General features: G+C 41.4%; 3 protein-coding genes across 7 annotated transcripts; 2 read left to right on the top strand and 1 right to left on the bottom strand.

The window, feature by feature from the left end:
• Window positions 1-13,920: 13,920 nt before the first annotated feature.
• IFT74 (intraflagellar transport 74) lies at window positions 13,921-75,485 on the bottom strand. Of its 5 annotated transcripts, none has more exons than XM_065549667.1 (20): window positions 75,373-75,485; window positions 73,710-73,853; window positions 71,378-71,513; window positions 68,048-68,096; window positions 65,894-65,992; window positions 65,641-65,701; window positions 61,136-61,195; window positions 59,641-59,702; window positions 47,828-47,966; window positions 46,853-46,915; window positions 44,931-45,074; window positions 44,144-44,184; window positions 38,196-38,275; window positions 33,028-33,081; window positions 29,861-29,958; window positions 27,286-27,412; window positions 23,139-23,302; window positions 21,970-22,095; window positions 17,833-17,893; window positions 13,921-14,773 (listed from the first exon to the last, which is right to left on the bottom strand). In XM_065549667.1, exons 2-20 carry the CDS (start codon window positions 73,827-73,829, stop codon window positions 14,658-14,660), a joined length of 1,800 nt encoding a protein of 599 aa, XP_065405739.1. In that variant the 5' UTR covers window positions 73,830-73,853; window positions 75,373-75,485; the 3' UTR covers window positions 13,921-14,657. The 5 variants fall into 5 exon arrangements, with proteins under 5 accessions (XP_065405739.1, XP_005294804.2, XP_065405738.1 ...); XM_005294747.5 differs by lacking the exon at window positions 75,373-75,485 and adding an exon at window positions 75,009-75,137; XM_065549666.1 differs by lacking the exon at window positions 75,373-75,485 and adding an exon at window positions 74,953-75,091.
• On the top strand, window positions 48,760-59,456 carry LRRC19 (leucine rich repeat containing 19). The gene is made up of 5 exons (XM_005294744.5): window positions 48,760-48,884; window positions 52,098-52,190; window positions 53,993-54,497; window positions 54,762-54,977; window positions 56,424-59,456. Exons 2-5 carry the CDS (start codon window positions 52,107-52,109, stop codon window positions 56,750-56,752), a joined length of 1,134 nt encoding a protein of 377 aa, XP_005294801.3. The 5' UTR covers window positions 48,760-48,884; window positions 52,098-52,106; the 3' UTR covers window positions 56,753-59,456.
• Window position 75,486: 1 nt separating the features above from the next.
• Window positions 75,487-103,651, top strand: PLAA (phospholipase A2 activating protein). Its single transcript, XM_005294743.4, has 14 exons — window positions 75,487-75,833; window positions 81,162-81,355; window positions 84,260-84,360; window positions 84,460-84,580; window positions 84,920-85,087; window positions 86,327-86,462; window positions 86,962-87,131; window positions 87,891-88,048; window positions 89,011-89,230; window positions 90,841-90,909; window positions 91,695-91,769; window positions 92,821-92,922; window positions 96,535-96,699; window positions 102,908-103,651. The coding sequence occupies exons 1-14, from the start codon at window positions 75,487-75,489 to the stop codon at window positions 103,471-103,473; spliced, it is 2,592 nt and encodes an 863-aa protein (XP_005294800.3). The 3' UTR covers window positions 103,474-103,651.
• The last annotated feature ends 10,506 nt before the right edge of the window (window positions 103,652-114,157 follow it).

Raw genomic sequence — 114,157 nt, 5'->3', positions numbered from 1 at the left:
GCAAATAAAGGGCAATCCTATTTACAACCTCTTGACTAAAAATAAACCCAGACTATTGTATTAGAAGACACTGTAGTCTTGCTAAGATGCCAACACCCAGAATGACACTTCAAGGAGAACAGAGAAATCAGTTCTCAGTCTCCTCTGGAAACTGAGTTATGTGGCTGACTGTCTGGCTATGGTGAAAGAATGACAGGAGACATTAAGTTTAATCAGGCCACAACTTTATTATTAGATAGATGTCTGGGACTAACCTGGCGGATAAAATGTGCAGTGCAGATGCAAAATTTATGTCCCTCCAGCAGATCCACTGCCAGGACCCTCCAATTCCAGCCAATTTTTTTGGGGGGGGGGGGGGGGGGGAGCTTCCACAGCTGCCCCCCCCCATTTATCCAGGTCCCTCCAGCAATTATCTGGCTGGGAATTTACTGACCACGCCCCCTGGTAGGAGGGGTTAAGGTGGACTATAATGATGGGGGGGGGAGGTTGGCTTCTTGCTGTACCAATCATAGGAGTCCTCAACTGTCCCCAGCTCGCTCAGTTACCAAGCACCTCTCCTTAATTCCTTTTCCAAGCCATTTTTTCGTTCTTTTGTGCCTTAATTTATGGAGTACCTGCACGGAACATCCGCCACAAGGAGGCACCAGCCATTAGCTTGGCTGCCTCCTCCCCACACCCAGCCGGGTTCTCAAACATCTCCCAATGCCCTCTTTTATATCAGCCAAAAATATGGCAGCACCTGAGTCTGACAGGTGCATGCCATCCTCCTGAAATAACTCCGGTGTCCCATAGAATATGCTAGGATGTGAAATTACTGTCCTCCCCAAGGGCAACAAGAATTTGGCAATTTCCCTGTTCACATACTTCCTGGTTTTGTCCACCCTAGCCGGGTTCATGGCTCCCCACCAGACCCTGCCTGAAGCATATCCGACCACACAATGTTAACGCCCGGAAAAATTGCCAGGATCTCCATCAGGTCCCTCCTAGTTCGAAGCATTAACTCCATCCCTTTAAGTGTTCCCAGATCATTTTCTTCCAGGTGTATCAACAATATATCCGGTGGCTGCTGACGGGCCCACACAGCATACAACAGCGGTATCAGTTGATCCCGTAACATGCCCCTCCGTGCGTGCCAACTGAGTAATGCTTTGCCACCGAATCCCAGCTGGGAGCCCTCGGGCAACCTGGATGCGTGCCTATGCACCCAAAACACAATACTGTGCCCACAGATCCACACCCTCATGTGTATAGCCGGCTGTCCCATATCTGAAATGAGAACACAACCAATTAACGTTGATTTTCCACCTGTGGTCTCACATACGTTCGGTATGCATTAGACTGCCAGCACCCGATTGCCTGAATAGCCTCTTCTTCCATACCTATCTGCACTGCTGCCATAGCCGCTCCTATTCTGAATGAGTGGGAACCAAATTCATGGGCTGGCAGCCCCAACCTCGTTAGCCCCCATCTCAACATGGTAATCAATTGATATGCCGTGAGGGTCCTCCAGTCTCCATGAACAAAAAGGGGGGCTTCTCCCTTCCACCATATTGCCATGTAGGCCCTCAACGCCCAAACGGGGCAGCCCCCAGGCTTGCCACCCTCCCATAGGGTAATGAATGCACCCTGGCCGACTTGATCAGTCTTTGACCTTCGCAAGTGTAATATCACTGCATGCTTGTGGCAGCTTATGAAATTCCAAAGCCTTTCCCGAAGAATCCCTGATGGACCCAGGCACTAGCTCAGTGATCCTGAAAGCACCAAAAAATGCTGTCAAGAATCCTACCCTGAATAGGGACACCTCCTGTGCGCTATGACACATGACACCGAGGATGCGAAGGAGGTCCCTAAGCGCGGAAACCCTGATGGGACGACGGGAATCCTCCCTGGGTCCAGAGCTACATGACCATCCCGCCAAAAAACTTCCAACTAAGAAACCTCTGCACGGATCTGGGTAGCCATTGAGCCTACTGACAAATGTAATGGCCGAAAGGTGATTGGAGATTGTGGAGGACGCCAGTTGGTGGGTTGCCAATGACAGCATTTACTGCAGCACCTGTTCCTCTGTAATGGGCCACATTGCCGACTGGCCTTCCTGCTCCTGAACTTGTATGAATTCATGAAAACTTTTCTCATAGCTGTGCCACATGCGTGGTGCCACTGATCTCTGGACCACACTGACTACGCCAAGGTTCCCTACCATGAACAGAATTTGTCTGGGTTCGTGGATGGCGATCCCTGCCCCGTGCGTCTACCGTTGCTTCTGAAATCACCTGAGATCTGCATGACCTGTTCCGCGTTGTACAGCCTGTAGCGCTGTGGAAACAACCTCATATGCAATACATTTAATTAATCGTATCAGCTCTGTGCTAACCGGCCCCCCATCAGACGCCACTAGCTCAGTTGGGTGAGTGAGAGCTGCACCCAGAGCCCCCACTTCTCCGAGCCTGATAGGCTGTCTGTGACAATCCAATGCACTCGCACACTGTAGTCTTGCCAAGATGCCAACACCCAGAATGACACTTCAAGGAGAACAGAGAAATCAGTTCTCAGTCTCCTCTGGGAAGTTAGTTATGGGGCTGATTCTGCTTCCATCTGAAGACATTAGGAAAATTCCCATTGATTTCAATGGGAGAAGGATTGGGTCCCAGGATGTGCGCTGCAAAAGGTTCCCAGATGTTTAGCAATGTAGGCAGAATTTGCACACGTCACAGGTTTAGCTCGCAGCGGGCTGGCTCAGCCGTTGTTCCCCTAGAATCATTTACGTTCCCGCATCAAAACAATAAATACAGACCTAGGTGCAACTCCCTGTGTGCAGCGACCCAGAACGAGGCTTGTGTGCCATGAAAGTCCATCTTTGAGGGTCCTTCAGTGCTGCATGGGCACAGAGGTACATTGCATCATTCCCTTTACTCTCAAACCTGAAGCGCATCCCTTTTGTTCACACACAGACTCCAATTGTTTGTCAGACTTTGCGGAAGTACCAAGTAGCCAGCAAACACTCCCCAATTTTTAAAAAAAAGAACAGGAGGACTTGTGGCACCTTAGAGACTAACAAATTTATTAGAGCATAAGCTTTCGTGGACTACAGCCCACTTCTTCGGATGCATATATATATGCATCCGAAGAAGTGGGCTGTAGTCCACGAAAGCTTATGCTCTAATAAATTTGTTAGTCTCTAAGGTGCCACAAGTCCTCCTGTTCTTCTTTTTGCGGATACAGACTAACACGGCTGCTACTCTGAAACTCCCCAATCTTTGAATTCCTGGTTTCAATATCCTCAGTATAAGGAAGTTATTTGTTTAATTATTTATTTTCTTTTGATTTAGAATAATAAAAAGTGCACAGGCCAGGCTCTGAGCACCTGCCGATTATTTAACATTACAAAATGCAATAGAATCAGCTCACTTCCTTCACCCACCGGTAGTTCGTAAGCTAATACTAACAGCCCCTTACACTGGCCTATACCTCAGTCCCCAAATCCCTTATACAGCTGATTATGTTTGGCTCACGCTGCATTAAAATTCATTCTGCTCTCTCAGCATAAAGTTCCTTATTAAAGAGGAAAAAATCAAAGATGGGCTCGCACCAAAACCCAAACCTACCAAACTCTGTGAATGTCTGAAGTCCGAATCCAGATCCACTATTTACGAAAGGCCTTTCTGTTTATAATAAGCTGAACCAAAATCCCAACTCTAAACACCCTCAAACTCTAGGGTTTTTGAAGTCTGGCTGCAAGTCAAAATGTTGTGCATTGAACTCATCACTAGCAGGAACTCTGCCTAATTTATTGTCTCACTGTTTCCTTGTATTCCCCTGTCTGTCATTTGTTATCTGTTGGCTCATACTTACATTGTAAACTCTTTGGGGCATGGACCATGTTTTGTTCTTTGTATGTACAGCATCTAGCACAGCGGAGTCATGGTCCATAACTATGGCTACAAGGAGATATGGTAATATGGTAATGATATAAAAATAATAATATATGGAGATTTACCTATCTCATAGAGCTGGAAGGGACCCTGAAAAGTCATTGAGTCCAGCCCCCTGCCTTCACTAGCAGGACCAAGTACTGATTTTGCCCCAGATCCCTAAGTGGCCCCCTCAAGGATTGAACTCACAACCCTGGGTTTAGCAGGCCAATGTGCATCAATTATGCTCAGTGTTTTAACCCATGTCCTGACTGAAGTTACCATTGGTCTGTAGCTTATTTCAAGGTAAAATAACCAAATCTCATTCTTTAGGGCATAAACTGATCACTGGAGAGATCAGGAGGGAATTCCATCCTCTCCCCATTTGTAAGGCACTTAGTAGATATAAAGTACTACATAAAGGCTAAGTATGATGATCATGATTATAATACAGCATGCATAATTGGATAGGTCCATTATGAGGGTAATTCACTTTCCTCTGAAGCATTAGGTAATGCCCACTGATCATTCTGTCACTGAAATGTAACTATCTCTGGGGTGAAGCATGTCAATTACTTAACAGCATACAGCAACACTATGCGGTAGTTTAGAACAGCAAGTGAAGAATATTGCATCCAACAGAAACTGCCAGGAAAGAATGTAACTAGCCAAGTTAGAATCTAACCAACATACTGGTGCTAACATTCTGAGCTGTAAATCTGGTATATTTCAGTTTAAGTTTTTTAAATACAAGAACAGTTATTCTTTGAAATAACTGCAGATATCAGTCCTGATTCAGCAGAGTACTTATGCACATGCTTGAGTTCATGTTTAAGTCCATCCCTATTCAGAGAAGCACTAAACATCCTGTCTGTTGATGTGCTTAAGTTCCACTGAAATCAAAGTTAAGCAAGTGCTTAAGTGCTTTGCTGAATCAGGGCATTAACGACATTGCATTATACATGTCGCCTCATTGTTTATCGCCATGGATGCATCAAAATAACTTTTGCATGTTTTTTTATCCCCAAATTTCATTTAGTACTCACATTAGCTTTCAAAAATGTCTACATAGGTAAAAGTAGGTTACCTCGTCCCTCGTTTTTAACTGACGTAACAAAGATCTCAGTCTGAGTGGGATGACTATGTCCTTCCAGTTGAAAGCTGTTTTCACTAAGCAGTCTTCCACCTAAAACCTAAAAGAAATTGCTTTGGTGCTAGTCGGTACTTTCCCCCTTATACCAGCATAACATATAGGGTCAGATCCTGAGCTGGTGCAAGTCAAGGTAGTTCTGTTGGCTTCAAGATCTGGCTTATATGGCCTATGGATTGTTTCCCAGTCCAGATGGAGTAAAATCCTTCTCTCTCTTCTGTGGTGTGACAAGCTATCTTGCAGCAGAATCAGTGTGGCTTGTCTGTGCAGGGGCAGCAGGGTGTGTGGGGGGGTGAAGTTTCTATAGGATTCTCTGTCTGCTGATGTGCTGGGGGTGGACATTGTTTACTGACAAGATCGGAGATCTGCCACTATGTGAATATGCTTGTCCTTACTGTGACGGTGTACTCCATAAGGCTTCATGGGGATATGCTTATGAATGTATATCTGATATAACTGGAATATATTTTATGCTACATATGCCATGTAACATATCTCTGTAAAGGTTATGATCTACTGAATCTATTAATCCTATTTGTGTGCATGTATCATTTTTGTATTCGACATTATGAATATTGGCTGGGCACTGGCTTGATTTTTAAGTAGCCTTTGTAAACCATTTGGCTTCTTGAGAAAGGAATGTGCAAATTAAGTGCCCAGTCAAGAAGCACTTAAGGAACAATGGATCTTGGGAGGCTCCAATCAACATAAGACGTCTACATGAGGATGTTCAAGGTAGCAGGTAAGCCATGGCTGCTGCTGTAAAAACTGAGTCATGCATGGACATGTGACTTGCCCATGTGGCTCCAAAACTCCATCTTGGAGTTGGACTTTGCATAGGAGAGAGGAGGGGATCTCCACCCACAAGAGAAAGACTATCTAAGCCTATGGGAGACCCCTCCATTTTGTCTTCAGCTGGCTCAGGAGATAGCCTCTCCACCCCCAAGGATACCTGAAAGAAACTGGAACAAAGGACAGTAACTACAGGGGGTGTGAGTGATTGCTGGACCCAGACTAGAAGGAGACTAGTCTGTAAAAGGAAGCTTACTAGAACTGGTGAGGTTTTATCTGTTTTCAGTTTTCTTAGACATAGACTGGCGTGTTCTATTTTATTTTACTTGGTAATTCACTTTGTTCTGTCTGCTGTTACTTGGAACCACTTAAATCCTACTTTCTGTATTTACTTATTACTTATTATTTTACTTATTTATTTATTAATTAAACGAGAGTATGTATTAATACCTGGGGGGGGGCAAACTGCTGTGCATATCTCTCTATCAATGTTATAGAGAGCGAACAATTTATGAGTTTATCCTGTATAAGCTTTATACAGGGTAAAACAGATTTATTTGGGGTTTGGACCCCATTGGGAGTTGGGCATCAGAGTGTTAAAGACAGAAACACTTCTGTAAGCTGCTCTCAGCTAAGTCTGCAGCTTTGGGGCACGTGGTTCAGACCTGGGGTCTGTGTTGGAGCAGACTGGCGTGTCTGGCTCAACAAGACGGGGTGCTGGAGTCTCAAGCTGGCAGGGAAAGCAGGAGCAGAAGTCGTCTTGGCACATCAGTTAGCACTTCCCAAGGGGGTTTCTGTGCTCCAACCCGTCACACTTACCCATTGCAAAGGGCAGCTTAGGGGCCATTGGGCTGCGGTAGTAACCATTGCCCAGCTATGCTGCCAGGGCTGGAACACCGACGAAAAAAATTAGCTGGTGTTTAGTATCCACCAGCAGCCAAGCTCCCTCCTCTCCCCCCAGCACCTCTTGCTCACCGGTGACCCCGCTGATCAACTCGCCAGGAGCGGCACCAGGGGGTTTGCCGCCCTAGGCGGCAGCGCTCCTCCTCAGAGCATTTGGCGCCGGGGAGTCCTTCTGCTCTGCATCTTCGGGGCGCTTCAGCGGCGGGTCCCGGAGCGAGTGAAGGACTCGCCGCCGAAGCGCCCCGAAGATGCGGAGTGGAAGGATCCCCGCCGCTGAATTGCTGCCGTGGACGGCAAAATGCCGCCCCCCCTCAAATCCTGCTGCCCTAGGCGACTCCCTCGGGTCACCTAGTGGAAGTGCCGGCCCTGCAACTCGCCCTCCCTCCCAGCACCTCCCGCATGCTGCAATCAGCTGTTCTACTGCAAGGGGGGGAGGGATAGCTCAGTGGTTTGAGCATTGGCCTACTAAACCCAGGGTTGTGAGTTCAATTCTTGAGGGGGCCACATAGGGATCTGGGGCAAAATCAGTACTTGGTCCTGCTAGTGAAGGCAGGGGCTGGACTTGATGACCTTTCAGGGTCCCTTCCAGTTCTATGAGATAGGTATATCTCCATATATTATATTATATTATTATTATGCAGGAGGTGCTGGGAGGAAGGGGGAAGGGGCAGGAAGAGGTGGGGTCGGGATGGTGGCTTGGGTGGAGTGGGTGTGGGGCCTGGCATGGAGGGCAGGGTCGAGCACCCCCTGGGTAGAGAGGAAGTCGGTGCCTATGCTGGGGAGTAGGGAGAAGATTCTGCCCTACTCCTCAGCCTGAGGAGGGAACACTTTCTTTTAAAATGGGGTTACAACCAACTGCTTACTTGTTTTGAGACTTTACAAAGCTTTCTTCTGCCCCAAATTGTCTGTCTGCTCCCAAACATTTCACAGGTAAAACTGCCACCTTAGTAAAAGAAGAATTCTGCTTCTCTAATTTATCCATGAATGGTGTCTAGTGCCTTGAAATTAGAGCCCCATTCCTCAATGTACAGATGTGATATGTTTGTTAACAAGAGAACGAAAACCCAACGGTTAAGAACTGATGTAAAGAGCAACCAGAGGAAGTCATTTGCACTGCACCCGTTTTATTGGCCCCCTGCAACCCAGGAACATATTCTTTAGTACCATCTACTGGCACTTTAGCTATTAAGTATTTACGTATTTACATGGAGCACTCGTGTAACACCAACTACATAAATAGTGCATTTGCCCTTGAAATGGTTGAATTATGTAAGACACACGTAAGCCCCAAAATTGGCCCCTCTCTAATTTTGCGTCCTTTTGTTTTGGTTAGTGAACCTTAGAAAAGGGTGTCAAGTTAGGGACAATTTTTCACCTAGCTTTAACCAAGCTTCCAGTTTTGCATCCACAGTTAATTGAATCTAAGTAATTTAGACATCTATGGCAATCACCTGGTTCACAGCCAGAAGAACTCTGTACTGTATTTTGAACCTAGATAAACACAATCCTGGCACAGTGCAGAAGGGAACAAAGACTATGGGAAAAACATATTGCCGAGTCCACATGTTCAAGAGTCAGGAGTCAGGCCTGAAAAAATATGAGATAGTTTAAAAATCTCACGATTTTTAAATTTAATAAATGTAGGGTTCTTTCAATTTGCCTAATGATTTTCCAGCCTTTAGGGGTCACGTTTTTAATCTTTTCTCCACATAGCTGGGCAATGGCTGGAACAGCGACCCCTATACTGCCCTTTGCAATGGGTAAGGACAGGCATATTCATATAGTGGCAGATCTCTGATTTTGCCTGTAAAAAAATCTCCAGCACATCATCAGACAGAGAATCTTACAGAAGCTTCACCCTGCCCCTTGCACAGACAAGGGCTAGAAACTTATTTTAAACCCCCACACCCCTACCCCCACATACTAAGATTCACATTTACTCACAAGATTCCAAGAGTTGTGACTTTAAGAAAACACCACAAATATTGTAAGACTCATGATAAAATCCTGAAATTTGGCAACACTGAGAATGGTACATGACATTTCCCCAACTAGCAGCCTCCTCAGTCCATGGCCAAGCTGCTATGTATTGCAAACAGAGAAGAGAGGTCCATCTATGCTGTTGGCTGAGCTCCAGGAGATTAGGACTTTTGGTTTCTCCAGGCCTTCTGTTACTTTTCTTGGACCATCCTTCTGCTCCTCCACCCCAGTAGTCCAGCAGATCAGGGGAAGAATGTGTCTGAATCACATTTTTGTATTATTTTTTCTCCTGCACATGTTTTTATGACAGAGGAATATCTAGGATTCAGAATCCTTCCCCACCTTCTAAAACCTGTGTATTTAACAAATGTCTGACTAACTTTTGTGCCCTTGTGTTTTTGGAGGGATGTTTTGAAGGACAGAAGTATGAGCTTTGAACTCAGATTCAAACCTGAAATTGCTGTTTTGATTTGGGGCATTTTTTTATTTGGTATTTTCTCTTACTTTTAAAAAAATTTCCAGACATCACTTTCCTGTATAAACTCTAACATCTAGAGTCAGTGATATGTTCTAGTGCTGCAGAGAAGCCATAAACCTATCTAGCGAGGTAGTTAAACTGACTTACAGATGCTGTGTGTCACTAGAGTGGCACAAAGCAGCAAGAATGTTTCAGTGAATCTGGTCTTGAGTGTGCAAACTGGTGGACTTGGAGGGAACAGAGCCAAACTGAATAGTGCACTGATCTATGCTACAGCTGTTGCACATGCTGATAGATTTCAGTTGGTCTCAGGACCTGTAAAGATCAAGAGAGAATGAAATAAAGTAAAATAACTCTGTTACTGGTGTAAGATTATTTCATCTTCGATAGCACCGTCTCACCTTACATGATAAATAGGTATTTCTTCACTACAGTTGAGTGACTGGCACCCGAGTTAGTTTAGCCTGAGCGTGAGCAACCAAACTGCAAAGACTTACCTGAACTGCCAAGTCCTCACTGTTGTTGCCACACTTCTCCATGTGGGTCAATAGGACTTCTGGGGCTATGTCCCATGGCCCTTTGTGCTGCAGTAAGGTGAGCTGCTCTATGACTCTTTTCTATTGTATTCTGGTAGAACTTGTCTGTCCTTCTGGGCACATGGGAGAATTGTGGGAAGGCACTGGAGGACTATCAGCACTAGAGTTATTTGACCTGTGTCCTGATTTCAAAGTGGGCAGGTTACCAGCCCGAATGAAGGCGGCACCTACGTATTAACCTATAACCCCCATTCAGGCTAGCTAGCTTGGGTAGCAAGCACTACCAAACTTGGGTGAGCAGCTTTTGTGTGTGGACAGAAGGAGGGGATTGGGGTAAGAGAGCAAGTTAACTCTGCACTAACGACATACCCTGTGTTAAACAGATCATTAGGTCTGGCTGATAAAAGGGATTGGGAGGGAGGGATCACATTTTTCCCCACAATTCCTTTGAAATTTTTAATTTCAAAATATTGACAAAATTTCTAAACATGAAAATTGTAAACCAGGCTCTACTGGGGATTGCTATTGATTTACATGTAATTTGTGTCTAATTTATTAACCAGCAAGCACCATACATGTGTGTGTAAAGTGAGGCTGTAAAATTAGTTTAAAATCAGTGAACAACTTAATCTTTCATGACGTGTGTTAATACAACCCTCATATGAACAGGTGTTGACATAACACTACTCATTGAAGGCCTGATCTGGCACTGTGCTGAGTACCTTGTACACCTGTCACTGCACCTGTTCTCTGGATAACACAACACTTGTCTCTAGGACAGTCCTTTCATAAGTCCCAAATCCACATACAAACCTAAATGGGGACAGAAAGAGAAAGGAAGCTATTTCAGAGAACGTACATCTCTGTATCTAGGGAGAAGTGCCTGCAGAAGGCTAGTATCGTCTTTAGACTGTATTGTATTAAGTCCATTCTGATTTGTTGATTTCTGAATCCAACTTTTTCTACCCATTGCAACATCCACCCTCCTACTGATAGCTTATCAGCGAGAAGCAGACATATTTCCAAGGAATCCACTCACAGCAGATTCTTATAAAGGGATTTCCAATTATGTGTGTGTGGTTTTGTTGTTGTTGTTGCTAGTTTGTTGTTTTAAAGTGGCCACCTTGATGTCCTCCCCACACGAACTACTAAGGGCTGGTCCATACTAACCCCCCAGTTTGAACTAAGATACGCAACTTCAGCTACGTGAATAACGTAGCTGAAATCGAAGTATCTTAGTTCGAACTACAAGGTACTTACCGCGGGTCCACACGCGGCAGGCAGGTTCCCCCGTTGACTCCGCGTACTCCTCTTGCGGAGCAGGAGTACCAGTGTCGACGGCGAGCACTTCCGGGATCGATTTATCGCGTCTAGACAAGACATGATAAATCGATCCCAGAAGATCGACTGCTTACCGCCGAACCCAGAGGTAAGTATAGACGTACCCTAAGAGATTATTTTTCTTTCTCCGTCTCCCTCATCTAGACCTCTCTCTTAAAATTAAGATCTAATTACTTGGACTTTTTTATTCTTAGGCATCTTACCACAGAAATTTACCCTAGAAATTAACCATCTCATTGACCTTAAAACAAAGCATGCCAACATTAAAAAACATGAGTTGAGAAGCTATTAGATTATTTAATAATCACTGACAGGTAGAATAGGGAGAAATGAGAAGGAATCCGTATTCTGACCAGAATGATTGTTACACATGACTAGAACTAAACAAAAGACTCACACAAAGATAGCATCCTGTTGGGGCAGATGGGTAACAGTATGGGGCCTTTTAGGTCTTTGCCACTCGTCCAAATCCAGACAGACTGGGTAAGTAGGGAGGAAAATATATTCCTGAACAATGTGCAACTTTTAGCATGCATTTTGATTCAGCCCTGTTTGCACCCTTTTTTGTTCACTGCTCTGCAAACATTTGTATGAGCAGTTTTTGTTTGCAGGAACGTTCAGAGAGGAACTCGTTTTGTGCAGATGTACTTGGTGTCCCAAGATGACATGTTTATGTTGGTAGTGCTCATCAGGCCAACATGTATTGTCTTCCTGAGCTTGGGAAAGCCAGGAGAGAAAGTAGCTGATTTAAAACAAAACCATGTGCTCACCGTGAGCAGCAGCGAGGGGGAGCAGGCCAATAAGACCTTACTCCAGCAGCAGAAATATTGCTTCCCTGGAGACAGTATTACAGCCCAAGACCAAGGGGCATGCAGCATTGGACAGACACTGAGGAATGAACAGGGCAAGACCTTTTGGACCCATCTCTATGCATGGTACAGGCACAGAATAGTTGTCAAAGGGAGGACCATCAGCTTCACTGCTAAGCAGCGTCAATCAGGAGGGGAACAGGCCAGAATCACAGCTATAGTACCACAGCAGTGGTGAAGTCTTCAAAGCCCATGTTGCCTTTAAGCAGCCAGTATTTTTACATCTGAGATACCCATACTTCTCCAGAATGTAATGGCCTGTCTTTTGGAAAAGCAGAAAAGGTTTAAAATATCAATTCCATTGCCTGGTTATCTGCTGCTTCCTAATGTGCTCTCACTGTGAAAGCCATGCATGAAGGTAGATTTGAATTTAGTACCAGACCTTTCCGGACAGGCCCAGTGAGAGCCCTGTCCTGCTGAAATTACATGTTGATGGTTTAAACGGGATTGTTTTGGTGTGCTGTTTGCTCACTGCTTCTGCATTTGATACTTTATCTAAAAATCTCACTTGGGAAAAATAAAAAGAATTGAGAAGTCGTAACCTAATGGTTAGTGCTCTGCCCCTGCATGCGGGAGCCAACAGGTTCAATTCTTTTCTTCTTCAGTCATCAGGGGTTAGTTATGGAAACAATATGCCAAAAATAAGGAGGCCAGGGCCTTGAGGATAAAGTGTTAAAAGAAGGCATGAAGGGGCGGTCCTCAGGAGATGACAATTAATCAGAAGAGCTTCATGGAAAACAAAGTAAGAATATAGTGCTAGAGCCAGCGTTTGTTTTTGATAGAAGTCATGTGAAGGACAAAACAAAGGCCTGGGAACTTTCCCACCCTATTTAACAAAATAAGTGCCATGGTATAACAAGGATCCCCGGGCACAGAGTGAAAGGGAATGTCAGGGCGTATGTTTATTCCGTTTGTGGCTTCTTTCCATTGTTAATTAAAATGTGTTGTAGCCTGAGAGGAATTCAGCAGGCAATGTGACTGGCTAAGGAAGATCTGACCTGGGAGGATATTTGACTCCAACTTTATCTCAGCAAATAATGGACTCTCACTGGAATAGCTGAAACTCTGAGAGGAAGGAAGAGACATTAGTGGAAATTTCCCCTAGATAACAGATTTTGGTTTATAGAAATCCTGTTCCGTCATGTTGTCTAAATATTATATATAATAAATACAGAGAGTGGGAGGATTTACTGAGCTGAGTTTGGAAACCATGGTCCTTCCAAGAATCTTTTCATGTAACTTTCCTTCGTGCTAGATGACATGCTTAGTCACAGATTCAGAGACATTAAGAAATGGAAAAGACCTAATTAGGTCATGCCATGCCCCTAGCATATTTCCTAATTCTCTGTCCAGGCTAGTTTTATAAGGTGCAAGTGACAGGGTCTTTATCTCTTCCTTTGTAAGACTATTTTGTGATAGTAGAATAACTACCAACCCCGCCTCTGCTGTTTTTGATAAAATATCAGCCGAGTCTGGCTGGGAGCCCTGTCTACATTTAGCTGTCTGCAAGCTACAGTACCTGCTTTTGGCTGCCCAGGAAATGGCATTACTAACTTGACCTCCCAGGTGGAGGAAAGGTAATAGGAAGTAGATAATTACACTGTAGGTAGGAAAGGAAGACAATGACTAAGGGGAAGTAACAACAGCAATTTAGCTGTTATTTTAAGGGATCCTGGAATGCCTTTGGTCCCAACCATACAGAATAAATAATTTAACAGTAAAAATAAGATTCAGAAAGTACTGACAGATCTAGCCACGTAGAATTCTCTATTTCACACATTCTTCTGATCACATTGGAGCTGCTTGTTGCTGTGACATGACACGGGGGCATGAAACCTGAGACAGAGAATCCTACAAGACGATATCTTCAAAAAAAGAAGAATTATGAATTACTTTTTTAAATTTCTTTATTGGTGAAAAACATAAAACGACACAAAGTCAGCATGGAGAAAAAAAAAACTTTCCTTAGCTAAATTTTTATTAGAATGTCCACTGTACATTTCTCCTTATATAATAACCTTACCAAATATCACATTTAATAATGAGATGCTCCAGTAATTATTATATTGTCCTTTACAGAAATGAAAATACAATGAAAGAGCCTTAAAATGCATTAGTCCTACACTTTGTTTCCTTCTGTGAACGTTTATATATAAAGAGCTTCTGATCAGAAGGGAGACGGGGCTGTATCCTCTGCTGGTATGAGAGAGCTATGCTGATTCACACCAGCTGAGGACCTGGTTTGATATCTTAATAAGGTTTAAGACAATTGTTTACCAACAACAAAGGGCCAGATGTTGAGTCCTGACTGAGACAAAGTTCCCATTCTCTTCTATGTGTGGTTTGCCTGAGTAAGGATTACAGTACTGATCCCCAATGGTTTTGCTTGAGTAAGGATTGCAGGGTTGGGCCCCAAATAGTTAACTATGTAGAGCAAACTATATTTTCATATCCAGAGTGTGTATCCAGTGGGCTCACTTTAAATGTCTTCTCTGGCTTCAAAGCTTTCAGAGATAGTCGCTATATTTAAAATGAAGAAAACTGCTGAAACCACGAATCTCTCAGGAACTTGAAGGCATTTTTTGAATGCACCTACTGTGCTGCTGTTGAGTTTTCAGCTCAGCAGTTCAGAGTCCTACAGTGCTTGTGGACATCTCCTATTGTTGGTCCACTGGAGCAGGAAGGAAGCGCCTGGGTTCAGTTCCTGGTGTTCTGTAAAGCCTCTATGAGAGTTTTGTTATACTCTGCAATCTGCTTACTCACATTCTTCATTACTGGCTGGTAGTCACTCTCCTGACTTTTTGTTGCTATGACTGATTAAAAGAGTTAAGGACAGTAACTGGCAAGAAGAATACTAACCTAATTAGAGATCATAAGGGAATTATACTACAAGAAGTCTCCTTCTAGAAAAATTGTCAAGGCTTGCAGATAATGGAAAAGCACTAATTGTATCTAAAGAACTACACCACTTTAACAGGTTAGCCATTGTATTACACTAAGGGCTTGTCTATGAAGTGTGTTGGCCCACGCCAGAGGAGTATAAATTCTAGTGCCCACTAGTGTATTGAGCATTAAGGGTACATTACACAGTGAGCAGCAGCCTCTAGGCTCTAGTGTTCCAAACGGTACTTCATTAATGCGCACTAGGGAACTTTCAGTGTATGCCAGCGGGGTCCAAACAACCCACTTAGGGTGCATCTACACAGTGAGTGGCAGCAAGTCTCAGAGGCCAGGCCAACAGACTTGGGCTCATGCTATGGTGCTAAAAACAGCTGTGTAGATATTGCAGCTCAGGTTGAAGCTCAGGCTCTGAAGCCCATCTCCCTCCATCCTGGACATCTACATAGCTTTTTGAGCACTGTTTAGACAAATCCGAAATGTGCTGGAAAAGTTACTGATGTATCTTTTGTTCTCTATATGTATTGCTTCTGCAGGTCCACTTGGGAGACCGTACTCACTGCCACATGGCGAATGAATCCGTTTCAAAGGAGTTACCTGTTGTGGGAGGGTGTGCATGTCCCCGCGTTCCAGCATTCTAGAACCAAGGATATAAAAGCCCCTATCCTGACAACTGTTCCTTCTCTTTCTGCCAGGCCAAGCAGACGTGAAACTCAACCCCTCTTTGTTTTGGGATCTGTGCTTGGACACTTGGTATACTGTCCGACTTAGAAGTAGTTTCTAGCGTAAGGTTATAGTTAGAGATTTGGGTGTGTTTTTTTTAATTTTGTGTTTGGACTTTTCCTGATAGTTAGCTTCTTTCTTCCATGGCAGATGGTTAAAGATGTCAGGGTCTAAGATTTCTTGTCTTGACAAAATATCCCTGTGGAGGAAAGGATCCCAAACCCTATCATGTAATGCCAGGAGGCTCTTCTGGATCTTAGCCAAAGAAGTCCCAGGATCTGATCAGGGAATGACCAGTCATGTGGTGCTGGGAGGCTCTTCTGGGTCTAAGCCCACCAGAAGAAGTTCTCTCACCTGTCAGTACAGGAGGTCATAAGATCCTTTGCCCAGGAGCAGAGCAGACACTCCGCTATGAGTTTGGGGGTTTCTTGGTTATAACTGATTCTACTCCTAAGAATAACAGGAAGCACAGGGGCAAACAAAAATAGGACCCATTGCCACGTGGTAGGGTACTGAATCTCACAGTAGGCATCTGCAGCGGTAATACATCTTATATATGAAAGAGAATCAGATTTTATTTTAAACTAATCCTTCATCGATTGTATTCAAGCACAGAAAGCAAGCACATGGTTCACTGAGGTATCATATTTTACTGCATGTCAGGTTTTAAAAAAATAATTGAGTTTAATGGTAATCACAATTTTTCTCCGCACAATAATTTGAAACTGATAGCAAGGACTTTTAAAAAAATAAAACACGACAATCAGTTTGTGGAATTCATTGCCCCCAAGTATAATTGTGATCAAGGAGGAGGTTAAAAGGACTAGACACTTAGCTGACTAAAGAGAACTATTACAATAGATAGGATATTTTTTTTTTTAAATGGAATATAAACTTTCATGAAATGGGGCATAAGTCAACTACAAAGGACTGGTCTACTCTACAAAGTTAGGTTGACTTAAATTAACTATGTTGTTCAGGACTGTGAAAAATTTCATGCCTTGTGCAATGTAATTAAGCTAGCCTAAGTGTAGACACCATTAGGTCGACAGAAGAATTCTTTGTGGAGCTACTACCACCTCTCGGAGAGGAGAATTTACTACAACAATGGAAACCCCCCTTCCATCGCTGTAGTATTAAGTGTCTACGGTACAGCGCTACAGCAGCGCAGCCTCAGCTGTAGCATTTCTAGTGTAGACATGTCCTAACTGACATGGGTTAGGGAGGAATTTCTCCTGTGGGCAGGTTATTACATAATTGTCCATTACAGGTTTTCTGGTACTTTCTTCTGAAACATCTAGTGTTGTCCACCATCTGAGACAGGACAATGGACTAGACCACTGGTCTGATCGGGTATTGAAGTTTCTATGTACCTACAATATTTTGAGCTGTAATGGTATAACAGTGATCTCACTGTGTCTCTAATTCTTCAAGGCTACTGTTTTTAGGTCATTTTGTAAGAAGGGAATTTACTTTAGTAACTTTTTAGTCCCTGGATAATAAAATTAATATACGATTATGCACTATTCATCTCTCTGCAATAACTAGGGACAGTAATGCAAGTTAAGGACAAAATGTCCGCTCTCATTTAGAATGGCTATGCTTTTGTTAGTTTAAAAACCCATTTAAAACTATTTTATGGCAGTCCTTTGCAATGAATGTTCTTTGAAAGTGTCATTACCACTAGCTTTTGGAAAGTTTTATCTCAATATGTGTGGGTCTAATTCTGCTGTCACATAAGCAACTCTCATTGCATTTCATGAGAAAAAACACCTGAAAGCAGTATTTGGCCCTTTGTGGGTTTTGTTTGCTGTATTTTACATACTGTAAAATGTCATGCATAGTTATGGAGCTATGTACATTTAAAAAAATCATTGCCTTTGCTGGAAAGCTAAGTATAAGAATCGGCTAGCGTAAGAATAATCACTGAAGAAAACCAATGGGTGATAAACGCAAGAGCACAGGAGAAAGCATATGCAGTGTACAGCTGGTCTTTTAGTGATCAAAGAAAAATACTGGAAGCTTGGAATACTATAAGGAGTCATTTAATGCTGGAGGTTGCCTAATGAGTTTCAGGTTTCATTGTATATAAAGGTCTATCCATCAAACAAACATTTGCAAGACCCATTATCCCCCTTCTTCACCCTGCTGTAAAACTGTCCTGATTGACTTTGCTTTTGGGAGGAAAAGGCTCTCTCAGTCAATTACTATATTGTATTAATTGTCAGCATTTTTTTAAAAAAAAGGATACATTCTTTCATCACAAAGTTATTTTGCTCGTGGTGCTGCCACTTCCTTTCCAAATTTGTAAGCTGAAAACACAAAAAGAAAATGTTAAGAACCGCCACAAATGAAAACAGACGCACAACCATTTCTAAGAAAAAAGCCCCCCAACTTGTCTTATTGATACCTCACATTCTATCAAAACTGTAAGACCATGGTTACAACACAAGAAAACTAGAAGATAAACAATTGGGAAGGATTTTTTAAATATCCCATAATATATATGTATGTAAATGTAGCCCTCACATAGCTACTGCTCTGCTGTTTGCACAAAAATGAAAATACTGAATATAACTGGTATGGAACATGAAAAACTGGATGATTATTTGAGATTTCTGTCATCTCTGAACAATCATAACAGCATCACAGAAAAGATGAACATGGGAGGAAGATATAAATTCTTATCTTTTCATATCACTGAAAGATGATCTGTTTGCAAAATCACCACTGATACAATATATCCTGACACTGTCTTGGACCCAACAGCAGTACAGAAAAAACTTCCTTATTTCCATAGCTGAATTTCCTGTCTGATGCCAGAAACTGTGATAAGAGCAGAGCTGTAGTGAGAAGATTGTAAGACTGTGGGTTATATGTTGGCACTTCTTCAATTCTTTCAGCATCAACAGGAAGCTAATGTGGATATTATATTATATTTCTCACAATACATTTTATAATATTAAATTGTTTTTCTGATGCTACTATTCAAGGTTTTTTATTTCGAGGTATGTAGACCCCTTTAAAGGTATTTTTTAAAAATAAAGGTTGAAAATCATCATTCTAAAACCAAATGGTAAAGGAAAGCCACCAATATTGATACGTTTGAGGATGAAAATCAGTTCTTAAGTTGAATGATTGAGAATAGATGCTGTGTTACAGCTTTCCCTACCCTGTACCAAAATTATCTTTATAATGAAAAATCTGTCCATATACCCCCATCCTTTTTTTTATCCCTAGTTCAAAGCAAACATGAATTCTGCTGTTTGTGTAAGTTATAAAACAAGATATTTGTGATCAATTACATACTACATCCACTATGGGTGCTGCCAAATGCAATACACATAGTAAAGGCAACTGAATTTGAAATATTGTATAGAATATAATATAATTATAATAGAGATTGAAGAAAATGATCAGCACTTTTTTATATAGCTTCTTGTATGATGCACTCTACATAGTAAAATACTTTTAAGGCCACTGTTTTCAATCTTATCAAGGGTAAACTCTCAAATCATATAAAGCCTGTCTACATTTCCGTATGATTGATATATAAAAAGGATGTACGCTGTACATCAATAGCTACGCAGACTGGCAAAATGGCTAATCAGTCATCTTGGGATCTTACTTTCCTTCAAGCTAAGTTCTTTTTAGAATATATATAATATTATATAGAATATATAATAGAATAATTACGTTGAAGGAGAAATTCTTATTTATGGAAGAGAACATAAGCATTCTTATATACAGTGCTGAAACAGAAGAGTTGCAACTAATCAAAGTGAAGGGATGCTGTACAGTTACTGATGGCTGCACATTTTTATCCCAGTTAAACAGCTGTCTGAACCCTGACTGGCTGTCAGTGGGCAAATTACATAATCAATATGGACAAGATCTGATAGCCTTACTCAACAGCACCCAGGAGTAGTCCTATTAAAGTGGCTCAGTTTGAATACTGCTCAGTGCTGATTAGTTGGCAGACACTACTCAGAGTTTGTAGATTTGCATAATCACTGGTTATTTCTACTTTATATATTCAACCATCTCTGTTCTGATTAGTTCATGTATTCAGAATTTAAATTGTTTCCCAACAATAAAGATGACACATCAGCTTCTTACTCCCTGAAGCTGAAGTAGAAAAAAATCCAAAATTTACATGAAAGTGGAAAAAAAAACAAAAAACCAACAACCCCAAAACACAATAAGAATGTGGCTGGAAGAGAAATCAGTTCCCATCCTCTCTCTGTCTGTCTCTCTTTTTCTTAAAGCCAATCTGTTTTCCTCCTTCCTCCCATCTCTACAGTCAGTAAAGCTCTTGTTGCCAAAATGATAGTAATCTATTTGTATATAATAAGTATATTGGAAGACTCCAAGGTGGTGGAGAGTTTAAAAGCCTCTTCCCTTCTGATTCACTTTTGAAACACAGTGTAAATAAAAATGTATATGAAAGTTAATGTGGGGGAAAGAAGCCTTGCTGGCCTGTAGGAAGGGGAATGAAAAGCAAAAAGAGAAAGAAAAGTGTTAGGGGAGGAGGGGAAGGAAGGGCTTATAAACTGCATTTAAAAGCAAAAAATTACCTTTTGCCAGTTTGGTTTCTGTAGTTTCTCCACTTTCATTTAAAAAACATTGTTTCATAAAAAAATTCTGAATGGTTATGCTGATGATTGTTTAAAAGGTCCTTCTGAACATAGTAATCACCTTATTCTATTCTCAACATCTGAGCTCATTCAGCCTAGGATACAACTATTAAATGGGAACGACCCTCTAGTGATAATGTTATGCCTGTGTTTATTAGGCTTTAAATCAACTAGATAGCTACAGATACAATATTGCACTGAAATACAGTCAGAAGAATCACAGGACTTTAAATAAACTAACATTGTATGTCTCTATTCTTCAGATTCCTCTGAAAAGGCAGGTCAAGCCAAATAATACAAGAACACACTCCAAAAAGAAAAAGATGGGAAAATTTAAGAAATGCAAACTATTTTAATGCACTACTTTTTTGTGTTTATAATCCTGGGTTCAAATTTGGTTTTAATTACAATATTTTTAATCCTAAAATCTTTACTCGGGCAAGACTATAATCTGAGTAAGAACCATAGGATTTGACCCAATATTTGTGCCAAATAAAAATTTCTCTTTGGAATGCAGGTGGAGAGGAATCTAGATCATTCTGCCATATCTGTGTTGGCTCTACAATGCTAACAGAAGAAAAAAGTAATAACAAACTGGGAGTCTGACTACAGGTGAGGAGAACATCTTTTGAGTAAAAAAGGTGCTTTTTTTTTTAAACATAATTATGTTTCTGATTATCAGCACATTTTAAATGTTGCCAACATACAACACATAGAAAACATGTTCTCTGCCCCAAGAGCTTACATTCTAATTAGGCAGCCCACACAGTACAAATACATAAATGCAAAAGATGACTGGATGACGGTCTAGACTGTCCAAAGTACAGTTGTTTTATAGTATGAAGTACATGCTTCTTTCTCTGACGGTTTATCAATGAAAGACTACACAGGAGTAGTTAGTCGTAAGAGGGATTTTACTAAAGAAAGGCAGGAGTTTCAATTCAGGTCCAAACACAAGCTACGTACTCATTACAAAATCAAAAATTCATCCTTCCTGGAGTCTATTTTTATTAACTAAAAGATACTACATAAAACTGAGCCTTTGCCCTCTCCCTAGGCTTGAATGCTCCTAGGATACTTGCTCTCAGAAACAGCATGTCCCATGATGTCTGATGGAGTTCATCCTTGGTACTGCTAAACAATTACAGTGTTTATCCTAGGATCCTAAAAACATTTCTTAAGTGTGATTTAGTGTTTTTGCCTTTGGAGTGCAATAAATTGTTCCAAAAGGTTGGTTATTTTCTATAAGTTAAATAGGGGACGATGCCCCTTATAAGAACTTTTATTGCCCCTCTCCAAATTGCTCAGTATTTTATAGGCTGGAGAAAACATATTGCCATGGCCTCTTTGCACCTGCCAGTCAGCCCTGAGAAAAGCCAAGCCTGATCCCAAGCTCCTGCAGCAGCAGCAGCACCAGCACGGCTGGAGAGGAAAAATGAGGACTTTGAACAAAACTAAAATGAGTATTTAACAAGGGACTTGCAAATTTTTGACATAAGACTGGTCTCAACAAGCTTGAAATCGTTGGCTTTCAATACATTGATCAGGGAACGGGGGGTTTGTTAACATTCAGTTGAACAAACTAGAGGATTTGGGCATGGAATTCCGATACACAGCTTTGAAAACTTACTCCAGAGTCTATGCATTCCTCTAAAAAACCCTAACTGATTCATTCAAATATAGTTTCAAGTACTTGAGAAACACAAGACCTGGAATGAAACAACCGAAGAAACACCTATTTTGAACTATACCTGGGAATGTGTCTCATTTTCCTCAAGTTGTGTCTTTAGTGTTTCATACTCTGTGTTCAGTTGTTCCATTATTTTCTTGAAGGCATCTCTATGTTTTATCAACCTTTCTTTCTCCTCATGGAGTTTCTAGAGGAAGAAAAGCAAAATGGATCAAACTGGCCTTTAGGTACTGCGCTTCCATTAAACTTGCCAATTCCTTTGAATCTAAGAATTTCTAATATACTTGTCACCATAGTGATCTCCTACTCTCCCACAGGAATTCATTCAAATTTACTATGGACTGGTGGTCCCAACTGTTCGATTGTTTTCAATTTAACTTTCCAGGAGCTACTTTCTTTTTCCACCCCCTAAACAAGAAGGTATACAGAAAGAATTCAGAACTCGTTCTACAAATATCACAAAAACTACACCAATACTTAGCGTGAGAAGTTGCATTTAATATCTGTGAACAAGATGTAGCCGTTAAAATGCACACTTGGTGATGTGAAATGAGGCACAAATGTCCACAGTCTTTTTCATGTCATGACAGCATGCAATTATACTGGACAGAGCACTGAAGCTCAGGAGACCTGGGCTCTATTCTTGATTCTGCCAATGGCCTGTTAAATGAGTTTGGACTAGTCACTTCAACTCTCTGTGCCACAATTTCCCCATCTGTAAATTGGGGATAACGATACTAACCTCTTTGATAAAGCAATTTGAGATCTATTGATGAAAAGAGCTACGTAAAAGCTAGGTGTTGTTATTGTTATTACTATGTCAAATATAACGGAGGTGAATTTGGTGTCATTTGCTTCAAGCTTCAAACAAATTACTTCCCAACATTGTTTTGAAAACAAAGATATAAACCAGACTCTGTCTGAACATAGCATGACAAATATCAGTCTCAAATATTAATGGCTGAGCTCACAGGCAATGTTGTTGTTATTTGTATTGTATTGAGCCTCAGGCATGACCTAGGGTCCCATTGTGCTAGGTGCTGTACAAACACGGAACAGAAAGGTGTTCTCTGCCCAAAGAACTTACAATGTAAGTATTATATGGAGATATACCTATCTCATAGAACTGGAAGGGGCCTTGAAAGGTCATCAAGTCCAGTCCCCTGCCTTCACAGCAGGACCAAGTACTGTTCCTATCTAGGTAGTGCTAACAGATACTGCTGTTATTACCTTTTTCTTCTCTTCTCCTGATGCTTTCAGAGCTGGCAAATTATTGTACATCTCCAAGTCCTTTGTCATCTGTTCAATTTTTTCTTTGAGAGAAGCCTGTTCATCGACCATCTTACCCTCCAACAATTCCATTTTCTGCAGGTCCATTCGCAGTCTTTGACTATCTGGAACACAGGGAACAAATGTTATAAGCAACAGTAACTTTTCTTCATGATAGTATTAGCCAATGCACAAAGATTTAACTCCCAATTTTCCACTACACAATGCACCAGCCAAATCCTGCTTGCCTTATTCACATTGACACCAATGGGACTATTCATGAGAATAACGTAAGCAGGATTTGGCCCAAAGTACAGTGCCATTTGTCAAAAGATATTATACAATTATTACAGATACTGAAGACTAGAGAGTCTAAGGAAATGCAGTGGTGATCTGAGATACTACAGGGTGGTAATACCATTCTGCTATTGTTAATATTTACTTCCTTGTCCATTTCAGGTTTTACTGTACCAGCACATTAGTACAAAATGTTGGTTGCAAACTATACAGGTGCCTATCTGTTCATTTTTAAACTGTTTCCATTCAATTTTTTAAATCATATAAATATTTATGTTTTCACTTTTAAAAGAGTCTTGTTTTTATACTACTAAATTTAGGGTCAAATTTGCCCTGGACACTGGCTTTATAAATGAGGAACCATTCCAAAGTCTTAGATTAATAAGAATTGGTATAAGTCACAACTGAAAAGATCATAATGCACTGGAATACTGTGTTCAATTCTGATCACCACACCTCAAAAACAATAAAACAGAATTAGAGGGGATTCAAATATGGATGATCAGAAGGATCAAAGCCATGGAAAAAGTCTTAAATTAAGAGAGATGTAAGGGACTGTTTACTTTAGAGAGGAGATGAATAAGAGAGGACATGACAATGGTATACAAAATAATGAATGGCGTAGAGAAGGTAGATTGGGAACTTGCTTGATCACATACTTAGCACTAAATGCTATAAATGATGATAAAAAACCTTTAAAATGTGAACTGCCTACAATAATTAGATGAAAATATCTGTAGAAGTAGTTTTGCATTTTCTCAAAATTGAAATGCAAATGTCAGATTTTTGCTTTTAATTAAAAATAAAACAGATACAGGACCAACTAAAATTCATTTTTGGTGGATAAAAGTAATCAAAAAATCCTAAAAATGTTAGAAAAAGATTCCAGTAATGCAATATCAGTATGCTGATAATGCTGGAGTAGACAGCTAAGGAATATTCCTATCCAAGCACACTTTCTAGAGAAAAAGGAAGAAGCTGTTTGGAGAAGGTAAAATTTATGCTCATATATATATAAAATATATATAAAAGAAACTAAAAACTTCTCTAGGGGAAAAGACAGGAAGAGGATGCAGCCCAGTTCCTTCTGATATGCCATTAAGTTGCAGAGTTTAGCAGGCAGTGTGTACACAGTAGCAAAGTCTGAGACCAAACTGCTTTGACCCAGGAAAATGTTTCTGGGAAACTATGCCATCAGCACATTTGTTTACTCTCTGCAGTTTCCTTTTTTGTTTTTAAAAAAAGGACTCTGCTGATGGCCTTTTATATCTTTGAGGTGGCAAGAAAATCTGGAAATCCACGTTTTAATCCCAATGGAAGAATTTTGCAGATTAGTGTACTATAATTCAAGGTTTGGGAAGCACTCCAACTGGGAGGGAATTGTACAATCATTTTACTTTAAAAGAGACCCTATTTTGTTTATTATGGAACCTTTATTGTGGTTCCCAGTTCCAGGAATTTTCTTTATAAATGGTTTAAATTATCTGATTAAATTGTAGACTCTAAACTTTTTCAAGAAAGAAACTTTGTTTTCATACAATGTCCCTACAACATCTAGCACTGTTAGGGGATTACTGTAATGTAAAATAAAAATAATAAATATGCTTACTTAAAATGCTCATAAGAAAGATAGATTTCATATCTTGCCCTATAGTGCAAGGGTTAATTTTTCAAAATAGACCCCTATGTTGTGACTGCAAAATATGTATTTGCAAATAAATTTGTTACAAAATATCCAGAGGCACATGGAAAACAGGCAATTAATATCATATTTTGTGCACAGCAATTACTTCTTTGCAGATACATATTTTGCAGTCACAACACAGAAGCCTATTTTGAAAACTGGTAGCAAGTACAGGCTGTGGTAGTCACCAAACAAAATGATTTATGATTATTGCAGCTTCCTTTCAGTAAGCAAACAAGGAAAACTTTGCTCAATCAGTAATGATACTGGCAAAGGTTTAGATTATGACAATAACAATGCCATAAACAGCACAAATAAAGAATTAAATAGAGATCTCTATCACTAAACCACAAGAAAAAAAAAATCTCTGCTTTTAGAAAATATAGGCCTGATTCCCAAACTTTTACTCACATATCTAATGTGAATGCAGTCTTAACTTTATGCATATGAGTAGTCCCACTGATGTCAACAGGAATATTTTTGTGTTTTAAGTTAAGAATGTGCATGCCTGAGAATTTGATCTTGACGATTTACAAGGCAAGGTTGGGCCATCCACATTATAGCTGCCAGGAATCCTCTTTGGGATATGGCTACACAGCAGCTAGAGCAGGGATCGGCAGCCTTTGGCCCGCAGCCCACCAGGGTAAGCCCCCTGGCGGGCTGGGCTGGTTTGTTTACCTGCTGCATCCGCAGGTTCAGCCGATTCGCTGCTCCAGGCCAATGGGGGTGGGGGGAGCGGCAGCCAGCACATCCCTCGGCCTGCGCCACGTCCCGCCGCCCCCATTGGCCTGGGATGGTGAACCGCAGCCAGCGGGAGCCACGATCGGCCGAACCTGCGGATGTGGCAGGTAAACAAGCCGGCCCGGCCTGCCAGGGTGCTTACCCTGGTGGGCCGCGGGCCAGAGGTTGCCCATCCCTGAGCTAGAGCCTGAGCCCCGCGAGTCCCTGGGGCTGCTTCATTGCTGTGTAGACTTTTGTGCTTGGGTGGCAGCCTGGGCTCTAGGACCCTTGCAGGGTATGAGGGTCCCAGAGCTCAGGTTCCAGCCCAAGCCTGAAATCCACACAGCAATGAAACATCCCCATGAGCCCGAGTCGGCTAGCACAGGCCAGCCGCAGGTTTTTCTTTGCTGCATAGACGTACCCTTAGAAAAGCACTAACAAAACAGAAGTATAAGCAACATTATGGGGTCCATTTTCAAACTGATACATGGTTATTTCACTGCACGGCTCTCTACTACTTTCTATTAAATGTTATTTTAAAATTTATGAAGAGCCTAGAGTTTGAGTCAGTTGCTAATACATCAAAATAAATAAATAAAGCAAACGCCTACTCATGAAATGGGAAGTGCAATACACGATATTAAAATGCACTCTTAATATGTCCTAAACCAAGTACGCAAGAAAATCAGTTATTGCTAATAGTCAGAGAAATAGTCTTCTTATGATGAATTATAAATCATTTGTGTTAGCACTAATAGGAGTTATATAAAGGCACCAAAAGAAGATACATCCCTCAGTATTTGCATTGCCTCACACCCTAGCTCAGGGGTGGGCAAACTTTTTGGCCCGAGGGCCATGAGGGGTTCGGGGTGTGGGCTCTGGCCTGGTGCCGCTTCCCTGGAGCAGCTCCAGGGTGGCAGCGGCGCGCACCAGGGCCAGGGCAGGCTCCCTGCCTGCCCTAGCCCCGCGCTGCTCTGACACCACGTCCCTGCAGCCTCTGGGGGATGGGGGGCAGAGGGCTCCATGCGCTGCAATCCCCTGTGGGTACCTCCTCTAAAGCTTCCATTGGCCGTGGTTCCCTGCTCCCAGCCAATGGGAGCTGCGGGGGGAGGTATCCGCAGGTGAGGGCAGCCCTCTATCCCTCCTCCCCCAGGGGCCGCAGGGACGTGGTGCTGGCCGCTTCCAGCAGCGGCGCGAGGCCCGTGGCGCCACAGGGGTGGCAATCCCATGGGCCAGATCCAAAGCCCTGATGGGCCGTAGTTTGCCCACCCCTGCCCTAGCTACAGTGTTTTAGCATACATGGTATGCAAGATCACCAACCCTGTACTCTGTCGTGTATTCTATGACTCTCATGTTATTTTTTTTAAAAAGGAAGGAATTTGCAAATTCATACATTATATGCCTCACCTGTACTCAAATTTTTAGCGGTGCTCTGTGATTTTTGCATTTCATTTGATTTGAAAGTGAGGTCTTCCTGCATGATCTTCAGCTCTTGATTGGTAACAGAGGAGATTTGTTTCATACGATTGACATTCTGTTCATTTACAGAAATAAGAACAGTAAATTAGAACATTTGATATCTTTGCAGCTATGAGTGTTCACCGGAAAGCAAGAAAAAAGCTCTGCTAATACATCACTTATGACTTAACTCTTTTACAACACTCTTGGACAAAATATTTTTAAATAGTTTGAGACCATTTAAATATAATGATTTTCTATTTCAGGTCTGCCAGCCTGAACTGTGTCCCTTTTATAACTGATGTAGTGATATACCATTGAGGATGAAGTAGGGATGTTTAAATGACATTGCCTTAGATATTCCACTTGTGGTAGAGTCATTGTACTATAAAGTAAAGCCCTACTTCATTTGTGATATTGCAGAAATTGTGGATCACGCAATACTAGGCTTCCCCCACAATTTTGATTTTAATTAGCTTACTTTAATTAGCAGTCCACAGTTTTACATACATTCTGAGTATGCAATTAGTACCGCACTAACATTCAATGCCTGTAAAATGTAAAAGGCTAAAATGACTTAACTCGATTTCTACAGCAGTTGTGTTAGGACTTTTAGCCTTCTGAATTTTATATTGTACCGGTCACTTTTTTTTAAGGGAATGTAATATAGTTGCAGCAAAATGTCTGGTTATCAAAAAAATTAGCAGGCATAACATAATATTGTTCCAGCAAATTTTTCTTAAACAAATACCTTTACTCTGCTTTTCCAAATTACGGCTATTAATAAAGGTCAATTATTACTTTTCTGCTATTTTCCAGCCATAATTATTTGACGATCATCCCGTGATTCAAGTAGGGTCTTAACTATGTTGGGGGGGAAATGGTCAGGGCCTAAACTTTGGTTAAGCAGTCTGTATAGTATGGCCTGAACGCAGAAAAGGGGGGGGAGGAAGGTAGAAAAAGAAGGGAAAAGAGAAATCATAAAAGCAGAACTGTAGAAACTATAAAAGCAGAACTAACCATTTGTAATAACTTATGATTAATAGCTGCCAGGTGACAGAGCAAGAAACCGCAAAAGGCAAAACAGAAAAGGCTTGCTTTGCTTTATTCCTTATATGGATGTAAACTTTTAAGGAAGCATATGTAATTTTTGTGGTTTTATCCTATATAAGCTCTCGCATTTTATCTGTCGGGAGGGTTCGGCTGCCTTGGCTGACTCCCCCATGCATGCATGTTTGATTGATCAATAAAGGAGCCTCAGGCTGTCTGATCCAAAATCAACCGTGTGGTCAATTTTCCACAACAACTACAAGGAAAATTTAATTCCCCTGTGCCATGGGACTTGCAGCACGTCAACTCTTAAGCAACCTTCCTAGTAAAATAATTTGAAGTCATGGGGCATCATGTTGAAGAACAGTATCAAGGAGCTGGTAAAACACTATTTATCCAAAATAATACTTGGCTAAAAGATGCCTATGACAATCCTCTACAAATAGTTCAAAGGAATCAAAATCAAAGAAATGGAAGAGTTGTTTTGGGGAGAATTGGAAAAAAATATAGTATGATATTGATAGTGGGGAAATTCTAGCTGGACACCAGGAGCATATATAATTTAGAAACTATACAGAAGGGAACTCCAGAAATACTTTTAATAGGTTAGGTAGAAGAAATTTCCTAAAAATAACATAAATTGGAATATGGAAAATAATCTAAGGGAGATGACTGAATCCTCCCCTTCATTTATGATGTTCAGACTTGGTCTGGATCAGGGGTGGGCAAACTACGGCCCTAGGGCTGCATCCGGCCCTGCAGATGTTTTAATCCGGCCCCCAAGCTCCCACCGGGAAGTGGGGTCTGGGGCTTGCCCCGCTCCGACGCTACAGCCAGGGAGTGGGGTCAGGGGCTTGCCCTGCTCCGCACGGCTCCCGGAAGCAGCGGCATGTCCCCCCTCCAGCTCCTACAGGTAGGGGCAGCCAGGGGGTTCTGCACGCTGCCCCCGCAGTTCCCATTGGCCAGGAATTGTGGGGGGCGGCGACTGTGGACAGGGCAGCATGCAGAGCCATCTGGCCACGCCTCTGCAAAAGGAAATTTTTTTTTTCTCTTACTGAATTGGCCTCTCAGAGTTGGTAAGACAACTCCCACCTGTTCATGCTCTCTGTATGTGTGTGTGTATATATATATATATATCCTCAATATATGTTCCACTCTATATGCATCTGAAGAAGTGGGCTGTAGTCCATGAAAGCTTATGCTCTAATAAATTTGTTAGTCTCTAAGGTGCCACAAGTACTCCTGTTCTTTTTGCGGATACAGACTAACACGGCTGTTACTCTGAAACAGTAATGAAATACATTTTACTTTTTTACAATAACATGGTATCAGTTTATTGTTTGGAAGATAATTACACTAATAATTGGGCTGAATAGTATTTAATCACCATTGTTCTATTTAATCTCCTCAATGTCTTTTATGAGGCTCCCATTTATGACTGCCTAATTTATCAGAGACAGAGAAAGGCACTTACCCTACTAGAGTGCTCTAACAGTGCAACAATGTTGGCCTCTATCTGTGCCTTCCGTTCCAGTTCCTGGGTCTTCAACTCTTCAAAAGTCTCAAGAAAGTCTACGGATCAAAAAACAAGATAAGGGAGGCTGCTGTTTACATTAACATTTTGGGTTCTCCATTATGACTGTACTTACTCTGAATTCAACAGCAAATATAAAAATACCTCACTGTAGTTTTACAAAATTGTATCTTATAACACCTAAGATTTAAATATATTCAATTTAAATAAAATACTCCATCAAGTAATTTCATGCTTAATAAATGTTGGGGTCTGAGAAGCTTTGCAGTTTTATTTTTTTAATCTGTATTTTACTATTTACCATTTTGTTAAAATTTTAAAGATGGGAACAAGTGAGAAATAATCACATTTTTAAAATAAAATCAATTACAGCTTGCTTATTTAAGACATTTCTTTGCTGAGTTAAGTGGAAGAGATTTTCCCCCCAGTTTTCCAGTTCCATTTTTTTAGAATGATGCCATATCAATGCATGTTTTTGGCATTTTTGGTACTTATACAATTGTTCACTCAAGATATATGCTTCTGGCTAACAGTCTATAAGATTAAAGAGGAACAATGTAAGGATGACAACAGACGGGTGGAGACTGAGACAACACAAATAACTTTAGAGAGCCTCCATTTTACTTTTTACCATCCATCTAAAACTATTTCTGCAAAGCAAACTCATTAGCTTTATATTCAACATATTACAAGTCTAGCACTTAGACAATGCAGTGAAAGCTCACTAGAAAATCCTTAAGGAGAGGCAAAGAGAAAAGGCTTTTAATACTCTAAGTCTCCTCAATTGCCATTTAACTCCCCTACAGATATTTCAGAACACAGGAGCAAAATTCTTCCTTGCCCACTGCTTAGACCATGTTGTGCCCCTCCTCAAGCCCTGTCTGTGCCTCTCTTATGCCTTTCCCATCAAATTTAATTTAATACAGAGACTGAGTCGGTCAGATAGACAAAGGAAGCTTGAGGCAGAAGAGAGGAACAAAGAGGCATGCTTTTGTAGTAGAGGGAATCTTTTTCCACTGTGATCCAGCCAGGATTTGGAGCTAAAGGATAGTGACTGCAGGGGTCAGCTAGACAGCCTTCATGTTTTGAAGGAGAAGCCATAAATTGCAGGAGGGGAACCCTTGACACCCTAGAGGACTCTGAAAAAATCCCAAAGAATGCTCAAGAGAGGTGAGGAAACTGAGGCAGGGAATGATGTATAGCTGTTTGATTGATTTTTGTGCTGTCTAAAGTAAAGAGTAATTATTTTGGATCCCTTTGCAAAGCCTGTGTCCATTTGCTTGAACTATCACTGGTCCCTGAAGAGGTAAAACGTAGCCCAGAGTATCTGCAAGTTTGGAGCTCCAGGAAAGTGATAGCTGATAGTTTCATGGCCTAGGCAGCTGGACCGGGGGGGCCTCAACCATCAGAAGGGGGTGTTAGAAAGGGAATCTGAAACCTCCAAGTGTGCGGAGAAACCCAGAGACAGTGCCTGGACTCTGCTCAGACTCAGGAAAGCTTATAAGCATGTGTGTCCAGGCATGTTACATATCAGAGAAAAGAAGACTGAAGTATTACTTGCTAGATTTGGAGCCACAAATTTGTTTGCAAAGAAGATGTGTAAATGTCATTCAGGATATCAGACAGGAATCTCTTCTGCCCCACAAAATCCTCATAAATATTTTCTCTCCACAATTTTAGAAAGAGAGTTGAAACTTACAAAATATTGAGTTGGTTCAAAGCAGAGGGAATGGAAAAATGGGACTTATGAAATAAACTTACCTTTAGAAATAAACATTTTAAATGGGTTCCTAGAGGTCATTACAACACAAAGATGTATACAGTAAAGCTTTTCCGTACTAATTCTATAAAGGAACAAAATCCAAGGCATCAATGGATGTCCATATATGTATGATATAAATATTTTACAATATTTTGACTCAAGTTGTGGATTTAGAGAATTATTACCCAAAACCTAACAGTGATGCACAAGATGACCGCTTTTTCAACCTAACGGACAGTGCTTTCTCCTAAAAGTTAAAAAATCTATTCTACTCTTCCTGTGTACCACGGACCCTCACTCTTCTCATTCTAAACGCTCCCTAAACAATTTTTTCTTTTGGCAAAGTCTATATCAGGGGTCGGCAACCTTTCAGGAGTGGTGTGCCGAGTCTTCATTTATTCACTCTAATTTAGGGTTTCACGTGCCAGTAATACATTTTAACATTTTTAGAAGGTCTCTTTCTATAAGTCTATAATATATAACGAACCTATTGTTGTATGTAAAGTAAATAAGGTTTATAAAATGTTTAAGAAGCTTCATTTTAAATTAAATTAAAATGCAGAGCCCCTGGACCGGTGGCCAGGACCCAGGCAGTCTGAGTGCCACTGAAAATCAGCTCGCGTGCCGCCTTCGGCACTCGTGCCATACGTTGCCTACCCCTGGTCTATATATACTGATCTCACCAACAGTGCCTTCTTTCATGCAAACTGGTTTTCTACATAGCACATGTCTAAATCTGCTGGTAAGCTCTTGGAAGTTCCTGGTTTGGCTTTGTAAAGAGCCGTATATATTTATAATGCTCTATAAACATTCTAACAATAGGATACTTTTTAAAATATATTTTTGCCCTAAATGTTTTGCACCCTCACTCCACCTCTGCTGAGGCTTCTATGTCATGAGACCTCATTGGAAAGTCAGAAAGCTTTAGTAGTACTCATCTTAGAAAAATAAGTAAAAATGTACTAAAGTTGTAGTTTCAGATTCTCAGAGCAACTTCAAAGTTTTGCTCTTATTCAGAACACCAGTGGGCACTCCATGACATTTTTATTTAACTTTCATTTTAGCATATTTTTAAAAATTCTTTTTTATTCTAGCTTTTACCTCATAAAAACGTGTTCCTGAAATCTTAAACGCGAGATGATGAGCCAGGAAAAGTGCTCCAATCATCTGTAAATGTGCAGTATCAGTTACCTTGTGCTGAGGCATCTCTGAATCAGGTAACAGGGTCTTAAGACAAGTGGTCAGCAGGTCAACAGTTTTGGGGTTCAAATAAATTGTGCTTTGACAATCCAAAAAGCCTTGTGCTTTGGCAGTCCAGGAGTCTAATCTGTATTAAACAACTTACTGTCCATGCTTTCCTCTCTCTTCTTCAGCTCCTTGTATTTCAGATTTTTCTCCCCTACAAGAGACGTAACATTGATTTAACTCCAAAACATCAACTGCTCCGAACTCTACATTGTGTTTTTTATAGGTCTTTTTTTATTAACTCAGTCCTGTAGCAGGCGTAGGTAGGCAAAACTTCAATTATCTAAAACGTAAATTTGGCATACTTAAGCACAAAAGGATTGAACTGTATGTTATTTACATGTCTCACTATAATCATTGTCAATCAACAGCAAATTATACACATTTCAAAAAAAGGGAATCAGCATAACGATACGTCATCAGTGTAATTTTCAGGGTTTTTTTAAAATATACTTAGTGGGATAGAGGTCACGTGCCTCAGAATTTGACTGTGCCCCAAATATTTTTTTTAAATTGTATTAGTTGGCAGATTTTTTTAAAATTAAGGTCAAGTACATTTTAGAATATTAGTCTGTTTCACTTTCTAGTGTTGGAAAATCACATTTGTGCAATTGGGCCATGTCGACTGGCAAACTAAGTCATTCTGCAATTCTTTTTACGATTTGGGAAGTGATGCCAGTTTCTCTGGCTTTCAAGCAGTCAAGATTACTTTGTGATGTGCTTTCTGGATATTAATAAGGTAGCAATCTCAATTAAATAAGATAAAACAAAAAATCCCACATCATCTATATTGTCATGCATTACGATGGTCTTAAATAACGAACTCATGGTTCTGCTTCATCCCTAATTTGGATTTCAACTGCGTTAGTCACAGGGAAGAAAATGAATATCTAGTAGAAAGCATAATATATACATTTAGCTTTCTACAGTGTAGCAATTTACTGGTGGTGGTTGGGAAAGCTATGTTAGGACAAGATTAAGCTGAGAATTTGAATGCATAAGTTAGGAAATGTATCCTTCCTGACAAATTTGTGTACATTAATTAAACTGTATTTTTTTAAAATATTTTTAACACGCTCTAGACTATATAAATGTTTATTCAGAGCGTCAAATTCATTGTGTACACCTCTTATTTAAACCATTTGGATCAGATTGTAACTTTCACTGTTAACCTGTGCCGGGGTGCAAGAAAGCATGCCTTGCATTCACTACTCATATAGCAAGTAGCCACACGGGGGGAAAAGCAGCTTTTACGGGGCTGACTTCTCTTGCTCAAGTAGGCTGAGTAAACAAGCAATTAGTGGGGAGCTTTGGCTCCACACTCAATGTGCCAGCCACAATAGCTGTGCTGGCAATAATTCAAATAAATAATAATAATAACAGCAGAGTTTAGGGCTGGTGCAGATTACTCACCCTGCTGGAGGAAGGGGAAATTGGAGATCAGATTGTGATTCTGAATCACAGTCTAGTTACTAGTCTGCTCTTAAAGTAGTTCAGCTATGCGCTTCCCTTCATTCAGGGCTTGTGGCAAGCCATAATTTAGTCTAACGTGAACAGGGTTTAGGTACCACAATTCACTTCAGCATGGGAACAAAATGAAAAAAAAAAGTGTTTAAAATAATGCTAAGGTAAGACCGTTAGAATGTTTTTAACAGTGACAGTATCAGTACATATACCATGATGGCCTTATCTCAAGCCACCTTTGTACCTAAATACTGGGTTACAAGAAGTCTTCAATTAAGGAGTCTCAGAACGGGGGCAGACTCTTACTATGTATGCTGCAAAATTTCAAGAAGATGGGGCAAGTTCATCATGTTGTGGCAGCCTTAACTTAATAAGTGCCTGGTTTGAAATTCAGTCTTATCACTAATTTCAACATATGTCGGAGCATTTAAAAAGCACAGAAGGAAAGGAAAAGCTGGATATAGATTTAACTGAGCAAGCACATTTCCCCCCAAGTCTTTTACATCTACATCCTCTCTGCTTTCCTTTTTATCTAGTGCATATAAACAATACGCATAACCAGTGGCCTCTGAGGGACAGTGATTTTGCTTGAGTTTCCTTGCAGCTGTGGCCTTGTTTCTTGCTGACTCTCCCTTTCATGATACGGGGTAAATTAGCAACATGAAGTCCATTCCACTTGCAAGAAGACTGTGCATCACTCTACATGGTTAGCATGCTAAGGCTCACTGTAAGAAATCTAAAAGAGTTTAAAGAATTATAGCACTAGTTTTAAAATGTCCATAGTATATAAATAAGTTTAGCTCAAAAGTTTGAATTATTTTACCAATAACATACTTTAAACTTCAGTTGCAGACTACATTCCAGAAGTCTGATTTATTAGGAGCTTGTGACTGGTCACTTAAATGTCACTGCCAACTTACAAGTCACATATTGTAAGTGGACTTTTTTTTTTTTTTTAAACCTATATTATTTTAGATGATTAAAAGTAAAAATTTTAAAAATCCTAATTACTTGCTTTTCCGCTTGGACAATAAAAATCAATGAAGTCAGTTTTACTTTTGTTTATAACAGTCACTTTTACTTTCATGTTTTTAGCTGTGAAATATTTGGATTTCAAATGCTGCAAAGGAATTTTTAGATGTATAAAATCAACTGTTTTCACTTGACATTTTCATTTTATGAAATGTTGCTATTGAACTGAGGCGTTATAAAAAGCTTATTTATATAAAATTTAAATTTGGGGCCAAATATAAGTTAACATAGTCCCAGTTGCACTGATAGTTTGTGTACTGAGCGCCAATAACAGAAGTACATTGAAAAAATTACATCCTAACCATTAATAATATTATTGGCTCTAATTTCTTCCTATTGTGTTTGAATCAGTTTGCCAAGTGCTCTAATTCACTACTGAGCAATTCTCCCATAAACTTGACCACCTCTGGACAGCACTGCTTTACTTTTCAAATCCATTGTAGGTCCCACTAAAAACCTCTAATCAGAGGCTTTTGCAAGAAGCACCTTGGCTCTCGACATTCACACAAGAAATGGGCAGAAGAAGTCAGCAGCAGTCCAGAGCACAATGAGAGAGAATGACTATTTCAGCTACTGTTTTGGAAATTTCTTTTTGTGCTATCCAGCTGCTGTTCCTGTTAACAATAATTAGAAAGTTGGCACTGATTCACCAAAGAATTTAAGCACATGCGTAAATTCATGTGTATTCAGCAAAGCACATATGCATGTGCTTAACTTCAAGTGCTATAAGCCTCTAGTCTACCTTGTAAAAGTGTGGGTGACAAAAGTTTCAAATGAGTACAACTTACGGTCAAGGACCAGGTTAAGCACAGTTTGTGAGGACAAGTTATGTAATCATTACTTTCCCAGTCAAAAATACAGTAGTCATGCAGTGATGTTTTAAACAGATAAAAAGCTGATGAAGGAAAAATATGGTAAATAAATTTCATGGGGCAGATTCTCAGCTGGTGTAAACTGTTGTCTGTCCATGGAGCTATGACAATTTAGACCAGGTGGGCTCTGTCCCCACAGTGCACCAACAAGGTCAGTGCCCAATACATTCCTGATTCAATATAGATTGTAGGAAACATTATTGGCTATCAGATAAATATACAAGGTAGTCTCATTCAGCATGTAATACTTATCTTCTACTGACCATTCCAGGTATCAGGGTGTCAGCAGTTCTACTAAATGTACTTCATACACTTCTTTTAAACAAAGGTCTTTAGAAAACAAATGATGGCAGCAGAGCAAGTGCAATGGAGGACCAGCAACTAAAGGACTGGTTGCTATGCAGTTGTTGCTAAACTATAAACTAAGAAGCAATTCACCCCTTACCTTCTATACTCATCCAAGGATACAAAGATAACAGTGTTGGAAACCAAATGAAAAGAAAAATAAAAGCAAAATAGTAAAGCTCTTACTGCTATCTGGAAAAGGGAAATTAATAATAAATAAATGTTTTCAATAACAAGCTATTTCTCTGGGAAACAATGAAAATGCTACATTTCAGTAATAGGAAATGAAATGTCATACAAGAGATCGAAAAGAGAAACAACAAGTATTATGCAATTGTTTAAGCTAAGCTCAATCACAGTATAATTATTGTCGTTTCGAAGAAACTAGAGGTCAGATTGTGTGCTGAGCCTCCTCTCAAGAGGAAAAAATACTCAGGAGAGTTAAAAATATTATATTTATTTACACACACATTTTAATTTAAAGGTCTCATAGGAAACAAAATAACTTCTGTTACAGAGACTCCTGCAGCAGCATCGTAATAATGCAGCTCCCAGTCAAAGTAAGAGCCACCAGAATTAGAACAAGGCTTTCCCTGGGCGGAGTTTCCAGGGTGAACAGAATTGGGCATCTGCCTAAACTAAGCTTCCCCAGCTGGACTAAGCTACACAAGCCTTGATTAGACTCCTAGGCTAAACTGAATCTCTCAGAATTGGAACAGACCTCTGCCCAAGCCAGGCTCTCAAGCCAATTTCAGTCCTACACTAAGTCTTCCAACGCCGGAGTACGACTCGTTCTAAATCAGGCTAGAAAGACCTTTTTTAAACTGGGGTGAGCTTAGTAACTCATTAAGCCCACTAGCACTAAGCTCCAGTCAATAAGCAATCACTCAGAGATGGACCACTGTTAGCTCAAAGTCAAACTGCCTCCAGTTGCTATGGAACAGGGAATGAGCTACTGTGTAGACTGTCAGGGACAGAAAATGTATGATCTGACATACTTGATCAAAGCATTGGTCAATCAAGTTGTTATTCTGCTACTTGGCCGGGGCTAAAACATCTGACGCTTCAAAGGAAGAATTCAGCTCCATTTTCATGTTTCACATTACACATTGTTCATTACAAGCAATAAACATTCCAAAATCCAAATTAACTGACAATATTTCAGAGATCAAAGACAACAAAAAAATACAGTATTTTGTTTTTCTGGTGATATACTACTTTTACAGTGGTGCCAGTAATAAAGGCTTGTTTTTTCCTCAAGAAGCCATGCAGATATGATTGGGGCAACACAGAAGAAACAGACAGGTACACTAAGTGCTATTTTGATACAGTTATTTTACTGACCAGAACCACACTTCCGGCCTCAAGCCAATTTAAGGAACTCACCATTTTGGATATCTACAAACTGGAGTTTGTGCCCTTCCAGATCAGGCTACGCAAATGCAGATGCAAATCAGAGTTTTAGGGCACCCCAAATTGCAAACCACATGCAAACTTAAAGACAACTTTTGTAAATTTGGCTCTTTAGATTCTATTTTGAATTTGGTGCTATTACCTTGATGCTCCTCCAGATCCATGTCAAGTCGTCGAATGACATCATTAAAATGGTTGATTTTTTCTTTTATTTCTGTCAGCCTAATAATAAATAATAAAATTTGTAGCTAAAACTGTGCTATTAAATGGTTAGCTTTTAAGAGGCACTATGAAGGATCAGAATACAAATAGTAAACAGACTGTATTGGTCATTGTCATTATAACAAGCATTTGTATGGCACCCCTCACCATGGTCTCTCAATGTACTAAACACATTGTTTCCGCCTCATTTTGGACTAAAAACCTTTTGTCTTTGTGAAACAAACAGAATCACTACAATTATTCAGTTCTTATTCAGTTTGTGTTACTATATGGGTCCCTCTGTTGGTTGTTACACAGCTTTACAGAGAGACAACAAATGGCATAACGCAGCAGGAAATAGTGATTTTTATTTAAATAAAATTCTCTGTATAACTATTAATTAAGAAATGTAAAACACTGTAGACTATAATCAAATGGATTAAATAATTACATTACATTCAGAAATTCTTCTGTAAATCTTCAGCTATAATTCTTTATCAATTATAATTTTTCTTAGTTACCAAGAATTCTGTTTAAGCAACTTACTAGCCAATCAAATGTTGGTTACCCGGTTTAAAAAGAAATCCACAAAATGCCTGTGACTGTGAATATTTAAATAAAATTGTACACCATAGTTTCTAGGAGATTTAAAGAAAAAAAGGTTATTAACCTCTCATAACTGTTGTTCTTTGAGATGTGTTGCACATGTCCTTTCCACTCTTGGTGTGTGCGTACCCCACGCAGAGTCGCCAGAAACTTGTTCCCTCAGTGGTACCTGCCGGAATGGCTTGAGCACCCTCTGCTGATGGGCCCAGCTGACCTTGAGCCCCTCAGTTCCTTCCTTCCAGAAACTCCAATGCAGAGTGGTAGAAGGGTGGATCGTGGAAAGGACACGTGCAACACATCTTGAAGAACAATAGCTATGAAAAGTTAGTAACCATTTTTTCTTCTTCAAGTGACTGCACATGTGCATTCTGCTCTTGGTGATTCCCAAGCAGTTAAATAGGAAGACGGATCAGAGTTTATATATGCACAGACAATACAAAGCGACCAAATCTGGCATCATCTTTTGAATACTGAGTGATGGTAGAGAAGGGGAGAAGAAAGTGTGTACCAATGACCAGATTGGTGCTATGCAAATGTCCAGGATAGGCATCTGCAACAGGAATGCTGTTGAGGATATTTGCAATCTTGTAGAGTGGGCAGTCAGCTTGTCTGGAGGAGAGATGCCTGCCAGATCATAACATGTGCAGATACAAGAAGTTATGCAAGATGAAATTCTCTGAGCGGAGATCGAAAGACCTTTCATTCTGTCCGCTATGGCCACGAACAGTTAGGTGGATTGCCAGAATGGTTTGGTCCTATGTAGAATGCCAGTGCTTGTCTAATGTGTGTAGCCATTGCTCATCCCTATTTGCATGTGGTTCGCAGTAAAATGCAGGCAAATAAATTGACTGATATGAAAATTTGAAACTACGTTAGACAAAAACCTTAGATGAAGGCGTAAGTACACCTTATCTTTAAAGAAGACTGTGTATGGTGGTTTGGATGTGAGGGTGCGTAGTTTGGAGACCCCTCTGGCAGAAGTGATAGCAATTCGGAAGATCACCTTTCAGGAAAGGTGTATTCCAAGTAGTATAAGCAGCACATATAACCTCTAGGAAGAGGCTCAATGGCGGTCTCATGAATTTAGCCAAAACTAAGTTCACTTCCCAAGGGGAAATTGGCTCCCTTAGTTGAGAGTACAATCTTTCCAAGCCTTTAAGGAATCTAATTGTCATGTCATTAGAAAAAACAGAACAGTTATCCATGTGAGGGTGGAACGCTGATACTGCTGCCAGGTGAACAGAGGAAATTGCTAAGCCTTGCTGTTTCAGGTGCAGGAGATAGGCAAGTATTGGATGGATGGATGAATGAATCAGTGAAACTCTGGTTTGACAAGCCCAGATAGAGAAACATCCATTTTGACAGACAAGTGGCTCTGGTGGAGAGCTTTCTGCTACCTGGAGAACTGCTCTTTGGGATTTAACCATGGAGCTTTCAGGCTTCACGGGTTTGGGAGAAGCAGCCAACTGGGTGTAACGGGAGTGAGATTGGAGTTGCCGCTGAAAGGTCCAGTAGAGTGGAGAACCAGGGTTGGTGGGGCCATGCTGGGACTATTAATATAACCCAGGTGTGACTCTGCTTGCTCTTTAGTGGCACTCTGCGTAGAAGTGGGACTGGGGGAAAAGCATAAGAAAGCTTTCCTATCCAGGGTAGCAGGAAGGGGTCTGTGATGGAACCTGGACTGTGGCTTTGTAGAGTGCAGAATTGGTGACATTTTCTGTTGTTTGCAAATAGGTCTATTTGGGGAGTCCCCTACTACTGGAAAATGCCTCTGGCTACGTCGAGTGAAGAGACCATTCATGGTGACTGGAGAAAGACTTGCTCAGGAGATCTTTTAGCTTATTCTACACCCCTGGAAGACAGGTGGCCTTGAAGTTGATTGGATGGGCTATGCAAAATATCCATAGGTGAACTGCTTCCTGACATAGGAGGGACAAATGAGCACCTCCCTATCTGTTCAGGTAAAACATTGCTGCAATGTTGTCCGGAAGGACAAGCAGGTTTCTTCCCCTGATATGAGGTAGGAAAGCCTGACAGGCAAGACGAATTGCCCTGATCTCGCTGACATTTATATGAAGAGCGAGCTCTGTCAAGGACCAAAGACCCTGAGTTCAGAGCTCCAGGTGAGCTCCCCATCCTAGAGCCATCCTAAATCCTGAGACCAGAGTCATTGATAGTTGAGGGCGCAGGAAGCACCCACGCAAATGTTGATAGGAGTCAACCGCCAATTCAACAAAATTAGAACCTGTGAAGGTACCATGAGCACAGTGTCCAAATGCAGATGGTTTGGCAAGTACACTGGGGCCAGCCATGTTTGAAGGGATTTGAAGTGCAGCCTGGCATGTTGTACTACATATGTGCATCAGGCCATGTGCTCTAGGAGTCTCATATAGTTTTGGACTGTTGTGATTGGATGAATCTTGAGTTCTGTCACAAGAGATCAAATAGATTGGATTCTCGACTCTGGGAGGACAGCTCTGGCCTGGGTAGAGTCCAACAAAGCCCCCATAAACTCTATCCTCTGCAATGGGCAAAGGATAGATTCGTCTGCATTGATCAGTAGTCCTAAGGCCTTGAAGGCTGACTGAATAAGATGAACGCTGGATATAACCAGCTGTACAAGTAGGCTGTTATGCTCCGGTATGCCATACTAGCAAGCTATTTATAGCTGGTACAGCGTACCGGAAAGACACAGAAGCAGGAGGGCTGGGGGTTCTGCTCCTTTCCTAGGGTGACCAGATAGCAAGTGTGAAAAATTGGGACAGGTGGTGGGGGGTAATAGGCCTCTATATAAGAAAAAGCCCCAAATATCGGGACTGTCCCTATAAAATCAGGACATCTGGTCACCCTATCCTTTCCCCACTGGGAGAGGCAGCGGGGAAAGGAGCAGACTGCTGACAGCTCCACCGGCAGCTGTACCACCCCTAACCCTGCCCCCCAGCCCAGTCTCCAGCAGGGCTGTTGCTGTAGTACAAGGAAGGATGGAGACACAGCTCCATGCCTGGAAGCGCGGGGGGGGGGGGGTTGGGAGTTCTGCTCCTTTCCTTGCTGGGAGACGCAGCAGCAGGGAAAGAAGCAGAATGCCGGCAGCTCCTCTGGTGGCTGTACCGCCGGCCCCCAGCCTTGCCCCTGCCAGCCCTGTCTCCGGCGCATCAGGAGGAGGATAGAGCTGCCCGCCCCCCCTGCCCCGGGAAACATGGGATAGATGTGGGGAGGGGACGCGGAGAGCGTGGGGACCCCAGGGGTGGTGAGGATTCACATTGAGGGTCACATGGAGGGTCACGTGCCCCCCTTAGCTAGTGGGGCCCCCCCAACACTGGTAAGACATGGATTTTACTTGCACCACTGGATATCACCTAAGCTTGGGACTGGCCCTTGATTAGCCAGTCATCCAGGTAAGGGTAGACCTGCACTCCTAAGCTTCTGAGGATCGCTGCTACCACAGCCAGACACCCAAGTAGCTGCAGATAGCACCATGAACTGATAATATGAGTACTCCACTACGAGTCTGAGAAACTTTCTGTGCCCTTGGTATATCGACACATGAAAATAGGCATCTCTTAAATCGTGGGTAGCATATCAGTCTCTTGGATCCAGAGAGGGAATTATAGATGCCAGGGTGACCATGCAAAACGTAATCTTCTTGAGATAGTTATTGAGCTGATGCAGGCCTAAAATAGACCTGAGATTTCCCCTGGCTTTCAGGATTAGAAAATAATGGGAGTAGAAATCTTTCCTTCTTAAATTCTGTGGAACTTCCTTTATGGCTCCTACCTGAAGAAGAAATTGAACCTCCTGGACCAGAAGTTCTTTGTGAGAGGGGTCCCTGCAGAGGGATGGAGAGTGAAGGTGGGAAGGAAATACATTGGAAGGTATATCCCACCTCTACAGTGCTCAGCACCCACAGGTCATAGTGCTATGAGACCAAGAGCTGATGAAATGGGCAATGCAGTTTGCAAACAAATGAAAAATTGTGTCTGGCATCCTGGGAACTGGTACGATGTCTTCGAGCTTCCCATCAAAATGCCTGCTTACAACTCCCTGGATGTCTAGCTGGGACAGGCACTGAAGCAGAGGTAGAAAGAGGAGGTGGTCTATACCTATAGCCTCTAGTCTTCAGTCTCTGCAGGTCCTGTTGGACAGCTGAAGCAGAATATTGGAGGGGCTGCTGAGGCATGAAGTGCTTCATGAAAAGGGCTAGGGTGTACAACCCCAGGGGCTTTAATGTTGCCCTCAAGTCTTTTAACCCACGGGCTTAGTATGTCTGCTCCTAAAAGAGCAAGGATCCTTCAAAGGGAAGTTCCTGCACAATCTGTTAGACCTCCTGTGGGAGCCCAGAGGACTGCTATCAGGAGCTCCTATGCACGTTTGCGGCTGCCAGGGACCTCCTGACCTTGTTGGTGCCAGTATCGCCGACACTGCAAGAGTCAATGTTGTTGGTGCCAGCAGACATGGTGTCATCTTCTGTGGTACCAAAGCAGAGAAGCCTACAAGTCAGTGGTCCTGACTTCTTGTTCAGCCAATCGCTAAGACAGACAAGTGTGTCTACATTTGCAGGCGATAATGCTGCCCAGTGCCTATTAATCGCGATTATTTTTTTTAATCTCTTGACAGCCCTACTTTAAACAGTTTACCTACTGCATAAATATGGATTAGACAATATTTAACTTGTGTTGTAGGGCTTAATTGTATCAATAAATATTTGTATTCAAACAAGTTATGATATCAGTTTTAAATTATGGAAGCAAGCATATAAATTATTTTTTTAGTCTCATGGACATTTGATTTATATAGCACATATCAACACAGCAGCAAGCCAGTCAAATGTCTTAAACTTTGGGAAAACTTTTTAAAAATAATTTTAAACAATTTTTAAACGGTCTCCAGGTTGAGATTGCTAGCTAAATTTAAACTCAGACTTTTTTAAAAAACAGCTGAGTTTCTAAAGTAAACATCAAGAGATCCTCAAATACAGTAGTTTTAGTGAATATAAGCATAATACGTATAGAATGCTTTAGTAACTTAATTTAATTAAATTTTACTGTAGATTATTAATAATAACAGCTACAAGCAACACTTATCTATTAGTTTATAAATATTAACTAATTCTCACAGCAGGATAACAAACAGGATAAATGACTTGCTCAACTTCACAGAGGAAGTTTGTATGAGAACAAAAAGTAACGCTTGGCTCCTAATCCTGTGCTCAGACACTTCTCTTATAATGTGTGGACCCACTGGCAGGAGCGGGGCTTATAAGAGCAATATAACATAAGTACTCACTGTCTTTCCATACTTGCTATTTCCTGATTATCTTCTTTAACCTATAAAAAATGAACAAGAAATGTTTCAATATGGGGAATAAATTCAAAGACAAAAAAGAGAGAGACAATTTAAAAGATGCACAAACCCAAATGATTAACTCAGTTATGTTAGGAATGAAGGCTCAGCCTGCCAAAGATCTGCTTGGAAATCATTTTTCTACAATGGTTGCTTTGCTGAATAAAAGATGCAATATTATCATTTAGTGGTGTCATCATTTCAGCTACCTCCCCGTGCTTCTCTTCTTTCCCAATACCTATTTTAAACTTTAATGCTCTGCAACACTTACTCACATGAATACTTCTTACGCATGCAAACAGCTTCATTTAAATTAATCAGACTACTTATGTTTAGTAGGAATTACTCACACCAGAAAAGGTTGCAAGACCGGGTCCTTAATGAATAAAACAGCTCATCTTTCCCAAACTTTTTAGTCTTGAGTTAGAAAGATGTTAAAGAAAATGAATCTAATTTTCCCACCCGAGTGCTCTCTTTCCATCCTGAAAACCTGGTGTGAAAGTGACTGGAACAGGAGCTGCCTCTGACAGTTTTACATTAGCTGAGAGCTCCACCCCACCAGATAATTCTTAATCCAGGTTCCAGCCCCTTTGTGTTGCTCAAAGAGCAAAAAGGGCCAGAATCATGGCAGAGAATTCAGCCCAGTATTTTAACATTTTCATTCTTTAAAAAACACTGAATTAAAAAAGCCTTGTAAACAAAAGATGTAATAATCATTTTGTTTTCCTGCCTGTTTCAGTAATCTCTCTCTTTCTTCCTGTGGAGATCCCATACTCCTGTCCTCAGCAATCATTTGATCCCGATGTTCCTCGAGCCCATGAAGTTTTTCATACAGCTGCACTGCCTCTTGTTTTACCTGGGAATGTGCTATTTCCTGAATATAACAAACAAACACACACTTACTGGTTAGACACATTTCTAGTAGGTAAGAAATTGTTGCAGTGCTTGTATTTTTATTTAGCAAAGTTCACATATTTAATAAAACAAGTTTATTTGGCAACTGTACAGTGAAGTCTGTACAAAGGACCACCCATATAATCTGGCTGTCTAGGATCTTGTCCTTAAGCACAGTTTCTGAGCATCTCAGTGCTATCTGGGTGCTTTATTAGGCTATGTCTTGCTATGAAGGTCTACCCTAATGGAGCTCCAAATTTACCAAGTACATTTCTGCTCCTTCTTTGCTGGAAGATAATCTCTGTTAAGGAACTTTTATGGGGGAAGGGGCAGAAAGGCCTTGCATGGCCAAGACATTTTCACTATGATATCAAGGCACATGCACACATCAAAAGATCTAATATTTGAAGGGGTTGTCAAAATATCTATGCCACTGACCTGTGAAAGTAAGAGAAGAGGAAATTACTTCACTGTAACTGTTGTTTTCTGAGGATATACACTACATCTTTTCCACACTTTTGGGCGCATGTTCCTCTGTGAGACCATTGCAGGCAATCTTCAACTTCAGTGGATTAAACCTATTGATTTGTATGTGTGTAGCACAACCCCTGCTATGGAATTTAGGCCAGTTCTTTCAAAGTGGGAGATGAAGTCACTCACGCACATATTAAAGAAGACTGAGTCGTACGGAGAAATTGCAAACCTCTCAACTGTCCGGGGAGAAGAGTTTGTGAGTGATCTGATGTATATATTCAGAGAAAAATTAAAAGTAATTCTCTGATTTCTAATGTCACAAAAGAATACATCTGACACTGTTAAGGGTAACCGAAAAATAGAGTTTAGAAAGGAAACGTCACCATAGCTATATGAGTTTGCTATCCTGAATGCTAGAGTGGTAAAATATGTTCTATTTTCTTTCTGAGGAGCAAATCCAAGGCAGTGGAAAACATGGAGGAAAGCCACAGGCCTACTACACACTTAAGTGACAGCACAGTGTATATTCACCATGGGCAAAATTTAGCTCAGGCTAGGGAGTACAAGCAAGCCCCTGCATGCTACTTAAGCACTATGTTGCTTCTGCAAGGATGGGAGTGGGAGAAATTACCATGCAAGATGACCTTCAGTGGAGCACCGATACTAGATCAAAATAAGTGACTGTGGAGGGGACCACTGATTTGGGCTCATACACAGATGTACAATAAGAAGGAGCCCCTATGTTGGGGTTTGGAAGGACTGCAGCTGGTGTTCCAGCACATAGGCTAGAAAAGTGGCCACAGAAGGACAGTGTTACAGCCCTGATCTTGCTTGTTGATGGAATTCTATTCTCCCGGACATTTGTTTAGATCCACACAAAAAAACAATTACTCTATTAGCACAAAAAAGAGTGATTTTCTTAATACTTTCAAAAGTGCTAGTTTACATCTATGATGTAATCACTGAGCTATCGTTCACATGTATGATATACTAGCTGTGAAATACAGTTATCTGATTATCTGACACCTAGCAAAAATAAGTTATAAATTGTAATTGGTGGGGTTTTGGCCCTATCTGATAAAAATAAAATTATACAAATTAATGGGCTGAGTCCACACCACTAAAATAGAGGCGAGCTTTGCCCTTATCTTCAATGGGTGCAGGATTAAGCCGTTAAAGAGTTACAGACAAAAATATACTGTGATTACTTTGTTGCCGTAAGAATTTTTTTTTTTTTATGCATTTACTAACATAAATAGATCAGTTATTTATCTTCATACATACAGCTCCTAGAGTGTCTTCCTTTATATTTAGTCCATCCAACTCCTGTTGTTGAGCATCTAATTCCTAAAGAAAACAAGCATGAATAGTTTAGGTAACTATTACCACTGGAGGAGGATTTACTTCCCTATTCTACACATTTTATACTTGCAAATGCTGTAGAACATTTAGTTGATTTGTTAGGTATATATGTGAATAGGTTAAGACCCCTTCCTCTAAACAGCTCCAGGCAGAGCTTCACTGACTTTGCAGTACTGGAGTCTTTGTGAATAAGATTCATATCATTGTTACTTGTATTTTGGCTATAATTATGAACCATTGTCCCCTTTCATCAATTTTTTTTTTGAAGGGAAAGTGTCTGTTGAAAAAATATTATATATTTTAAAAATATCCTCATCTCTTTTGTTAAACTTTAGATAACAAACTGAAAGAATTTTAAAAATCTAAGTTTAATTTTTGCAGTCATTTTCATTTATGTGAATGTCAGGCAGTTACTGTAGTGGATAAGGAATTAGAAATCTTGGGTTTTGCTCCCAGCTCTATCACTGACTTGCAATGTGACCTTGGGTAGGTCATTTAAGTCTGGATCCTGCATAGTTTATAATTGTTCTTAATTTTACTCATGTGTTTAAAGTTAAGCATCTAACTGTTTGCAGGATCAGGGCCTTAACCTCTACACCTTTATTTCCCCCATCTGTAAAATGGGAATAATGATGGAGGAGAAAGAGGATGATCTATCCTTTGTACACCACGTTGATATCTACAGGTGGAAAGTCCTAAGTATTATTTTGTTTCTAGTCAATTTCATTTTCTGATTTTCATGGATTAGCACAAAGTTGAAATGTTGGTGATAATGCTACCTGAAATTTTCCTTTTAAATTAATCAGATCTTAAATTCTTCAGTATTCCAAACTATACAGTGGAAATCATCGAGCTAATTTCACATACATCTTAGACAAACAATATGACAAAACCCACCTGCAACAGTTTTTCATTTGTAGCCTTCATCTCCATGTATTTAGCTTGATTTTCCTGAGACATATTTTTTATTATGTCATCAGCTACTTGTTTTTCACGCTCAATATCTTCTTCCACTGCTTGAATTAACTTTTCTTTGCTGTAATAACAGAGGAAAGTAAGAGTACTTTTGTTACTTGTACTAGGTACTACTTATACTTTTTATTTATTCCATGCTTTGTACCCCTTGAAACAATCAAATTTCACACAAAAAATATACAACTAACTTCTTTCCCCAGAATAAAATAAATATATTCCAGCTGATAAAATAAGTGCACCATTACCATAGATATTTTGCTTGAAATATATATGATACACATTGTATAACACTGGATTGATTCTTCTGTCCTTACACAAGTTTAACTCACTGAAATCAATGTGAATTTTGAACACAAAACAACTTTAGGGTCAAACCTATCATAAAGTAATTTTTTGAATGTTGACATACCATGCAATGTTCCCCCTAAATAAAGAGGGATTATGTGACAGATTTAAGCTACTACTAGAGATAGCTGCTTCAATTACATCACAATTATATACAAATTAGCAAACTAAAAAGATGAGGTTTGCAAACCATGAATTTTCATTTAAAAATGTGCACATCTGTAAAGATCTGAAGATTTTACTTATCTGATGACTAGATTCCACTTACAAAATAAACCTCTTCTCTTAGAAGTATCTTTAATTGACCACAACTCATCCTTTGTGTAAACTCCTGCAATATTTTAACTTGATTTCTCCTATGTGATCAGAAATTCTGAGGCCTAAACATATCATTACCAGACTTCCTTATTGGCCGTACATCCAAATAAATCTAAGTGACTATAAGAAATTGCGCAACCTAGTCAATCTTTTGCTAAGGGAGTTATAGTCTTTTATTTATTTATTTTTAGCTACCTGCCCGTTCACGGAGTACAAAGGTTGAAAACAAAGTAAAGTGCTGTTGCAACACATCACTTCTTTTTAATGCCCAGGAAACACACAACTACACATATGCTCTCTCAGAAAAAATAGAAAGGTAAGATACTTTATAGAATTTTTTTACGAAACCAACTTAATATCTTAAGTGTGTGGGAAAATACTTTGTTTATATAATTTGGCTGTCAGATTGGAAATAGATCATACATTAAAGACGCTTTGCGTTCCTCAATCAATATGAACCTTCACAAGCCAAGCGACTGCGTTATGCTTTGTTAGAAGATTAGAAAACAACCGTAGTCTTTTGGAAAGGAAAGATTTTCTGATTTTACAAACTACATTTCTTCCCAATTTATTCTTGAAAACTGCATATTTTATTGTTTTTAACTAATATAGGAAGTGTAAAGGAACACATCCCTGTGAAATGAAAAATCCTAAAAAGCCATTTATGAAACATTTTCAAAGAAAGCACCTATGGGCTCAGATCATAGGAGAATGTCAAGATATTAACGATGTGCTGCCAGCCTGAGTTTTTTGCAAAATGACTAATTTTAAAAAAAATCTATTTTCCAATAGATCATCCTTCAAATAGTATATGGTGAATTTTTTATAATCCTTTATCTTTCTGCTCTTACGTTGATGATTATATGGGTCTTTTCATTGCAAAAGAAACTGACTGACTATAAAAGGAAAATTTTTTAGACAGAAATGGATTTATTGAGTTTACAGTGTCCCTTTAATTCAGATGTACTGAACAACTTTGATAATTTTCACCATTTAGCAACTTGTAAAGATTTGTTTCCCCTTTTCAAATTGCAATAATATTCTGAGTCAGGATTGCTTTAATAGCCTGCCCTCCCTAGGTGTGCAGAGAAACCCACAAATCTCAGGTATGCTGCAGTGATGGGCGACAGGGGATGGTTCACCTGATGATTACCTGTTCTGTTCAGACCCTCTGAAGCACCTGGCATTGACCACTGTCGGAAGACAGGATACTGGGCTAGATGGACCTTGGGTCTGACCTAGTATGCCGTTCTTATATTCTTACGATAACTGAAAGTTTCTATACAGCAGTGGTTCTCAACCAGGAGGTCCGAGGCCTCCTGCAGGGCTGTGAGCAGGTTTTAGGGGATCCACCAAGTATGACCAACATTAGACTCGTTAGGGCAGAAAGCCAAAGCCCTGCAGCACAAGATGTAGCCCAGGGCCCCAAGCCCTGCCACCTGGGGCTGAAGCTGAAGCCTAAGCAACTTAGCTTCGCGGGGGCTCCCTGTTGTGTGCGGCCCCAGGCAATTGCCCTGCTTGCTACCCCCTAACACCGGCCCTGGCTTTTATATACAGAAAAACAGTTGTGGCATAGTTGGGACATGGAGTTTTTATAGCATGTTGGGGCAGCCTCAGAAAGAAAATGGTTGAGAACCCTTGCTATAGAGCCTGTGGAGTGAATCTAGCAGATGTACATTTCCAACAACAGTGGAGATACACAACTTGCTAGAGCAATCCCCATCTTCCTAAGGGGGCAGACAAGCAACTAGCTAGGTTGGGTCAGCAGCCCACACCTGTAAAAGAGATCATAAGTACTATTTGAGATAAAGAGCTATAAGCCAATGTGCCCAGCAAACAAGTTTGCCAATGGCTAGGCCTGCTATCATGGTACGAGATTGGCTAAGGCTTCCTTTAACTAGCTTCGAGAAGAATTGAGACCTAGCTTTAAGAAATAATTTTGAGGCTGGAAAGTCTCTTTATTCATCCTAACATTTCGTTTGCTTTTTTGATCTCAGCTGCACATTGACCAGATGTCTTCACTGAACCATCCACAGTTGAGTCTAGGTCCTTTTTCAGGGTTTATATAGTTAATATGGAAGAACCCTGTAAGGTGTCTGAGTTTTTAACTTTTTCTCCTCCACTGTGCATTACCTTACACTTACCAACATTAAAATTCAGGGGCAACTGTGTTGCCCATTCACCTAGCTTGGTTAAGTCTCTCTGAAGGTACTCATACAGTCATCTTTGGTCTTGATTAACCTAAATAACTTTATGTCATCTGCAGACTTTGCTAGCTTGCCACTCACTCCCCTTTTCCAGCCCCTTTATAAATATATTAAACAGAGGACCTGCTGTGAATCTTTAACCATGATGGATATTGGCCATTTAATCCTGCTCTTTGTTTTCTGTCTCCTAGCTAGCTTTTGACCCATGACTACTTAGGGTTTTTTATCAGCCTCTTGTGTGGGACCATGTCAAAGACCTTTTGAAAGTCTAAATAAATTATCTCATATCATTCTCCTTTATCCACAACTTTACTAACAAGTTTGAAGACTGTGAATACATTTTCCTTTTGCAGAAACCATGCTGGTTACACCCCATTATATCATAATCTTCCAGATGTTTTATTATTCTATTTTTAATTATTGTTTCAACCAGTTTGCCAGGTAGAGATGTAAGGTTTACTGGTCTGTAATTAACCTGATCACTCCTAGTGCCTATTTAGAATACAGTCCCTAAATTTGCACTGCATATGTCTGAAGGAGCCTAGATTCAACTTCCTTAAGGTGTGATAAAGTAAATTTTTCCAAACTCTGGTTTTCCTGCCGAATCCTATTTCTCCATCTCTGATGATTTTGCCTCACAGGATTTTTGCCTTTCTTGAAAATCCAAAGATGCTGCATCCATGTATACTTTAATAAAGCTTAAATGGTTTGCAATCACTTTTACTTTATTACTTGATGGGTTTATCTTGCCAATAAACCCTGATTCAAAGGAGCAGATGGACCAGGTATCATTTGCACAATTTCTGAGGTAGGTTAATCTTAAAATGAATAGCCTCTGTAAGGAAAGCACTCATGATTTCCAATAGATAGGGTGTATCCCTGTTCAAAAACCCCAACACAGCATTTTGAGCACCATGGTTACCTAGCTCCAAAGCATAGATGAATAGGTCGGTGCATGGGGGCTATCCTATGACACGAATAATAGACAGCTTATGAGTTCCATTGACCGTGCTCGTCACCACATATACTGATCGATTGCACAAAAGCTGCCTGGTTGGTTTCAGGTTTGGCTCAGTTCAATAAAGGCTGCAGCTATTTTGGCTAAAACACATCTTTCTCTCCAATTAGAGTCTTATTTAGGCTCTTGGCAATATTTACGTAAGACAAAAACACAATAAGTTATGATGAATCATTTGTTTCAACTATAAATCAACACTTCTGTTTACATTACTAAAACCATCTTCTCCAGGAGCATGCCTTTAAACTACTAATACAACAACTTAAATTTTGGCCCTAACATGCAAAAATATTCTCTCTTCCAGATTTTGAACATGAAAATCCCTTGGCTAATGATCTGGATTGGAGCACTATTTTCCAATCCAGTCAAGACTGACTGCAATATTACTTCTCTTTCTGTAAGTTTTATAACCATATAAACTAATCTGTTTAATTTTTGCTCATTTTTGTAGAAGTTCCATCGAAATTACATGAGAATTTGTAGATCAAAGACATTATGTATTTTAACAATAGTCCCATCTTCAACCACCTCAATACTTTATGGTGTGTATATATACAAAGCCTACATAAAGCTATAGCGGGAGGGAGGGAGAGATATATATATTCAACAACTTGATGGTGGAAGCATGTAGAAAATGAACAAACAACATGGCTTTCTTTTAATTGCACAATAAAGCAATGCAAATCATTATGACAAGGCTGCACTTGGTAATTTATTGAATTGCAAACATGTTTGATATGTTTATGTTTTCAGATCTTGATCCAAAACCCACTGACGTCAACGGTCTTTTCCCTGACTTCATTCAGTTTTGGAGCAAGCTCAAAAAACTGCAAGCTGCTGGGCACCCTCAGCCAAGAGTGCTGACGGAGTTCAGCCCCACAGCTTTTGAAAACAATACTAGTAATAAGAGAATGGAATTTAATTTTTCACCTCACTCTTTCCAAAGAGAATTTTAATTGAATCGCATCCTCCTTCTTGTACTTATATTTTGGGTGTCATGATGGACAGTCAGGTGATTAAACTGCGGTTATATTGATTACTCTGCTTACATTAAGGAAGTGACTCACTGCCTATATGTCTAGAACTAACTTTGCTATTTATCTTTTGCACTAACCTGTGGGAGAGGAAATTACACACACACACACACACACACACACACACACACACACACGAGAAATCCACCATCTTGTAAAAATAAAACAGGTCTCAGCGTACTCATTGGTAGGCAGAATAAAATCAGGACAGTAGGCTCTCAGAGCTGAGATGACTGCAGGTAGGTTAGTTTCAACCCAGAAAATCAAATTAGTGTCTTGGTTGCAATAAAGATTTAATCTTTAGTGAACTCAATCCTTCTCCAAAAGGTCTGCCTGAAAATCTTATTAAAATAAATATCTTTACAGAGGGAACAAAAAATGAGTTAATTCTCAAACTCTTGCCCCCTTCCTGTCATTCAGTCACTACACCTTTCTTCAGGGATCTTCTGGTTATGTAGGAAGGCAGTTCTTTTTATACTCAGCCCCCTTCCCATCAGGCCTGGCCAAAACTTCACATTACATTCCTAATTGCTCTTGGTCATTAATTCCCAGCTTTACCCCCTCACCACAGAGGGGAGTTTCACCTCTCTGTCTTGGAATTCCACACTCCAAAACTGCTTCACTAAGGGCTTGTCTAGACTTACAGGGGGATTGATGCGTGGTGATCAATGCATCGTCGGTCGATTTAGCGGGTCTAGTGAAGATCCGCTAAATCGACCGCAGATCGCTCTCCTGTCGACTCCTGTACTCCATCAGATCGAGAAGAGTAAGGGGAGCCGACGGGATAGCGTCTCCCATCGACATCACGTAGTGTGGATCCCACTATAGTAGATCTAAGCTACATCGACTTGAGTTATGCTATTCACGTAACTCAAGTTGCATAGCTTAGATCGACTTTTCCCTGTAGTGTAGACGAGGCTTGAGATGATTTCCACCACCTCAAAAATATACTTGTGGGATATACTAAGAAAATCAGGAATAGGATAGTACAGGCCCAGGACGGCTTTCCTTTTGGACCTCAAAGAGTTGGTACACTTGGTTACAAGGGTTTTTTGCACTGCAGGTGCTTGTCACTGTTTCTCTCTCCTTCACCATCAACCCTCCCTACTAGAAAATAATTTGTAATTTTCTATGTTTATATTGTTTTTCTCTCTCCCTTCAACAGGTCACTTGTGAGGAATCTGCAAAGAATTACTCTTCTATCCCTACCTCCCTAAGTAAAAATGTTACTAAACTGTATCTTAGCAATAACAACATTACTTTAAATGATACCGACAAAACGGTTCTGCAGCTACTTATTAACTTGACTGAACTCTATCTGAATGAAAATGCCATTACTGTGCTGCATAATAATACCTTCTGCAATCTGTCAAAACTCACAGTTCTAGATATTAGTAGTAATTATATCAGTACAATTGAACAGGCTGCATTTAAAGGCCTAAATCAACTATCCATATTGTATCTAAATCATAACAAAATATCCCAGTTGGATTCTGACACAACTGCATCGCTAAAAAACCTGATGATTTTGAGTCTACAGGACAATTTGTTGAAGTACTTTGATGTAAAAGCATCATTTAAACTGATTACCTTAAATGGAAATCCATGGAATTGTTCCTGTGGCCTGCTCAGTTTACAGAAATGGTTGAATACCTCAAATGTGACAATGGGTAAGTTTGACAACAGCAGCATTCAGGACATTACAATATTTACAAACGTAATCCCTCTGCAGTGTTTGTTTCTCTCCAATCAACCAGCATTATCTTGATCTTACCTGGTTGCGCCTCATCCAGCTTGCCCTCATGTATAAAATATGTTTTAATACTGTTAATTAATAATGAACCTCACTTATATATCACAATATCTCACTTACACTGCAGCACAGACCCTATAAATATAATCTTTCATTACCTTTTTATTATTCATACTTTCAGAACATGAAAATGATACTCTGTGTGCATATCCAGATGTCTGGAACAAATCGTCTATCAAGACAGCACCTATCCAAAAATCTGATTGTGACTCAAGAAGAGGTTCTATAGCAATCACTACACCTTCCACATCTGCCATCAGTCCTAAAATCATTTCCATTTTAACATCCTCTCTCAATTCTTCAAACAACAATATTAGGAGCAATGCATCATATCCAGGTGATGTATTGATGTTTTATTTTAATACTTCATAATAGCACTGTCCAATACTAGTGCTATGGGACATTTCTCCAAATAAGTTAGGGATATGGGGATTGCTGTGCTCCTAGGCACAGAAATATTGTGTTCACATTATGTGGAATTTATGTTATGTTTAACTTTATCAGGAGCTCAAAACTGACCTGAATTAGAACTCCATTATGGAATATTGTAAAATAATATCTATAAACTAATGATGTGAGAAGCAGATTTGAGGTTCAAATAACGATCCAAGTCTTTGTATTTTAAATGAACTACAATCAAGCCACCCAGTTAAACCGCCCACAATCTTCTATGCCTGAAATAGGCTCCTTCCTATTTTTAGTTTTCTTCTTGGTATGTAAACAAGGTCTACTGATTTACTTACCCATATCCTTATCCCTAACCTCTGGTGTATTCAGTGGGAGGGCACCATGACTGTTCCCACACTACCCCTATTGGAAACACGAAGGAGCACTTACACCACTTTCTCCACCACTGGTGTCCCATTTTGAACCACCTCCACCCCCCAACTTGATACCCTTTCTCTCCCTTTTGACCCACAATTTATTCTCTATTTCATCCTCCAGCCAAATGATTCTGGTCCCCTGCCTTTTCCCACTCAGAGTAGCAACTCCACTTCCTGCTCCTGAGACTCTCTCTCCTCTGCACAAAGAGACCAATAGGACCGATGAGTGACTGAAGTGGGAGAAAGGGATGGCAATCTCTGGATTGTTTTATACCTAGGAGGCCAGCACAGCCACAAAATCCCTTAGGATGCAGCAGCTGCCATAATTCCCTGGACACTAGCCAGCACTGTGAACACACAGGGTAGATTTCCAAATAAAGATTCTTGGCAGCTATGATCTGTTGGGATTTTCATAATAAAGGAAATATATCTGGAGAGGTGGAAAATGAAAGAAAATTAAAAAGTGACTATCTGGATGTAGATGTTCTAGAGGGCAATCATGTCAGCTTGAAGCTTGAAAATGAAAATGAAAGTCAATTACACGTTCTATTGTCCTATTCCAGGGATGAATCTAAAGTTCACTTAAAAGCTGAATAATGATTCAAGGAATGTGCCCAGAACATTTCAACAGACCTTCAGCCCTGAAAAGAAGTTACTTATTTAAACTTGGCCACACAGCACATTCTGAGTATCTAGAGGGTGAAAATATGGACTTAGGTACCCGCACGTAAAAAGTTTGTTCTCCATGCAGAGATTTTGGTTGCCCAAACATTAGTATTCTATTAATGTTGTACAAAGAGTCTCAAGAATTCTTCTCTCTATCACTTTGTTTCCATTAATCCCTTATTGGGCCATGAAGCAATTAATATCAGTTTTTTTGGGTATTATGCAAGGAGCTGGTTATTTTGGTTTAAGATATTTAATTTAATGTGATTTTACTTTCTTTTGTATTCCTTAAGGTTCTCCACCTCTTGGCAAAAGTTGGGTCTTTCTGCTTGGTGTTCTGGTGTTTGTCCTAAGCTCTTCACTACTGATTTTTATTGCCATAAAATTCCCACTGTGGTACCTCTACTTGATCAGCTACAATCACCGTCGTCTGAAAGAATATGAACCAGAAATGTTTGATAAGGAGTTCACAACTGATCTGAGCACTTCTCCATCAATATCAAATACCAATGAGCAAGATTCCATTGTAGTATTTGAACAAACTCATACATTTGTACTTGACGAGGATGGATTTATTGAGGACAAATATATAGACGACCCTGGATTAACTGAAGAGGTCTAAATTCTTATATAATGGATGATAATTTGGCTTTTCAATAGCTGATTATATAGGATCAATCCATTCAAAATCTCGTATATAAATATTTCTAGTATATATCACAGATAGAACTCAAAGCCCTCAATCTCTCTCTTTTGGACAAATGTGTGGCACATGTTGTATTAACTGTAGAAGTAAGAAATCTGGTGATGTGCATGTATTACCACAGTAACAAATATTTCAAAGTACATAAGCATATACTCCATATGTCTGACACTAAAATCTCACTGTTTGATTATAATGGGGGGAAATAACACCTACTTCTTATATAGTATTTTCATCAGTAGATCTCAAAACACTTTACAAAGGTAGCATCGTTACCTCTGTTTTACAGCCAGGAACTGAGGAACAGAGTGGGGAAGTGACATGCCAATGTCACCCAGGAGGCCACTGGCAGAAGTGGGAATTGAACCCAGGTCTCCTGAGTCTCAATTCAACGCTCTATCCACTAGGCAAAACTAAAAACATTGATTAGAGCACTTGGGATTTTCCAGCTAAGCCAAACTCAGTTTTCTTTATTCATAAACAAAAAGTATTTGTTTGAGTAAGCAAAATAAAAATGCTGTCTCACCTCCACCACTTGAATGCATCCAAGGACAAACTATCATTATTATATACCAGCCACCTTTTTATCTTCTGCCACTGTTGCCTGATGTCTTTTTTGTTAACATGTTATGAATATTTGAAAACTGCCAATGCAGTACATATTTTTCATAACTTAAAGAAAACACTGAGACAGGTAATGTTTAAATTGCAGGTAGATGAATCTCTTCAAGATTTTCAAATATGTTGTTGAGATATAGGAAAACATTTTATTTAAGGAATAATTTATGGTAAATGAGAAAATAGACATTTGTTTTTAATATTAGAAGAAAAATGTATTTTGCATTATTTCACAAAAGTGTTTATAAAATACAGTGGATAGCAAAATGCTCCACATTTTTCATCATTTTTTATTAAACTTTTAAAGTCACAAGATCTTTACATTGTATAAAAAACAAAATTTGAAACATTAATGGCCCAAATCTATCCTCAAATAGACCCACTGGAATAAACGCCAATATTTAAAAAGGGCTCTAGAGGTGATCCCGGCAATTACAGACTGGTAAGTCTAACGTCTGTACCAGGCAAATTAGTCGAAACAATAGTTAAGAATAAAATTGTCAGACACATAGAAAAACAAACTGTTGAGCATGATTTCTGTAAAGGGAAATCGTGTCTTACTAATCTATTAGAATTCTTTGAAGGGGTCAACAAACATGTGGACAAGGGGGATCCAGTGGACATAGTGTACTTAGATTTCCAGAAAGCCTTTGACAAGGTCCCTCACCAAAGGCTCTTATGTAAATTAAGCTGCCATGGGATAAAAGGGAAGGTCCTTTCATGGATTGAGAACTGGTTAAAAGACAGGGAACAAAGGGTAGGAATAAATGGTAAATTCTCAGAATGGAGAGGGGTAACTAGTGGTGTTCCCCAAAGGTCAGTCCTCGGACCGATCCTATTCAACTTATTCATAAATGATCTGGAGAAAGGGGTAAACAGTGAGGTGGCAAAGTCTGCAGATGATACTAAACTGCTAAAGATAGTTAAGTCCAAAGCAGACTGTGAAGAACTTCAAAAAGATCTCACAAAACTAAGTGATTGGGCAACAAAATGGCAAATGAAATTTAATGTGGATAAATGTAAAGTAATGCACATTGGAAAAAATAACCCCAACTATACATACAATATGATGGGGGCTAATTTAGCTACAAGTCAGGAAAAAGATCTAGGAGTCATCATGGATAGTTCTCTGAAAATGTCCACACAGTGTGCAGAGGTGGTCAAAAAAGCAAACAGGATGTTAGGAATCATTAAAAAGGCGATAGAGAATAAGACTGAGAATATATTATTGCCCTTATATAAATCAATGGTACACCCTCATCTCGAATACTGCGTACAGATGTGGTCTCCTCATCTCAAAAAAGATATACTGGCACTAGAAAAGGTTCAGAAAAGGGCAACTAAAATGATTAAGGGTTTGGAACCGGTCCCATATGAGGAGAGATTAAAGAGGCTAGGACTCTTCAGCTTGGAAAAGGGGAGACTAAGGGGGGATATGATAGAGGTATATAAAAATCATGAGTGATGTGGAGAAAGTGGATAAGAAAAAGTTATTTACTTATTCCCATAATACAAGAACTAGGGGTCATCAAATGAAATTAATAGGCAGCAGGTTTAAAACAAATAAAAGGAAGTTCTTCTTCACGCAGCGCACAGTCAACTTGTGGAACTCCTTACCTGAGAAGGGTGTGAAGGCTAGGACTATAACAGAGTTTAAAAGAGAACTGGATAAATTCATGGTGGTTAAGTCCATTAATGGCTATTAGCCAGGACGGGTAAGGAATGGTGTCCCTAGCCTCTGTCTGACAGAGGATGGAGATGTATGGCAGGAGAGAGATCACTTGATCATTGCCTGTTAGGTTCACTCCCTCTGGGGCACCTGGCATTGGCCACAGTCGGTAGACAGGATACTGGTCTAGATGGACCTTTGGTCTGACCCGGTACGGCCTTTCTTATGTTCTTATGTGTTTCATCTAATTAAAAATCAACTTCTTTATTAAAATGCATTGAAACAATATTTTAAATGTACTTTAGGACTATGCTGTACTTTAAAAAGTTGACTGAATGACTGAAGTTTTATTTCTTACAAACTTTATTCAGTAATGCTTGTAGAGCATACATTCAACTCTCAGGCAATATTTTTCTGAGTTAAAAATCCCCCGATCAATCACATCACTTCTTCAGTCTTACCCCTTTTTAATAAGCTACTTTATGCTAAAATTCAATTTTCTGATATTTGTGGTACTTACGCTTGTCTCTCTGTAAAAATTATATCAATACTCTGAGCTTCCCGGTCATTTTGAGTTTTTAGCTGTTAAAAAAAAATCAATAATCAGTAACAGTTTTTTGCATGAAAAGATACTTGCCACTAATGAAAATATAAACACTATCCATTCATCCAAGGTTATACACACATTTGAATGAACGAGAGGAATGGAAGACCAGAATGGAGACGGGAAGGAATAGCAGTGGCTTCCTACCCAAAGACCTATCTGATGCTGCAGAGATGGATTCTGTAACTGTAATTCCCATTGGAAGCCTGCATTTGAATGGGAGCTGTAATCACAGAAACTGCCGATCAGTGTTTTTATTAATAATCAGGTTGGATCACTTGGGGTAAAAATAGCTTCACTGGCTTCTCAGGCTGCTGGAAGCCTCTTTTCAAAGAAAAGTTCCTTCTGACTATGAACACAGTGAGCACTGGTGCAGTCTTGGTGCCTAGAGGCACCCTCCAGCAAACTTATGAAATTAAGAAAGAACTTCAAGGGAAAACACAGCTGATATGTATTTGCTTTGAACACACCATAGGCCCATTAATGCACTATTGCTTTGGAGTCACTTGAAGGGCAGAGCGTGGAGGAGAGTGAAGAAAAACTCAAGAGCCTGGGGAATTTTACAAGGAAGACTGGTGAATGTGGTCAGCCTCTCAGCTGATTAGTTTTCTGCGCCTTCCACCCAAATAATGTGTGATATATATAAATATTGGTACATTGGGTTGGGAGACATACCACTCTTATCTTAAATAAAGAAATATCATGGGCTCTGAGGATGATTTTAAGAGTAACTGTGTCACTGACCAACACAGATACCCCAGCATTTGGGTCAAAATAGCTGGATGAAAAGGTTTAGTCAGTCTTTCAATAACTGTAGCTCTACAGATGTTGATTTAGGATGTCAACCATAGTATTTTAACACAATGAATCTGGGATGCCAGGATGCTACATTTAACATCCCATGCAGTGTTTTCAGGGTATATTCAAGATCTAAATTTTAGACACGGACTTCCTTGGGAAGCAAGAAAAAGAACTGGATTCACTGAAAACATATAAGAAGTATCTCAATGAGTTTTTTATAACAGAAACTTTTCATCTATTTAATTTTTTTAAAACTATCAATCCTGTTTCTGGAAAACAATTATAAAGTGTTTGCTAAACTTTGAGACAAAAGAGAGTTTTATGCTGTCACAATCCTATAACTAAGGCCTCAGTCCTCCAAACACTTACACGTGTGCTTAACACAACACACACAGGCAGCTCCACTGAAGTGATGTGGGTCTCAACCCTGCAAACTCGTACATATTTGCCTAGTATTACTTACCTGAATAATCCCATTACAGTCTGTTTAGACTGTTTAGGTCAACAAAACCATGCATATGCACAAACATTTGAAGTACTGAAGTTGTCATGTATATATATATATTTATTGTAAATGCTATATTAACATGGCAAATCCTCAAACTCTTACCATATTATAATCGCTCATCACTTCTTCCATATCTGTATTGGTGTTAAGTTTATCCACTAACTGAAACAAGAAAGAAGCTCAAACAGTTAATGCTCTGTTCTTTTTAATCACATTTAAGAAACATACAACAACTCTTAAATCACTCTTTGAAAATGTTACAAAAGAGATGACTGATATGGTATTGCAAACAAAAATCTGAAATTAGAAATTTTAATATACTACATGTAAGCTTCATATTTCATAATTCTTACAAGTTCTGTATAACTGTACAAAATAACATTAATATTACAGAAGCGGTATTGATTTCTCACATCCAAAGCAAAGTTGATTACTTATAATATCAGTACATTTTCTTTTTTTTTTAAATACTCTCCTTGGTTTCCCTCTCCTTCTTACAAGCCTCAAAATATTTTTTCTCTCTACTGATTTTGTCCTTTCCTATGGACATAGAGAAAGAAAGGCTAATTTTCAACTCTACTTCAAATTTGAAACAAAATGTATCTGTCCAATTAGCTTAGATCTCTTAAAAACGTAACTATGGCTATGAACACACTTCAAAATAGTGCTTGTTAGACAACTACTACTGCACAACCAATAGAAAACACTGTTTTTATGATTCTATGCAACCATAGGTTATTCTTTGGGATTTTTTAAAACAGTAAACTGGAGCCTTAAACAGTATAAAAATTCCAGTATAAAAACACATCCTCTTTGCCCACACAGATCAGCTTTAAGGACTGCAGTCTTAGAATACAGAAGGCATTCTACATCACATTGGAATGATTTTAAAGTAACTAACATTTCAGGTCTAGGCAACTTGACAGAATCCTTTTAAAGTCACAATATTGTGATGCACATGTACAATAAAGTTGTAGACTATCGCTAAAAATGTCTAGATATATAAAGGTTTCAGAGTAGCAGCCGTGTTAGTCTGTATCCGCAAAAAGAACAGGAGTACTTGTGGCACCTTAGAGACTAACAAATTTATTTGAGCATAAGATGCATCCGATGAAGTAGGCTGTAGCCCATGAATGCTTATGCTCAAATAAATTTGTTAGTACTCCTGTTTTTTTGTGTAGATATATAAAGGTACTGAAAGAGATAACACTGTAACATTTAGTAGTGGAGGTATCAGTGTAGAGGTGATCAGATGTAAGGAACCAGACCGTTGACATGTAAAATTCGACAGGTTTAACATTTTGTTTTTAAATAAGGGCTGGAGGAAAGCTGACAGATGCAGAGGAACATAGTTTGGGTAGCGACATCCCTTAGGGATGAATTTATTAAAGGGGGAACTCCCCATCCAAGTAAAGAGGATAGAAAAGAAGTTGGTAAAGTACAGGTAGAAGCTAGTCAGGAACAGTAAAGCATAAGAGACCCCATTTAAATATAACACATAAAAGCAAGCAACTGAATATTGACAAAATGTACAAGTGCTTATATACAAATGTAAGAAGTCTAAATACTAAGATGGGTGAACTAGAGTGCCTGGCATTAAATGAGGCTATTAATATAATAGGCATCACAAGAACTTGGTGGAATGAAGAAAATCTATGGGACCCTAAAAATCAGGGTACAAAATGTATAGTAATGACAAAACAGGTAGTGGGGGAACTAGCTCCATATTCACTGGGTACATGTCGTCTCAGGAAGGGATGCAGAGAGAAAATTTCTAGACACCATAAATTACTGCTTCTTGGAGCAACTTGTCCTGGATCCCACAAGGTGAGAAGCAATTTGTGATTTAGTCTTAAGCAGTGTACAGGATCTGGTGCAACAGGGGAATATAGCTGAACTGCTTGGTAATATGACCATAATGTAATGAAATTTAACATCCTTGTTGGGCAAAAAAGACAAAGAAACACACTACAGTAGCATGTAACTTAATAAAAGGGAACTAAACAAAAATGAGGGAAATTAAAAGGAACAGCCACAAGAGTGAAATGCCTGCAAACTGCAGAGACTATTTAAAAACACCATAATAAAGGCTTAAACTAAATATATACTCCAAATAAAAAAAACTGTCAGAGGACCAAAAAAAATGCCACCAAGGTTAAAGAGCAGAATAAAAGGGGAATTTAGAGGCAAAAAGGCATCATTTAAAAATTGGAAGTCAAATCCTAGTGAGGAAAATAGAAAGGAGCATAAATTCTGGCAAGTCAAGTGTAAAAGTATAAGCCAGGCCAAGAAAGAATTTGAAGAGACACTAGCTAAAGACAAAAAAAACCCCAGCAATTAAAAAAACAAAACATCAGAAGCAGAAAGCTTCAAACAACCAGTGGGGCCACTGGATAACTGAAGTGCTGAAGGAGCACTCAAGGAAAACACAGCCATTGAAGAGACGGTAAATGAATTCTTTGCATCAGTCTTCACTGCAGAGGATGTGAGGGAGAGTCCCACAACTGAGCTATTCCTTTCAAGTGACAAATATGAGGAACTGTCCCAGACTGAGGTGTCAACACAGAAAGTTTTGGAACAAACTGATAAATTAAACAGTAATAAGTCACCAGACTCAGATGAAATTCACCCAAGAATTCCTAAGGAACTCAAATATATAACTGTAGAACTACTAACTGTGGTATGTAACCTATCACTTAAATCAGTCTCTGAATCAGATGACTGGAGAATAGCTAACGTAATGCCAATTTTTTAAAAAGGTTCCAGAGGTGATCCTGACAATTACAGGCCAGTAAACCTAACTGCAGCACCAGGCAAATTGGTTGAAACTACATGAAAGTTCAGAATTATCAGATGAAAAAGAAGCATGATATGTTGGGGAAGAACCAACATGGCTTTTGGAAAGGGAAATCATGTCTCACAAATCTAATAGGACTCTTAAGGGTGTCAACAAGAATGTGGACAAGGGTGTAATAGGACTTTCCGAAAGTCTTTAACAAGGTTCCTCACCAAAGGCTCTTAAGCAAAATAAGCAAGCATAGGATAAGAAAGGTCTTCTTGTGCATCAATAACTAATTAAAAGTCAGGAAACAAAGGGTCAAATAAATGGCTAGTTATCACAATGGAAAGAGGTAAACAGCGGGGTCCCCTAATGATCTGTACCAGGACCAGTGCTGTTCAACATATTCATAAATAATCTAGAAAAGGGGGTGAACAATGAGATGGCATAATATACAGACGATACAAAATTACTCAAGATAGTTAAATCCAAATCAGACTGTGAAGAGTTACAAAGGGATCTTACAAAACTGAATGACTGGGCAACAAAATGGCAGATCAAATTCAATGTTGATAAATGCAAAATAATGGACATTGGAAAACATAATCCCAACTATACATACAAAATTAGGGGATCTAAAGTAGCTGTTACTGCTCAAGAAAGAGATCTGGGGTCATCATGAACAGTTCTCTGAAAACATGTGCTTAATGTGAAGCAGCAGTCAAAAAAAGCTAACAGAATGTTAGGAACCATTGGGAAAGGGATAGATAATAAAACAGAAAATATCATAATGACACTATATAAATCCATGGTACTCCTGCACATTAAATATTGTGTGTAGTTCTGGTCACTCCATCTCATAAAAAAGATATTAGAATTTGAAAAGGACACAGAAGGTCAACAAAAATGATGAGAGGTATAGAACAGCTTCCATATGAGGAGAGATTAAAAAGACTGGGACTATTAAACTTAGAAAAGAGATGACTAAGGGGGAGATATGAGAGAGATCTATAAAATCATGAATAGTGTGGAGAAAGTGAATAGGGAAGTGTTATTTACCCCTTCACTTTACACAAGAACTAGGGGTCACCCAATAAAATTAATAGGCAGCAGGTTTAAAACAAACAAAAGGAAGTATTTCTTCAAACAACACAGTCAACCTGTGAAACTTGTTGCCAGGAGATATTGTGAAGACTTCTGGGATCAAAAAGAATAGATAATGGAGGATAGGTCCATCAGTGGCTATTAGCCAAGATAGTGATGGACAGAACCCCATGTTCCGGGTGTCCATAAATCTCCAAATGCCAGAACCTGGGACTAGATGACAGCGAACGGATCACTCAAAATTGCCCTGTTCTGCTCATTCCTTCTGAAGCATCTGGCACTGGCCACTGTCTGAAGACAGGATACTGGGGTAGATGGATAATTGGTCTGATTCAGTATGGCTGTACTTGTGATGATATATTAATAATTCCCAAATTATCATTGAGGTCATTGATCAAGTAATCAGAGACTTCCTTGAAAAGAGAAGGGAAATTATTTTTTCCAATGACATACTGTAATAACCATCAAATCCTGATATTATAAGAGGAAGTTGCGTCTAACCATAAAAACACTAAAATGTAGATGTGGGGGTAAATATCCTTATGAGACAACTAGGCAAGCGTTTGTTTCCTTTTTAATAAGTGAATTAAAGCAGTTTTAAACAGTAAATCTTTCTAATGGAGAAATGTCATACAAAAAAAATACTGAAGGTTAAAACCAGTATGTTCACCATGCAAAAGCAATGGGGGGGAAATCCAGTGTGAAACAGCTAACCACAGCATACCATATTGTAGTCCGCTAGTTGACCTTGAAATTCTTTGATTTCACCAGCTAAAGTCTCTGCCCTAGATAAAGAACAAAAATTCAAGTTTATGAGATTAAGTGTTTTATACAACAAAACAAAATCAGAACAAGTATCCATTTTTATAGTTCTGTAGGTTGCACAGTATAGATATTCAAGTCTGATATAACAAAAGACAAGGTCCTGACAAGGCATTTGGCTATGCTAATGTTGCATTAACTGCAACATGACTCACCTCTTTTCATATGACAGATAGACAGAATTCTCCTGGTTATACATTTCAATTTCTTTCTGAAGCTTATTTATTTCTGTTGTGAGTTCACTTATTTTGCTTCTATAGAAAAGAAATACAAAAAGTTACTTGTATGTTTAAAATGTACAACTAAAATACTGTAGGATAAAACTAATACTATATTATAAACATATGTATTCAAGACATCTCTCTTGTATTGCAGGTTGTTTCAAACAGCTCTAAGATCAGCTAAAGAAATAAAAAAAAGGGGGTTCTATCTTGGATAAACTCTTAAACCGTTATAAAGCACGAGGATAGCATAAAAAGTTCATTTTATTTAAATTAAGAGTATTTTCTCCCCTTTGGTGTAACTGTAAAGTAGAATTGTTCAGTTGTTCCAGTAGAACAATCCCACATAGGGTGACCAGACAGCAAATGTGAAAAATTGGGACAGGGGGTAGGGGGTAATAAGAGCCTATATAAGAAAAATACCCAAAAATTGGGACTGTCCCTATAAAATCGGGACATCTGGTCACCCTATCCCACAACAAGAAGAACAGGAGTACTTGTGGCACCTTAGAGACTAACAAATTTATTAGAGCATAAGCTTTCGTGGACTACAGCCCACTTCTTCGGATGCATATAGAATGGAACATATATTGAGGAGATATATATACACACATACAGAGAGCATAAACAGGTGGGAGTTGTCTTACCAACTCTGAGAGGCCAATTAATTAAGAGAAAAAAAAAAAAAAAAACAAAAAAAAAAAACGTTTGAAGTGATAATCAAGCTAGCCGAGTACAGACAGTTTGATAATAAGTGTGAGAGTACTTACAAGGGGAGATAGTCAATGTCTGTAATGGCTCAGCCATTCCCAGTCCTTATTCAAACCGGAGTTGATTGTGTCTAGTTTGCATATCAATTCTAGCTCACCCTGTCCTCGCTTACAGACAACCCCCCAACCTAAAGCAAATACTCACCAGCAACCACACATCACTGAACAAAACCACTAACCCAGGAACCTATCCTTGTAACAAACCCCGATGCCAACTCTGTCCACATATCTATTCAAGTGACATCATCATAGGACCTAATCACATCAGCCATACCATCAGGGGCTCGTTCACCTGCACATCTACCAATGTGATATATGCCATCATGTGCCAGCAATGCCCCTCTGCCATGTACATTGGCCAAACCGGACAGTCTCTACGCAAAAGAATTAATGGACACAAATCTGACATCAGGAATCAAAATACTCAAAAACCAGTGGGAGAACACTTTAACCTGTCTGGTCATTCAGTGACAGACCTGCGGGTGGCTATATTACAACAGAAAAACTTCAAAAACAGACTCCAAAGAGAGACTGGTGAGCTAGAATTGATATGCAAACTAGACACAATCAACTCCGGTTTGAATAAGGACTGGGAATGGCTGAGCCATTACAGACATTGACTATCTCCCCTTGTAAGTACTCTCACACTTATTATCAAACTGTCTGTACTCGGCTAGCTTGATTATCACTTCAAACGTTTTTTTTTTTTTTTTTTTTTTCTCTTAATTAATTGGCCTCTCAGAGTTGGTAAGACAACTCCCACCTGTTTATGCTCTCTGTATGTGTGTATATATATCTCCTCAATATATGTTCCATTCTATATGCATCCGAAGAAGTGGGCTGTAGTCCACGAAAGCTTATGCTCTAATAAATTTGTTAGTCTCTAAGGTGCCACAAGTACTCCTGTTCTTCTTTTTGCGGATACAGACTAACACGGCTGTTACTCTGAAACCTATCCCACAACAGTTTCACAACATGGGTACCCTCTCTATGTAAGAGGATATGATTTAGGAGTGCCCATCCAACACAGAAATTTGACTGAACATGACAAAGTGTTTTATAAGATACTTAGGGCAATAATGAAAAATTATGTTAATTTAGCAAATTTATTCTTGGAATTAAGGGTGAAAAGTACCCCAGGATAGAGGATTTACAAAGGCCCTCCTCATCCCGGAAAGCCTTATAACGGGGAGAATTTCATCATAAGTGAACAGCCAGCCTAATCCATTTATGCTACTGTATTTTATCCTTGATATGGGTGGGGGGAGGGAGAAGACATTAACTATGCTACAGCTTGAAAGTGTTGTCACTAACATACCTAAGCAGTCCAAGATAATAGGATTTATCCATAATCTGTCTCTGCGGACCTAACAAAGGAGAACAAGAAACATTTTATTAGAAAAGAATGAGTTTTAATGAGACACAAATTAAGTTCACAAAGGACGAGTTGAAGTTATACTCCAAACAGAGAACCAGCACCTTCAGAATGCCCTCATACAGCCTTTATTCAATCAATACTAGATGAAATCAGAGATGCATGTTAGGCTTTGGTGAGGATTTAGATTACTTAAGCAACTGAAAATTTCTGAGATGAACCTTGCACGAGGGTGACTTCATCCTAAAAAAATATGGAGGATTTAAGGAAAACTTGCTATAACTTGCCCTAATATGTGTGTTCTCTACAAAAAACAAGCACATATTAAAAATAAAGACATACAAGTTAAAAAGCATCATAGGAACACTTAATTCAGGGATAGAGTTTCAACCCCACTTTGATTTCTTACACTCTCCACCTCAGCTAAGCTTAGAATTTCACGTTCAGCTCCAATGCTGTTCTGGTCTCCTCTATCCTTTAGATTTGGTTCCTCTATGCTGCTCCGGCCTCCCAAGCTCTGACTGACTTTTCTTGTAGTTTGTACCGGCCCAGCCATGCCATCAGGCTGAATGAGTCCTTTAAAAACACAGGTTCTCCCTGCCCTGAGCTGTATCTCTTTTCACTCTTTGTATAAAGCTGAAATCACCTTGAGGTGCATCACATGCTCTCTCCCAGTTCTACAGGTTAATCATCACAGCACATAAAGAAACAGATTCTCCGCACAGCATAAAGAGGTGACATATGAATCAGCGGGCTCTCTCTGGGTAATAGTCTACTGTAAGTCTAGCTGCTATTTACTTGCCCTTTCTTTTTCACCTGCTCAGTGGTGATTCTAGGATAGATTCTCTTCTACAATATGGCCCCTTGTGTCATTCCAACAGCAAATGGACTGTAAAGACAGCTGATCCAGCCAATGGGGCTTTCACCAACTCTAAGCCACCTACAACATAGGGGATATTTTGGTAACATAGTCAGAGCACTGCTGTGCCCCAGAAATCATTGGTTGATGTGCCAACCTCCTTGAAGCCATAGCCACACAACATAGTATAAAGGACCTCTAAACAATGCTGGGGTCTGGGCTGGTATAGAACCAGCCTTAGGTATGATGAGTTGCAAATAGTTCCTATTCATCCCCATCTTGTCCCTCAACTGGTCCCAATGCTTAGTGGGCATAGCTAAATCGGAGTCTGTGAGAGGACAGTCGTGATAGGAATTTTGGGACCTAAACTGAACACCCTGGAATTAAAAGCAACAGTTCTAGTTGTAACCCACTACCTTGAAGGAGGACATCTAAAGTCCCCTCACCCTGGAGCTGTATTTCTGATATCAAACCATAGTCCAATTGTGGGTGAGATCAATGTGATTACAACTATATACACATTTGTTGTAAGTAAAGTATTTAAATATTGTTCTGCAGTTCTGGAAGGAGACTCAATCTATGCCTTCTTCTTTAATATTAATTTTTTCAAATGTTGCCCTAGATATGTGAATACTGTAAGTAGTATTCAGGCATAGAGAAGTCTGCTATCTCTGAGATTTCTAAAAGCAAAGCAAAGCAAAGTAGAAGGACGGACTCATTAGTCTGCCTCTTCCCTCCCTAATCCCTATTAGCTGTAGGTCCTTTCATCACAATTTGTTCAGCTGAGATGAAAAAAATCTCCCTATTACTCTTCCTTGAAAAAGATTTCAGATACCTCACTAACTTCCACACTTTCTGTGATCCATGTCCTCGAGTCAAAATGTGACTTATTTGAGGCTAGTGGTGATTTAGTGCATTCTAAAATTAGAAAAGAGGGTAAATAATGTAGAACAGTCTACAAAATAACTGGAGAATAAAATTAACATTTTGCAAGATAAGGGTGAAAGTATAAAGTCTCTTACTGGAGTTCTTTTTTATACATAACAATCTGGAAACTATAGAGAATAATATGAAATCCTGAAATTTTAGAATGTTAAAACTAACAGAAAACATTGAAGATGCCAAATCATTTAATGAATTTGCGTTAGTCTTACACAAATATTGACTCACTTCTGTATGCTTTGAAATGCTTTAGAATTCCCATTTAAATTGTTACCCTGTGTCCCTTATTATGACGCTTCACAAATTTGGGGAACTCTTATTGTTATGATTCATAAAGAGTCATAAGAATAACCTGAAGGTATAAAAGAGATCTTAAAGATTGTTTTAAAGATACGTATTTTCTCTGAACTTGTAAAATCTACTTATACACAGATAAGAAACTTTTGACTTTGCAATCAGAATTTTTTCTTTGGAGTTAAAGGTGTTAGGATCTTTATCAACTAAATCTTTCTCCGGTTGTAAATAAGGAAATAGAAAATATATTGTATCTTGAGTTTGATTATAAGTCCTCAGTCCAGGGCCATAATTACTATATGCCATTTATCCTGTACCCTGAGAGCCAAAATTTGTTCTCAATTACAGCAATGTAAATTTAGAGTATGACCACTTAATGAATCACTCTGAATTTTCACTGTGGTAACTGAAAAAAGAATTTCTCCTAAAAAGAGAGATGGAATCACATGATGACGCATTCATTCACTATGTAACCCTGCCTCATTCAATACACAAAATACACGTTTGCATAATTAGAGCATATCATAAAGCACTAGCACAAGAAGCAGACTTTTGAGTACTTCACTTTGTAACCTTAATTTTCTTTCTAAAAACTTACAGATATTCCACACGGAAACTATGCTAAGAGAAAAACTGATAAAACATAGACATTCAATAACATGGAACTATTTTCTAGACATTTGTAAGACCCTCTGTCTTGCACAAGATGTGTACTCAGGAGGCTGGTTCATTTGCCCCCTTGCCTCATTCAATACGCACATTAGTACATCACATAGATAAGGCAAAGCTCCAAATTCCACATGAACATCAAACTTTCTATGGAATGAGACAAGGCTAAGATTCCATACACACCCACCCTGACAGAAAATTATATTCAACTAATTCACTTATGTTTGAATGATATGAACAGAATACAGTAAAGCTGTTATTCTAATATGTGCAAGCCATATTTTTAAATCCCTATACATTCTGCCAAATCTGCCCAAGGACCTCTAAAAGGCACATGTCTGACCTAGTGACTATCTCAGTGCCAAATGTCAAGTTTCTGTCCCAAACTAGAGGCACTAGAGCCATAAAAGATCCTCTGCTGTCCAGTTTTCCCTAATTGTATTGATTCTTTGACAGTGTTAAAAACACTTTCCTGTATTAAGATGAGAATTCTTCATATATTAAAATACCTTTCACTCCAGTTTTCATTCCACTTAACCCTTGTTGTGTCACTGGACGGTCTGCGACTTTAATTTGAGATGACAACACCCCTCCAGTACCTAGGAGACCACCACGAGTACCAGGCCTTGATGTACCAGGGGGCATCTAGACAAAGGCAACAGAATAATAAACCAGTTGTTATATTTATGTAGTTGTTAAGAGGAACATTTAAAAGCTTGTCTGGACTGTTCTAAAAATTAGAAACTAACATATGTATTTTACTTAGTACATTAGATCTTTAGCAGTATTTTTCTTGCAGATGATAATTTATACCAAACATTTTAGAAGTAAATCTAAATACTATACTATCAAATCAAAACCTCTAGTACAGACATCTCTTTATATTTGTTTTTGAGACTCAAGGCTATTTTATTTGCATGCTTGATGTTCTTTTTCTCCCTCAGGTTTGACCTCTGCCCAAATGGTAGTGTAAACTGAATTCCCACTGTTCTGTTAATCATGTTGTGTGGTTATCTTTTAGCAGTTAGTTCCAATAACACCTCTCCCTGCTCTCCTTCGTCCCCCCACCCCTGTATTAGATTTTAAAAATCCATTCAGTGAAACTATTATTTTAATTGTCAGGTACAGTAACTCCTCACTTAACATTGTAGTTATGTTCCTGAAAAATGCGACTTTAAGCGAAATGATGTTAAGCGAATTCAATTTCCCCATAAGAATTAATGTAAATGAGGGGGTTAGGTTCCAGGGAAATGTTTTTCACCAGACAAAAGACTATACACACACACACACACACACAGGATAAGTTTTAAACAAACAATTTAATACTGGTATACAGTGATGATGATTGTGAAGCTTGATTGAGGTAGAGGAGTCAGAGGGTGGGATATTTCCCTTACTGCTAAATGATGAACTAGCAATTGGCTGAGCCCTCAAGGGTTAACCCTCTCACTCTGCAAGGCAGCAGGAATGGAGGGAGAGATGCACATTTCCCTTAAGTACACTGCCTTGTTAATCAGATCAGCTTGCTGAGACTGCAGCCCTGGTGTGTCCCCCCCTGTTCTATGGAAGATGGGGTAAGCGGGGTGCAGAAGGGGAGGGGGACACCCTGACATTATCCCCCTCTTCCTTCCCTCCCCCCCGGCACAGCAAGCAGGAGTCTCGGGGAGCAGCTCCAAGGCAGAGGGCAGGAGCAGCACATGGCAGTGGGGGGAGGGACACAGCTGAACTGCAGGCAGCTGCTGCACAGGGAACTAAGGGGAGCGGGGAGCTGATAGGGGGCTGCCGGTCCATCCTGGTTCCAAGCCCCCACCAGCTAGCTGCAATGGGCTGCTCTTCCTGCAAGCAGTAGACAAAGCAGGCAGCTGTCAAACGACATTAGAAGGGAGCATTGCACAACTTTAAATGAGCATGTTCCCTAATTGATCAGCAACGTAACAATGAAACAACGTTAACTTTAAGTGAGGAGTTACTGTATAGCAAGATTGATTTTCCTGTCCAAAATCTCCATAAAGCTCAGGTTTCTACTTATGTGTGGAGAAAAACATATAAGTCTCATGCTCAGGCCTCACATATAATGCTTCTCTGTACTGAAATCGCCTACTCTTTATTAAAATCTCCTACTTCAACAGAGGTGTAGGCTAAAACTAGCCTGCTGGCTACCGAAAAGTGCATAAATTAAGGAAGAACAATTTGTTGCTCTTCCAAACAAATGTCTCTAGTTTGGTTGGAGAGGACAGACTGTTAGGGAAGAGCCAAGTCTTTCTAACCATGGATCGTACTGTGAAAGCGAAAGTCCAACCCCGTTTATTCTAGTCCCAAAGTGCAGCAGCAGATGCCTTAGGACTTCTGCAAAATGCATTTTGCTCTTTTGAGGATACCAGGTGTGGGATGCACTAAGCTTGTAGTCCCAGTAATCTTTTAAGTACTGTGGGTTTGACCTTTACTTGGCCTTTGCATGCCATACCAGAATAAAAGGACCAGAGGCAATCTGAAGACCCAGTGTAAATTACTTCCATGACATGAACAAAATCATAGGGGAAGGCAACTGACGAAGGGTGACTTGACATCTCTCTAACAAACCAGATCTTTTTGCTTTTTCTACTTGTGACTCTAAAAGATATATTTCATCCAATATATGGCAATAACAGTTTCCAACCCACCTCCTTTTAACATACAATAGACAAATCTTCCAGGAATAAAGAAAGAAATATGAAATACCAAAAAAGAATACAAACTGCTATCTTCAATTACAATTACTGCTGGCACCCAATTCTTCAGGAGAGAAAAATCAAGATAAAATCTAAACATTCAAAACAAACATATTAAATCACTTTAACACACCCCTGTTCCCATTCTGGCTGCTGATGGAGTCCGTAACAAGGATGAAGAAGGCCTGGCTGTGAGCCCAACTCCTCCTCTTGAAGCAGGACGAGCTGTAGGTGGCTTGTGATTGCTTGCCATTTTCTATTTATTCTAAACTTCTCTCTGGAAAGAAACATATGATGCTCATGTCCTTTAATTAGAACTGATCCTTTATTAGTACTGATCCTTTACATTACTAAGGGAGCCTGTTGTGTGTTGGACAGTTGAGGGGTGTGAGGAACGTGTAAGGTGGTACTAGGGTATATAGGGAGTATAAATAATGGGTGATGCTGGGGCGAGTACTGGGTATATAGGGAGTACTGTGGGAATACTAGAATTACTTAAGTGGATGGGGAGTATAAGGTGCAGTACAGGGAATGTGGGAGGAATACAGGGAGCAGAAGGAAGTATAAGCGGTGGCACTAGGTTGTGCGGCTATTAGGATGGGTAGGTAGCCAGGATGGCACAGGGAGGATGGGGGTATTGGGTGCTAGTGTTGTGCGGGGATTTACAGGTGGCACTGCGGTATGTGGGGGAATACAGGGTAGCACTGGGGGCTGTGGGGCTATGGGATGGGCTATGGCAGGGATTAGCAACCTTTGGCATGGGGCCTGCCAGGGTTTGTTTACCTGCCGTGTCTGCAGGTTCGGCCGATTGCAGCTCCCACTTGCTGTCACAGTTCGCCGACGCAGGCCAATGGGGGCTGCGGGAAGCAGCGCGGGCCGAGGGATGTGCAGGCCACCGCCTCCTGCCACCCATATTGGCCTGAAGCGGCGAACTGTGGCCAGTGGGAGCCGTGATCGTCCAAACCTGCGGATTCAGCAGGTAAACAAACCGGCCCGGCCGGCCAGGGTGCTTACCCTGGCGGGCTGCGTGCCAAAGGTTGCCGATCCCTGGACTATGGGAACAGACTCGCACTAGGGGGCCGCGCACCGGGCACTAGAGGCTGCGCGCTGGGCACTAGGGGCGGCGCTGGGGAGTGCGGGCACTAGGAGCGGCGCTGGGGGGTGCGGCTTCGCACCAGGCATTACTAGAGGCTACGCGCCGGGCACTAGGGGCGGCGCTGGTGGGGGCGGGCACTAGGGGGCGGCGCACCGGGCACTAGGGGGCGGGCGCTGCTCGGTGGCTCCCTCCCGGGAAGGTCAGAGGAAGAGTCGGATCCGGCCCCCGATTCTCCCCAGAGCGGTTGAGCGCCAGGCAGGAGCGCGGGGTCTCGCCCTACCGGGAGGCGGGCCCCCAACGCTGGCAGCGGTTGGAATCCCGGCCCCGCGGTCTCACCCGAGCCGGGGCCGCTCTCCGGGGCCAGTTGGAACCGATTTACTTCCTAGCCGACCCGTCCCCCGTCTCCACGCCACGCCAGTATCGCAGCAACCGACCAACCCCGCCCCACCGGCCCCAGCAGCCAATCATCAACCACGCTCCTTCCGCTCTCGCGAGATTCGGAACTCCCGCCGCCTCCAACAGCCAGGAGGGAGAACGAGCGCCCTCCCGCTGAGAATGCACAGTTTACCCCACTAAAGGGAGAGGGGGAAAGGCCCGCAGGAACCTCAGCACAGATAGGCGCTGGGAAAGGACATTCGGACATTGCAATTTGCAAGTCCCAACTTGCAAAGCTTTCCGCGCTGGCTGTATAAGGGCCTACCAATCCCAGCATGCTATGCGCCAGCTCTAACTTCCGTGGTGTACTGAGACTACAACTCCCAGCACACATCGCGCCATCTCCGACCTGGTATTTCCTCTCTATCTGGCGCTCCGCATGCTGGGATATGCAGTCTCCACTCCTTCAATGTTCCCAATGCCTCTGGGGGCGGAGACCCGGCACTTGTTGATGACGGTTTCCGGCGGAGGGGAGGGGTGTTGTTGCTGTGTCAGGGTCTCTCTTTACGGTACCTCCGCTGCCCGCCGGCTTTCCCGGGCTGAGGCGAGGTTTCCAGCTGCAGGGAGGGCCGCGGCCATGGCGAGCGGGGGCGGCACTTACCGGCTGCGCTGCTCCGTGGTGGGACACGAGCTGGACGTGCGGGGCTTGAGTCAGGGCCTGTTCCCGCCTGGAGGCTTCGTGTCTGTGTCCCGCGACCGAACCGCCCGGCTGTGGGCCCCCGACGGGTGAGTGCTGGGGGGGGGCGGGCTCTTCGGGGGCATGTGGGGTGACCGGGCCCCACACTGTTGTGCTCCGCGCTCCGCTTTCCCCTAGAAGCAGAAGAAGCAGCCGCTTGGGCTCCCTGTGGCCCGCGCCCCCCAGTCCTGTGCTGCGCCGACAGTAGGCCTGCGGGACCCAGCCTTCCCCTGTAATAGGGGCACTTGTGCCTCCGCCAGCCCCGGGACTTGCTCTGATATTTCCTCCTCGGCTCTAAGAGCCACGCTCTTCCCTGGCGCCTCGCTTCGGGAGTTGGGGGACGTGTCTCGCAGCTGAATGTGGCCATAAGTGTTCAGACTCTTAGTGCAAAGAGCAGAATCTCTGTTCTGTCTATGGCTCTACTACTTATATGTCTGTGTCTGTTTAAAAATAGATTACAGCCTTAATGGCTTGCACTGTGCTTTTTCTAACCAGCTTGTGACTCTCTCAATTGAATAACAACACTGTGGAGTGAACAGACTTGGAGTTGCTCTTTATCAGGGCTTTTTGTGCGGGTCTGTTCCAGTTGGATAGCGGGCTGCTCTGTGAGTGATCATAAAGTGTAGTCCTTGTGCCTACTTTTTGGGGAATTCAAGGAATGATAGGTCATTTTATCTCAATAGTTCAGAGTGCTTTACAGATGCTACATTTTTCCATCGCTCCTATAAATGTGTGAATCCTGTTTATAGATGGGATTACTGAAGCAATAAGAGATAAAAGTGATACTGTAAACTTAGTTTTTAAAGGTAAAGTCATTCAAGTTTTTGACAGGTCAAAGAGTGTTCTAAAATTTTTAAATTATTTTCACAGGTCTTTTAAAAGGGTATTTGTGTTTTGTTTAATGTTCACAATGGTCTCTTCAGCAAGTTAGAAACTGAATATACAGATATTGTATGCGCTGACACTACTTGTACACAAAGTACAGTCCAATGCGCAAAACAAACTGAAAAATAAAGATAAACCTTTTTGTTGACTGCTTTCACTTATAAAAATCTTAGGTGTTACAAACAACTGTACAGTTTTGTTTCTAAGTAGACTTGCCAGGGTCATACTGTGAGTCATTGAATTGAAACTAAGAGAGCAAGTCAGGAATTGAAACTGAGAGCTGATTCCCAGTCTTTTGTTATAATCAGTAGATGTACTGCTATGTAGTATTGTAGTGTATACTTGGGGCAGCAGCAAAACATATTTCCTGCTATGTGTATAGTTTAAAATTATGAACCATATCCTTGATTTAGTGGGTATGCACTTTTTCTAACAGAGTGGAAAGAGAAGCAATTGACAAGTTTGTCTGAATATTTTGCCAGGAGGCTGTCATATAAAACTGTGATTTGGGTGAGGGAAAGTATAGAGAGCCTGTGTCACTGGAGGGATAGACTCTTAACATTTCCTAACAACTTTATCACAAAGGAGGGATTTGTCCTCTCTTCCAAATGAATGTAACAGCTCTTTCTAGTTCACCACCACTATGTTAGTGATCACAATGTGGGTAATAGCAATATGTCCACTTTAGGAAATTATAGGGATACAGCGGAAAGGGATCAATGCGTAAGCTGTCATATACAAATGTTTGGCTGCACCTAGGGTTGCTGCAGCCCTTTGTTCTTCTACTTTTTGCTGGAGGAGAGGTTTTAGCTGACTATTGTGACTTCCACCTACATGTAGCATTTGAGAAGTTGAAGGAAGGGTGGGGGAAGATCATGATTTTTACAAGAAAGCCTTTGGAGTGTGGGGTTAAATAACATTTTCACTGATTCCTGTGCATCTGAGACATTCAAGGAAGTAGAGACAGCTGCATGCAATACCTGGAAAGTTGAGTTTAAAGTTGTTTCAAGTTCAGTACCTGCCAACATTTGTAGTTTTCCAGATTTTTATATTTTTAATTACTGTTTTTCTCAACTAGACTGACTGTTCAGAGGAAGCCTTGAAACTGTGTACAGAGAGTGGTCAAGTATTGTGTAAACAAACCTAAAATAGAAATATTATTGTCCTCTAATCTCTAATTTATTTTAATATTAGGTGTGTTTTATAGGTTAAAAAAGAAAAACAAAAAACCTTTAGATACAAGTGTGAATTTTTAGTTGACATTCCTTTTAAAATATGAATATTTCAAGTAAATGTTTTAGTCCAATTATGATGTAGCTGCGAAAAACCCCAAATCAGAATGTGGAAAAAAACAGTATTACAGCAGGCACTTGGTAGGTTGAGATGCTTACAGTTGTCACCCTGTAATTGTTCAAAACTTCAAAAATCTGTTCTTTAGCTCTTCAGGTTATAGAATCATAGACTTTAAGGCCAGAAGGGACCATTATGATTGTCTAGTCTGACCTCCTGCACAGCACATGCCACAGAATCTCACCCACCCACTCCTGTATTAAACCCCTAACCTATGTCTGAGCTATTGAAGTCCTCAAATTGTGGTTTAAAGACTTCAAGGTGAAGAGAATCCTCCAGCAAGTGACCCGTTCCCCACGCTGCAGAGGAAGGCAAAAAAACACCGGGTCCTCTGCCAATCTGTCCTGACCCCAAATATGGCGATCAGCTAAACTCTGACCATGCGGGCAAGACTCACCAGCCAGACACCCAGGAAAGAATTCTCTGTAGTAACTCAGATCCCACCCCATCTAACATCTCATCACAGGCCATTGGGCATATTTACTGCTAATAGTCAAAGATCAATTAATTGCCAAAATCAGGCTATCCCATCATACCATCCCCTCCATAAACTTATCAAGCTTAGTCTTGAAGGCAGATATGTCTTTTGCCCCCACTGCTCCCCTTGGAAGGCTGTTCCCTAACTTCACTCCTCTGGTGGTTAGAAACCTTTGTCTAATTTCTGATAAAGTCTGAACTTCCTGATGGCCAGTTTATATCCATTTGTTCTTGTGTCCACTTTGGTATTGAACTTAAATAATTCCTCTCTCTCTCCCTGGTATTCATTCCTCTGATATATTTATAGAGAGCAATCGTATCTCCCCTCAGCCTTCTATTGGTTAGGCTAAACAAGCCAAGCTCTTTGAGTCTCCTTTCATAAGACAGGTTTTCCATTCCTCGGATTATCCTAGTAGCCTTTCTCTGTACCTGTTCCAGTTTGAATTCATCCTTCCTAAACATGGGAGACCAGAACTGCACACAGTATTCCAGATTAGGTCTCACCAGTGCCTTGTATAACGGTACTAACACCTCCTTATCTCTACTGGAAATACCTCGCCTGATGCATCCCAAGACCACATTCGCTTTTTTCACGGCCATATAACATTGGCGGCTCGTAGTCATCCTGTGAGCAACCAATGCTCCGAGGTCCTTCTCCTCCTCCTCCTCCATTAATTGCAACTGATGCGTCCCCAACTTATAACAAACATTCTTGTTATTAATCCCTAAATGCATCACCTTGCACTTTTCACTATTAAATTTCATCCTATTACTATTACTCCAGTTTACAAGGTCATACAGATCTTCTCTGTATTGGCAATATCTTCCAGCTTTGTGTCATCCACAAACTTTATTAGCACTTCCCACTTTTTGTGCCAAGGTCAGTAATAAAAAGATTAAATAAGATTGGTCCCAAAACTGATCCCTGAGGAACTCCACTAGTAACCTCCCTCCAGCCTGATAGTTCACCTTTTAGTACGACCCGTTGTAGTCTCCCTTTAACCAGTTCCTTATCCACCTTTCAATTTTCATATTGATCCCCATATTTTCCAATTTAGCTAATAATTCCCCATGTGGAACCATATCAAATGCCTTACTGAAATTGAGGTAAATTAGATCCACTGCGTTTCCTTTGTCTAAAAAAACCTGTTACCTTCTTTGAGAAGGTGATCAGGTTGGTTTGGCACGATCTACCTTTTGTAAAACCATGTTGTATTTTGTTCCAATTACCACTGACCTCAATGTCCTTAACTACTTTCTCCTTCAAATTTTTTTCTAAGACCTTGCATACAACAGATGTCAAACTAACAGGCCTGTAGTTAGCCGGATCACTTTTTTTCCCTTTCTTAAAAATAAGAACTATGTTAGCAATTCTCCAATCATACGGTACAATGCCTAAGTTTACAGATTCATTAAAAATTCTTGCAGTCCTGAAGCCCTCACCTTTGCTCATACACACTGTTTATAAAGGTATATACCTAATCATGCTTAAACATGAGTATAAAAGTGCATACTTAAGCCTTGATCCAGCAAAAGACTTTGTGCTTGCAGTCCCCCATTGAAGCCACTTGTACTTCACATTGGGGAGGGGGGAAGGAACAAGAAAGAGGAGGAGGTTTGTTGCCCATGCACAGTCAATTACAGGATTGGGGCCTTAGTCTGCAGTAGTAACAGACAGCCTTTCACCACCTGGCACAAGTCTTCTAATGACACAAGCATAAATAATTTGCTGATTGGTGTCTTATTAGTTATAGAGAATGATCTTTTTTCTTAAAAAAATAAGACTTGAAAATTCAAAACAGAGAACTATTGATGCAACATAAAAGTTGTATGATGCATTACAGAAATCTTGACTTGTGATTACAAGGTATCTTAGATACTAGATTAAAATATTATATTGTATTATTTGATAGATTGTATTATTACATCAAAGATTTGCTGTTCCTAGGCTTGTTTCAGGAAGCCTATATTATTGTTAAACATAACCAGATGGGTTATGGGAACAATTTCAAGCCACACTCTGACTATAATAAGGGAAACTGATGTAAAAAAAATTAAGGGGATATTACAAAGTGAATATTAAAAAGCTAACTGCATGTGTAGGAAGGGAAACGCAAATTATTTGAAAGTAGTAAAATTCCCATTTGCAGCATGGGCCTTAAGTATTAAATAGAATGGTAGAAAAAATCTGCTGATTTTGGAAGGAACTTGTAAACATTTGTCAGTCTTAAGTGGCAATCAGTAAGATTTTAAGAAATATGATTATCAAGTTAACTTTATTTTTGATATTTATTAATCTCAATTTCTGTAGCTATTTAAATCATTTAGTATTTTATCTTCTGTTTGTGCAAACACTTCTCAGTACTTTTTAAAAATATAAATGGGATTCAGTAAAATACTTGACATTCAAAAATCTTTATCAAGAAAAATCCTTCTATTCTACGTGTAATATTATAGAAGTAGTGGCTTTACTTCTTGACTCCTTTAGGTTATTTGTAAATAAATGGCCAGGCTTAAATATAGATATATAGTAAGCAATATTTAATACATATATATAAAATCAGTCCAAGTTTTTGAATATAAATTGCATTCTGTAGCTTAAATTAATGTATGTTTTCTTTTATGATTCTGTAAATGTAAATTTATTAATCTGTATATCTGTTTAGTCCTAACAGGGGGTTTACTGAAATGCATTGCATGAGTGGCCACTCCAATTTTGTATCTTGTGTATGCATCATACCTTCAAATGACATCTATCCTCGTGGGCTAATTGCAACAGGTGGAAATGACCATAATATTTGCATCTTCACACTGGACAACACAGCTCCACTCTATGTCCTTAAGGGTCACAAAAACACTGGTAAGTATAGGTCTTGTTTTGTAATTCCCCTTGCGAAAACTGGAACTAATGCAAATTGTCTTTAACTTGGTTAAAATAAAATATGGCTCATAAAATGTGGCTTTTCTAAGACTTAGAATTCTTTAGTATTTTTCCATGATGAATTACTTCCAAATATGGCTATCAGCAGGTTTTGTATAATCCAGATTCTCTGTAAACTAGTCACAGTAACTCTCATGTTTTCAACAGAGCAAGGCATAGCTATCATAATGTATAATTATTTATGTGGATTAATAATATTTGTGTTGTGGTATCACCTAGGAGCCTCAATGCTGAAGTAGGGCCCCACTTGGGACTTTACGAGCTGTTTAAAAAACCATGAGCCCTGCTCCAAACTTGACTGTCCTAGGGACAAAGAAAGTTGGCCCTTGGATTGTGGAATACTTTTGAGACTCCCAGAGCACGAGCCAAATGGGGCTGCGTCTACACTGCAAAGCATTAGGGCTTGATTTCCGGGTCCAAGCCCTGGCTTAGAGCGATTTGTGTGTAGATGGAAGGGGGTTGGTCTTGAGCCTATGTTCAAACCCTGGGCTTACATTGCAGTGTAGATATATCCTCATGCCCGTGGCTGACCTGTGTCAGCTGATTTGGGCTTGAAGGGTTCGGGCTGCAGGGCTATAAAATTTCAGTGTAGATGCTTGGGGACCCACCCCTCGCAGTGCCAGCCAGGCATGTTTTGCTGCAGTGTAGACATACACCGAGAGACACCTTGTTATCCTCCCTGACTCCAGTGTGAGAGAGACTTGTTTGTGCTTAATTGGGAGTCAGCTCCCTGACACCTCCAGTCTGTTAGCTACCCAATCAATCTCTGGGTTATACAAACCCTTATGTTGTCTTGGAGGTTAACAGTAGGTATACCCCACACCAGATGTGGGCAAACTACAGCCCTGCGGGCCACATCCAGCCCGCGAGACCGTCCTGCCTGGCCCTTTCTCTGCTGTCCCCCCTCCCCCACAGCCACGCAGGCCACACTCTTGCCTGACGCTCCCGCTGGGCAGCGTGGGGAGCGCAGCTGACTCTGGCCGGGTGTCACAGCTGTGAGCTCCTGCTGCTGGTAAGGGGGCGGGGGGGAGGGTTGGGTAAGGGAGCAGGGGCTCCTGGGGGGCAGTCAGGGAGGAGGGGGCAGATGGCTGGGGCAGAGGTTCTGGGGGGGCGGACAGGGAATGGGGAACAGGGAGAGTTGGGAGTGGGAGTCCTGGGGGGCCTGTGAATAGGGGTTGGAAGGGCAGTCAGAGGACAGGGAGCAGGGGCGGTTGGATAAGGGGGTGGGATTCCAGGGGGCAGTTAGGGATGGAGGGTCCCGGGAGGAGGTGGTCAGGGGACGTGGAGCAGAGCGTGGTTGGATGCGGGGGGTGGTGGTCAGGGGACAAGGAGCAGGGGGGGTTGGATGGGTTGGGGGTTCTGAGGGGGGCGGGAAGTGGGAGGGGCGGATAGGGGGCGGGGGCCAGGCTGTTTGGGGAGGCACAGCCTTCCTTACCCGGCCCTCCATACAGTTGGGCAACCCCGATGTGGCCCTCGGGCCAAAAAGTTTGTCCACCCCTGCCCCAGACCCAAGACTTTGAAGCGTTCCCCTGTTGTGTTCAGCCCCTTATCCACTCATGGTAATACCCTTGGGGACAGCATACCTGGTACAGTAGACACATCAGCTTGAATGATTCCTTGGGATCAGTTCCTTGTACAATACCATAGCACTGAGATCTACTTATAATGAAAACAATCATAAATTTATCATAAAAAATCAAGATTTAAGACATACAGTAGAAACTGAGTTACAAACTGACCAGTTAATAACACACCTCATGGAACCGGAAGTACACAATCAGGCAGCAGCAAAGACCTTCCCACCACCCCCAATACAGTACTGTTTTAAATGTAAACTACTAAAAAAAAAAAGGGGGGGTGGGAGGGAAGCACCATTTTTCTTCTGCATAATAAAGTTTCAAAGCTGTATTAAGTCAATCTTCAGTTGTAAACTTTTGAAAGAACCATAATTATGAACAACCTCCATTCTTGAGGTATTCGTAATGCTGCAGTTCTACTTTAGTGAGTAAGGATAATGAAACCAGAAGGGTTACATATAAAATCAAATCAATACATGCTAAACTTAGAGATTAACCTCCTGTCTAGAGTCTTTTTGTCTCTCTCTCCCTCCCCCCCCACCCCCCATGTCCTTTTGCAGCGACTCCTACCAAGTTTGGTTGGGGTCCCGTTTTCATGAATGTAAATGTGGTGTTCGTTTTCTTCCTGCTGTGGTTCAGTCTGTAGTGTATTGCCTCCCTGTTGACTTCATATGTAAATTGGGATTCCATTGTATTGGCTTACTATGCTTAACTTATGTGTGAACCGAGACAGGTGAATATACAACCTTTGTCTGTCAGAAACCTGTTTGTGAGTCCTGTCTAGATTCAGACTTTAGGAACGTATTTTCATTATACATATATTTCACAATGACATTAATGATAAGCGTGATGCTTGCTTTCATTTAAGCTCTTACATTATATCATTTATGGATACATACCCCGAAAGCTGTGTGCTAGGTGTAGTGAGTTTGTCAGGCCTGCTAGGAGTTGCTGCTACAGAACGGTGTACCATTTGCAAGCTGGCTCCAATGGACCTCTGGACCACAGAGATGTCCTCTGAAGAATTTAGTTCTTGTTAGTACTGTGACGGAAGATATGCTAAATTCCCTTTCCAAAGTAGAAGAGGAAAGGACCAAAAGCTTGCCCTGGAAATAAGTTTAAAAAAAAAAAAAATTCCATGAATATATGCCACTAACATAAGAAAAATCTCCTTCCATATGTTACTGGAATAAGAAAGGGGCAGAGGATAGGAATGTGTCAATGCTGATTTGAATGTTTGTTCCAGTTTGCAGCCTTTCATCTGGGAAATTTGGCACATTGCTTAGTGGCTCATGGGATACCACAGCTAAAGTCTGGTTGAATGACAAATGCATGATGACATTACAGGTATAGTAGTTCTTCATGAGTATATCCAATAATGAATAATTGAACAGCTTTGTAAATTCAGTTGTTCTCTAGCTATTCTAACACTGTTCTTGTTCACAGGGTCACACAGCTGCAGTATGGGCAGTGAAGATACTGCCTGAGCAGGGGTTAATGTTGACTGGTTCAGCTGACAAAACTATTAAACTATGGAAAGCAGGCAGATGCGAGAGAACATTCACTGGTAAGTATTTGGGTAAAATTGAGAGTATTTTCTAATCTGACATCTTTGTAAATCAACCACCTGTTTGTGAAAATTTAATGGATTCAAGTAACTTAATATTTAGACCAAGATTTTCAAAAGTGGCTAGTGATTTTTGGGTACCCAACTTGAGACACGTTAAAGAGGCCTGATTTTCAGAAAGTGCTAAGCAAAGGAATTTTTTTAAAGCTGGGTCTTTATTAAACATCAGTTTCTAGGATAAAGAAATGAGATTGCAAAATAAGATATTAATATGTTAAGCTGCTGCTGCTGAAAGCAATATTTGGTTGTTCATAAAACCTTTTCCTTTCCTTTATAAAGGACATGAAGATTGTGTGAGAGGTTTAGCGATTTTAAGTGACACAGAATTTCTTTCCTGTGCTAATGATGCAAGTATTCGAAGGTGGCAGATCTCGGGCGAGTGTCTTCAAATTTATTACGGACATACAAATTATATATACAGCATATCTGTCTTCCCTCATTGTAAAGGTAAGACTTCACTTCCAAAGTAAAATAGCAAAATAGCTTTTAAAAATGAATGGCAGTTGTGGTACCATTATATAATCTGATTTCTTTCATCGGCATTCTATTTTCTGTATTTTTCTGTTTGGACAATGAACATGTCACTGCAGGAGAAATGTTCTTGAATATCTGGGTTCAAAACTGCTTAGAAAATAGATATGAGCCAAAAGGTCCTGGGAATTGGGTGAAATCCTGCCCCACTGAAGTCAATGGCAGAACTCCCATTGACTTCAACAGGGCCAGGATTTCAGCCCGGGTTGCCATCTGCCTCTCAGTACCATAGCATAGTGCAAAAATGATACTTATACATAGCAATAGTCGTAGAGACAATACTTAATATTCCTATAGCAACTTCTGCAGAAGGATCTCAGAACATGCTGCAAATGTTAATTATGTAATCTTCACTACATATCTGAGAGTTAGATGTGACAACAGAGGCTCAGGACTGTGATTTGCCCAAGGTTACAGAAGAAGTTGATTCTCAGGTTTGTGTGTTAATCATAAGACCTTTATATGATTTATAGAATATGTTTGCACACTTGCTGAAAACTAAAGCTCCAAAAGCACTGTAACAGAGCACGGGGCCTCGGGCGGTGCATGCACATGTCTCAGTGCACTTGTTACAGTTCTTGTACCCTTTAAAACTGGCAGCTGTAGTAGCAGGTCACATATTTTTCCTAGTTTGTGCGCTCAACAGTAAATAGCATATGAGGTTTGCTGCCTCTTAGACAGAGGGGCACATGGGAGAGGCCCAGGGTTCGGGAAGGACCTAGGAGGTGACTTTCTTGCCCTGTAAGGCCTTCAAAGGGGACACCTGCAGGAGCCAGCTGGCAAAAAGCCTCCACTAGGGAGGGTTGTGAAGACTGAAGTCCTTGCAGACCCCGGGGAAGACGATGCCTTGATGATGGTGAGACTGTTTTGGTTTTTTTAAGCTTTGTTAATAAATCCCTGAGAAGGGAACTGGAACTGTGCTATTTGGAGTATAATTTCACCTTCCCAGCTAGTGGATCAGCCCACCAGTTTACACAGTTGAGCACTTTTTTCAGAAAGAAGGATGAGTAATGACTATTTTACCCTTTCTTTCCCTGTAGACCTCTTTAAGGAGAAACAAGAAGCATTTAATTGTAAAGTATTTACCTGCAAGAAGCTACTTCGTACCTTTTTCTTTGTTTTTATATTAAACTTCTATATGTTCTCTCTTTTCAGATTTTGTAACCACTGGAGAGGACAGATCACTTAGAATCTGGAAACAAGGGGAATGTGTTCAGATAATCAGACTTCCAGCTCAGTCTGTTTGGAGCTGCTGTGTGTTAGACAATGGTGACATCGTGGTTGGTGCAAGGTATCCAGACCTCACTCTGTATAAATATGTAGTGAGCTAAATTTGCAAAACACTTTGTCAAACTGATTATATGCATCATTGTGTGTGGGAGAAGTGCCTTGCTCCAGGATAAAATTTTCTTATTTTGGAGGAGGTTTTATATTTTCTTAGTTTCAGTAGAACATTTTTACTATTCTGAGGACGTCAGAAGAAATAGTGCCTTGGAAATGTGGCTGGTTTTTAAAGTTCAGTACCATGGATAGGCTAGCAGTTATTCTGTACCAAAGTCATTTGATAGGCGTATTCTGCTTCAAGGCACCTCTACTCTGTCTGCTTATTTTTTTGTGATAAAATGACAACATGAGAACCGAATCTTTTATATAGCAGATACTGGTTTTTAGCCTATTAAAGTTAAATTCATATTAGAAATAACTTTATTCCATACTAGGAACATAACCACTTTGACATATCAGATGATGGAGATTACATTTTTAAATGTGTTGTATTTCTCTGCATTCAGTGATGGGATTATCAGAGTATTTACAGAGTCTTTGGAGCGCACAGCAAGTGCTGAGGAGATTCAAGCTTTTGAAAATGAACTTTCCCAGGCAACTATTGACCCCAAAACTAGTGATTTGGGAGACATTAATGCTGATGATCTTCCTGGAAGAGAACATCTGAAAGAACCTGGTAAATTCTTCAGTTTCTATTGCATTAAAAAAACAAACAATAATAAACCTTGGTTTTGTAGCATCAGGAGCTTCATCTCTCCTGCGGATGGAGCAGGCTTTGTTGATCACTTAAATTCTGTTCTTTAACAATAAAAATTTCATTCTTCTGTGTTCACTGGTGTTATGGAGGCTCTGTTATGCCTCTAATAAAAGATTTTGTTTCTGAGGGATTTAACTGATAGAAGAATATCACTTCATGGAAATAGAACAGGTTACATTTATGACGCGCCTTTAATGGCTTTATTATGCAACAGTGCAGCAGTTTTTGATTAGCAATATGACTCAGTAAGGGACAACTTGATATGGCATTGTTTTCCTAAAAAAGAAAAAATAGTTACAAAACAAACTTAACACTTTCAAACTATGAATGTTGAAATAGAACTGATGTTGTCTTAATTGCATCAAAATTTAGTCTTAAATTTACTTACTTCAAAATGAAGCTCCCTATAAGAAAAGAATGAAGTCAAGTGAAATGAAAGGAAGCAATGATGATTTGGATAGCTCTTAAGCGGAAAGATGTATGCACAGGCGCGTGCACAAAACACACACACTCTCCACCCCTACCCCAGTCAGGAAGTAAAAACCTGAGCCAAATTCCAAGTTTTTTTTTTAACTTGGAAACATTCTTATTTCTCATTGGAAGCTGCTTCACTGACTTAGTTCTCTCTAGCTATGCAATTTCTTTTTTATTTATTTATTTATTTATTTTTATTTCAAGGAACAAGAGAGGGGCAGACGCGACTAATAAGAGATAATGGGAAAGTTGAAGCCTATCAGTGGAGTGTTAGTGAAGGGAGGTGGATCAAGATTGGTGAAGTGGTTGGCTCATCTGGAGCCACACAGCAAACATCTGGAAGGGTTTTATTTGAAGGAAAGGTATGTAAAGTTTTTTTTCTTAGATCATCGTATTGATGTTCTAGTAACTCTTCATACAAAAAACCCCACATTACTCCAGTCGTCGTTTGGAATAAACTTTTAAATAAGTTATGTACTTGTCATTACTTCATTATAGATCCTAGGTCTAACAAACATCTTTTATTTAGAAGCAGAAATGTTAGATACTGTACTTGTCTACAGTGTATACATCAATATTCCTGAAATACATTTGCTGGAGTCAACTAGCTGATGTGGAAAACTGTATAAACTCTAAACAGTGTTTAATTTACTATTCGGGATTGAGTTCTTACACGTTTATTGCTTATTGCTAATGCCTCATTGTATTTTGATTATCCTGTGGCCTGCTTTTCAGTACCTGCAATTTCTGTTGACTTCAATGGGAGTTGTAGTTGTATGTCTGAAAAGGTCACTAGTTTGTCATGCTACATATGTATACATACATACATTCAAGACTGGATTTTATAGTGTGTCTGATCTATTCTAACCTCTGCAGCCTCTGTAGATGGCCAGACTTGTTAATGAGAATTGATGTGATATATCTGCTTAATTATTTTTAGTGTTAGTTTGTCTCTAAAAGCCACACACATGGAAGTGTGATTTCAGTTTTCCTATTCTTTGCCCCTTTAAAAAGGAACATCTCTGCACTCTAAGGGAAACCATCACTTCCATTCATGGTAAAACTTGCTAATCTAGCCCACACTTGTTTTTTAACTGTGTCCAGTATTTTCTAAAATAAAATATTTAGACATCAGTCAGCATAGGAGAGTACTATATTTTACAGTTTAATGAAATCTGATAAGGATATTCATGTTCTCAAAACCAGAAATCTTAGTCTGGCATCATTTGCCTGTACTGTTCTTACAGTCCATATTTGATGTATCTGTAGATAAATATGTGATGACACCTCTTTGACTTATTTCCATTTTTATTTCCACTTAAAGGAATATGATTATGTTTTCACGATTGATGTGAATGAAAATGGGCCTTCCTACAAATTGCCATATAACATCAGTGATGATCCCTGGCTGACTGCGTACAATTTCCTGCAAAAGAATGATCTAAATGCCATGTTTCTGGATCAGGTGGTTAAGTTTATTATAGACAACACCAAAGGGCAAACGCTGGGGAATACAGACACTGGATTTTCAGATCCTTTTACAGGTAAAGGAAAAAATTTAATTATCACTGGTGCACTCTTTAAGATCTCAAATGTTAATATCTTTCTGAATTAAAACTGCAAACTATAAGGTGCGTGTTCTTTTCTGTCTGCAGCGTACAACATATTTTTATATAGTTAGCTTGTTCACAGATTTGGGACATCAGTTTAGCAGAATGCTGGGAAAGCATTCTGTATATTACCATGCAAATATGAGCCCACTAAGCGTCCAAATTCCATTTCCAATACTTGTCTAGCAAGACACTGACTTACTGTGGGGCTTTGCCTGATCTAGCTTCTGGTTGACTTAAATTGACTTCCACTATGTTTTGTTTAATTGTTACTAATTTAACTGCTGTGTTGGGTTTGCATTTTTTGTTAAACTGAACCTTCAACAAAAAATTAGTCACTTATTCTTCAATTTTCTTTTTATAATCAGTAATAAGAACAAAGCTTTTCAAAGCAGCATAACTTTTTTTTTTTTTTAAACCTTAAATTAAAAAGCTCTCCGGAATCTTAGTACAATTTTGTTGTTGTTGTTGCTTAGTGCTTTAAAAAAAAAAGTCTGAATAGAAATACTTTAAGACTTTTTTTATATTTCAGTTACAAGTTCTGTTGAGATTGAAACATTACCCTGCAATGTGTTACTTCAGCATTTTGCTAGTTTATGAAAATCAAATGCAACTGATTATGAACTGTTGAAATTACTAATAAGAACATACACATGCAATTAATTCCTTGGGGAAGAATGGAAAGGAACCCCACTTGATAGATAGTGTTTTTGCTTACTTAGACCTGAAGAAAAGCTCTTTGTAAGCACTAAAGCTTGTCTCTCACCAAAAGAAGTTAGTCTAATAAAAGACATTACCTCACCCAGTTTGTCTTTTGAAAGTCTAGAATGTGCTCAAATGGTAATGAATAAGGTGCAAGAACCTAAATAGGATAGACTAGTATGTGCATTTTCCAATCCCATTGAAGAACAAAAAGTAAACTACATACATGGTGGAAAGTAAACTTTATTGATAACGTGGTAGTAGCAAGGAAACTTTCTTAAATTTTATTTTAAAAATAAAATACATTTTTAATATTGTCCTTTTTTTTTTAAATACGTGGAGCTGACTTCTTGAGGGTAGTCAAGCTCAGTGAACAGACATAATTTTGTATGCAAGACTTTTAATAGTATCTTCCTTTTGGAGATACCAGATTTGCAATGTAAGTCTCAATCTAAATGGAATGATTTTAACCCAAGAGTTAAAACCCAATGCCTTAATTTTGCAACATAGATGGTTGATTTGGCAACTTGCTAGGAGGCTGACAGTCACAACAAATGTGTACCTTTTTTAAATGGAAAAAAAAAGTGCTCAGTTGGCTTGGCTAGATGACTAGAAAGTGTGGGCATATGTATGGTATGTGTGTATGTATAACTGTCTTAAGAAACAAAACAAAAAAAGGCCTGCAAAACATTTTTATCACCCCAGGCACAAACTGCATTCAGCCTCATTTTGAGCCACTTTGCTATCTGAGGAGTGACCAGTGCAGAGACTAATAGGCTTCAGTAGAAATTATCATCAACATAAGAAAATAAACTGGCTTTCCTTTTCTTACTACTTCACAGGCAGTGGTCGCTATGTTCCGGGCTCTTCATCTGGGTCCAATGCTGTACCTGCACCAGATCCATTTACAGGTATTACATAACTTGATTTTTGTTCTGATGCCTCTGGCAGGCATCAAAAGGTGGGTTTTTGGGCCTGAACATGATAATTAGTGGCCAACAAAGAGCACTAAGTTTCCACCCATCCCTTCATTTTGGGGGCCACAATCTTGATCAGATTGACTCCTCTTGACTCAGATTGACCAGACTGACTCCTCTGCTGTGATAATCCACTGTGAGGAGAAGTGATATGAGGCTCCCTCTTCTACCTCACACAGTTCAGTTTGTCCTCTACAGTGTACCACCACTCCAGCTGCAGAGGAAACAAGGTGCTTAACCCTCATATTTGCTAAACTTTTGTTAAGTCACTTGGCCAACTAGGGGTTGGGTTTTTTCTGTAGAATTTTACACGTTAGTATCTTCTTACTACTCTGGTTTTATCTGAGTGAAAACTGTCTTAATGTAATAGTATAGAACACTTTCAAATTAGCAGGATCGTGACCACAACTGTTGGTGTGGGGATAAGACAATCACTTGCCACTCGAGAAAGATCAGTTTGGCTTGTATTTTTTAATTTCTAGTTTTGTGCTAGAAGAAACAGGGCATAACTAACATACCACTGTGTAGCACAATCCTCAAACTGTGTGAAATGCTGAGGATAACTTTTATTTCATTAAAAATAACATTTTTACTTTAAGGGGTATACGGATATTGTGACTGTGTGATATAATTTCATCAATAGCAGAAAAACCTAGTTATCTTTTTACTTTCCTTGCTGTGGTATACATTAATGTAATCCCTCAATTGCCATCTTTTAGGTGCTGGTCGCTATGTCCCTGGTTCGGCATCTAATGTGGTAGCTCCTTTAAGTGGAGTAGTTGATCCATTTACTGGTAAGGGCTTCATCTTGCAAATAAATAAGCATTACTAATCTTTCACTTCAGTTTCTCTTTTAACACTATAAGATTCTGCTTGAGATGAGATTTTTATATTAAATTCAATTGTTTTCAAAGCTGTATTAAAAGGAAGCCTGTTTACCCTCTGAAATGATTGGAAAAATGTAAGAAATTTTTCATCTTTTGTATATCTCTATTCTGTGCTCCAGTGGGAATTGTACAGTGAAACATCAAAGTATGTGGTGTTTAATCTGCCCTTAAAGGAATATAAGGGTGACTCTATTAGTATGTTAAATAGGTTTCTGCTCATACAGATGGTGTCAGTAGTACCAGCCAGAGAAATTGGTATATTCAGTTTTAAATAGCTAAGTGAATTCTACTAATTGAGTTTATTCTTTTCAGATGTTATTCTAGCAAATCGATCACAGGTAATAGGTCAAATCTGATAATTCATTGCTAAGATAGGGGAAATTGCCTTTCCAAAGAAATCTCTCAAACTTCAATTCCAAATAATGTAGGTGTAGCCCATGCAGACCACCTAAATCATTTGCCTCTGTATTGTAAAAATGACACCGTGAAGATAAAGGGTTTTTTTGTGGATTAAAATTTGGACTGTCCATACTTGTGTGTCAAATATGATATCTACTCTCCAATTCTAAGTATTATTTTGGGGGAGATATGTGGCTAGTGTTACATAGGAAGTCAGACTAGATGTTCACAATTGTCCCTTCTGATCTTGGAATATTTGAATCAATGAAAAGATTGTGAACTGAAAGATATTTGTTTGGATTACAATGAAATCCTAGTTATGCACTTGCTATTGTGCAGGAAAGCATTTGGAAAAAATCCAATTATGAATTAATTCTGTTTATAAATATGGCCTTTTGGTTTTGTCACTATTGTAAGTACTAATGGCATAACTAGTGACAAATTTCAGGAGCAACACACATAGAAATATATAGCCATCGAGTTTAACTTTCTGAAAGGAAGTTACTACTTGTTATCAAACGCTATTCTGTTGAATTTCTAATATCTTTTCCTTGTGTAGGAAGAGGTGCTTATCAAGCAACTGATGCTAAAGCTGAAAATATTTATTTTCCAAAGAAGGAAGCTGTCACTTTTGACCAGGCCAACCCCACACAAATATTGGGTGAGTTTTTTATTCCTATATCTAATTTTGGTTAAACTAATTCTCCTTTCTTTCTCAACCCCTCCAAGAAGCTACATTATTTTTACCACATCTCCAACCTTCTAGTCCTGCACAATTGATATCTTTCAGTCACAGCTCCAGCCAGACCTACAATATGGAAGGGTATTTGAAAATCCAGAGCATGGGGGATTGGGAGTCGAGACTAAATTTCACAAGGGACTAATTTTTCTTTTATATAAAATATCTACTTGGTTCTCCCTGTAATACAAGTCTTGCATGTCTATTCTTGCTCTTTTTGGGGATTTTGCTCACTGAATTTGTGATTCTGAGTGATACAAGTCTTGCTCCCCCTGTTGCAATAAAACTCCACAGTGCTCCCAGCCCTTGCTGGCTTCAGGAGGACATCCTTTGATTTGGACTGTATAGCCAGGGCTTGAAAAATGTACCCAATATCCTGAGTAGTCATGTCCTCCATGCTGTTTTACACAGTCATGTCCCCTGCCCTTTCCTAGACCAAGTCCAAAAGGGACATTATACTCATCTAGCCTGACATCCTGCGTAACACACGAAGTAAAACAGTTGTGTGCACCAGGGATTCTCAACCTTTTTCTTTCTGAGGCCCCCCCAACGTGCTATAAAAACTCCACAGTTCACCTGTGCCACAACAGCTGGTTTTCTGCATATAAAAGCCAGGGCCGGCGTTAGGGAGTAGCAAGCAGGGCAGTTGAATGGGGCCCAATGCCACAGGGGCGCCCGCAAAGCTAAGTTGCTCAGGCTTTGGCTTCAGCCCCAGGTGGCAAGGCTTCTGCTTTCTGCCTGGAGCCCCAGCGGGTCTATCACTGGCCCTGCTTGGGAGGACCCCCTGAAACATGCACATGGCCCCGCAGTGGGCCTCGGGCCCCTGGTTGAGAACAACTGGTGTACAGTATTTAACTGTAATTTACAGTGAACAAACTTTCCATTGAATTCATGTAAATGTACCTTGCTTTTGTTAGACTTTTCCTTTTCTGCCTTGACTCCACTCTCTCTTTGCTGTAGTAGATCGTAGTGCTTGTTTTCACTGTCACTTTACTTTTCTTACTCTCCCTTGACCCTCCCCCCTTATCATTTGCTATTTAGTTCTGTTTCCTCCCCTATGTTTTCTGTGTCTCATCTGTCCCCAAAATCTCTTACCCTTCTTTTTTTGTCTGTATTTTCTGTACCTAGAGAGTTCTATAAAACTATACTAGATATGATGGTAATTCAAAATGAGATAGGTGCTATACACATTTACGGGATGACATAGTGCTACCCCAAAGAGCTTATGAAAGTAAAATCTCTCCTTCCCACCCACATTTATTCATCATTTCACTATCACCCTCTCCCCATCTTCCCAACTTTAGGGGGCTTGAAAATGTACCAAATATCCAATAGCCAGAGGACTGAACTAAAATGAAGGGTCCTAACATGCCCACAACCTTACCCCAGCTGCTTGGAAAATGAAGAGTGCTGGGATTACTACCAGGGTGCTGTCCTTTGACTACCTCCTGGGGTTCCATATTTTATACTCAGTACTAGAAAATATCTGATCAGTGTGAACTCCAAACCCAGACTGCTAGAGGGTAGAGAGCAGTGGCGCTGGAACATTTTTAGTAGTGAGGGTGCTGAAAGCCAGCCCCCTTAACCTTGTTCGCCCCCCCCCCCATCCCACCCCGAGGCTGGGAGCAGGGCTGTCTCTCTGGGAGCAGGGGACCCGGATGGGATAAGGGGGCTGAGGTGTGGGGCCTGAAACGGAGCCCTGGGCAGGGGCTGGCAGCTGGAACCCCATGTGTGGGGCCAAGAGCAGAGCCCTAACTGGGTGTGGGGCCCCACGCATGGAGGCCTGGGAGCAGGGTTGGGGCTGGCAGCCAGGACCCGAGCCTCAGGTGAGATGAGGGGTTGGGGAACGGAGTGCAGGCAGAGGGCCAGGAGCAGGGCATAGGCGTGGGAAACAACCCCAGTTTTATGCACGGAACCAGTGGTTGGGGAGCGGGGTGCGGGGCCAGCTGCCCTGCATAAAACCTGGGGGTGCTGCAGTACCCTCCACACCCCTACTTCACGCGCCTATGGTAGAGAGAGAACATTCTTCTTCTAACTCTATAAGCTGCTGGTTGCTTGAGTATAGTGGTGGTCTCTGCTGATCCCATGCCTTCATTTGTGGGGAGTTCTCTCTAGTAAATAGCTCTAGTCCTACCTCTGCTATTACTCCTAGATTTTCCCCATGAATGAATTTTGAATTCACTAATTGAATGAATGAAATTGACTAATTTTTACTGGTTTAATTGCTGCCCATGGGGTTTCCAGTAATAGCTGTGAGAACAGAAATTTGCAACCACAAGGGCTAGAATTTTTTTTTTTTTTTAATGAAAGCTTAGATTCTGCAAACGTTGATGTCACTCACCCAGGAAAGTTTTTCCTACTGGCCCTGTGTGAGTGAATTGTTCAAATGATAAAGATTATGGAACTCGGCTAGTGTCCCCAACTACAAATTTAATGTAGGGTTTTTTTTCAAGATAGAACGTCAACCCGTCCTTCCAGGACTTCCCATTGATTATCTGCTAACAAATTTGACAAGAAAGGGTAGCAGTAATTGAAGTGGTACTCCTGCTTGTACTTTTCTATAGAACTGGAATTTGTGACCTTTGGTAGGCGTATGTGCATCAGTGGATCAACTTTGTGGCAAACTTTAAAATTTTGGAATATATTATATATAATAAATATTTTGTCCTTAAATTAGCATAGTTTAAACTAATTTTAGTTTCAAAGGATTTTTGAATCATAAGGTGATTACACGTTCCATGGCACTTAACAAGCAAGTATGCATATTAAGACGATTTCAATCATTTCCGAGCACGTCTTGACTCAGTTAAACTTTGAATTACCCAGCCTTCCCATACCTTAGCTACCCTGATAATCAAAAGGTAAGGGGGTGGGGGGAGAACAGCTATAAACACTCAAAACTAATTTGTGGTGATATGATCCTTTACCACCTTCAGCTGACATGTTTCAGTATCCTATAGATGTGAATTCAAAATCTTTTCCCCCCTCCCCTATTTTAAAACACTTTATTTACTTTTGAAAATTTGCAGCAGTATTACTTACTTCTGTAACCAGCTCTTTCTTGAACATTCTTGAGTCTGTAATGCCAAGTCTCTTAATGAGAAATGCAAAATGATAAAATATGAACTAATATTATTGATGTATTTTTATAACTTAAGCTTAGGAAGTCCAGGCTTCTCTGGGTCAAGAGTTTTCCAGAGATACTGTGGATCATGGAATGTTGTGGCTAGAGCAGGGAATCAAGGATCCAGATTTTGGGATTGTACCTCAGCTTTGCGCTGACTTGCTGGGTGATCTTGGAAATGACGATCGTGAAAAATAGTCACTTGTGAAAAACTGAATTTGAAAGGTTGTGAAGTCAAGCAAAATAACAATTTCTGTGCAAAAATCTACAGAACAAAAGTTGTGAGAATAGAGGGGGCTCGATGTTTCTAAAATGCTTTGAGATTCTCTGGAAAGTGCTTTGTAAGTATTTTTCAGGTGGTGAAAATCTACTGGCACAGACTAACCTTTTGGGGTTTTTTGGTTGCACAGGTAAACTAAAGGAACTTAATGGAAGCGCACCTGAAGAACAAAAGCTAACTGAAGATGATTTGATACTCCTAGAAAAGTTACTCTTTGTAACATGTAATACCTCTTTAGAAACACCAACAGCACAACAACTTCAAACTTTGTGGAAAGCAATTAACTGGCCAGAAGGTATGAAATAAACACATTATATGGATGGGCAGGAGATAATTGGGAAGCTCCTCTTCATCTATCCCTTCCTTTGAGTTGTTCCTCCACAGTGTATCTGTTCCCTCCAAATATTCATCCATAGTTATTTGAGGAAGGGAAGTAATTAACTTTGCATTATGGTGCCTTAGATTTTTCATGATTGCTTCACTTAAAAGCATGTCGTTCTGCATTGTTTAAACCCAGATGTTCAAAAGTTACTCTGTAAACCTCCAAAACTGCACTGAATGCATCTTCTCAGGAGCTCATTGGACTAAGCCAAAACTGGCCAACTGGAAGTGATTAAGTGTACCAGTATTTGAGTTTTGAAGTATTGCAGTTGTATTCTGCCTACAGCTGGGAAATCATAGAAGATTAGGGTTGGAAGAGACCTCAGGAGGTCATCTAGTCCAACCCCCTGCTCAAAGCAGGACCAATCCCCAACTAAATCATCCCAGCCAGGGCTTTTTCAAGCCGGGCCTTAAAAACCTCTAAGGATGGAGATTCCACCAACTCCCTAGGTAAACCATTCCAGTGCTCCGCCACCCACCTAGTGAAATAGTTTTTCCTAATATCCAACCTAGACCTCCCCCACTGCAACTTGAGACCATTGCTCCTTGTTCTGTCATCTGCCACCACTGAGAACAGCCGAGCTCCATCCTCTTTGGAACCCCCCTTCAGGTAATTGAAGGCTGCTATCTAATCCCCCCTCGCTCTTCTCTTCTGCAGACTAAATAAGCCCAGTTCCCTCAGCCTCTCCTCATAAGTCATGTGCCCCAGCCCCCTAATCATTTTCGTTGCCCTCCGCTGGACTCTCTTCAATTTGTCCACAACCTTTCTTTAATGGGGGGCCCAAAACTGGACGCAGTACTCCAGATGTGGCCTCACCAGTGCCAAATAGAGGGGAATAATCACTTCCCTTGATCTGCTGGCAATGCTCCTACTAATGCAGCACTACTAATGCAGTCGGTCCCCAGCCTGTAGCGGTGAATGGGACTCTTCCGTCCTAAGTGCAGGACTCTGCACTTGTCCGTGTTGAACCTCATTAGATTTCTTTTGGCCAATCCTCCAATTTGTCTAGGTCACTCTGAACTCTATCCCTACCCTCTAGCGTATCTACCTCTCCCCCCAGCTTAGTGTCATCTGCGAACTTGCTGAGGGTGCAATCCATCCCATCGTCCAGATCATTAATGAAGATGTTGAACAAAACCGGAGCCAGGACCGACCGTTTGATACTGGCTGCCAACTAGACATCGAGCCGTTGATCACTGCCGTTGAGTCCAACGATCTAGCCAGCTTTCTGTCCACCTTGTAGTCCATTCATCCAATCCATAATACTTTAACTTGCTGGCAAGAATACTGTGGGAAACCATATGAAAAGCTTTGATAAAATCAAGGTTTATCACGTCCACTGTTTTCCCCATATCCACACAGCCAGTTATCTCATCATAGAAGGCAATCAGGTTGGTCAGGCATGACTTGCCCTTGGTGAATCTATGTTGACTCTTTCTGATCACCTTCCTCTCTTCCAAGTGCTTCAAAATGGATTCCTTGAGGACCTGCTTCATGATTTTTCTGGGGACTGAGGTGAGGCTGTCCAGTCTGTAGTTCCCCAGATTCTCCTTCTTCCCTTTTTAAAAGATGGGCACTATATTTGCCTTTTTCCAATCATCCGGGACCTCCCCTGATCGCCACGAGTTTTCAAAGATAAAGGCCAATGGCTCTGCAATCACATCAGCCAACTCCCTCAGCACCCTCAGATGCATTGCATCCGGCCCCATGGACTTGTTCATGTCTAGCTTTTTTAAATAGTCCTTAACCTGTTCTTTCACCACTGAGGGCAGCTCACCTCCTCCCCATACTGTGCTTCCCAGTGCAGCAGTCTGGGAGCTGATCTTGTCTGTGAAGACCGAGGCAGAAAAATTGAGTACTTCAGCTTTTTTCACATCATCTGTCGCTAGGTTGCCTCCTCCATTCAGTAAAGGTCTCACACTTTCCCTGACCACCTTCTTGTTGCTAACCTACCTGTAGAAACCCTTCTGGTTACCCTTCACATCCCTTGCTAGCTGCAACTCCAATTGTGCTTTGGTCTTCCTGATTACACACCTGCATGCTCAAGCAATATTTTAATACTCCCCCTTAATCATCTGTCCCAAGTTTCCACTTCTTATAAGCTTCCTTTAAGCTCACAAAGATTTTTCTGTTAAGCCAAGCTGGTCACCCGCCATATTTGTTATTCTTTCTGCACATCAGGATGGTTTGTTCCTGTGCCCTTAATAAGGCTTCTTTAAAATACAGCCAGCTCTCCTGGACTCCTTTCCCCCTCATATTAGCCTCCCAGGGAATCCTGCCCATCAGTTCCCTGAGGGAGTCCAAGTCTGCTTTTCTGAAGTCCAGCGTCCATATTCTGCTGCTCTCCTTTCTTCCTTTTGTCAGGATTATGAAGTCGACCATCTCATGGTCACTGCTGCCCAGGTTGCCACCCCCTTCTACTTCCCCTAACAATTCTTCCCTGTTTGTGAGCAGCAGGTCAAGAGTAGCATGGCCCCTAGTTGGTGCCTCCAGCACTTGCCCCAGGAAGTTGTCCCCAACACTCTCCAAAAACTTCCTGGATTGTCTGTGCACTGCTGTATTGCTTTCCCAGCAGATGTCAGGGTGATTGAAGTCCCCCATGAGAACCAGGTCCTGTGATCTGGAAACTTCTGTTAGTTGTCCAAAGAAAGCCTTTTCTACCTCCTCCTCCTTGTCTGGTGGTCTATAACAGACACCCACCATGACATCACTCTTGTTGCTCTCGCCTCTAAACTTAACCCAAAGACTCTCAACAGATTTTTCTCCAGATTCATACTGGAGCTCTGAGCAATCATACTGCTCTTTTACATACAGTGCAACTCCTCCAGCTTTTCTCCCTCGCCTGTCTTTCCTGAACAGTTTATACCCATCCATGACAGTACTCTAGTCATGTGAGTTACCCCACCAAGTCTCTATTATTCCAATCACATCATATTTCCTTGACTGTGCCAGAACTTCCAATTCTTCCTGCTTGTTTCCCAGGCTTCTTGCATTCGTGTACAGGCACCTAAGATAACTAGCTGATTGCCCTACATTCTCAGTGTGAAACAGGGGGCCTCCCCTGTTGCACCCTCCTCCTTGTGTTTCCTCCCAGTATCCCACTTTCCCACTTACCTCAGGGCTTAGGTCTCCATCCCTTGGCAAACCTAATTTAAAGCCCTCCTCACTAGATTAGTAAGTCTGCCTGCGAAGATGCTCTTCCCTCTCTTTGTTAGGTGGATCCCATCTCTTCCTAGCAATCCTTCTTCCTGGAACAACATCCCATGGTCAAAGAATCCACAGCCCTCTCTCCGACACCACCTGCCTAACCATGCATTTACTTCCACAATACGATGGTCCCTACCTGGGCCTTTTCCTTCAACAGGGAGGATGAACGAGAACACAACTTGTGCCTCAAACTCCTTTATCCTTCTTCCCAGAGCTACATAGTCTGCAGTGACCTGCTCAAGGTCATTCTTGGCAGTATCATTGGCACCCGTGTGGAGAAGTGGGAAGGGGTAGCGGTCCGAGGACTTGATCAGTCTTGGCAGACACTCTGTCACATCCTGAATTCTAGCTCCGGGCAAGCAGCACACTTCAAGTTTCCCGGTCTGGACGGAAGATGGATAACTCCATCCCCCTTAGGAGGGAGTCCCCGACCGCCACCACCACCTGTTTCTTCCTCTTGGGAATGGTGGTCGTGGAACCCCCCATCCCTAGGACAATGCAACCCATGCTTTCCGGTCGATGGGGTCTCCTTCTGATCCCTTCCCTCAGATGACTCTTCCAAACCATTCTTTGCCATAGTACCTGTGCGGAGAGCCTGAAAACGGTTTCTTTCTTCTATCTGCATTGGGGGTACATGGGTTCTCCTCTTTCTTCTTCTGGAGGTCACATGCTGCCAATTTTCTTCCCTGTTCTGCACTGCCCTCTCAGATTCCTCAGCATACTGTGCCTGCAGTACCAAACACTGACTTCTAAACAGAAAAATCTTCATTTTCTCTGATGCAACGCAGGGTTGATACTTGGGTCTCTAGACATTTAACCTTCTCTTCCAATATGGAGACCAGCTTGTACTTGTACAGACAAAGTCGTTTCTATCCTCTGGGAGAAAGACAAACATGGCACATCCTCTGCAGGTCACAACAGCTGATCGCTCACTATCCATATTGTCTTCCTTCTAAGAGCCTCTTCACATGTTGTATTTACTGCCCACAGAAGCCTGAAAGGCAAAAACTCTGTGGGAAATCTCCCCAGGCAAACTGCCTCGGTTTGCTTCTCCTCTATTCACAGCTCATTCGGTTCCCAATTGGCTGCTTTTCTATAAGGCTGCTGGCTCGAAGCAATTGGCCCGGCTCAAAGCCTTCCCTCCAGTCAACCACTCAAGGCCCACCTGCAACAAATCACTCCCAATTCACAGTTTTCAAACAAATCACCACAGGGTCAAACAGTGCCTGCAACTAGCACCAGTCAAACAAATGGTCACAGCAGACAGACACTCGGATATTCACCGCACCAGCTCACAACACAACCCCTCTAATGCAGCACTCACCGTAGTGGACGGTGGCGTCAGGTTGAGATTTATAGCCTGTGTAAATCAGTTGGGTGCACTGTGTATGCTGAACTCAGGAAACTGAATTTAAAATTAACCTTATGTCAAGCTAATGCTAACGTGACATTTTAAGTAGAAAACTAACTTTTTTAAACAAATCACATTTAAGAGATTTAATATGAATTTTTTTATGTTAGGTAAATTATTCATAACAGTTGTGAAACATAGCAGTTAACTATACTATAGTCTACAGAGATGTGGGAGATCAGTGCTGACACCTACGTGTTTCTAGTGCTTTTACGGGTGTACAGTCTCTTCATTTCAAAGAGCCTGGATGCCGGTAAAAACAGCTGTATGTGAGGAGGAGGATCAGGTGCAGCTGATGGTATAAAAAAAAAAAAGTCCTGCTGCTAAAAAGGAAAAGAGGGACAGGAGCTGTCAGCCACCAGAGAGGGAAGAATGTCCAGGGGAAGATCGAACTGGGCAGCATATCCAGGAAATTAACTGCCTGGACTTCTTAGCACCTTAGATATCTTGTACAGGGGTGTGTGGGTGCAGGGAAGTGTCTGGGGAAGAGGAGGAGATTTGGGGGCAAGAAAGCATGTATAGGAGAGAAAAAGGAACAGAATAGATGGTTTGGGGAAATTAAAATGGAGATCAGTAGCTCACAGTGCAATTAAAGGGACTGTGCTAACTTAAAAATCACATTTCTGCCTGATATCTCAACTGTTACCAATAACACCCAAAATTATCCTAACAGCCTACAAGGGGCGGGGGAGGGAATCTCCTTTTAAAGTTGTATATTTGCCTGCTATTTGTATATAGCCTGTTTCGGTAGTGTCCGTTTCCCTTGTTCAATGATTGCTGTTTTTGTTTTTTGTTTAAGTGGTTCTATAGCCACAAATATTTGTATGTGAGCTAGGAGGCAGGTGTAGTACCTGAAACTATTCATATTTTAAGCTTACTTTAGAAATACAGACTAGGTTTCAAGTTCATGGCATCCTTTCCATTTTTTTTTCAAATTGGATAAAAAACATATCATAGTGTGGGCAGCTGAAAATACACTAAATATTTTCCTTTTCCATGTAAACAGTTGCTGTAGTGGTCACAAAGACATTATGAGATCTGGAATGGGAGGTTGCCCATGATGTTTGCTATTTAGATGTGGGCTACATTGAAAAAAGTTAACACCTGTGAAACAGCTGTGTTGCATGTGAAGTATCTGTCTTCTCAATGTTGTCAGACTGAATTCTTTGGACATGATAGTTTACAAGTGTCTTGGAAGCACTGTGACTATATCTGAAGTTAATACCCATGGCAGCAAAGTTTCTCTGGTAGACATCTGAAACTTTTTGTACAATTGAGGCTCCGTACACAATTTTGGTTTTGATATGAATTTCTGAATATTTGAGTACTTGTTGTTTAGGCACTTGGGGTCTATCTGCATCTTAATTGTTCGCTGTATGTTCCTTTTATAGTACTCATTTCAAAAGCAGGAGTACAGATCTGCGCATATAAGGAAAGCTCTCCAGTTCTTACAAACAATGCAATATCTGTGTAATGCATTAAAATATTTTTCTTGTCTCTTAGATATTGTCTTTCCAGCATTAGACATTCTTCGATTGTCTATCAGGCATCCCAGCGTGAATGAGAATTTCTGCAGTGAAAAGGATAGCATACGATTCAGCAGCCATCTCCTAAAATTTCTGAGTCGTAACAGAAAGCAGGCAAACCAGTTACTGGCACTTAGAACTCTTTGCAATTGTTTTGTCAGCCAGGGAGGCCAGAGGCTCATGATGTCACAGAGGGACACAATAATGTCCCATGCAATAGAACTGAAATTGGGCGGCAATAAGAACATTCACATCGCACTGGCCACATTGACATTGAACTATGCTGTTTGGTTACATAAAGTTAATAACATTGAGGGAAAAGCTCAGTGTTTGTCAGTAATCAGCACAGTCATAGAAGTTGTTCAAGACCTTGAAGCCATTTTTAGACTGCTTGTGGCTCTTGGGACGCTAATCAGTGACGATACAAATGCTGTGCAATTAGCCAAGTCTCTAGGAGTTGACTCTCAAATTAAAAAATATGCCTCTGTATCAGAACCAGCTAAAGTAAGTGAATGCTGTAGGTTTGTCCTTAATCTGCTGTAACTTTTTTTTAGCACTTGGGCAACTAGGAATATGTAGCGAAATAATTTTTTTTTTTTTTTTCATATTTTACATGACTGAATATAACTGAAAAAATACTGTGGGAGAATTACAAATTTGATGAAGATCTAACTTGTCATGAGTGGAACAACCTAATAAAAACTTTTGCACTGATTGTAAATTATGTTTTACTGTCTGGGATACATGAGACGCTGGTATGAACTATACTGTCTTGAGTGATGAGCTCATTAAATCTGTCAAGCTAAACAGGGTCAAACCAGGTCAGTACTTGGAAGGAAAACGTAGGAAGGAAAAAAACAAGGAAACGTTGTTGATTCAGTATGTCAGTCTCTTTAGAATCCGCACTGAAAATAGTACTTCAGCATGATGCCGGGAAGCATTGTGCCTGTTGTTGGTGCTGTTTGCCAACAGACAGAAAACTAAGATTCTGATCAAATGTGACTGTTAAAGATTCGATGGTACTCGTCAGAGTTGAGGTCTGAACTTGACCAGAATCCTGCATTCTGCCTACTTAAATTTCCCTTGTAGTTTTCTTCATTTCCTTCAACTGTTGAATGTGGTGTTGCTGTACATGGTTAAAAGCTGCAGCACATTAACCCCGGAGAGGTGAGGAGGAAGCTCTTTTGGAGCAGGAAATGTCTTTAAATGTCATTTGAGCTTACTCACTGTGAGTGATTTGGTGAGACAAGAGACCACCTTCATGTTATGTTTGTGTAACAGTTTGAATCCCTGATGCTACGAAGGCTTACATGTGCTTAATTCTGTGCTCAGGAATAGCTCCACTGACTACGTGTGCATTAAGTTCAGCAGTGTCTTTTTCTAGGATCAGGGTCTAAGTTTGTGAAGCTCTGTGGAATCCTTCAGAATGAAAGACGCTATGTTCATTATACGAGGGCAATATAAAATAGCAAATGATATACCCAGACTTTAAGGTGGAGTGATTCAATTAAAAATAAAAACAGCTGGGGAACTAGGCTCTGCTTCTTGTCCTGCCTGCATAGTTCTCTGTTCCAAGGACTGGGAAGCACTACTCATAAGGTCTGCAAAGCAGGCTCCTTGGCCACTTCAAATGCTGTTTCCTTGTCCTGGTACTGAACCGAAGATGTTGGTTCCTCAACATTCTGCTGAATTTTTCAGATTCCTAAATGAGTTTAGGGCCGTGGCTACACTTGAGAGTTACAATGCAATAAAGCCTACCCCAGCGCCGTAACTCACTCCCCGTCCAGACTGGCAAGGCACATACAGCGCTGTATCTCCGTGGCTACAGCGCTGCAGGTACTCCACCTCTCTGAGAGGATTAACAGCTGCTGCGGAGTGGCTGAGATGCTGGTGCTCCAGTGTAAACGGGGAGTAACCTTATTATGCAGTGATTGACCTCCGGAAACTCTCCATAATCCTTTTAACTGAAGCTTCCTCTCGTTCCTCTCTTTGTTTTGTTGTGAACTCCAGACGCTCCAGGAGCTGCTTATCAAAAAAACAAACACAGCTACTGTTTGCTGTGAATGAGTAGAGGCAGGCAGGGGGGCTCCCTTTGGAACGCCCACAGCTAATGTTGCTTAAAGGGGGAGGGGGGTCGTCTGTTTCGGCAGGTGGCTGCTTATGTGTTCTGTGAGGAAAAAAACAAACAGCTGCTGTTTGCTTTCAGTGAGCGAGGGGTGGAGGAGGGAGTGGGGTCGGAACTTGCAAGGCAGGGTGCTGACACAGTGTGGGCACTCCAAAAACCCACTCTCTCTCTCCCCCCACGCTCCCTGTCACACTCCACCCCCCCTTTTGAAAAGCACATTGCAGCCACTTGAACGCTGGGATAGCTGCCCATAATGCACCGGTCCCAATGCTGCTGCAAATGTGGCCACGACAGTGTGCTGTCAGCTCTCAGTGTGGACAGACTGCAGCGCTTTCCCTACTCAGCTGTACGAAGACAGGTTTACCTCACAGCGCTGTACAGCTGCAAGTGTATCCATACCCTAGGAGCCTGGCTCAAAATCTTTTACTGAAAATCTTTGCCCTAGGCTCTTCCCTTTGTGTTTCATCTGTCCTGGGTCAAAATCAGTGTGAGGCTGTCGCCGTGGGAGGGGTTTTCTAGGCTTCAGAACACGGTTATGGACAACAGATTAGCCTTTCACTGTTTCATTGTGGAAAAGAAATTGTCTTGAGAAATTGCCCTCAAGGCACACTGGGAGCAAGAACAGCTTTCTTAGGCCATGGCTACACTTGCAGATGTAGAGCGCTTTGGGTTAAACCAGCCTTCGGAGAGTGCACCAGGGAAAGCGCTCCAGTCTGTCCACATTGACAGCTGCAAGCGCACTGGCGTGGCCACATTCGCAGCACTTGAAGCGGCATTTGGAGCGGTGCATTATGGGTAGCTATCCCGCAGAGCACCTCTTTCCATTCTGGCGCTGTGGCTTGTGGGAAGGGGGAGTGGGGCATTCTGGATCCTGTCCCAATGCCCCGTGATGCATCGCTTCGCATCCCAGCAATCCCTATGTTTCCGTCCACATTTGGCGCCATCTTTCAATGGTTTCTGTGTAGAGCGCGCTTTGTCTTCCCTTTCGGTCTGCGGGAATGGAGCCCGAACTGCTACGGAACATGCTGACAAGTCTCACCAGCCCGTCTCGTTTGGCAGTCAAGTTACTGCTTAAGAGCCAAAGTGACAGTGAGGAGTCCGACGATGATATCGAGTCGTGTAACGCATACGACACGAAATTGCTTGTCTTATTCACGGACATGCTTTCCACCGTGGAACGCCGCTTTTGGGCTCAGGAAACAAGCAATGAGTGGTGGGATCACATCATCCTGCAAGTCTGGGATGACGAGCAGTGGTTGCAGAACTTTCGGATGAGAAAAGCCACTTTCATGGGCCTGTGTGCTGAGCTCGCCCCCACCCTGCGAGATTGAGAGCTGCCCTGCCGATGGAGAAGCGGGTGGCTATTGCAATCTGGAAGCTGGCAACTCCAGACAGCTACCGATCGGTCGCTAACTAGTTTGGAGTGGGAAAGTTGATGGTTGGAATTGTGTTGATGCAAGTTTGCAGGTCCATTAATCGCATCCTGCTCAGAAGAACTGTGACTCTGGGTAATGTGCATGACATTGTGGCTGGCTTTGAACATTGGTTTTCCCTAACTGCGGAGGGGCGATAGATGGGACGCATATTCCTATTCTGGCACCAGCCCACCTAGCCTCCGAATACGTTACTCGGAAGTGGTATTTCTCCATGGTTCTCCAGGCGCTTGTGGATCACCGTGGTCGTTTCATTGACATTAACGCAGGCTGGCCTGGAAGGGTGCATGATGCACACATCTTTCGGAACACTGGCCTGTTTAAGAAGCTGCAAGCCGGGACTTTTTTCCCAGACCAGAGGATTACCGTAGGGGAAGTCGAAATGCCCATTGTGATCCTTGGAAACCGGGCTTACCCTTTAATGCCGTGGCTCATGAAACCCTACACAGGGAGCCTGGACAGCAGCCAGGAACAGTTCAACTACAGGCTGAGCCGGTGCCTAATGACTGTGGAGTGTGCTTTTGGCCGTTTGAATGGCCGCTGGCGCTCTCTTTATGGGAAGCTGGACTTGGCCGAAGACAGCATCCCCGTGGTTATATCCGCGTGCTGTACTCTCCATAATATTTGTGAAGTGAAGGGTGAAAGCTTCACTCAGGCATTGGCCTCGGAGGTTCAACACCTGGAGGCTGAATTTGCACAGCCAGAGAGCAGGGCTATTAGAGGGGCCCAGTGTGGGGCTGCAAGGCTTAGGGATGCCTTGAGGGAGCAATTTGAGGCTGAAAGCCGACAGTAATGTCTGGTGCTCTGCACGGGAGTTAAGTGCAGTGGCTGTGTTTGGTATACTAACTTGCAGTGCATGTTGCTTTCCTGGGCTAAGATATATTTTGCTTTATGTACTAATGAAGTATGTTTTCATTTGACTGCGCTATTCCGCATCTAGGCATGCATGCAGTCCTTACCCTCCTCGCCCAAAGAGCCCGTACCTAAAAACTTCCTTCCCGAAAAGAAAGCCGCTTACCAGGAACCTCCTCTGTTGTTTGTCCTTCCCCAAGCACCGAATGCTGCAACTCGCTGCCTTCCTCCTGGCTCGAGAAGAGCTCCTAGCTGCATGCATCTAGGGATTCCGGGGTGTCTCCCCCTGTCTCAGCACTATCACTCGCGCTTTCCTCCTCCTCCTCCCCTTGCTGTGCTGGGCTCGGAAGTGTCCATGGTGGTTGTTGCAGTGGAGGTGGGATCGCCCCCAAGTATCGCGTCCAGCTCTTTGTAGAATTTGCAGGTCGTGGGGGCAGCACTGGAGCGGCCATTTGCCTCGCGGGCTTTGCGGTTGGCATTCCGCACCTCCTTCGCTTTAACCCGACACTGCACCGCATCGCAGGCATGAAGTATGTTTTCAAAGTAAAAAACTCTATTTTATTGAAAAGAAAATTCATTTATTAAAAAAAAAAAACAAAGTAACACAGAAATACCAAAAGGGCAAGGGGGTGGGGTGGGGTGGGGTGGGGAGCGGTTCACTCATAGGCTTGAGTATGTCCTGATTTCATACTCTCGAATCCTGGCTGGAGTGCTGTGCATTAAGTGCTGCACTTCAGGATGCTATAAGGCACGTTGAAGGGGGTTGAGTGCAATGGATAAGGGTTGTAGTTTTTGTGGTGGGTGGTGAAGCTACAGGTGTAGGAGGCAGCTGGGGGCAGTAAGAACCCGGATGTTGGGGAAAGTGGGTTGGAGGGGACATGGGGGCACAAGGGGAAGAGTTTTGGGACAGGGCTGCGGGGGGGGGGGGGGGCCGCGAGTGCGGTACTGCTCCGCCTGCATGGCGACGAGCGCCTGGATAGAGTCCGCTTGGCGCTTCGTTATGCTAATCAGCCGTTCCGTGCTTTGCCGCCAGTGCGTCACGTTTTCCTGGCGGATCCTCCTTTCGCTCTCCCTCCACTTCTGTCCTTTCGATTCTCGTTTACAGACTGCTGCATGACTTCATGCAGCATGTCTTCTTTGCTTTTACGCAGCCTCTTCCGGAGTCTTCTCAGTCTGTTGGCCAGTGATAAGAATGACGGCTGAGATCTCAGGTTGCACCTAGACAGGCAAAATGCAACACTTAACAAGGCAGCATTGTACACACCAGACAGAGCAATGATTTCCCCCGCACTTAAGGAGGGCAATCACAAAAACCATACTTTGCCTGTCCCAAAGCGAGCGCACATAACCCACGGGAGCCTCAGAAATGGTGAGTAAGCACAGGGTCCATGGGAACTGATTGTTTCATGGCTGTACTGTCCTCTGGCTTTCTGTGCCTTGGGGAGAGCCAACAGCTGCAGGGGCTACCTACACTGAACACTGTCCTAACATTCTCCACAGGATTTTGTCCTGGAAGATATCTTGCTGCTGCGGGTAATCAGGGAAGCAAGGGAGGGTCTTCTCCTACAATGCGGCTTCCGCCCTGGCCCATACGGAGCTTGCCTGTGTGCAGCAAGGGTCCCCCCCGTCCCTCACAGCACAGTGGCGTGGACACATTAGCCTGACTGGGACAAGAACCACGCTGGCTCTCCCAATAAACCTCCGCAGGCGCATTGCCCACGTTCTGGCTGAGACTTTTGAAGAGATCACCGATGCCGATTACCGTGATGTGATAGACCACATCACTGCGCTATTCCGCATCTAGGCATGCATGCAGTCCTTACCCTCCTCGCCCAAAGAGCCCGTACCTAAAAACTTCCTTCCCAAAAAGAAAGCCGCTTACCAGGAACCTCCTCTGTTGTTTGTCCTTCCCCAAGCACCGAATGCTGCAACTCGCTGCCTTCCTCCTGGCTCGAGAAGAGCTCCTAGCTGCATGCATCTAGGGATTCCGGGGTGTCTCCCCCTGTCTCAGCACTATCACTCGCGCTTTCCTCCTCCTCCTCCCCTTGCTGTGCTGGGCTCGGAAGTGTCCATGGTGGTTGTTGCAGTGGAGGTGGGATCGCCCCCAAGTATCGCGTCCAGCTCTTTGTAGAATTTGCAGGTCGTGGGGGCAGCACCGGAGCGGCCGTTTGCCTCGCGGGCTTTGCGGTTGGCATTCCGCACCTCCTTCGCTTTAACCCGACACTGCACCGCATCGCAGGCATGGCCCTTGATGTGTGCCCGAAGATATCTTAATTCCTACGGCTGAAGCGCAGCTGGGACTGCACAGCTTTCTCCCCCCAAACACTGATGAGGTCCAGCACCTTGCCATTGGTCCATACTGGGGATTGCCTGGCACGTGGAGGCATGGTCACCTGGAAAGATGTGCTGAGAGCACTCCATGCCTGGCTGAGCAAACAGGAAGGGGATTTTCAAAATTCCCAGAGAATTTAAAGGGCGGGTCTGATGCTTGGTCACCTGAGGACAGGGCAGCAGAGTTCAAAAGTGATGACGAGAATGGCTAGAACAGGCATTGTGGGCCACTTCCGGAGGCCAATCAGAGCGCATTAGGTGTCCACACTGGCGCTGCGGCGCTCCAGCGAGAGCGCAACAAACGTTATTCCTCTTGGGGAGGTGGAGTACCGCTCCGCAGGAGCGCTCCAGCTGCGCAGTCAGAGCACTGTACGTGCCTTGCCAGTATGGAGGGGGAGTGAGGTAGAGTGCTCTTGGTGGCTTTATCGTGATATAATGCGCAAGTGTAGCCAAGGCCTTAAACTGGGGTTTTTAAAGAGCTTCAGAGGTTAAGTGCCCAGATACCATTGAATTTCCATAGGATTTGGTTGCCTCCTACCACCCCTTTTTGAAAATCCTAGCCTTAAACTTTAAGCTCTTCAGGACAGACTTTCTTCCTGTGTTTGAGCACAACATTTGCAGATTTGGGTAGACGGAGAGGGATAAGGATTATAGAAACAGGCCTGGTGTCTGTTTTAGGTATTTTATATGGTCCCCATCAGAGCATTTTCTGATTGCCACACAGTCTTTAATGTAGTTATCCTCACACCACCACTCAGTATTAGGGCACTGTTGTTATCCCTATCTTACAGATGGGAAACTTGGGTACAGAGAAGATACATGACTTGTCCAAGCTCTCAGGAAGTCTGTGGTAGAGCATGAAAGTGAACATGGGTCTCCTAAATCCTAGGCAGTGCCCTAACCACTGGACCCTCTTCCTATCCAGCAGCTGTGCTACCAGGTGGTTTGGGTCAAGCAGCACTGAGTTGCTAGCTGACTTGATGTGAGACCTTAAGAAAGTCACTTATGCCCAGATCCTCAGGTATGTAGGTGCCTAGCGCCCATTGATTTCAGTAGGAGCTGGCTGCCTAAATACCTCTGACGATCTGGGCCCTAACCCCTCTCTCACGTTCTCTATATGTAAAATAGGGATAATGGTATCCTCTGAGATCTTAAAATGAAAAGGAGTTATGTAGAGCTAAGTATTATGAGACAACAAGGAGTCCTTGTGGCACCTTAGAGCCTAACATTTATTTGGGCATAACCCACTATAACTCACTTCATCAGGTGCATGGAGTGGAAAATACAGTAGGCAGATATAAATATACAGCACATGAAAAGATGGGCATTGCCTTACCAAGTGGGCGGGGTCAGTGCTAACAAGGCCAATTCAGTCAAGGTGGATGTGGCCTATTCCCAACACTTGACAAGAAGGTGTTGGAAAAGTCTGTTGGGAATGGGCCACAACCACCCTCATTGAATTGGCCTCGTTAGCATCACAAAAAGTAATTTCCCCTCTGTTGATATTCTCCCCTTCTTGTCAACTGTTGGGAATGGGCTACATCCACCCTGATTGAATTGGCCTAGTTAGTACTGACCCCCCACACACACACACACGTGGTAAGGCAACTCCCATCTTTTCATGGTGCTGTATATTTATACCTGCCTACTGTATTTTCTTTCACTCCATGCATCTGATGAAGTAGGTTATAGCCCACGAAAGCTTATGCCCAAATAAATGTTCGTTTCTAAGGTGCTCTAAAGAGTCCTCGTTGTTTTTGCTGATACAGACTAACACAGCTAACCCTCTGAAACCTGTTATGAGACCGCTGACTCTCATCCATGCCAATTTCAACCAGATGCTGGATAAACCAGTCAGGCATGCTGTTTAGGTTGAAAGAGGGAAATCTAAACTTAGAGACAAACCTTGATGGGAACTTTGCAGTGTTATTCTATAGAATCCCTTTTCATAATAGAATGATTGTACAGGTGCTATCTCTTCTAAAAACTATAATAATTTGATAAGGTAATCTGTATGGATCTCTGCTGTAAACATTTGGAGCAGGCTACTGCATATTGGCTCCAACTGCATTGAGCCTCACTAAATGTCACCAGGCCTCTCTCTCTTTGTTAGTGTCATCTCATCGACTCAGTCAATACAGCTTCAGCCTATATATTGCTGCATACTATGAGTAAGGATAAGATTTAGTCACAGATTCCGTGACTTTATCCGACCTCCATGATTTCTTTGGCTTCAGCTGTCAGCGGCTGATGCCAGGGCTGGAGGCAGGACTTTGTGCCGCTGCTCAGCCGGGACAATGTGCTCCCCTGCCCCGCAGCTGGACCTGGAGCCGGGGCTGTGGGCCCGTGTGCCGGGGCCATGCGCTCTGCCCTGAAGTGGGGCCTGGAGCCGGGGCTACGTGCCCCTGTGTTGTGGCCGGGACCATGCGCTCTGCCCTGCGGCTGGGGCTGCGTGCCCCTGCCTCTTGGCTGCCCTTGGTGAATCTATGTTGACTGTTTCTGATCACCTTCCTCTCTTCCACATGCTTCAAAATGGATTCCTTGAGGACCTGCTCCATGATTTTTCTGGGGACTGAGGTGAGGCTGACCGGTCTGTAGTTCCCTGGGGCTGTGCATTCCCCTTGCAGCTTCCCAGGGCCATACATCTCCTTTGCCTGTGCTCAGGACTCTGTGCCTGTGGCTGGGATTGGAGCTGGGACTGTGTGCTCCTGCCCTGCAGCTGCGCATCCCTCCCCTGCTGTGGCCGGTGGAGCCAGGGCTGTGTGCCCCTGCACCATGGCTTGGCCTGTCAGTTCCTCCCCCCCCACCCATGGGACTCCAGCTGTCATTCCCCCATTTCCCCCCATGGGACTCCAGCTGTCATTTCCCCCCGCCCCCCCCCCCCATCTAGCCCTGGCCCCTGGGTATTTTTAGTAAAGTCATAGACTGCTCATGAACTCCTGTACATTTTTGTTGGTTGCCTGTGACTTTTACTAAAAATAACTGTGACAAAATCTTAACTATGGCTTCTCTCCCTAAAATAAAAAAACCTAACAGCCATACTAACCCAAAATCTAAATAAAGTCAATGGTAGTTTCCCATTAATTCTACAAGGACTTGGTTACTTATTAAACATTACAAAAAGAAAACACTCAGCAACAAGATGATATGCAGAACTGCTAGAAATCAAAGTTCTACATTTCCAGGGCCACAAGAATAATGAAGGGTATGGAACAGCTTTCATAAGAGGACAAAGACGGGCACTATTCAGCTGGGAAAAGATGACTGACGGCAGATATGATAGAGTCTATAAAATGATGAATGGTGTGGATAAAGTGAATAGCACAGTGCTATTTACCCCTTCATATAACACAAGAATCAGGAGTTACCTAATGAAATTAACAGACAGCAGCTTTAAAGCAAACAAAAGGAAGTACATCTTCACACAGTACAGTCCACCTGTGAAACTTGTTGCCAGGGGATTTAAAAAAGAACTAGATAAATTCATGGAGGAAGTCCATCAGTGGTTATTGGTAGGGCCCTACCAAATTCATGGCCATGAAAAACATGTCATGGACCATGAAATCTAGTCTCCCCCAGTGAAAACTGGTCTTGTGTGTCCTTTTACCTTATACTATACAGATTTAACTGGGGGAGACCAGCATTTCTCAAATTGGGGGTCCTGACCCAAAAGGGAGTTGTGAAGGGGGGGGGTCACAAAGTTATGTTAGGGTGGTCACGGTATTGCCACCCTTACTTCTGTGCTGCCTTTAGTGCTGGGCAGTCAGAGAGCAGCGGCTGTTAGCCAGTGCCCAGCTCTGAAGGCAGCATCCTGCCAGCAGCAGTGCAGAAGTAAGGGTGGCAATACCATACCAGGCCATACCTCTGTGCCGCTGCTGGCGGTGGCTCTGCCTTCAGAGCTGGGCTCCTGGCCAGCAGCTGCCGCTCTCTAGCTGCCCAGCTCTGAAGGCAGCGCCGCTGCCAGCAGAAGTAAGGGTAGCAGTACCGCAACACCCCCCCCCCCCCCGCACACACATACTCAGCAACCTTGTAAACCCCCTCCCAACTCCTGTTTGGATCAGAACTCCTATTACAACATTGTGAAATTTCTGATTTAAATAACTAAAATCATGAAATTTATTATTTTTAAAACCCTAAAATTGTTAAATTGACCATGAATTTGGTAGGGGCCTAGTTATTAGCCATGATAGTCAGGGATGCAAGCAAACAACAGGGTGTCCCTAAGCCTCTGACTACCAGATGTTGGGATTGGATGATGGAATGGATCTCTGGATAGATGCCCTGTTCTGTTCATTCCCTTTGATACATCTGGCATTGGCCACTGTCGGAAAACAGGATACTGTACTAGATGGACCATTGGTCTGACCCTGCATGGCTATTAGGCAGAATTTAGAATCTGTGCATTTTTGATATTTGCATTTTATCAAATTTATACTTTCATAGGGGGAGAGGGAGTGTTTTAACTTTTCTGGTTGCAAAGATAAGC

Source organism: Chrysemys picta, chromosome 6 (genome assembly GCF_011386835.1).
Source record: "Chrysemys picta bellii isolate R12L10 chromosome 6, ASM1138683v2, whole genome shotgun sequence".
NCBI lineage: Eukaryota > Metazoa > Chordata > Testudines > Emydidae > Chrysemys > Chrysemys picta.
The sequence above is the reverse complement of the archived record's forward strand: the minus strand, read 5'-3'. Positions and strand labels throughout refer to the sequence as shown.

Coding starts and splice junctions, on each gene's coding strand:
- LRRC19 (XM_005294744.5), top strand. CDS start 52,107: ATGAAAATCCCTTGGCTAATGATCTGGATTGGAGCACTATTTTCCAAT. Junction 52,191..53,992: donor GCAATATTACTTCTCTTTCT/GTAAGTTTTATA, acceptor TCCCTTCAACAG/GTCACTTGTGAGGAATCTGC. Junction 54,978..56,423: donor GAGCAATGCATCATATCCAG/GTGATGTATTGA, acceptor GTATTCCTTAAG/GTTCTCCACCTCTTGGCAAA.
- PLAA (XM_005294743.4), top strand. CDS start 75,487: ATGCTGGGATATGCAGTCTCCACTCCTTCAATGTTCCCAATGCCTCTG. Junction 85,088..86,326: donor TGTCTTCCCTCATTGTAAAG/GTAAGACTTCAC, acceptor CTCTCTTTTCAG/ATTTTGTAACCACTGGAGAG. Junction 88,049..89,010: donor GGGTTTTATTTGAAGGAAAG/GTATGTAAAGTT, acceptor TTCCACTTAAAG/GAATATGATTATGTTTTCAC.
- IFT74 (XM_065549667.1), bottom strand. CDS start 73,829: ATGGCAAGCAATCACAAGCCACCTACAGCTCGTCCTGCTTCAAGAGGA. Junction 61,196..65,640: donor AACTAGCGGACTACAATATG/GTATGCTGTGGT, acceptor TTCTTGTTTCAG/TTAGTGGATAAACTTAACAC. Junction 17,894..21,969: donor AAAATGAGACACATTCCCAG/GTATAGTTCAAA, acceptor TTGTGTTTTCAG/CTTACAAATTTGGAAAGGAA.